Genomic DNA, 105,693 nt, shown 5'->3' with positions numbered 1-105,693 from the left:
AAAGGTATTTTTCGTATAGATTTCTATTTATCTTGGAAATGTGTACCTCAATAGCTCGATCGCTCTAACACGATACTTCGCCAATATTCATTAATGTTTTTAACAACAACTTAACTTTCAATTCCAAGTTTTTTCATCAAGTTACTTCAGTACAAATATACATAGCAAAATGAATTATGCCACTTGAATGTTTAGATACTTGAGCTGAAGGAATTGCTCTACTAAATCTTAACTCAAGGACACACTGGAGGGTTTCGTACTTTAGACACAAGTTTAGATCAACAGTAACAGAAGATAAAAAATGTTTCAATATATTTGGGTCATTGAAACATTGAGTCACAATATACAACGAGATCCACTGTATAATTTATCAGACGCACATCGACAAAGGGCATTAAGGTACAACTACTTCACATGTGTCTAAAGCGCGCATGTCTTCTGCATCCGCAGTTTGACACGTTTTTTATATATAAATGCGTCTACCCACATATTGTCCCTGAGAATAATTATAGGTTATCAGATCTTTCTCACACGAAACTAAGCATTAAACAATACCTAATTTTGGCAAATGCAAACCAAACCTATGTAAATAGTCAGAGAGATAGAATTTATTGCGGTAAAATAAACAATACGAGTATATCATAAAACGAATACAAATTCAATGTCAACATAATAAAGTGCAATTGTAGATGATATATTATCAATACATGTACCAAGGATAACACAAAAAGAGAGCTTGCGTTGGGTATGGTATTACGGAGAAGTGGAGATAAATCGATGCGCATAGCACATGAATTGGCTCCGTAGGTTAAATGTCTAGGCCACAAATTGAGCTAAAAGGTCATATTTCGTGTCGGGATCATATCTTATTAACAATTCAAGGTATTGACTTCAGATTTGAGATATGGACAGGTTGCAATGAGACGATGTACAGAGTGCTTGAACCAACCCTGGTGGTAGGTCAAAGGTCAAAGTTACAGCAAGGTCAAATCTGTCAGTCATATTTTGTGTCCAGAACATAATTTAAAAAGTGTTGAATTGAAACTTGAACTTTAGGCAAAAGATGATGAAAGGATGTGCTTACTGCAACGATCTACATTCCCTACTCACTTCCATTCCCCCATAAGCCCCTAAAATTAATTTAGTTTCTTAATCTTTAGTATTCCGTCACAAATACCGCACATAGACACGCGCACGCACGCACGCACGCACGCACCCTGCTCCCTCTCCCGAACTACCACCAATCACCGACCCCCACCACCATCCCCTCCCCCAAAAGAAATGAAAAGAATATTATCTAGTTTTTTACCCTTTTCTATCCTGTCACTGCAATAATCTACGTCACCCCCACTGGTATTACCTAACGCCCTATCCCCGCCTCACCCTAACACCTCCAACCTTCCCCCTAAATTGTTTGTTTTCATTTAGTTTGTTTCTTTACCTTTAGTATCCTGTCACCACACACACATATCCTGCTTCATTCCCCACCGCCATCAAAAAAGTATTTTCAGATATCTTTGAAATTTTGGGTTTGCTTTATATTCTGCTTACTTCCTCCTCTGAAATAACCCTTCGGGCTTATATTTCCCCGCTTGGCTATATTGCCCCGCTGGACAGAGCTCTTGTCTTAATATAGACCTGGATAACTCGAGAATTTTATTCTCCCCGTCAAGTCATTTCAAACTTAAGTAGCAGAGCTAGGGGATGACCTTTTTCGTAAAAATGTATTTCCGACATGATCAAATTGAGTAAACCAAGGTTCGATGGTCATAGTTTAATATAGGTATGTTTTAACTCGAGGACTGTAGAAAACGAGTACTTCACATATTTTTTTACACTTTCACGGTGTTGATTTTGAATTGTACGCACCTGTGTAGACGTATCGGCGTATGCAAGGGTACACCCCTGCCCACCCTACAACCCAAAATTTATTTAAGATATTCTTAAGGTTTGTATTTACTTTTTGTTTTCATTATCTTTTCTTTTCGCAGTATACTTTATTAACGCTATCCACCGAAATACTTTAATAAATTCTATACAATTATTTTATTTTCACTTTATGTGTTTGAAACGAATTTTCGCATTTTTTCCCTTTTCAAATTATTCCATGAACAGTCTTAGTAGCAGCATCTCCAAATTGTCTGGAAAAAGGGTACCCGTCTGAAAATTTGAGTTAAAGACTGCTTTTTTATATACACTCTTCCATAAACTTACAAACAAACTACCTCTTATCTTCGGCGACCTCGGTGTTTTTCATTCTAAAACGAAACTAGTTGTAAATGGTGATATTACTTCATCGTGTGATTCACGTACAAACAAGTTGGAGAAATATATTACGAGATGGTGAGTAACTTTCTAGCTTTTTAACCGACTGTAACACACCGATAAAGAAGAAAGGAAAAACAACAAACGTGTTTTTGCGTAAAGGTACCAATAACATGTTTTATGGCTAATTAATAAATTGTATTTTCAAACGATAGACTGCGTTTACATGTCATAACACGAACATTCCTTGCAAATTTCTTTTTAATTTTACACCTAATATTCAAAGTTAAAACTTAATCGGCCCGCTCGGTAAGCTCAGTAGAGAGAGCGCACATCTACGGATCGCGGGGTCGTGAGTACGAGCCCTGGACGAGGCGTATGTTCTCCTCGACGATTCGATAAAAGGCATTGTGTCTGAAATCATTCTTTCTTTATCTCTGATTCATGTGGGGAAGTTGACAGTTACTTGCGGAGAACAGGTATATACTGGTACAGAATCCAGAAACACTGGTTAGGTTAACTGCCCGCTGTTATATAGGCAGTGTAACTAAAAATACAAACTTCAAGTAGGAACTTTCTATTTAGATATATGTGTAGTTAACTGCACCAAAGTACGTAGACTGAAAAGAATATTAAAATCTTGGGTATTGACTTCAGATTTGAGATATGGATATGTTGCAATGAGACGATGTACAGAGTGTTTGAACCAACCCTGATGGTAGGTCAAAGGTCAAAGTTACAGCAAGGTCAAATCTGTCAGTCATATTTTGTGTCCAGAACATAATTTAAAAAGTGTTGAATTGAAACTTGAACTTTAGGCAAAAGATGATGAGAGGATGTGCTGACTGCAACGATCTACATTCCCTACTCACTTCCATTCCCCCATAAGCCCCTAAAAATTAATTTAGTTTCTTAAACTTTAGTATCCCGTCACAAACACCGCACACACACGCGCGCACGCACGCACGCACCCTGCTCCCTCTCCCGAACAATCACCCACCCCCACCACCATCCCCTCCCCAAAAAGAAATGAAAAGAATATTATCTAGTTTCTTGCCCTTTTCTATCCTGTCACTGCAATAATCTACGTCACCCCCACTGGCATTACCCAACGCCCTATCCCCGCCTCACCCTAACACCTCCAACCTTCCCCCTAAGTTGTTTGTCTTCATTTGGTTTGTTTCTTTATCTTTATTATCCTGTCACCACACACACATATCCTGCTTCAACCCCCACCGCCATCAAAAAAGTATTTTCAGATATCTTTGGAATTTTGGGTTTGCTTTATATTCTGCTTACTTCCTCCTCTGATATAACCCTTCGGGCTTATATTGCCCCGCTTGGCTATATTGACCCGCTGGGCGGAGCTCTTGTTATGCCCCCCCTCCACTTTGAAGAAAGAGGGGTATATTGTTTTGCAGATGTCGGCCGGTCGGTCGGTCGGTCGGAATGTAGACCAGTCCGTTTCCGGATGATAACTCATGAACGCTTGAGCCTAGGATCATGAAAGTTGATAGGGAGATTGATCATCACCAGCAGATGACCCCTATTGATTTTGAGGTCTGTATGTCAAAGGTCAAGGTCACAGTGACCCTGAATAGTAAAACGGTTTCCGTATGATAACTCAAGAACACTTGGGCCTAGGATCATGAAAATTGATAGGAAGGTTGGTAATGACCAGCAGATGACCCCTGTTGATTTTTAGATCAGTATGTTAAAGGTCAAGGTCAAAGTGACCCTGAACAGTAAAACGTTTTCCGGATGATAACTCAAGAATGCTTAGGCGTAGGGTCACGAAAGTTGATAGGGAGGTTGGTCATGACCAGCAGATGACTCCTATTGATTTTGAGGTCAGTATGTCAAAGGTCAAGGTCGCAGTGACCAGGAACAGTAAAATAGTTTCCAGGGAATAACTCAAGAACGCTTGGGCCTAGTGTCAGGAAAATTGATAGTTAGGTTGGCCATGACCAGCAGATGACCTCTATTGATTTTGAGGTCATTAGGTCAAAGGTCAAGGCCCGAAATTGGGGCAGGAACAGTTAAACGGTTTCTGTCTTCTTATCCAAAACCATAGGGCATAGGGCTTTGATATTTGGTATGTAGCAAGATCTAGTTATCCTCTATCAAGATTTTTCAGATTATTTCCCTGGGGTCAAATATGGCCCCACCCTTGGGGTCACATGAATTATACAGACTTATATAGGAAAAAAACTTTGAAAAACCTCTTGTCCAAAACCACAGGGCCTAGGGCTTTGATATTTTGTATATGACATTATCTAGTGGTCCTCTACTAAGATTGTTCGAAGTTTCTCCCTAGGGTCAAATATGGCTCCGCCCTGGGGGTCACATGGTTTATTAGACTTAGATAGGGAAGAACTTTGAAAATCTTCTTGTCCAAACCACAAAGACTATGGCTTTGATATTTTGTAATGTAGCATCATTTAGTGGTTCTCTACCAAGTTTTTTCAAATTATCGCTCTAGGGTAAAATATGGCCCGCCCCAGGGGTGGTTCTATAGACTTATATAGGGAAAACCTAGAATCTTCATGTCCATAACTTACACCATTCAAATTTGGACCACATGTTATAGTTTTGAGTGCAAGATGAACCTTGACATGAGTTGACCTTGATCTTGACCTAGTGACCTAGTTTCACATTTCTGTAGCTACAGCCTTCAAATTTGGACCACATGAACAGGTTTGTGTACCGAAAAACTTTGACCTTGTTATTGACCTAGTGACCTACTTTTACATTTTTGAAGGTACAGGCTTCAAATTTGGACCACATGCATAGCTTTTTGTTCCAAAATAAAATTTGACCTTGATTTTGCCCTAGTGACCTACTTTCACATTTCTCAAGCTAAAAGCCTTCAGATTTGAACCACAAGCTAGTTTTGTGTACTGAAATGAACTTTTGATAGGAGATAGACCTATGACCTTCTTTCACATTTCTGAAGGTACAGGCTTCAAATTTGGACCACTTGCATAGTTTTGTGTTCCGAAATAGAATTTGATTTTGATTTTGACCTAGTGACCTACTTTCACATTTCTCAAGCTACAGCCTTCAAATTTGAAGCACATGCATAGTTCTGTCTACCGAAATGAACTTTGACCTTGAAATTGATCTAGTGACCTGCTTTCACATTTCTCAAGCCACAGCTTTCAAATTTGGACCACATACACATTTTTTTGTCCCGAAATGAAATATGCCCTTTGATTTTGACCTTGAGCTAGCCTTGAAATTTGGAACATTCGAAAATGGCTCAGTGGATGGCGCCAAGATCACTCTGTAATCTCTTGTTAGGTTAATAGGTTAAAGGTCAAGGTCAGATTAAACCAGAATGGTAGTACTTTAATTTACAGTGAGCATGTAATTTCTGTTCCTTGTGCAATTACTGAATGCATCAAGGGGGGCATTTTGTGTTCGACGAGCTCTTGTCTAAATATAGACCTGGATAACTCGAGAATTTTATTGTCCCCGTCAAGTCATTTCAAACTTAAGTAGCAGAGCTAGGGGATGATCTTTTTCGTGAAAATGTATTTCCGACATGATCAAATTGAGTAAACCAATGTTCGATGGTCATAGTTTAATATAGGCATGTTTTAACTCGAGGACTGTAGAAAACGAGTATTTCACATATTTTTTACACTTTCACAGTGTTGATTTTGAATTGTACGCACCTGTGTAGACGTATCGGCGTATGCAAGGGTACACCCCTGCCCACCCTACAACCCAAAACTTATTTAAGATATTCTTAAGGTTTGTATTTACTTTTAGTTTTCATTATCTTTTCTCTTCGCAGTATAATTTATTAACGCTATCCACCGAAATACTTTAATAAATTCTATACAGTTATTTTATTTTCACTTTATGTGTTTGAAACGAATTTTCGCATTTTTTCCCTTTTCAAATTATTCCATGAACAGTCTTAGTAGCAGCATCTCCAAATTGTCTGGAAAAAGGGTACCCGTCTGAAAATTTGAGTTAAAGACTGTTTTTTTTTTTTTATATATACTCTTCCATAAATTTACAAACAAACTGCCTCTTATCTTCGGCGACCTCGGTGTTTTTCATTCTAAAACGAAACTAGTTGTAAATGGTTATAAATCTTCCTCGTGTGATTCATGTACAAACAAGTTGGAGAAATATATCACGAGATGGTGAGTAACTTTCTAGCTTTTAATCGACTGTAACACACCGATAAAGAAGAAAGGAAAAACAACAAACGTGTTTTTGCGTAAAGGTTTCCAATAACATGTTTTATGGCTAATTAATAGATTGTATTTTCAAACGATAGACTGCCTTTACATGTCATAACACGAACATTCCTTGCAAATTTCTTTTTAATTTTACACCTTATATTCAAAGTTAAAACTTAATCGGCCCGCTGGGTTAGCTCAGTAGAGAGAGCGCACATTTTTACGGATCGCGGGGTCGTGAGTACGAGCCCTGGACGAGGGTTGTTCTCTCGACGATTTGATAAAAGGCGTTGTGTCTGAAATCATTCTTTCTTTATCTCTGATTCATGTGGGGAAGTTGCAGTTACTTGCGGAAAAACATGTATGTACTGGTACAGAATCCAGAAACACTGGTTGGGTTTAAACTGCCCGCCGTTATATAGGCAGCGTAACAAAAAAATACAAACTTCAAGTAGGAACTTTCTTTTTTAGTATAGTGTAGTTAACTGCACCAAAGTACGTAGACTGAAAAAAATATTAAAATTCATTTTCTGAAAAAGAATTATATGAGCTGAATAAAATGATCCCGGGTAAAATATTTGGGAAAAATAGAGACAACTCCGCTAAGATTTTATGGTGGGCTTAGGTGGCTATTGACCTAGAACCTCATGCAAACTATGCACTTTTTACCTCTAGGAAGGAAAAGCATGCATAATTGCCACATAGATTAGCAATCTGAATAGAAAACTATGTAAAGATCAAATAAGTTAATGCCCTGGAGAAAGCATGACTTTTTCTGTGGTGAACTTTGTCAACAGAAAATGTTTTTAAAAAGTCAAAATCCACAGAATTTCACAAGTAAAAGTATGTTGAAATACTACAGCTGGAAAGAGAACAATCTCTACTACCCATATATATGCGTCAAAGTATTGGAAAATATCTAGAAATAGTAGAAACTCAAAGAAATCAATTTCAGGACTGTTAGATGCTTGACTGTGTTATCATGCATAATATTTAACATAAATATGTTACCTTTCCTTTACACCGATATTACATGGACAGGATTAGGATTAACAAACGGTGTTCACTCAGCAATTTCACTATATTAACAGATTGCTTTTCTTGTGTAAAGAATGCTTATGGTAAGTCCCTACGGTACATAACTGAAATACTGTTGAAAAACGGCGTTGAACTAGAAACAAACAAATAAAACATAAACGTTGTATCGAATTATATTAAAAAGTATAAAGGAAAATAATAACTGATAATTTATTAATTAGATTAGTAAACTATATACATGTGCATGAGGTTAGGTGTAAATTGCAACTTTTGCGTAAGGTATCGTGTGCAAAACATTTAAAACCCAAGACACTGTTTTCTATATTTCAGGGCTTGATTGTCGCGGCTATAGATTTTGGAACAACATATTCAGGCTGGGCATTTTCATTTGGAACAGATTATGAAAAAGATCCTACCAAAGCCGACGTTAAACATTGGCATTCCGGTACAGGAAATCTAGTAACAGTCAAGACACCTACTTGTTTGCTGGTAAACCCAGATGGAAAAACTTTTCAAGCGTTTGGTTATGATGCAGAAAATCAATACTTGGAATTGGCCGAAAAAAATGAGCACAAGAATTACTACTATTTTAGAAGGTTCAAAATGCGTCTTTTCGGCGCACTTGGGAAGGTAATATTAATGATATGTGCATAAATTGTATATATTAATACTTATGAAAAATGTAGCTCGGTACAGATTGTTGTCCACACTTCTTTAGATATACAATGTAGACCTAAGTTGTGTCCGTCCACCTGCCATCTATCATTCGATTCTTATTTTATCTGGCTCGTGGCTCTAAGGCAATTGGCACCCCTAGATTTGTCTTGATTCCTGTCTATAATTATAGGTTATTAGCATTGTATCGGGAAATTTGCACGAGTTCTTCAGCGGAAATATTGCGCGACTTTAGGAGCGCAATATTCTTCCGCTGAAGAACGAGTGCATATTTCCCGATGCAAAGATAATAACCTTTTTATTACATACGCATCTACACGTATAAATATTATGTAAATATCATAAATATGTTTAATAGCCTGAATAGAATTGACAATACTGAACTAAATAGAAAAAAATAGTGCAGCAACACACACTGAATTACGTCATGCACCCGATATGAAATTCAGGCGTCAGTATATGGAAAAATATTGACGTTTCCGGTACCAGTGTAACTTAACGGGGAAAAGAAACGAGTATGTAATAATAACCCCTATACCCATCAATGGATTTTAGAACTGTGATGTTTCTTATTTCGAAGTAATATTTACAGGTTCTGTTTCTAGTTCTGTCATTCATCATCTGTGGACGGATATTATTCCATAAAGAAAACAAGAACGAAGCACCTGTGAAAAGTTAAGATTTTTTAGGCAAAAAACAAACAGCTAAGCCCACGTTTTGACTGTGCTGTGCAAGATATTCGGATAATCATGTGTATAATCATATACTTTGTCTAGCATCACACAACCTTGATAAAAGTAAAATCTTATTATACCCAACTATAAACCACTACCTATGCTTATCAGTATGCTTCAATAATCATTCTTCCTTTTAACATTCCCCCTTTTTTATAGTTTGACATTTTGTATCCTTCTACAGTTTACATGTATAAAAATTATCTGGTTTGCTTCATTTTTTTCAAAACTCTGTCAAAGCATCTTACGAAAAGAACCAAAGTCGCAGATGAAATGGGAAAGGAACTTCCCCGGGTATAGATGTATTTGCAATGTCTATCAAGTTATGGTCGACGATATGAAGGTTGTTGTCAATCAGCGCCTGACTGGGGTGATAATGAAGACAGACATCCACTGGGTGCTCACAGTGCCAGCAATATGTTCTGATCTTGCAAAACAGTTTATGAGACAGGCTGCAGTAAAGGTATTCTCCGTATTTGACGAATATCTTTCTATTACCTCATCAAAAACTTGCTTATCTTTTGTGAAAACTATAGTAGTTCATTCAACAAGAGCTTGCTGAACAAACATGCTTATCATCGCATTCAATAGATGTGTGCATACATTATTCAGGAAATTCAATAAATGACGTTGTTTAAATGGAAGTAGTAACTTTTCCAGATGATTAACGAGCGTGGCAGCGCTGTCTTAACGTAAAACAGTGTGTTACTTCAAACACGAAGAAAATGTTGGCGAAGCGGCGAAAAGTATTTGTAAACCAGACAAATAAGTTTGGTTTTATTCTTATGCGCCAGTACCAGGAAACTGGTTAGGCTAACTGCCCGCCTATAAATAACTGAAATACCGTTGAAAAACGGCGTTAAACCCGAAACAAACAAACAAACTATAACATGAAGTCATATGCCAGTCATTGTAATATGATTGAACACGACATATCAATATAATATCTTATACTTTTGGGTTTTAAATGATAATAAAATTATAATAATCACTTTTATTTAATGCAGGCTGGTATAACTACAGAAAGCCTGACAATAGTCCTTGAACCGGAAGCTGCCTCGTTATACTGTCAACATCTTCCTGTAAATACCACAGTTACTGATGGTAGTTTGACGAAATCCCAATTCCCACCTGGCTCAAAGTACATGGTTCTCGATGCTGGAGGTAAAGCAGCTTTGCATTTAATTCCATTTGATAAAGGGTATATCAATGACAGAACGGCTGTTTACAAGAACCATAACTCTGTCTTCCTTACTTTTTGAATTATTTCCCCTTTTCAAGTACTCTTAACACTTTTGTCCGGATCATAACTCCAAACCTATTAAAATGATATTGTCAAAAACTTCACACGATGACAGAGGATATCATAGCGTAAGGAAGTCAGCTTACAAGAACTTCAATTATCTCCCTTTATTTGATTTACTCAGAATGTTTGTCCAGAGCATAACTCCAACGCCATGAAAGGAAGTGCATTGTACAAAAATCATAATTCAACTCTTATTGAATTATCTCCCTTTATTGAATACACTTGTTCGGAGCATATATGGCTAAAAATGTACAATTATACCAATCAGGTTCTACTTGTTGCGATAAAAATCACCGTTATTTTTGGTCGGCATTTGCCATAATCTGAAGTAAAATGCATTATGAGGAAGGAGTCGATATTTCAAATATCATTTTAGGTAGATCAGGTTTGGTTCTGATATTTTTCTGGCTGATATACATATGATGATAAACTACAATTGAAATAAAAGTTATCAACACAAAAATATCAAACTTCACCATTATTTTCTGAACATATATCTTAGATACAGGATGACCCCAGCTTCTTTCTTTTCATTTTTAAGCATTCTTGTACGTCAATAGAATAGCAAAGTATTTTTAAAAAAAATCTTAACAACATATATTTTTTTAGATTTGAATATGTTTTTCCTTTGAAAAAAAAAAAGATTATGTTATTATGTCAACGTGTAAAAATGAAACAGATTTGTGAATGCCATTTGTGCTTTTATAATACTGTTCATAGTTACCTGTAAGTCCTGCAATCCCAATCACATTAAATGGAATATTATGTTTTATAAAAAAAAAAAACATGTTTATAATTTTACTTATTTTCAGAAATGCTTAAACAGCGGGTGAAAAAATGCCCAATAAAAAAACGAGTGTGGTGACCGTTGCTTTTCCTGCTTTTATTTGCCTTGGAAACTACTGATTTTTAAGCCCAAGTATGCGTATGAAAACATTCTAAGCTGTAAAATAAATGATCCTACCACTTCTTATAACGTGTCACAATGACAGAGAACAATGAGAAAAAGTGCAGTGTACAAGAACCATAACTCTAGTGTTTTTATATCTTGTATTATCTTTATTTAGAAATGCACTTGAAACTTTGCAAATGAATTCATTAGGACAGTTAAGCAACTGCAGTGTATATAAAATATTGCATACATATTGAACGCAACATTTTTTATAACGCTCCTCCCTTTGGTAACTGATATGCTTACAATTTAGTTTTCAAAACAAAGTCTTTTTGGCCATCTTTATACGATTTACTTACTTTGGCGAGGAGATAGGGATGTCCGACATAGTTTTTGTTTCAGGGACCCATATTGTTTTAGAGCACATAGTGATATGTCTTTAACTTTAGACCGATAGGGGACGTTAATTTGCTGTTGCTGTTTTACCTTGTTTATCTAATTTCTACAGGGGGAACGATTGATATCACGGTCCATGAAGTTCAAAGTCAAAACACTTTAAGAGAAGTTAGAGCAGCCAATGGAGGTGACTGGGGAGGAACCATGGTAGATAAAGCGTTTGAAAACTTTCTCATTGACCTAGTTGGAGAGACTGTGTTTGATACATTTAAACATTCGGAAACGGAAGACTGGCTTCATCTTAGTCGAGCCTTTGAATTAAAAAAACAAGCAGCTGGAGCACAGTCGGAGGGAAACGTAACTATGCATTTCCCAGTGTCGCTTAATGATTTATTTGAAACGGAAAATGAGAGCAAATTGTGTATCAAAGATGCGATAGTAGCTTCAAAATATGGTAAAACGGTAGAGCTAAAAAGGGACAAGTTGAAAATATCGCATTCTACTATAGGAAAGTTATTTGAAGAGTCATTAGAGCAAATAGTTCAGCACCTACAAAAATTAATGAAAGATGAAAGAATGGCAGACATCAAAACCTTACTCATGGTGGGTGGATACTCGGAGTCTCTGTTGTTGCAACGTGCAATCAAATCAGCATTTCCCGGAATCCATGAAGTGATTCCGCAAGAGGCGTCATCTGCTGTGTTAAGGGGAGCCTTGATTTTTGGCCACAATCCCATTGCAGTAACCGAGAGGGTACTAAAATATACATATGGTATAGCTATATACCAGCCATTTGAAGATGGAAAACATCCAGAGAGCAAGCGCATGAAAACTGATAAAGGTGACTGCTGTCGCGACGTTTTCGGCAATCTGATAAAAAAGGGGTTGAGCGTGACGCCAGGTGAAACACAAGTAAGAAAGCAGTATACGACTGGTAACAAGAAACAAACTGGCTTGTGTTTTGATATTTTCATTTCTGAAGAAAAAACTCCTACATATGTAGATGACAAAAGTTGTACCAAAATAGGAACAATAGAAATAGGATTTGAAGAACTAGACGACATACCTGGACGTATTGTCAATCTAACAATGCTTCTTGGTGGTACAGAAATCATTGTAGAATTAGAAGATGAAAAGACTGGAAACAAAGTGATAAATACAGCGGAGTTTTGGGGCTGATTGACAATCAGTGACAATTTGCATAAAACTCATAATACTTTTAATGACACGTAGTTGTCAATATGATCATATAACAATGTTAAGATTTATTCTAGTATATGTACACTTGTACATTATTGATATTTCAAATTTATTGATTCACCCATTTTTCAGCTCGTATTAGAAAGTGATTATAAGCTATTAATTCAAACATCTATCTGAATAGCTTTCATGCTTCATACATATACTGGTATAAATTATAAATCGTTGCATGGATAATCTCGACCACTTAACTTAGGATACATTTGAGTATTAGTATTTGCCAATTTTCCCATGAAACTGTACCTAAATTATTTTTTACTACAACTTTATTGTAAAACTTAGATAGTAAGAAGTTGTAACTAAAAGTAACGAAATATGACATTTTTGATTTAAATGTCTGAATTTTGTAAGAATGTGTAACAAGGAGAGAGAGAGAGAGAGAGAGAGAGAGAGAGAGTTTTGAAATTTTAGTAAAATGTGATGATTAGAGGACTTTGATAATTTGAATGGAACAGCAACATTATTAATTAATATTAATAAGAACGATAATCAAAACAATGTTTCATATACATGTAATCATAGATTAAGGACTGAATTACATTGTATGTATAGTCCTTATATTAATTTGCATTGATATTTTAGCTTTTTTAATTTTATTTTAGCAAATTGTATCAATTCTGTCGGCTTCAAGAGGATGATAACAAGATAACACCAACCATATATTAGACATATAATAAACGTGCTTGTTCAAGATTATTTCTGGAAAAAGCTTATGTAAAAATAACATCCATAGATAGTTTAATTAGAATATGAAATGATAAAATTATTATGCCAAATACGAGACAGAAGTTGAGAAAATATTTAAATGCGAAAATCTGAATAAATACTTGGAAATATTTGTGGCATTTGTTATTAACAATAATGCGAAAATAAAAGTATTTTCAACTGCCCCACCGAACTTGTTTTAAGATTTTATTGAGAATGCTCCACCCGCCCCCCCCCCCCCCCCCCCCCCCACACACCCCATGCCTGAAATAATACCCAAAGAGACATCTTGGGTTATTCTCCACTACTAAAGAAGGAAGTATTTGTGATACAAAATTGTTTGGTCCTAATTTCTTCTTTTCACAATAAGCATGGTTTACGTCTTTTTAATGTCAAAATTTTGTTTCAATGAATATATTATATGTAGTATCAGTATTGGTCAGTCGGGCAAAAGACAATCAGCTTATCATACTAAATAAAAGTGGTACGATTACGGTCTAACTAAACATTCTATAAATTGTTACAGTCAGATAAAATATCATTTCTTGTACTTTGTATATTTTTTATATTTTTAACATTCAATGAAGACAATAATTTTGGCAACGAAAAGGGGAAGTCTGTTTCTTGAATATTTTTGTACTTCACATTTTGTCTAGGCTAACGGTTTTTCTGCTATTAAAGGGATTTAATTTTGAGACAATAATCAATAGTAAAAGTCAAGTACACTGGACATACATCTTTTGGAATAGTGTCAAATTCCTCAAAGGCTAAGGTCACTTGGGCCCGATATTGCAATAGTGTTACTTAAAATGTTAAGTCAATTGAAAACATGTTCTTGTTTTATAATTACTGACAAGTTATCATTATATATCAAATAAATGAACCGCACCATGAGAAATCCAACATAGGGCATTTGCGGCCAGCATGGATCCAGACCAGCCTGCGCATCCGCCGTCAGGATCCATGCTGTTCGCTCTCGGTTTCTCTAATTGCAATAGGGTTTGAAAGCGAACAACATGGATCCTGGCCAGACTGCGCGGATGCGCACGCTGGTCTGAACCAATGCTGGTCGCAAATGCACTATGTTGGTTTTCTTATGATGCGGCTCAAGTATAGATTAGGGACCACAGATGTCAATCTCATTCACTAAATCAGATGTTTGTAAATAAATCATTACTGACTGATAACATAATTTAAGATAGGTTATGATATATGTTATCTTAGGCGACCGCGACTGCTTTTCTTCAAAAACGAAAGTAGTTGTGTGTGTGTATGTGTGTGTATGTGTATGCACAGTAAATGATTATATATATTCAGTTACGTACAAGCATGACCGATACAGGAGATAACGAGATGGTGAGTAATATTTCAATTTTAAAAATACAATTTATAAATATAATATAGAAGAAAAAAGCAAAATAGAATAAATATGCTTCCATATATCTTTTACAGATTCCTAAATTAAATTTTCAGTTAATATGTGACGCGCTGTGTGAGAACATGGACCATTTTAAAATTGCCCTGTACATTTTATAAATCCAATAATGGCCGGCAATGTTGAAATTCTTGAAATGCACTGGTCAATTCCAGAATAATCCTTGCGCATTTTACGAATTTGTCAAAGTGAGAATTGCATCTGATAAAGTGAGTTTGAAACCGATATTTCGAAAGCAGCTTATATTTTATTAACTTATATTTCATCAGAATATTAGTATGCCGTGTTTCTGAAAAATAACACGAATACACGTATATCTTCCTTGGATTGGAACATTTCGAATACATAAAAATACAACTAGATAATCCATGAGAAAAAAACAACAATTTTATTATTAAAACAATGGAAAGAGGCAAGCGGATGTGCCGTCTATTAAAATGCATTGATCTTTAATGTATATAATTACGTGTTATGTATAGAATGTCAACAACAGAAATGTTCCGTTTCAAACATTGTCAGTATTATACTATCAACAAACATATTGTTACGGTATCTCGCTAATAGTTGAATCAAAACAATTTTATATGCTTCACTGGCACAGAATCTCATATATAGAGGATATTTGTTTGTTTTGAGTTATTATGGAATATATCTCGCTGAGAATTGAGAAAATTTCAAATATTTTCTGTGAAAATGTGAAAATTTTCTCACTTCGAGGTGAGATATATTCCATATTCACGAAAAACAAACAAATTTCCTTTTTATTTTATGCTCAATTACGTTGAGAAATGCATTTTGCAACTGTTTTAATCTCAGCGCGGGAAACAGACGCGCGTAAACAGACATGACGTCAGACGTGCTGTGATGTTATAAAGACGCATGCATCATAAAGTTCCATTTTATTTTATATTTTGCTGCATAACGGTATGAAATTCTCTTTAAGTAAAATAATTTGAATCGAGAAATATATTATAAAGAACAAAGCGCGACTATAATTTTCATCCTGTTTTAAGCAAATAATTTAAAATTCATACACAATGTATGAGGGGCGGAGCTCATATCTCTCGCAGTGTGAAAATTTAGATTTCATATTATCATAGTGTGAGCGATGAAATATAAAAAATATTTAACTGATAGAATACAGTATTTCATTAGTTAGCATAAAATAAATCGCATTATCACATGTTTGACGTCGCGGGAGTGTAATAAAGCCATTAAATATAAATGATAATACATTAGTGTAATAAAGCTTTGACGTCGACGTCATTTATAGTAAAGGAGACGTTGGTCAATTGACTTGTTTATATAGTAAAAGAAAGTAGAATTTTTGATGTTTTGACAGGAAAGGCTAACATGCGATAAAAAGAATATTATATTTGTGACTTTCCACATTGAATTTATTAAACTCGTTGAATAAAATTGATAAAATGCTCGGCAGAGCCTCGCATTTTATTATTTTATTCAACTCGTTTAATAAATTCAATATGAAAAGACACTTATGTAATATCCTCTATTTATTATCTAACATTGAAGACTAGCCAAAAAGGTAAACCCTCATATAATGTTGATTTTGTTCATAAATTTAAAGCGCGTCTTTCGGGTTATTGTTATTTTTACTTTGCATGAATAATCTACCAAAGTTTATCTTTAAATTTATCTAATTAGTATGATACAATGTTTCCATTTGTCAGGGGAGCAAGCATCGATTCGTACAAAAAAGCAACAACAACAACAAAAAATAAAACGCATTTATTATTTGTTTTCATGTAATATTTTATTTCTCTCATTTATTTTATGTTCTAAAGCGTTAATCACATAAAAGAAATACGGAAAAATAAAACTTATCTTTAATTAACGGGTATTTAGAAGTTCAAATGTAACTGCAAATGCGTCTAGATTGCATCAAATACGTTCCAGAAAACAAACATTTCCCTGGAATCCTGTATGCTACGGAATTCCGTTAGGGCCATCGCCTTTGAATGTGTTCATCTGATAGTACGATGATGAAAACGCGAAATCACGAAACTACGATAACGAAAACGCAACAACACGATGATGATAACGCGATACTACGATAACGAAAAAGCGATATTACGATAGTACGATGATGATAATGTGATATACTATCGCGTTTTTACCATCGTACTGTCGCGTTTTCGTTATCGTGGTATCGTGATTTCGCAACTTCATTATCGTACTATCGCGTTATCACCATCGTACTGTCGCGTTATTGCCATCGTACTGTCGCGTTATCGCCATCGTACTGTCGCGTTAACACCATCGTCCTGTCGCGTTATCATTATCGCACCATCGCCTTCCGGTGCGCATGTGCATGCTCAAAATTAAAAGACTAGAAGTTATATTTTTAGAACTACTGCTCCCGCTCACATGATAGAGCGATATGCAGATTCGAACGCGGGTCCTTGTGTGTGAAAATCATGATTTGTATTGGTGATCTTCCTATAGCTTCAGCTGCCAGTTAGCACAAAGCAACATTATTAACTATTCATTTTGTGTCAGCAACTTAAGAGACATTTACAGAGAATGTCTTTAAGGAGGCGAAGCGTGAGGGATGTTGAACAGGTTCAAAAGGCTATGCAGATATAATTTGACTGCATTTCTCATTCCTGTAAATAAAATTTCTGAGGAAATGGGTGTTAACTCTGTCACCTTTGGTTGTAAACCGCTTTATTTTGAAAATTGAAAATGAAATGCTATCTATTTTGATGAAAATCGCCAGACGCTGATGCATTAAAATGAAAATATGTGCCATGCAAAACTGCCAAATATTTTCTTCGAATATTTTCAATCCTCCGATTTTGAGGTGGTTATGCATCTTATGGAATTCAACATCGATAACTAGAGTTTTACGGGACATGCATTTTTGCTTCAATTTCATTTTCAGTGTAAAAATAGAAGCCATCATATTTTTGAAAATATTCATCTATTCAACATTTTTTGTGAAAATATTCATGTCTGACAACAACAACAACAACAGAAGGAAAAAAACGCTCTGATCATGGTACAATATGACGTCCTCTTTTGTTGTTCTGAATCCTGTACTACATAGAAAACTAAAAGCGATTGACCTGCAGAGTGTTTGCCAAATTACACATTTGGTTTGAGCTGAAAAACGCTATACAACCCATGGACAAGCAACCAAGGAATCATTTTGAATTTTAACAGTGCTTAAAAAACAAGATAAATAGAAACCAGAACACTAGAGGGGGGATTTTTTTTCTATGCGCATGGGCACCGGAAGGCGATAGGACGATGATGATAACACGACAGTACGATGGTGATAACGCGGCAATACGATGTTAATAACGCGACAGTAAGATGATGATAGCGCGACAGTGCGATGGTGATAACGCAATTGTACGATGATGATAACGTGACAGTGCGATGGTGATAACACGATAGTACGATGATGATAACGCGATAGTACAATAGTGATAACGCGACAGTACGATGGTAATAACGCGATAGTACGATAATGAATTTGCGAAATCACGATACTACGATAACGAAAATGCGATAATACGATATTACGATGGTGAAAATGCGACAGTACGATGATGAAAACGCGATAGTACATCGCATATCATCATCATACTATCGTATTATCGCATTTTCGTTATGTAGTATCGCGTTATCGTATTGTCGCGTTTCGTTAACGTGGTTTCGTGTTTTCATCGTATTTTCGAGTATCGCGTTTCAGATGAACACATTAAAAGGCGGTGGCCCTAACGGAATTCCGTAGTATGCCGCTAGATGTTTAATTTTCCTAGCTAGCCACAATAGCTAGTCTTTTTGTTTTCTATATTGTGAAATTGATGTACTTAATTGCTTTGAATCAAAAGCCTTATGAAAATATTGTGATTGTTTCTTTGTAATAAACATTATTTGAATAATAATAAGATTGTGCGAATTACGGAATTAGCATAAGTTGCCTGTGCAGAAAATGTAAAACTATAGGCATTGTAAATTTTTAAAAGTTCCTACATTTCAGCGCGTGATTGTCGCGGCAATAGATTTTGGAACAACATATTCAGGATGGGCCTTTTCATTTCGAACTTATTATGAAAGAGACCCAACAAAAGCCGACGTTAAACACTGGTATTCCGGTCTTGGAGATCTAGTAACAGTCAAGACACCTACATGTTTGCTAGTAAAATCAGATGGAGTGACTTTTCAAGCATTTGGCTATGATTTAGAAAATCAATACTTGGAATTAGCAGAAAAAGATGAGCACCAGAATAACGGCTCCATATATTACACTTTGAATGCATATAAAGGGAAACTGAGTCTATATGATAATGTTTTGCTTTCATGTAATGAAAAATTGCTTTCATATAAAGAACGGTTCCATACATTACACTTTGAATGCATATAAAGGGATATCGAATCTATATAATAATGTTTTGCTATCATATAATGAAAAATTGGTTCCATATAAAAACGAATCCATATATTGCATTTTCCAATTTATATAATGAGCGAATGAACATATATATTCTTAAAACGAACGAATAACATGAAAAATGTCCATATAAGAAGACAGCTACGGCGTTATATACATAACAACTTTCAAAACCACTTATATCGGACAAACTGCATCAGTTTAATATACATTGGGCTTGAAGTTGGGTTAGCATAGCACTAGTAAGTTTTTGCCTGCTTCGACACGTAAATTTGAAACAAAGAATAGCAAGCAATATAAGTATATCTAAATAATCTTTAATCAAGTAGGAAGAAACTAAATTTACTGAGCCAAAATCTTTAAGGATTTTCGCATAATCTTAACTGAATAATCATCAGGGTATAATAGTAATAATAATATGTGAAAGTGTATGATACAAATTTCTATGTAGAAAATTTTGAAACGGACCTGTGCATTGATGTGTTTGTAAACGATAACCTGTATTTGTAATCAAATATTTTGTCTGTATGCATTACCCGACTTTAAAAATAAATGTACCCATCTTAATATGAGCTACAAACCACATACTACGCTTATCAGTAAGTCTAGAATACATCATTCTTCTTTTGAACATTCTTTTTTTTTCTTGTTACTTGACGAGTACAGTGACATGTATAAAAATATCTAGTATGCTTTATTTTTCCAAAACTCTATCAAAGCATCTCAGAAAAGAAAGCAAAGTCATGGATGAAATGGAAAGGAACTTCTGGCTATAGACGTGTTTGCAATGTCTATCAAATTCATGGCCGACGATTTGATGGCTGTTGTCAATTAGCGCCTAACTGGGATAATAGTGGAAACAGACATCCGCTGGGTGCTCACAGTGCCAGCGATATGGTCCGATCCTGCATAACAGTTTATGATACAGACTGCAGTAAAGGTATATTCATTTCTAAGTTGATAATAAAATATACACGTTTATCCAAAGCAAATATTGCATTATCATAAATCTAACTCCAACTACTTGTAGCATTCTAACTATATTGTGCTGCCTTACTAGAATGTGGAATGTCACGCCGTAGACACGTGGCATGATACCCCGACGAGTCACCTTATACTGATACCGGGCAGATCAGTCTTAGTACTGTCCTCTTAAAGGTGGATGCCAAGCGTACCTTTTTTTGAAATCGTTGGTATGACGTGGCAAGGGACCGAACACACGACCTCCCGCACTCGAAGCTGGCGCTGTACCACTAGGTTACCGAGACGGTTGCACTCTTGTGAAAGCTTAACTACGTTGTTTAAATGAACGAAGTAACATTTCATGAGAAGTATGATTATTATTATTATTAACAAGCGCTGCAATGCTGTCTTAAGTAACAAATATTGGGAACTGAGTGTGTTACTTCAAGCATAAAGACAAATTTGACGAAGTTGCAAAAATGTTTGCAAACCAGGTTAGAAAATATGGGAACGTTTCATGAAAATCAACTTAATTAAATTCAGTTTCATTTTTTGTCCATTCACGAATACGGAGCAGAAAAATTATATGATACTTATGAAAACACTGGGTTTCAAGAATTAAAATAACAGTGTATGAAGGAAATGTATTTGTAAGTTCACAGTTGGGAGATAAACATATGGACTTTTGTGATCAAGTTCGTTCTCGTTGTTTTACGTCGAATAATAGGGAACGAGTCTATTTGGTTACTGAGTATAGTAGCATTTCAAGAAATATCAAACTATAACATGTAGGCAAATGAAATGTCAATATATCATTGAATATGACATGGCAAGAAAAAATACTTTCTTATGTTTGTGTTTCAGATAATAAGAAAATTGTAGCAATCACATTCATGCAGGCTGGTATAGATACCAAAAGACTAACAATAGTCCTTGAACCGGAAGCTGCCTCGCTATACTGTCGACATATTCCGGTAGATACAACAGTTAGTGGTGGTAATTTGACAATATCTGAATTTCCGACGGGATCTAAGTACACAGTTCTTGATGCTGGAGGTAAATCAATGTTTAATAATCACTGTCGTGACGTCACTCCTTTGTTCTCGCCATATTGACTGCGTTCAATGGTGCTCAGTACTGTATTTTCCACATGGAGTACACTATTTGTTTAATGCTGGCTTGTGTATCTAGCAATAATTGGATCCCACATAGAAAATACATTGCTGTAACCCATTGAAAGCAGTACAATATCAAAATCACAATACGAAGGAATAAAATATTGACCAATTTTAAAACAGGTTTATGTATGCCTAATCAATATCTAAGAAATCGCAAATATATTTCTAAAAAAAAAAATGAAAATCGTCACATATTTACGTGGACGTAATCTAAATCTCTATATGACACCTTCTTTTGGCTAGAGAAACAACCTATCTTGAAAAATACTGTTTAGGCTAAACTTTCCAGTTTTAAGAATTGCGTAAGAATTAGACACCTCTCAACATCAAATACAGTTTTTTAAGACGAATGTTGTTAGTTCTGAGAGGTTGTTCTGTAGTTAGCCTCATATCATAGGTGCTTATATTTCTTAACGAGGGAGTTGTCGCGAAGTATTCGCGATGGTTATCAAAATATTATTTTATCTAATATTAATAGTATTATAAAACAATTATATATGAACATTGTTAAAATATATACATGAATTTTTAGATAATAATTGCATCGCTAAAGATTAACTTCCTGCCTGTGTGTATTTTTCCCGCCAATTTTATGTTAAGGTGATTTCATAATGTTTGATGGCGCCGTCACGGTGCCAGTATCGGTGTTTGATTGGAACCGTTTGTCATGTAATAATTATCATGTTTTCATGTCGTTAGGAACACCAACTGGGCAATAAACAATTTATTATGTTTACCTATTATTAATCATCTTTCGATTTAGAAAATTTAAGTTAAAAATGTTGAAACTCGTTGTGTGTTCAAATTTAAAATGTACTCAACAAACTCAAAAGCACTGGGGTTCATTACTATAGATGCATCTTACCAAACAAAGATAGCGATGGAAGATATTTGGAATGTGGAGTCAATTGGAATTGTGGATAAACAAACCAAAGAAGACGATGTTATTACTATGAAAAAGTTTAGAAAACAGATGAGTTCAAAGATTACAGATATTTTGTATCTTAGCCAAGGAAAGAAGATGAACCTGAGCTTCCTATAAATAAAGAGTTGGCCAACCGACGACTGAAATCAACAGTAAATCGTTTGAAAAAACAGACCTGATATTTTGAAAAGGTATGATGATGTGATAAGTGATCAATTTCCGGAAAGTGTGATAGAGAAGGTTGACCGCAAAAGTTCAGAAGGAATAGTGCATTATCTGCCACATTACGCTGTAGTGACTCCTAAAGAAACAACAACTAAATTACATGTAGTGTATTACGCTTCTGTGAAAACAAAGAAAGAAACAGTTGCTTAAACGATTGTCTATATCGTGGTTCAGTTATGTTGCATGATTTGAGTGGAATATTCATGCGATTTAGAATGCATCGTGTCGCCTTAGTGGCTGACATTGAGAAAGCAGTTTTGCAAATTTACCTACATACAAATCAGCGCGACGTGACAAGATTTGTGTGGTTATAAGATACGGGTAATCCTTCAACTGACAACCGCAATTTGCAGGAGTACCGTTTCACTCGTGTTGCGTTTGGTGTGGTCTCAAGTCCGTTTTTACTTGGGGCGACTATCGAATATCATCGCGATAAGTATAAGAGTGACGTTTCAGAACAAATTAAGAATGATATTTATGTTGATATAATATAATAACTATTACCAACAGTGTTTTATAGGCCGTAAATGTGTACACATTTTCTAAACATATATTCAACGAGGAGTGTTCATTGAATCTTAGAGAGTGGAATTCTAATAGTAACGAGGTGAATACAGCTATTGAATGCAACGACAAAGCAGCGAATGTTGCGGCATTGAAAGTGTAATGTGCAGAGGATAAAAGAAGATACACTGTCTTTCCAAGCGATGCCACAAAGTGATAATGTAGAAGTAACTTAACGTTTTGTGCTAAAGCGATTGGCATCTGTGTTCAATCCCCTGGGACTGTTGTTGCAGACGTTCTTGAATAAAAACCTGAAATGGGATGATCCTCTGTGTGACCAAGATCAAGAAACATGGAGAGCATTTGAGTCTGATTTTAAAAATATCGGCAAGTGTTGTATCCAAAAATATGTTGGCATGGGCCATCAACCCACACCAACCGACTCGGTGTTTTTGTGATGCCTCATAAAACTCATATGCATGTGTGGTTTATTTGCATCAAACGTATGACGAAGGAATTGTTTTGAACATTGTGTTTGCCAAAGCACGATTAGCACCGGTGAAGATGATGACCTTTCCAAGACTCAAACTTCTAGCGGTCGTTATAGGATTCCGATGTTTAAACTTTGTTAAGGAACGGTTGTGTCAGACTATAAGCAGTTCGCATTTGTGGACGGATTCGCAGTGTGTGGTTCATGGGCTACAAACAACAAAGCCATTATTAGTGTTTGTAAAAAAACAGGATAAACTCACTGAAACTACACTCGGACATTCTGGTTTTTTATGTACCAACGACAGAAAACCCAGCTGAGATCGCTTCAAGAGGATCAAAATTGGCAAATTTACTTGATCAAGAATTATAGTGGAATGGCCCAGAGTGGTTGTTGAAGCCTGAAACAAACTGGCCACACTTTGAGAATAAAGTGTGTGATCAGGAGGCAAAGAATTTTGAATCAGAAGAGTCAAACCAAAGAAATTAAGAGAAACCACCCAAACTTCTCTAAAATAATGACACAAAATGATAGACACTGGAAGCAGCCCACTGGGTATAGATTTTGACCGTTTTTGTCTGTAACGAAACTTATACGTGTTTCAATACTGTGTTTGAGATTCATTCGAGAACTAAAGGAAAAAGATTGTGAAAATGGGTGTATTGAAAGTGTATTTAAAGTGGTTGTACAAGAAGTCGAAAATATGTGGTTAAAACACATTCAAAGAAAAAATATCAAGATGCGTTGGATCGTCGATTTCCAATTCTTTTGCCTAAAAGAGAAATGTTTACTCACCTTCGGATTGCCAAAACTCATGTAGAACTATTACACAGTGGTGTTTTACAGTCCGACATCAATATTGGATCCCAAAGTATTACTCAAAGTGCTGACAAAAACTGTGAATCTCGGTTACGCAGAAGTTACGTTATTACTCATTTAAGAAAAATGCATGAAATGGACAAACATGTTACAAAATCCCTTGCCAAGAAAGTAGAAAAGTGTAAACCGTCAACATTTAACGTTTTATCAGGATATTACGAGGACATCAGATATGATGAGGACATTTTCAAACAACTTTCAAAGCAAGAAAGTCAGTTCAGTTAAACATTGCTGTACAATGATATTGACTCACTATCTATATCTAATGTTTTGGAAGGTGCCGATGTTGCCGACGTCCTCCTCGACGCTGTTGATGAAACGGATTCTGGACCGTCGGTGTCGTGCGCCACTAACTATGTCAATTGTGGTAATGTTGAAGTTCATGATGATGTTAACGCGCTTGTTGCCGATGACAGGGATGATGCCATTGGTGTTGATGTAGGGAACAGCTGTAATGTTCAACCTTTTGAGGATGTAAATGATGATGACGTCAGTGGTGATGCCGTGTGTGTTAACGTAGATGTTGGAAACGTTGACGTCTGTGACGATGCTTACGTCATTAACGTTGCGGTCGATGGTAGGGCAGAAGTGGTTTCTGGTAGTGGAACTGTTTTAAAGTTGTTTGACATTTTGAAAGCTGAAAAATTTTAAGTAGGTAAAAATACTATTGCATAATGTATTACTTAAAGAAAATTTCAATCTGTAAGTAGTGTTAATAGTATATTGTGTATTGCATACTATTTGTACAATCATTTGTTGGTGGGAGTGTGGCGAAATATTCGCTTCGCGATAGTTATCAAAATATTAATTTTATCGATTACAGAAAATTATATATGCACATTGTGAAGTATATGCATGAATTGTTAAATTATAATTGCATCGCTAAAGATTAATATCTTAACTTCCCGCCTCTGTGTATTTTCGCGCCAATTTTATGTTCACGTGTTTTCACATGTCTTATTGCGCCGTCACGGTGCCGGAATCGGTGTCTGATTAGAACCGTTTGCCATGTAATAATCTTTTTCATGTCTTTTTGGCTCTAAAATGCACTATATAAGCAGTTTATGTTTGCCGTTCGGTGGGGGCATTTTATATAACATCGACACAAAAATGACAGTAACTTAAGACAGTCATCACAACCCAACGTTCAAAATTCCGAACTTATTCGTATATGATGGAAAACTAAACTTATCATAAAACAATAGCTGAACATGTATAGCACTCGTTGATGACATTCATACACGTTTCGGAATGTTCATGCAAATGCCTACAAATTGTACTTTTGTTTTGAACACTGTGAGGATTTTTAGCATTATCCATAAGATGTATATGCCGTTATGTTTGTTTAAATGTACTGATTACAGGTTAAGTTCAGATATAAGTTCAATGTACTTTTAAGACAAATACTGTGAAACATATAGATAGGTTTTCTATGGAATGTCTGTCAAATTTCTAACTACCGCTTTCTAATTTAAAAGTCTAAATGACTATTCTATGTCCTTCTTATCCAATTTGCCAATTTGAAACACCAGTTGTTGTAATACGCTCATTGTATACGAATTGCACAAACCAAAGAAGTATAAAATACTCAGAATCGCAACAGGAGATAATCTCGCATAGTCTCGTATCACCGCGTTAACCGGCGTTATCTATTGAAGCGCTTTGCTGACTTGGGTCACACTTGATCAAATCAACAGACGCTTATAAAAGTATTACACTGGCGATACGGCCGACCGAATCGGATCAAATTTTCAAACGACCATTGTTGATTTCTCAGAATTCGAATCATAACTTCATTCCTTCCCCGTGTAGAAAATACTAACAACATCAACAAAAACACCATTAACATTGTAAACAAACGATCTGGTAGAATGATTTTCACGACACATAATTTTAACCCTTCTATTTTCTGTTTCATACACCGGTAAAACGAGATCTCATTCAGTTCCCACGAGATGTTGGTGAGATTCGCTCTATATGCCTTTCAACTTACCAGTCTATTTATTTTTATAGCTCTCTGCACATACGTAGTCTCTGTACAACTGTAAGAGCATTCCAATTGATAATGGGTCCGGTTGCCCTAGCATGAACATATGAATATGAACATGTTTTATACCTGAAACAACAACCTTATTAATTATGCGTTTATGAAACGTCTGACATGCCGTAAATGTGTAAAACATAAACGTATATAATAGCACTCTTTATGCATCAAACTGCCTTCATATCTTAGGTCTGAAACATTTGCTCAAATTTGTTCAGACTGCCTATTTGAAAAGAAAAAAATATCTGCAAATAAGGTGCACCGGTTTTTAAACACATACAGTTACATGAACTTTACTTTTGTCATACTATTTGTGAACTTGTACTCTTTTCTATTTAATAGTTTGTGTATGAGTTAACACAATTTAAACACATGTGTTGACACAACTAACAGCAACACGAGAATAACGGGCTAATAATGATTTAGTAATAGGAAGGCGAGAAATACGAGAAGATTTGCATGCGTTAAATGGTCAGTACTTTATACTCATGTTGCAACTGTTATTAAATGCGGTAAAATAAATAAAACCAATTTAATTTATTAATGTTTTACGTCAATGCACTCACTTCTCTATTGGTAATGTCATAAAAACAATATGTTAGGATGGACAACGAGTGACCATATCTATTCGATATATACCCGAGCGCAGCGAGCGAGGGTATATACTAGATAGGTCACGAGTTTGTCCATGCGACTTATACCACGTGACATAAAAACCGTAATTACTCAAAAACTGTCCCACGCGTTCTATACAAATTAGGACTATACTTTCATCAGCTGTTTTCGTGACAGTGATTTTATGTTTGTACCGTTAGCACTGTCAGTAGCTCATATGAAAGTGTTAGTTTGCATGAATTCAAATTTCTACAAATACCGGATGTACTAAAATTTTACGTTCATTTGAGGTAGTTGCAATCACAAATATGGAATTCCAAAAATACTCGTACAGAATTAAACTTCTGAACAAAACTTCTTTGTGAGGAGTTGGCATGACAGAATCTTCAATTCACAACGATAGATAGGTTCCAAAGCCCTTAGAAAAGCTAACAACATATCGGACCTAAACATGTTGGATAAGAAGAATTTACTGTTGTTTGAAATAATCTGGTATTTTGAAAATTTAAGTATCATTTTCTGGTAATTAGATTACATAACTATATACAACAAATTATCAACTTCTATTTGAAATCACTTTTAAATACTTTAAAATACTTTAAAATCCTGCTTTTTCTCCGATCGGCATAAAACGACAAAATATACTGACGAAAGTTGGCGTTATTTTCGTGACATAGCTTAAATTTGACGAGCAATGTCAGAAATGTACATGTACTTTAACCAACAAACGCAGCCAACCGAAACTAGTACGAATTTATTCTGCCCATTGTTAAATTCATGGTTTGGCCATGCTTGAATATAGTCGAACATAAGAAGAAGTCGCTACACGTTTTATCGTCCCATGTTCGACAATACTGCGTTTCGTTTGACTAATGCAGCACAATCCTTACGATGGGGCAGCCAAAACGATAACATGATAACGTGCGACCTCACATTGCACGTGTCACCAGGAACTTTTTACAGACGAGCAAAATTGATGTTTTGCATTGGCCGGCATGCTCACTTGACTGCAATCCGATTGAACACGTCTGAGATTACCTTGGACTGCGGTTACGTCAGCGTCAACCGCAGTCTGCCAACGTCAAGGGACTGATAGCCTCGCTGCACCAGAGTGGGCCAGAATACCACGATATTTGCTACGTAATGGTGCGGGTCCATGGGGCGAGTCTTGCTGCTAACGTTACCAATAGAGATGTTCACATGTGCTACTTACTGTCTCAGTGAAATTCCTCTGAGCAGTCTATTAAAATTCAAGATTTGGAGAATTATGCAACCATGACATGCTGCTTAGTTAACATCAATATTCTATTAAATCATCAGATTTGCGAATAGAATTGTTCTTTTATAATTTTGAATCATGGCTAACAAAATATTGTACAATGAGTTTGAATGAGGCGCTTCTTTTTCTCATCATTGTAATTGTGGTTCTACCGATTTGTTCTTGAGCATTGAAGCCACCAAAACAGTAGCCAGTGATTGTATTAATTTTTTTCTGTTGCTTATTATGATATATTTAATGCATAGACGCTGGTAGGAATACAAACATATTCTACTACACATGTATATTTTGCTTTTCTTGCAACATATGATATAATTGTTACATTATAGATGTTTGCATTTGTAAGGATCGTGCTGAACCTCTGTTAGACCGACAAGTAAGCTATGACTGAGATCGCGTTATATCCAAACGGAATTTTCATTAAAAAATGACTGTTATAACTGTCGTCATTATCAAGTGGGAAACGTTGCAGTGAATTCGTAAATTATATGTTTACCCCGTTTGTTTTATACTTCATTCAAATATGTAATTCAATGGATAGATGGATTTTTAAAATTTCTGTAAAATGTAAAAGAAGTGGTCATTGGATTGATTTTCTTTTTATTTTTCTTGTTTTGTATATTTAATTTTCGCATGTTATTCCAGTTTCGTATTTCTGTCATGTGAACTCTTTCTTTAATTGATATCCAATATCATAAATTTTTACGATGTTCCTTCAGACATTGTGTCAATTGAATTCTTATCTATAAACCTATTACTAAATGACGGGAATATTTCCAGGTCATTTTACCTGTTAGTCCGAGTAGTTAGGAAGTAAACTGACACGAAACTCCATGTATGACGATATCAATGAATTTGAAAATCCTTGAAGGGGTATATAATATACAGAGCGACCACAAGATGGAAGGCTCAAACATTTGATCTTGAGTTGTGACCTTGACCTTGAGCTAACATGGCTGACTCATGAGTTCTGCACATCGGCTTGATGGGGTGATCATTTGACCCATGAAAATGCTTGAAGGGGTTTAGGATTTCTGCACATCGTCTTGATTAGGTAATCATTTGACACATGTTTCATGAAAATCCTTCAAGAGGTTTAAGAGATGCAGAGCGGACACAATACGTTACGGACGAACGGAAGGACGGACGAGACCATTCCTATTATCCCCTACCGCTCGTTGCAAGGGATTAACAAACAATCAACTGTATATGAAAAATAGACGAGTACAACACTGCTTTGCGATTCGCTATTGTAATACGGATTATATCTGTCTAAGTAAGATATAAGCCTTAAACGATCCAATATGTAAAATACAGTCCAGTATTTTACATATTGGATGCTTTTCGTCTTACATTCTTTAAAGATACGGCCTTAGTTGCTTAGTAAAACATACACTTTTATTACTTCTTAAATTATTTACATTTAGTAAATTTACTTGCAACTGTGAAAAGAAATTTATTTAAACTCTACGATCATGGTAAAGTACAATTAAGGAAATGCTATGTATATAAACTTTTGATAACGCTCTTTTCTTCTCTAACTTATATGCCTATGATTCATCAATTTAAAATATTTTCTCTTTTTGACCACCTTTTACACGAAATATTTGCGTTGGCGGAGAATGACCACGTCAAACGTGACATTTCTTCCATAATGTTCTTAGTTAAAAGACAAAGAGATAGATCTTTAACCGCATACAGTTAGGTGACATTGTATTGCTGTGCAACACTCAAGTACCTTGTTTATCTTGCTCCTACAGGGGGAACGATTGATATCACAGTTCATGAAGTTCAAAGTCAATATACCTTAAGAGAAGTCAGAGCTGTAAATGGAGGTGACTGGGGAGGAACCATGGTTGATAAAGCGTTTAAAAACTTTCTCATTGACATAGTTGGTGAAAATGTGTTTAATAATTTTAAACATTCAGAAACGATCGATTGGCTTCATCTTAGTCGAGACTTTGAATTGAAAAAACAAGCAACTGGAACACAATCAGAGGGAAACGTAATCGTGCATTTCCGGTGTCGCTTATTTGATCTATTTTAGACGGAAAAAGAGAGAAAAATGAGTGTTAAAGATGCAATAGTAGCTTCAAAATATGGTAAAACAGTAGACTGACTGAAAAGAGACAAGTTAAAAATATCACATTCTAAAGCTATTTGAGGACTCAATACAACAGATAGTTATGCATGTACAAAAACTGATGAGCGACGAAAGAATGGCAGGCATCAAAGCCATACTCATGGTGGGTGGATACTGAAAGTCTCCTTTATTGCAACGTGCAATCAAATCAGCACTTCCAGGAATCCATGAAGTGATTCCACTTCCAGGAATCCATGAAGTGATTCCACAAGAAGCGTTAACTGCTGTGTTGAGGGGAGCCTTGATTTTCGGCCACAATCCCGCGACAGTAACCGAGAGGGTACTTAAGTATATATGGTGTAAATGTGGAAAAACCATTTGTGGAGGGAAAACATCAGGAAAGCAAACACGTGAAGACTGATGCAGGTGACTTATGTGTCGGCTTTTTTGACAAACTGATTGGAAAAGATCTGAGAGTGATGCCAGGTGAAACACAAGTTAAAAGATATTTTTACACTGCTAACAAGAAACAAATTGGTATGCGTTTTGATATTTTCATTTCTGAAGAACAAACTTCTACATATGTAGATGGCAAAGGATGTACTAAAATCGGAACAATCCGAATAAAATTTGAAGAACCAGATGATTTACCCAGACATAAAGTCAGTTTAACAATGTTACTTGGTGGCACAGAAATTATAATGGAATTAGAGGAAGTAAAGACGGGAAACAAAATAATAAATACAACTGAGTTTTGGGGCTGAATGACAATCAGTGACAATTTGCATAAAACTCATGTTATTTTTGAATGACGCATAGGTTTCAATATGTTAATAACATAACATTATATACTGATGTTTCGGTTGTATTCTCCTTTTTACAGCTCGTATTAGAAATTATAAAAAGTTATAACTGAGTACTTTAAAAACCTGTCTGAATAGTTTTTTAATACGTTTTGTTTTGTTCATGCTTTATACTAGTATACACTTTAAATCTTTGTAAAGATAATCAAAATCTTAAGGACTTTTAAATTTTAGTTTGCAAAGGCATTTACTGTCATAAGTATTTGAATATTAGTACCAGATATGCCAATGAAAACTACATCTAAGTTATTTTAAATAAAATATAATTTTTGAAATGGAAATTATGTAAAAAATAGATAGTAAGTTGTAAATGAAAGAAACAAAATATGGCATTTTATTTTAAATGTCTGAATGCGGATAATTTGAATAGAATAGTAACATTATTAATTAGAATTATAATTAAAATATTGTTTCATATAATCTTAGATTAAGGACTGAATTATGTAGGATCTGTATTTATGTAAATTGATACTTTAGTTGCTTTTTGATTTTAACAAATTTTACCAATTTTATCGGAATTGGGAAGATAACAAGATCTCACCAAAACTATCCGAGACAAATTATAAACGTATATTTTCAATATTATTTGTGGGTAAGTTAATGTAAAAATATTCACACTTCCTTAGAAAAGTTTAATTGGAAAATGAGTTGATAAAACTGCGTATGCCAAGACAAGACAGAAGTTGGGGGAATTTTTTAAATGTGAAAATCTAACTAAATACTTGGCAATATTTGTAGTATTTGTTATTAACAATAATGCCAAAAAAGTTATTTATTTTCACTAGCCAGACCGACCTTATTCTTTACCGCCGACACTAAAGTTTTTACATTATAACAGGAGCCTCTGCTTACTTCGAATCTTTTGCCTACCCACATTTCCCTCCTGTGGGGTTTGTACCCAGCTCAATTTATCATTCAGCTGACTTGTGGAGGGTCTGTGCAAGGTGCCCGTCCATGCCTGAAATAATGCCCGGAGAGAAATCCACTACTACAGAACGAAGTATTTTTGTTACGCAATTGTTTGGCTCTGATTTCGTCTTTTCCGAATAAATATGGCCTATGTCTTTTTAATGTCACCATTTCGATAACTTTTGTTTCAATAAATATAATATATGTAGTATTGGGCAGTCGGACAAAACTGCCAAATAGACTGTCAACTGAATCTCGGTGTCTATTATTTGTAAAGAACTTTCAAAGGACATTAAACTTAACATACTAAATAAAGGTGGTACGATTACGGTCTTAACAAATATTCAATAAATTATTACAATTTAATAGTTTTTATACGCCCGAAGGGACGTATTATGTTATGACGCTGGTGTCCGTCTGTCTGTCTGTCCGTCTGTCCGTTAGCAATTTTGTGTCCGCTCTGTAATTCTTGAACCCCTTGAAGGATTTCAAGGAAACTTTACACAAATGTTCACCACACCGAGACGATGTGCAGAGCGCATGTTTTGGATGTCTCACTTCAAGGTCAAGGTCACACTTAGGAGTCAAAGGTCATATCAGTTTGTTTCGTGTCCACTCTGTAACTCTTGAACCCCTTGAAGGATTTCAAAGAAACTTGACACAAATGTTCACCACACCAAGACGACATGCAAAGCGCATGTTCCGGATGACTTGCTTCAAGGTCAAGGTCACACTTAGGGGTCAAAAGTCATATAAGTTTGTTTCGTGTCCGCTCTGTAACTCTTGAACTGCTAGAAGGATTTCAAAGAAACTTGGCAGAAATGTTCACCACATTGTAACGATGTGTTATACGCCCGAAGGGACGTATTATGTTATGACGCTGGTGTCCGTCTGTCCGTTAGCAATTTTGTGTCAGCTCTGTAACTCTTGAACTGCTAGAAGGATTTGAAAGAAACTTGGCAGAAATATTCACCACATTGTAACGATGTGCAGAGTGCATGCTCCGGATGACTCGCTTCAAGGTCAAGGTCACACTTAAGGGTCAAAGGTCATATATGACTTTGCTTTGTGTATATTACTCTGCATTGCAGTGCTCTTGTTTTTATTTGGCAGATCTCTTTTTTGTACTTACAATAAATTTCTTTTTGAATTACTTCCCTTTTATGTTACTATAAATAGCTTATTTTGAAACTTTTTTATTATTGGCCGTAGGGAAAAACCGAGACCACTTTTCTGTTTTACAACATGGATGGTACCTCTAATTTTAAGGTGTATTTTTACATACCTGTACATGATAAAGATTTTTTTGTAGACTTTGAATATTTTTTTTGTGGACTTAGATTTGTTTTTTGAAGTTTTCCTTTTGTTGTTCTAGTCCTTTGGGGCTACAACAGTCAAGTTCTTAAAATTTTGCTCCCATCCTATGATGTAAGCCTTCGGGCGTATATTGCCCCGCTTGGCGGCGCTCTTGTTTGTAAATATTTCGTTTCTAAAATGCAAGTATATTTACAACAGAGTGACTCGTATCTTTCATGTTACTATAAATACAAAATAAAAAATACAAGAAACGTTTCTTATAATTTCCTGTAGTTCCTGTTTGAAATAACCATTACTGTTAGATATAAGCGGCCTAGCGAAGAACCTGCGAGTGTGTGTGGTATGTAGGGGAGAGGGTTTCCATCTTCCAGCGGGTTGGGATTGCGATGTCTCCCCTTGAAAATGTTGAAAATTAGTCGACATGAGATGTATATTTCAGCGTTAATATATTCTTTTTTGCAAATCTATACTACATATTACAAAGATGATCATTTAAAAATCATAATTTATCACACCGTTCAATTTTACTGGCAGAAATCGTGACATTTTTTTAACGCACAAACTACAGGCAAGCACCGGTAACTCGAGGATAAATAACTTGAGAACTCCGGATATTAATTTAAAAGGTCCCAACTATTTTTCGTATAGATTTCTATATATCTTGGAAATGTGTACCTCAATAGCTCGATCGCTCTAACACGATACTTCGCCAATATTCATTAACGTTTTTAACAACAACTCAACTTTCAATTCCAAGTTTTTTCATCAAATTACTTCAGTACAAAGATACATAGCAAAAAGAATTATGCTACTTGAATGTTTAGATACTTACAACGTTGAGCTGAAGAAATCTTAACTCAAGAACACACTGGAGGGTTTCGTACTTTAGACACAAGTTTAGATCAACAGTAACAGAAGATAAAATGTTTCAATATATTTGGGTCATTGAAACATTGAGTCACAATATACAACGAGATCCACTGTATAATTTATCAGACGCGCATCGACAAAGGGCATTAGGGTACAACTACTTCACATGTGACCAAAGCGCGCATGTCTTCTGCATCCGCATTTTGACACGTTTTTTTATATATAAATGCGTCTACCCACATATTGTGCCTGAGAATAATTATAGGTTATTAGCTTTGTATCGGGAAATATGCACGAGTTCTTCAGCGGAAATATTGCGCGACTTTAGGAGCGCAATATTCTTCCGCTGAAGAACGAGTGCATATTTCCCGATGCAAAGATAATAACCTTTTTTATTACATATGCATGTTCACGTATAAATATAATGTAAATATCATAAATTTGTTCAATAGCCTGAATAGGATTGACAATACTGAACTAAATAGAAAACAATAGTGCAACAACACGCACTGAATTACGTCACACACCCGATATGAAATTCAGGCGTCAGTGTATGGAAAAATATTGACGTTTCCGGTACCAGTGTAACTTAACGGGGAATAGAAACGAGTATGTAATAATCATTGTTATCAGATCTTTCTCATACGAAACTAAGCATTAAACAATACCTAATTTTGGTAAATGCAAACCAAAACTATGTAAATAGACAGAGAGATAGAATTTATTGCTGTAAAATAAACAATACGAGTATATCATAAAACGAATACAAATTCAATGTCAACATAATAAAGTGCAATTGTAGATGCTATATTATCAATACATGTACCAAGGATAACACAAAAAAAGAGCTTGCGTTGGTTTTGGTATTACGGAATCCGGATACGGATATTATAGGCTGATGGATTAAATTCCACCTCGATATTAACGTTAAGATTGACATATAAATCTCAACCCTGTTTATACGCCCGTTTTGGAAAACACTTAAACCGGCTCAAGTTATACATAGAGCTAAAATGTCAAAATTAACCATCATATTTCGTGCCCGGAGCATGACTAAATAATCATGCAAGGTATTGACTTCAAACTTTGCACTTAGGTAAGTGGAGATAAAACGATGCGCATAGCACATGAATTGGCTCTGTAGGTTAAATGTCAAGGCCACAAATTGAGCTCAAAGGTCATATTTCGTGTCGGGATCATATCTTATTAACAATTCAAGGTATTGACTTCAGATTTGAGATATGGATAGGTTGCAATGAGACGATGTACAGAGTGCTTGAACCAACCCTGGTGGTAGGTCAAAGGTCAAAGTTACAGCAAGGTCAAATCTGTCAGTCATATTTTGTGTCCAGAACATAATTTAAAAAGTGTGGAATTGAAACTTGAACTTTAGGCAAAAGATGATGAGAGGATGTGCTGACTGCAACGATCTACATTCCCTACTCACTTCCATTCCCCCATAAGCCCCTAAAAATTAATTTAGTTTCTTAATCTTTAGTATCCCGTCACAAACACCGCACACACACGCACGCGCACGCACGCACGCACCCTGCTCCCTCTCCCGAACTACTACCAATCACCCACCCCCACCACCATCCCCTCCCCAAAAAGAAATGAAAAGAATATTATCTAGTTTCTTGCCCTTTTCTATCCTGTCACTGCAATAATCTACGTCACCCCCACTGGTATTACCCAACGCCCTATCCCCGCCACACCCCAACACCTCCAACCTTCCCCCTAAATTGTTTGTTTTCATTTAGTTTGTTTCTTTACCTTCAGTATCCTGTCAACACACACACATATCTGCTTCATCCTCCACCGCCATCAAAAATGTATTTTCAGATATCTTTGAAATTTTGGGTTTGCTTTATATTCTGCTTCCTTCATCCTCTGATATAACCCTTCGGGCTTATATTGCCCCGCTTGGCTATATTGCCCCGCTTGGCGGAGCTCTTGTCTTAATATAGACCTGGATAACTCGAGAATTTTATTCTCCCCGTCAAGTCATTTGAAACTTAAGTAGCAGAGCTAGGGGATGATCTTTTTCGTGAAAATGTATTTCCGACATGATCAAATTGAGTAAACCAAGGTTCGATGGTCATAGTTTAATATAGGTATGTTTTAACTCGAGGACTGTAGAAAACGAGTACACCCCTGCCCACCCTACAACCCAAAATTTATTTAAGATATTCTTAAGGTTTGTATTTACTTTTTGTTTTCATTATCTTTTCTCTTCGCAGTATACTTTATTAACGCTCCCCACCGAAATACTTTAATAAATTCTATAGAATTATTTTATTTTCACTTTATGTGTTTGAAACGAATTTTCGCATTTTTCCCTTTTCAAATCATTCCATGAACAGTCTTAGTAGCAGCATCTCCAAATTGTCTGGAAAAAGGGTACCCGTCTGAAAATTTGAGTTAAAGACTGCTTTTTATATATACTCTTCCATAAACTTACAAACAAACTACCTCTTATCTTCGGCGACCTCGGTGTTTTTCATTCTAAAACGAAACTAGTTGTAAATGGTTATAAATCTTCCTCGTGTGATTCACGTACAAACAAGTTGGAGAAATATATTACGAGATGCTGAGTAACTTTCTAGCTTTTAACCGACTGTAACACACCGATAAAGAAGAAAGTAAAAACAACAAACGTGTTTTTGCGTAAAGGTACCAATAACATGTTTTATGGCTAATTAATAAATTGTATTTTCAAACGATAGACTGCGTTTACATGTCATAACACGAACATTCCTTGCAAATTTCTTTTTAATTTTACACCTAATATTCAAACTTAAAACTTAATCGGCCCACTCACTTAGCTCAGTAGAGAGAGCGCACATCTACGGATCGCGGGGTCGTGAGTACGAGCCCTGGACGAGGCGTATGTTCTCCTCGACGATTTGATAAAAGGCATTGTGTCTGAAATCATTCTTTCTTTATCTCTGATTCATGTGGGGAAGTTGGCAGTTACTTGCGGAGAACATGTATGTACTGGTACAGAATCCAGAAACACTGGTTAGGTTAACTGCCCGCCGTTATATAGGCAGTGTAACTAAAAATACAAACTTCAAGTAGGAACCATCTATTTAGATATATGTGTAGTTAACTGCACCAAAGTACGTAGACTGAAAAAAATATTAAAATATCATTTTCTGAAAAAGAATTATATGAGCTGAATAAAATGATCCCGGGTAAAATATTTGGGAAAAAATGGAGATAACTCCGCTAAGACTTTATTGTGGGCTTAGGTGGCTATTGACCTAGAACCTCATGCAAACTATGCACTTTTTACCTCTAGGAAAAAGCATGCATAATTGCCACATAGATTAGCAATCTGAATAGAAAACTATGTAAAGATCAAATAGGTTAATGCCCTGGAGAAAGCATGACATTTTCTGTGGTGAACTTTGTCAACAGACAATATTTTTAAAAAGTGAAAATCCACAGAATTTCGCAAGTAAAAATATGTTGAAATACTACTGCTGGAAAGAGAACAATCTCTACTACCCATATATACGAGTCAAAGTATGGGAAAATATCTAGAAATAGTAGAAACTCAAAGAAATCAATTTCAGGACTGTTAGAGGCATGACTGTGTTATCATGCATAATATTTAACATAGATAGGTTACTTTTCCTTTACACCGATATTACATCGACATGATTAGGATTAACAAACGGTATTCACTCAAGAATTTCACTATATAAACAGACTGCTTTTCTTGTGTAAAGAAGGCTTATGGTAAGTCCCTACGGTACATAACTGAAATACTGTTGAAAAACGGCGTTGAACTAGAAACAAACAAATAAAACATAAACGTTGTATCGAATTATATTAAAAAGTATAAAGGAAAATAATAACTGATAATTTATTAATTAGATTAGTAAACAATATACATGTGCATGAGATTAGGTGTAAATTGCAACTTTTGCATAAGGTATCGTGTGCAAAACATTTAGCACCTAAGACACTATTTTCTATATTTCAGCGCTTGATTGTCGCGGCTATAGGTTTTGGAACAACATATTCAGGCTGGGCATTTTCATTTGGAACTGATTATGAAAAAGATCCTACCAAAGCCGACGTTAAACATTGGCATTCCGGTACAGGAAATCTAGTAACAGTCAAGACACCTACTTGTTTGCTGGTAAACCCAGATGGAAAAACTTTTCAAGCGTTTTGTTATGATGCAGAAAATCAATACTTTGAATTGGCCGAAAAAAATGAGCACAAGAATTACTATAATTTTTAGAAGGTTCAAAGTGCTACTTTTCGGCGCACTTGGGAAGGTAATATTAATGATACGTGCATAAATTAACATATATTAATACTTATGAAAAATGTAGCTCGGTACAGATTGTTGTCCACACTTCTTTAGATATACAATGTAGACCTAAGTTGCGTCCGTCCACCTGCCATCTATCAATCGATTCTTATTTTATCTGGCTCGTGGCTGTAAGGCCATTGGCACTTCTAGATTTGTCACGTATCCTCTCTATAATAACCCCTATACCCACCAATGGATTTTAGAACTATTTGTGATGTTTCTTATTTCGAAGTAATATTTACAGGTTCTGTTCCTAATTCTGTTATTCATCAACGTATTCTGTGGACGGATGTTATTCCATAAAGAAAACAAGAACGAAGCACCTGTGAAAAGTTAAGATTTTTTAGGCAAAAAACAAACAGCTAAGCCCACGTTTTGACTGTGCTGTGCAAGATATTCGGATAATCATGTGTATAATCATATACTTTGTCTATGCATCACACAACCTTGATAAAAGTACACATCTTATTATACCGAACTATAAACCACTACCTATGCTTATCAATATGTCTATCAATAATCATTCTTCCTTTTAACATTCCCCTTTATTATAGTTTGGCATTTTGTATCCTTCTACAGTTACATGTATAAAAATATCTGGTTTGCTTCATTTTTTTCAAAACTCTGTCAAAGCATCTTACGAAAGAAACCAAAGTCGCAGATGAAATGGGAAAGGAACTTCCGGCTATAGATGTATTTGCAATGTCTATCAAGTTTATGGTCGACGATATGAAGGTTGTTGTCAATCAGCGCCTGACTGGGATGATAATGAAGACAGACATCCACTGGGTGCTCACAGTGCCAGCAATATGGTCTGATCTTGCAAAACAGTTTATGAGACAGGCTGCAGTAAAGGTATTCTCCGTATTTGACGAATATCTTTCTATTACCTCATCAAAAACTTGCTTATCTTTTGTGAAAACTATAGTAGTTCATTCAACAAGAGCTTGCTGAACAAACATTCTTATCATCGCATTCAATAGATGTGTGCATACATTATTCAGGAAATTCAATAAATGACGTTGTTTAAATGGAAGTAGTAACTTTTCCAGATGATTAACGAGCGCTGCAGCGCTTTCTTAATGTAAATAAGTGTGCTACTTCAAGCACGAAGAAAATGTTGGCGAAGCGGCGAAAAGTATTTGTAAACCAGTCAAATAAGTTTGGTCTCATTCTGATGCGCCAATACTAGGAAAATGGTTAGGCTAACTGCCCGCCTATAAATGACTGAAATACCGTTGAAAAACGTCGTTAAAACCAAAACAAACAAACAAACTATAACATTAAGTCAAATGCCAGTCATTGTAATATGATTGAACACGACATAACAATATAATATCTTATACTTTTGTGTTTTAAATGATAATAAAATTGTAATAATCACTTTTATTTAATCCAGGCTGATATAACTACAGAAAGACTGACAATAGTCCTTGAACCAGAAACTGTCTCGTTATACTGTCGACACCTTCCTGTAAATACAACTGTTACTGATGGTAGTTTGACGATATCCGAATTCCCGACTGGATCAAAGTACATGGTTCTCGATGCTGGAGGTAAAGCAATGTTATTAATTTCATACATAAGGCCATAGTTGCTCTGCTCAGCTAAACTCTGGAACTTTGCATTTAATTCCATTTGATAAAGTGCATGTCAATGACATAACGGCTATTTACAAGAACCACAACGCTGCCTTCCTTACGTTTTGAATTATTTCCCTTTTTCAAGTACTCATAACACTTTTGTCCGGATCATAACTCCAAAGCTATTAAACGCATATTGTCAAAAACTTCACACGATAACAGAGGCTATCATAGCATAAGGAAATCTGAACTGTAAAATAAATGATCCTACAACGTCTTAAACCGTGTCACAATGACAGAGAACAATGAGAGGAAGTGCAGTGTACAAGAACCATAACTCTAGTGATTTTATTTCTTGTATTATCTTTATTTAGAAATGCACTTGAAACTTTGCAAAGGAATTCATTAGGACAGTTAAGCAACTGCAGTTGTTATAACATATTGCATACATATTGAACGCAACATTTTTTATAACGCTCCTCCCTTTGGTAACTGATATGCTTACAATTTAGTTTTCAAAACAAAGTCTTTTTGACCATCTTTATACGATTTACTTACTTTGGCGAGGAGATAGGGATGTCCGACATAGTTTTTGTTTCAGGGACCCATATTGTTTTAGAGCACATAGAGATATGTCTTTAACTTTAGACCGATAGGGGACGTTAATTTGCTGTTGCTGTTTTACCTTGTTTATCTAATTTCTACAGGGGGAACGATTGATATCACGGTCCATGAAGTTCAAAGTCAATACACTTTAAGAGAAGTTAGAGCAGCAAATGGAGGTGACTGGGGAGGAACCATGGTAGATAAAGCGTTTGAAAACTTTCTCATTGACCTAGTTGGCGAGACTTTGTTTGATACTTTCAAACATTCGGAAACGGAAGACTGGCTTCATCTTAGTCGAGACTTTGAATTAAAAAAACGTAATTATGCATTTCCCGGTGTCGCTTGTTGATTTATTTGAGACGGAAAAGGAGAGAAAAATGAATATCAAAGATGCGATAGTAGCTTCAAAATATGGCAAAACAGTAGAGCTGAAAAGAGACAAGTTGAAAATATCACATTCTACAGTAGAAAAGTTATTTGAAGACTCAATACAACAGACAGTTAAGCATGTACAAAAACTGATGAGCGATGAAAGAATGGCAGACGTCAGAGCCATACTCATGGCTGGTGGATATTCGGAGTCTCCTTTATTGAGACGTGCAATCAAATCAGCACTTCCAGGAATCCATATTGTGCTTCCACAAGAGGCGTCATCTGCTGTGTTAAGGGGAGCCTTGATTTTTGGCCACAATCCTTTGACAATAACCGAGAGGATACTTAGGTATACATATGGTATAGGTATGAGCCTGCCAATTGTAAATGGTAAACATTCAGAGAGCAAACGCATAAAGACTGATGCAGGTGACCGCTGTGACGACATTTTTTATAAATTGATAGAAAAGGGGTTGAGCGTGACGCCAGCTGAAACACAAGTAAAACAAGATTGTTCAACTGTCGACAAGAAACAAACTGGTATTTATTTTGATATTTTCATTTCTGAAGAGAAAAATCCTGCATATGTAGATGACAAAGGATGCTTCAAAATAGGAACAATGCAAATACAATTTGAAGAACCAGACGATTTACCCGGACGTAAAGTCAGTCTAACAATGTCACTAGGTGGCTCAGAAATCATTGTAGAATTAGAGGATGAAAAAACTGGAAACAAAGTAATAAGTATAGCGGAATTTTGGGGCTGAATGACACACAGTGTCAATTTGTATAAAAATGCATGCTATTTTTGAATGGCATGTAGTTGTCAATATGTTCATAACATAATTAAATTTTATTCTATATGTACTTTTTTAATATATTGATATTTCAAATGTATTGATTCGCCCCTTTTACAGCTCTCATTAGAAAGTGATTATAAGTTAAGCATTCAAAAACATATCCTAATAAATAGGCGTAACCAGAATGTCTCTGAGGAAGTGCGAGTACGAGTCGTGAAACGACGAGTGTGGGTAGGTGCGGGAGGGGGTGCAGGTTGGGGTATGAGGGGCCTCCCCCAGAAAATTTTTAAATCAAGGAGTCATTTCATGTGATTTGGCGTGTATTTGAAAGCTGTCTGATGGGTAGATATGTGACTCATTTTCGCTGTTTTTTTTCTTTGAATAGATCTAGTACATAAAGTCTTTTAAGTTCAGTTAATTTATTTGTAGTCAGTAAGTTAAGATAATGATACTAATACAAAATTAGGCCTAATATCAAGAAAGACACACTGTTGTTTTTTTTTAAATATTTGCATAGAATAAGGCCATTGTTGTTTATGAAACAAAGTTTACATTGTACCATTTATTAGAAAATAAATGTGAACTTAAACTGTCATTTTTTTATATATTTGATTCCACTATTGTGAAAAGGTATATAGCTATACATAATCATTTTCGCATAAAGTAATGCTCTGGACTTTCTAAAAGTCATAGTCTATGATACAAAGAATAATTACATGTACAAAATGTATATGTACACAGATGAGAATATTTAGCAAGTAATTCCTAGTTCACATTTGACCTACGATGCGTCTGCGGAGCCCGTAGACTGCTTGTGTTCTCCTTTCCGTGCAGAAGTCGACAGTGCGATTTTCGTACGGATTCACGGGCTCCACAGCCTCTACGATTTTGTTAAGTGAAAAATTATGCAAATTAGAAAAATCGAAAGCATGTAGCTCGTAGACGTGTCGCAGATGGCATTGCACAATCCCTGCACGGGCATCTTTAGGAGGCATTTCGCTGATCGTGCAGCCAATGTACTTTTTCGTGGACATGTTGCCTATAAGAAATGGTACGGAGATTGTAGACATATGGGACCTTCGCACGGCCCTCGAACAGCTGCGGATATTAAGCAATCATCGCGCAGCATCCATTTAGCGGCAGCATCATTACCGCAAACACTTTTTCAGATGGTTATAAATATTGGCTATCTCCAACATGCTTTCATTCTTTTTCTTGTATACCAGACGGGGATTTCCGGTAATTCTACCGGTGCTGGAAAAATCCATCTTACACTCCAGTGTGTAAGATGACTCTCGTGGTGTAAATGACGTATGACGAGCTACATATATGTAAAAGATTTTTGTAGTAATTTATATTTTATTTTAAAATACGGAATAAAAATGCAATACCTTGATAGTTCCTCTTTGTTCCTTATAGTATATTTCTCGATTCAAAAAACGTTATTTTATCAAAAATTCATAACGTTACGCTGCAACTGTTAAAACAAAACCGGAACTAAACATTGTTATTTGTCTTTGAAACGTCATGACGTCTTTCCTATTTACGGACGTTGGTTTCCCACGCTTTGTTTAAATACGCTGCTATGAGAAATAGTTCTAAACAGAAAGCCATTCAATTGATTTTATGTCTATTATATTTCTTGAAATTGGTATGCATGAAAAAGATTCTGTCACTGGTCATAGGTGCAGACGGAAATATCCGGCTCTCGGGTAACTGTTTAGGTGGTAACTCGGCTGGAGCCTCGATACCGCCTAAACAGTTACCCTCGAGGCCGGATATTCCAATCTGCACCTACAAACAGCCTGACAGAGGCACAGGAAGAGGACGGTGTGCGTGAAGCCCTTGCTGCTGAGACGGGCCACCCTGGTACACTGCGACACCCTGATGCAGGCAGGAGTTGATGCGGGAATCCCATGGGGACTTCTAAGCTTTCCTCAGAATCGAGACAACCATGTTTCTGGAGATGGTAGACAGACTGACCCCCAGAATTTATAAGCACCTAAACTGCCGTCCAGACTTGTACCGTCGCCGTTATCTTCTCCGCGCAGCCACTGATGCACAGAAGAAGCAGTACGGGCGTCGTATGATTTCGTTGGGAAGCTTGCGGAGACAGCACAGTAACTGCACTTAAATTGCACGATTTCCGTATAATCTCCGCTCAGCGTCCATACGGATTTCACCCGGCCTTCCCAGACAGCCTGTACAAGAAATAGCACGACGCTCGTATATAATGTGAACACATACGCCGTAGCCCGCTGCCATCTACAATGCCCTAATATCCGCAAGGAATTATCGCACGGCGCCCGTATCAAATGTGAATTAGGCATCAGCTATAGAAAGAAAAGAAAACGCTTATCGATCAATCTAATCTAAATTCACGAAAGCGCAGGAAAATCTATGTCTGTGAATGGAAATATCGTCATTGCGTTTAAAGAAAGCACAACAAATTAAATTTTCTGGTTTTAGCAGCTGTAGCGTGACACTGTATTTTTCTTACAATATAGAGGATATCTGTTTGTTTTGAGTGAATATGGAATATATCTCACTGAGAATGTGAAATTTTTTTCACTTCGAGGTGAGATATATTCCATATTCACGAAAAACAAACAAATTTTCTTTTTATTTTATGCTCAATTACGTTGAAATTTGCATTTTGCAACTATTTTTAATCTCAGCGCGGGAAACAGACGCGCGTAAACAGACATGACGTCAGATGTGCTGTGACGTTATTAAGACGCATACAACATAAAGTTCCATTTTATTTTATTTTTTTGCTGCATAACGTTATGAAATTCTCGTTAAGTAAAATGATTTGAATCGAGAAATAAACTATAAAGAACAAAGTGTGACTACAATTTTCATCCTGTTTGAAGCAAATGATTTAAAATTCATACACAATGTAATGAGGGGGTGGAGCTATATCTCTCACAGTGTGAAAATATAGATTTTATATTTTCACAGTGTGAGTGATGAAATATGAAAATAATCTTAATTAGAGTCAGTTTGAATATTCGCCTATTTCTGGATACAGAGCAGAAAATATGATAGTTATGTAATGAGATTGTATTCACGATTGAAAATAACAGTATACGAAAGGAATGTATTTTAAAAGTTCACAGTTGGGAGCTTAGAATGAAACTGGTGGAATTTCGTGAAAGAGACCACAGCCCATCGAGTTCGTTCTCGTTGTTTTGTGTCAGTTAATAGGGAACGCGTCTTATTTTGTTACTGAGTGTTGTAGCATTTCAAGCTAAGTATATAGATCTATTTTGAAACATCAAACATTTAACAAGTAGTTAAATGCCAGTCAATATATCAATGAACTCGATATAGAGGATATTTGTTTGTTTCAGTGTAAGATCGAAATATATTTCACCGAGTGAACACTATAATTAGATATTTTTACGAGTGGCGCAGCCACGAGTGAAAATGTAAATTATAATGTTCACGAGTGAAATATATTTCGATCTTACATCGAGACAAAGACATTTTCTTTTTATTTTATGTATTTTCAATGGTTTGCCATTTCACCCACACAGCGTCACGTGCATCGAATCAGGACGTCATAATTTATGGTGTATAACTGTCAAATAGTTCTTAGTTTTTAGACTTCTTTTAGATTCCGTAATAATGAAACTTATGACTTAATGATCCTTTAAATATTTATGTACATCTATATCTTTACTGAAGTATATTTTGCATGGAATTTTCTATTATTCATAATTCATATTATTTTGCATTCAAGTGTAGTTCCGTATCAGTGAAAAATAAAAATGATATTTTCACTGTTCAAACAGTGAAAATATCAATTTTATTTCACTGATAAATTTCAGTATTTCCTTGAAAAGCATAAAATAAAAAGGTTTCTTAGGTTTGTTTTTCAAATAATAACAAAATTGTAATAGCCTGAAATCCCGAAAATAAGCCGCGGCTTATTTTAATTTTTCGTAAGGATTTGGTGGCTTATTTTCGAGACCGGCTTAGTTTTGAGTCCGGCGAACTTTTGAGTACATAAATCCGGTTTAAAACCCGGCGTATTTTCGAGTACCAAAATACCGCAGATACGGATGTCATATTGTTTACGTTTTTAGTAAAAACATCGACATCTATCAATAATTATACTTCTTACATACCTGATTTGTTACAATTTCTTAATGACAGTAATCCGAGGCTAACAGATAATTACCCATTAAAAATTTTGTCTAGCCTAACAAACAAATCGAGGGGTTAAAGCCAGAACGGTATAAGTCCATTTTTCAAATAGTGGAGAAAAACGCAAAAGAAGGTTTTAGACACATAAAACTTTTTACTGAATCAGAATATTTAGGTAAGATTTGGTTATATTATAGTCAATAATGTTGTTACAATGTATGAAGAATATAAAAGGACTACTCATAAATTAAATTGGTTTATAGTTAAAATTGTACTTAACTCAATCTGGCATACAACAAAATGGAAAATAATTCGAGGGTTCAAATGTGTTAAGTGCACTTAGTTCTCTAAAAAATTGCAATAATGCTGGTTTTATTCGATGCCATACTGTCACAAGTGCACTTATAACAAAACTATTAAATCTTATGACATGATTTACAAAGACTAAGGAAATATGTGCACTTAGTACAAACAGAAATGTTGAGTAAAATGTGTATAAAATTACAAAATATGTTTAAAATTGTATAACAATTACACTACACAAAATTTCAACAATCCATTCTAGATATTAGTAAAAGAACGTTTTCCCATCTTTTTCTATATAGTACCTCTTAAAACAAAACAACTCTTGTACTTATAATAACTATTCAATATCAGACTCATCACTTACTTTTAACATGTCTGGTTCTGATAGGCAGTTTCTGGCTGCTTTTTCAGAATGAATATTATTGAAATACTGATGGAATTCTGAAGATGTTGTTCCATCAGAACAAAGCTAAAGAAGTTCTTTCTTTTTTGTATAATGGAAAGTTTTGCATTGTGGATCGGCAGTAAATCAGATTTTATAGAAGCTTTTTTCTTGATTTTAGTTTTATACATTGGAAATGTAGGTCATCGAAACTGTATTAAACATATTCATTTGCAGGTTTACCTTCTTTAAATTTTAACTTTTTAGTTGTTTTTTTCCACTTTTCTGTCCCTTTTTATCCAAGCTTTTTTTTTTTTGGACTTCATACTTTGCAATGCTCTTTATGGAAAGAAATTCTCACTGGTAAATGTGCTACAACACAAGGATTTTTTGTTTTTGCCATTCTCACAATTCTATCCAACTGACAGGGTATGAATACAGTAACAGTTACTGAAGTTGCTTTCTTTGCTTTTCTATTTCCTTGTTTATACTACTACTCCATTTACAGTCATTATCCGTTTGCATAAGTTCGCTTACTTAAAACTATGTTATTGTATTTTTCTTTTGCATGCCATGTGTATATAAAAAATCTCCGTGATCAAAATTCCCTTCTCTGAAAAAAGACAGTATGTTACAAAATCCCATTCATACTTTTGCAGGGGTATCATATTCCCCTCTTTAAAAATAGCAGGGGTATCATTATCCCCTTCTTGAAAATGTCGGGGCTATCAAAATCCCCTTGATTAGAATACCCTCTACTGAAGAAAATATCAACAAGGGTAACTTTTCAGTTAATATTTAAAGAATTGTGTGGTTCCTATTTTGATAAAGTGAAAATAATCAATGAACTAACTTTAAGTATTATATTAAACTATTTTATATCCAAAATTCAACAAAATAGAACTTTGAGTTTTAACAACTGATAAACTGAAATGGTGGAAGTGAAATTTAAAATTAAACAAACTGAATAATATTTCTCTAATTGTTTTCATTAAAATTATTATCAGTGTTATTAAATAAACAACAGTATTTTCTGACAAACATATAGATCAACTTTATGCATTGAAGTGTGTCTGAACTTTTAGCTCAGTTAACAATCTGGGGTAAAGACGGAGGATAGCGGATAAGTCATGCCTCACTAATTGATGTTGAATTATACCAACTAAACACTATTGTCACTAAATGGAAATTCTGTAAAAATAATAATCAATTTTTATTGTTCCCCACTTTAATGTTACAGCAACAATTCACACCTTCACAACAATCACAATGAAAAAACATATGCATTACTGTACTAGTAAATTATTTTATGTACATGTATGCCAACATCAAAGTTCACAAGAGTTTCTTTATTCCTTATTCTTCAGATATTTTCCACAATTTTCATGTTGAACTTAAATTGGGCAAAGAGAAGAAAAACAAATTGTAGCAACCTAATTTTCTTTTTATACATGTAATAAACTTGGTTGACAATGAAACATGGAATCAGTAAAACTACTTTGACTGCAGATGGTTGGTTTTGTTTTGTGCTCAATTTGTTTTATTTTTTTTTTTTATCTCTGGTTTTCATTTTACTATGTTCCTGATTAAACGGTCTCAACGGTTTTGTCATCTGTTCTGTCAACCCTTTGTTTTCTGTTCACTGCACAAGCTTGACAAAAAACTGATTGTTTACCTCCTTTTATAATTCCCTCTCATAGTTTTAATACTTTTCTTTGCCAAACTATTTAATATATACGAATATGGAAGAATACTGTTAAATCTGGAGTTTTCACCATTTTAGCAGGGAACAATATAAGTTTTCATGTGATTATAACATAAACCTTAATAAAAATATTACTTTCCATTTACAATTAACAATTATATACCTTGTGGATACAAGTTCTGAAAGTATTTTCTTTCCTAATTAACCAAAGGTGTTAATTCCAGAATGTATTAAGTGATCATATTTCATTTGCGCCTTTAATTATTAACATAATTTGTTACTTCTAGAATGGTTTAAGTGCACTTGTATCGTTTTGGCACATTTTTTACCTTACATAATATATCAAAATGTATACCGCCAGAAGGAACTAAGTGCACTTAAATCCTTCTGGTTTTCATGTTAATGCGCTTATAACGTTCTGGCATACAACAATACTGATGATAAGCACTTATTGCGATATGGTTCCCTTTGATATCTTAGGTTTTATACCTTATATGGTGCCAGAGATAAGGGCAAAAGAAGGAGCTTTAAAAAAGGTATTAAAAAGTCTAAAAAAGTGATTTTCAGTAAAACGTGGACTTATACCGTTCTGGCTTTAACCCCTCGAAATACACCTATGATTCAATCGCCCAACGGGAATGAATAGCTGACACAATACGTGATAATCACTTGCAATGTTTTAAGTGGCTTTCATTCTAAAGTATGTTTTATTGCTATTATATGTAGAAATAAATCTGCTATGTACAGGTTGGTAACTTTTGCTATCTTATATGGTGTCCTAACAAGATCATTGATACTATTTCTGAGACAAAAAAAAAAAAGAATACAAAAAAAAAAATGGACGGCTTTGTTTTTGAGTGCGGCTAATTTATGAGTCCTTTTTGCCTGTACTGAAATGGTGGCTTATTTTCGAGACCAGCATATTTTCAAAACCGGCTTATTTTCAGGAATTCAGGGTAGTACGGGGGCCAAATAGGTCTACCATGCACCCCCACCCCTAGACTTTTTTTTTCATAGGTACCAAATTGTTTGGCAAGACCAACTCTTTCAAAATAAAAAATGTTCCCATGAAAAAACTCTTTTGAACTATATTATGATTTCACTGTTTCCATGGCAACCTTTCATTTTTGAAAATGACGACCATATAGATGATAATCAGTCATATCTTGGTCAGTTTTAGTGATAAAACAATAAAAATGGTGTCAAAATAGAGCTAGGACATTGGTCTTTAAATAGCAGCATTTTAATATTAATTAACTAATTTGCATATTCATGAATATTAATGAGAATATTAAAAAATAACAAAGTTTTGTTAAAAAATAACATTTTCTAAGTTTCAAATCAATTTAAATATACTAATCAGTTTTGTTCTGGTCTTAAAGTCTCTCAGTGTTTTGTGATATATTATTTTGTTACTTTTATGGCACTTTTGTTTACTCAAAACTGGATATGTTCAGCTAATTTTTATAAAATGAACCAGTGTCACAAACAACGAATAAAATTCTGAAACCCCTAAAACTGAATAAAATGATATAATTAATTGTTGTCAATGAAAAACCAATTTTTATGTGGTCTATAATGTTTGCAGACATATAATTAACACTTTATTAAAGGAAAAATAAAAATGTAACATATATTACACATGTTACGTTACCATTTCAACAACTTTGTTTTATTGCATCAATTATTCAGAATATATTCCAGAAACATGATTAATATTACTTATTTTGTACTATAATAATACAATATACTTCTTTACTTTCAGAGAGTATGATATTTTTCCGTAACACACTTTAAAATACGTTACCACTACCATTGCTTTTTAAAAAGATATTTAAGATATTGAACTCCTGTGACATTGAAGACTACACCTACACTTCTTACCAGAACAACATGTATTTCTTAAGATTATGAGTTGTTAACAGCATATCGAAAGGTTTCAACGTCTAGGCAATATGTAAATTTTGATTCCATACCTCCAGATTTTATTTCGATGTAAATGAGATGTGGAACCAAAATTTGTAGTCCTGGTTGGCGCCATATAACCTATACTGTGTTGGTGCGCCGTAAACCCAAATAAATAAATAAATAAATAAATAAATCAACGTCTAGGCAAACACTTTTTCTGCTACTGAAGGGTCTAGTTTTGAGACAACAGTCAATAGTAAAAGTCAAGTACACTTGACATACATCTTTTGGGATAGTGCCAGATACCTCAAATGTCAAGGTCACCGGGGTCCGATATTGCAATATCATTACTTAAAATTTTAAGTAAATTGATAGCATGTTCTTATTTTATACGTACTGACTCGTATCAAATGATTATATATTAGGGACCACAAAGATCAATCTCATTGAAGTACACGGTATCACTAAATTGGATGCATTACTGACTGATAACGTAATTTAAGGTAGGCTATGGTATCTGTTATCTTAGGCGACCGTGACTGTTTTCCTTTAAAAGATGATAATATATCTTCAGTTACGTACGGACAAGCCGGAGAAAAATATTACGAGATGGTGAGTAACATTTTAGTTTTTAAATGAATTTTAAAAAGTAAATAAAGAAGAAAAAAGCAAAATAAAATCATTTTGCGTACATGTATCTTTTACAGATTTTTAAATACAATTTTCAGTCTACATGTGACTCGCTGTATGGGGAATATGGACCATTTTAGAATTGCCCTGCGCATGCATTTTAAAAATCCAATAATAGCCGGCAATGTTGGAATAAAATGCACAGGTCAATTCTAGAATAATTCGTGCGCATTTAAGACTTTGTCAATGTGAGAATTGCATCTGTTAAAGCGAGCTATAATGACTGTGTTTGAAACCAATATTTCCAAAGCAGTTTATATTTTATTATCTTATATTTAATCAGAATATTACTATCCCGAGTTTCTGACAATAACATGGATATAATACAACTAGATAATCCATGATAAAAAAATTAAGACAATGGAAACAAGCAAGCAGATGTGGCCTCTATTAAGATGCATTGATTTTTTAATGTTTAAAATGATATATATTTATTTTTTGGGTTTAACGTCGTACCAACACATTTATAGGTCGTTTTGATGGTGCACGAGTTCATCACGAGCGGGCATCTAGGTAGAACCACCCACCTTCCGTAAGCCAGCTGGATGGCTTCCTCACAAGAAGAATTCAACGTCTCGAGTGAGACTCGAACCCACATCGACGAGGGGCAAGTGATTTGAAGTCAGCGACCTTAATCACTCGGCCACGGAGGCCCCCTTATAATTATACGTTACGCATAAAATGCCAACAAACCTATATTGTATGACGGAAATGTTCAATACTAGTATTATAATATCAACAAACATATCGTTACGGTATCTCGCTAATAGTTGAATCCCAACAATTTTAAGTGCTTAATTTGCGCAGAATCTCATATAACGCATATCTAACATTCAGGACTAGCCAAAGAAGTAAATCCTTATAGAATGTTAATTTTGTTAACAATTTTAAAGTGCTTCTTTACTTCTTTTAGGTCATTGTTATTTTTATTTTACATGCCATTGAACAATCTACAGAAATTCATCTTTTATCTTATTAATACCACGTTTCCATTTGTCAGGAGAGCAAACATCGCTTTTCGATAAAAAAAAAAAAAAAAAAAAAAAAAAAAAAAAAAAAACAGTATCGTTATAATGCGTTTATTATCTGTTTTGCATATAATATTTTATTTCTGTTATTTATGTTATTTTCTAAAGCGCTAATCACGAAATAGAAATATGGAAAAATAAAATGAATAGAGTCGTACAAAAGTATTTTATAACATAGTCCTACATTATTAATGTGATTTTCACACACTTAAAAAATTTAGATTTGCATCCAAAGTCATACACCTGATGTGACGAATCAAAAATCAAAAGAACGTTTGTACATTTTAGGCCTGTCCGTATAATGAAAAAAAAATCAGTTCCAATATAATTCTATTTCTGCTTCAATTCATTTTCAAATTAAAATTAATTTTTGATCCTAATCCCTAACAGACTTTTTCGTGTATTGCGGCTGTTTTGCAAGATCCCAAATGAATGATGCATCATTCAAAAGATCTCCATGGGTGGTTGTATTTTTGTTTTAAATATCTTCAATATTGTAAATTTTATGGCCAGAAATGTATTTTCCCATTGTAAAAATCGAGCAAAATCACAATTTCGAAAACAATTGAAATGTAACATACTTTTTTGCACAGAACTAAGATATCCTGAAAGTTTTATAACAGTCAATTCACAAATACTAAATATTAATGGTTTCAAGTTCGTCTCTGCCGTCTTCAAAATAATCTATTTTTTAGGAAAACTGGCTATGAGGAAACCATATCACAATATCCACTTATCTACAGTGTGATAGTAGTGGGCACTTACACGCAGTTTTGTTTTGTTAAGATAATTATCTGGATAACACGAAACTTTTCTACTCGCCAGATAATGACTGGATATGTGGTATCTTCCTACATAAATAGGCAAATACACGCCACCATAGATTGACAGTTAAAATGGGATCCGATTGAATATCAAGTTCGTTATCGATTATTTGTTTGGCTTATGTTGACCTGACTTGCGTGACAGTTCCCGAAAATTAGTTCATGTATAGTAAATTTATTTAATGCTATTATCATAGTTATATAGTAGATTAATATAATTGGAATAAATATTTATCATTTCATTTGGCGTCAGTCTATTGACTGATATAACACATGTTAGACTTAATTGTCTGACGTCAGCAATCCATGCATATAGTGAGCAAACTTCCAAGTCTACTCAATTTAAAGTGAGCCATTCTGATATTTTAGAAATGATTACGCCATTACTTTTTAAAAATATTTTCATTCATGAATCTGAAGTCCATATCAAATCCTGCCATCGAAATTTGGAAAAGGTAAACGACACTTTTTCTGTAATCCACTTTAAGATTTTGTTCTTAACGGCTATTTAGCAGTTCAAATTTACGTTCCAGAAAAAAACATTTCCCCCGAATCTGTTTCTCGACTAGCTAGCCACTAGTCTTTTATTCTATATAATTTGTAAACTTACAGTACTCAATGGCTTTTGAATCAAAAGGCTGATGCAAATAAAGTGACTGTTTCTTTGTAATAAGTATTATTTGAATATTAAAATTTTTCGCATTATATAATAATGAGACTAAATGTGAATTATGAAAGAAGCAAATGTTGGCCTGTGCAGAAAATGTAAAACCAAGAGCACCGTCAGTTTGTAAAGTTTTCTTTTATTTCAGCGCGTGATTGTCGCGGCAATAGATTTTGGAACAACATATTCAGGCTGGGCATTTTCATTTCGAGCTGATTATGAAAAGAATCCAACAAACGCCGAAGTTAAACACTGGCATTCCGGTCCAGGAACATTAGTAACAGAGAAGACACCTACATGTTTGCTGGTAAAACCAGATGGGGTGACTTTTCAAGCGTTTGGTTATGATGCAGAAAATCAATACTTGGAATTAGCAGATAAAGATGAGCACAGGGATTACTACTATTTTAGAAGGTTCAAAATGCTACTTTTCAAAGCATTTGGGAAGGTATATGTAATTATAATGAAATGTTTGCCAATACTGAAGTATACAGCAATTAATATGTATTCATTCTTATATAAAATATAAAACGACAACTCAGGTTATGTAGGTACCACTTCCTACTTAAATGCACAAATACTTTGTCCTGTCGATAACTCCGCCACCCACCAATGGATTTTAATATTATTTGGCACAAACGTTTTCATAACGAAAGTATGTATCGCACACGAGTTTAGTGCGCTTAGCTTCAAGGTTAAGGTCATACTTGGATGTAGTTAAAGGTTGACAAGTATTTTGTCCAGTCCATAACTCTGCTGTCATCAAGGGATTTCTAAATTGATTTGCTCAATGATCTAAATATCGAGATGATGTTCCGCGCGTATGACACAAGTTTGAAGCCTAATTTGTATATCACATTTCTTCAGGGCCTGATAAATTATAGTCTACAGCTCAGTCAATTTATGTAACTTGATACAAATGACCTGAAGTACGGACATGACTCGCGCGGAAGACGAAGGCTCGTTACTCTAGGTTCTATGTCAAAAATATACAAGGTCTGTGTTCCTTGTCAATATCAAACTCGGAGGTCAACTGTTTACATGTCTGTTTAATGTCCAGTCCGAACCTGTGCAATTCATCAAGCGAATTTACTAGTAGTTGGTACAAATGCTCATCATAAGGAAACAATGCGGAGGGCCGATGTTCTTTCCCAAAGACAAAGATAACTCTTGGAGATCAAACGTTTACAGAATTTGTTTCATGTCAGGTTCATTATCTTGCCGTTCACCAGAGAATTTCGATATTGCCAAACGGAGGTTATTCCATGATGGAATCAAAGTAGCATCCGTAAAAATGTAGACTTTTAACTGTAAGACCCAAACATATTCGCTTACACAAGACGGCGCAGGATAATTCGGACAAAACACACACTTTTGGTTTTCGAGTAGTGCCACTGACCTACATGTACATCTGTAATTTATATACAGTGTATTAGGATCACGCAGCCTTTCCAAACTAAATTTACAAACCTTAAAGCACGGTCATGCATAAAAATAAAGACACATTAATTCTATTACATTAGTGTTTTCTTATTTTGAATATCTAAAAAGGAGCAAGCTTTAATAGGTTTTAACTCACAAATGAAGTAAGATGTTGTCATAAAAAACTTTAAAACATTATACTAAGTAAGGAATACATAATAAATATATGATTATTCAAACTCTTTCAAAGCACCTTACAAAAGAAACAACAATCGCAGATGAAATGGGAAAGGAACTTCCGGCTATAGATGTATTTGCAATGTCTATCAAGTTTATTGTCGACGATATGATGGTTGTTGTCAATCAGCGCCTGACTGGGATAATAATGGAGACCGACATCCACTGGGTGCTCACAGTGCCAACGATATGGTCCGATTTTGCAAAACAGTTTATGAGGCATGCTGCAATAAAGGTATTCTTGTCTATCTTGTTCATAGTTTGACAATAAAGTATTTGGACTCTTAAATAAGAACTGAAAATAAAACAAGAAACAAAAAACAAAACAAAACAAAAACACGCTAAATATACTCGTTTAATCTCAAGCAAATATGATGCTCGTTTCTTCTAATTGCCAAAAAACTATTTATTATATCTGTTGAACAGTTAATGATTTCATTCAAAACTGCAATTATAGTGTTAACATAAATGTTGATTTTGTAATTTGTTGATCATCATATTTTCAATGAGGAGGTGTTTTACCAGGAGAATATATAACTATCATCTCATTTGCTTCCCCATATTTCTTGTAACAAAAACCAAAGTATGGCATATTCTCAAGTAATTGAACCGGCTATTTGAGCATGGTCTGGAGTTCAACTCTCTTTTGCAAAATCTCTCTCTATATTTCAGTGTTAAGGGTATAATTGAAGCAAAGGCATATGTTGATAATGCAAGAAATGATGTTTCTACGGAAGTGCCAAAATTATGATTACGTTTAAAAAGGCTTCAGGATACCCATTCATACATTGTACATTTTAACAACGTTTATATAAAAATATTTACCGTGTGTCGTCGAAATGTAATTTCTTTTCATGATTAAGCTCATTTAATGTTTTCTGAATGGCTTTTTAATTTAAACATCCATTTAAAAAGTTTGAGTAGATATGAAACTACTTAACAGGTAAACAAGCAGCAATTATAGTGATGATGAAGGAAAGAGAAATCCTCAGTTTTTCCAAGTTAAATTGGCATTTTCTTGTTTTATGTAAGCCAGTTCCTGTATTTATTTCTTGTAGAGCTAAGCTTGACATTTTGGTGGCATTTTCAAGGAGATACTTTTGCTTTAATAGAAACATAAACGTACCTTACTACACATGTGTTCATACCCAAATTTCAGCTGTAGGTTTGAGGGATGTTCCTTAGTGTTTACCTGTCAGATAAAACAAAATTCTTGGAAGAATTCATTTTTAAAATGGACCTAGCTATGTGTGACAGCTGTCAGATGATTGTTAATTTCATTTAAAACATACAGGTCTGTCTCAAAATTTCACCACATTTTTCGCATATCCCTATGTAGGCTAAATCAAGATCACGATGAAACGCATGTATTGCAAAAGAAACATGATTTTGCTTTAGCGATTGTATAAGACGAGTTTCAGTGCTACACCATATTAAAATAGCGCATATTTTACATGATATACCGAACATTAATTCCTGTATCAGGACATCCCACATAAAAGCCAAGTACATCGATCTGAGAAATGTATCATGCATGATAAGACAGTCATACATCTAACAGTCCTGAAATTGATTTCTTTGATTTTCTCATATTTCTTGACGTTTTCCCCATACTTTGACGCATATATATGGGTAATAGATATTGTTCTCTTTCCAGCAATAGCCTTTTTAACATATTTTACCTTGTGAAATTTTGTGGGTTTTGACTTTTTAAAAAAAACAATCGTCTGTTTGTTGACAAATTTCACCACAGAAAATGTCACACTTTCTCCCAGGGCATTAAATTATTTGATCTTTACACAATTTTCTATTCAGATTGCTAATCTTTGTGGCAATTATGCATGCTTTTTCCCTGTCTAGAGGTAAAAAGTGCATAGTTTGCATGGGGTACCACCTAAGCCTACAGTAAAGTCATAGCGGAGTTGTCTCCAGTTTTTCCAAATATTTTACCCGGGATCAATTTTTTAGCTAAAAAAAATGTTTATCACAAAAATGATATCTAAAATTTTTTTTTCAGTCTACATACTTTGATGCAGTTAGCTACACATATATCTGAAATTGATAGGTCTTACTTGAAGTTTGTATTTTAGTTACACTGCCTAGGTTATTTACGACATTGTTAAGGTAACACTAAGGGGAAGTTCACACGGAAGCTCTAGAGAAGGGTAGGCTGTTGTGTAAATTATACCTACTCCCACCAGTAAAGTAACCTACCAATCAAAAGTTGGACCCTGGAAAATATAAAACTTTTTTTACCTGCACATTGAGCGCTGTGATGAAAAGCAAGGAACCAGTAAACTCTACCACGCCGTGATGTTTGCAGAGTTCAGCTCTTCAACAGCGAAGGTATGATTGGTGTACTAACTTATACCGTTCAAATGGGTTATCGAGTACAGTGTCGGTCTCTACTCTACCCTAGAGCTTCCATGTGAACTTACCCTTAGGCAACGCTATTTCGATAACTCAAAGCATACCTTATCAACATTGTATGTTGTGTTCGACTTACGATACCATAAGTGTGAAAAGTACATAAAAATTAAACATTGTAATTGTCCTATCTTTAAGGAAAAATTAGAACCAGGCTACGCTAAGTTAGCCGGATAAGCCTGTATCTGATTTCTGATCTCTCTGTCGTGGGGGCTTTGTCTCACTCTGCCCCTCTGGTCAGATCGCTCTCTGTCTGTACTAGTAGAGGATGCACCCTGCATATGTGGCTGCATTTGAACTATGTAAAGCGCCTTTGAACGTGAAATTGATCATGAAAAGGGCGCTATATAAATCTGACATAATAATAATAATAATAATAAATTGCACATGTCACATTAATAAATAAACATTTACTTACTAACTTCCTTACTTACTTATAATATAATCAAATATCGCTTTTTAGACATATTAAAAAGCATCCAGCCCAGTGGGCCTTAAAGTCAACAATGAATGAAATTCGTATGATATACGTGTGAAATTAATGGCTAACAATAATGTGTTTACTAGGAAAAGAAGTCGAGTTATATTTCTTTGCGAGACTTGTGATCAGCAAAAAGTTAATAGGTTGTTAATTGTACTAAAACAGTTTGTAACTGATCATCTATATATTAAAAATATACACAAGAGCGACAGAATTATACACAAAATAAACAACAAGGAATATATTGTACAGTATAAATACAGTTAATGATTAAATTATTCTATAGGAATTAAGCACAAGGACATTTTGTCAATCAATGTCATATCAGTGAAATCAGTATTGCCTAACAAATCACCAAATGTTCTACTTCTTATATTGTTGTCGAGTTCACAGGTAAATATAAAGTGTACTTTATGGGCGGCGGTTACCGCCAAAATTAGTAAATATACAATCCATTCATAAACAAGTTAGTCAGTGCATAGCATTTCAACCCCGTCTAGTCTAAAACTCCATCCCGTCCAATAAATTTGCATTCAACGCATTGTATTTTGAAACCATTTAATGCGAAACTTCATTCCATCCATCTAAACTTGTTGCGATGCACCGTAATATGAAATCATCCAACAAAACATGATACCATGCAGCTAAATGTGAAGCCAACATGAGTACGTGCAGTGTAAAATGAAATGATTTATTACAACTTGACGCCGTCTAATGCATATTGAAACCGCTTTGTGTAATTAAGGAGGTAGGTTACCTTCATATTTGTATGTGCGCATGTCCAACCGGAAGCTAACGTGACGATTTACGACGACGTTTACGACAAATTAAATGTGTTTGTATATTCATTCTCCTGAAAACAAATCATGAACCTGCCTCCGATCTGATACTTTATGGTTTAATAATGCAGAAATAATGAATCAATTGCCGCAGAAACGCTTCAAAACAATGTTGCCTTAAAATGACGTCATTGACATCATGACGTTACGTGTCAGTTACCGCGCAAAATTAATAGCTTTTATCTTGAAAGTACGTAATTCTGTGCATTTTCTTTATTTTAACTATCTTCAAATAACAAATATTTGCTGAAATATTTGTTATGAATCTTTAGCTCTGAATAATCATCAATATTTTGCTTCTTTTATGTAGTTATATTGAAACGTTATGCGGATTGTAAGAAAATGGATGATGGTAACCAATGTTATTTGGAATATAGTTGGATGAAAGGTTACTTGTAACGGCCATTTTCAAATAAAAAATCTAGCAGTTTGATTTGTAATACCTATTTTTCAGGTTCCGTGGATAATTTGTTACTTATATACTAAAAATAAGATCTAAAACTGTTCAAATTTCAGTAGAAAAACGTGGTTCCTTAAATTTAATTGATGTTACCATGGAAACGAAGCCCGTGACCTATGTATCTAAATGTAAAATTCAAAAGCGTTGACACTGGTCTATTTAAGAAACACAACTTCGGCTTTTTATTTTCATTTCAACAATATCCATTAGAATAATATCAGCATGCTGAACGATTTTTCCATGAAAAATGCCAGGCGAGGGGTACTGCCGTATGTATTCTAAGCTGTGAAATTTGTTTGAATCAATGCAAATAACAAGAAAATATAACTTACGTTAGAAATAATATGTTTTAAAGCTACATTAACTAGAAAGATAATCTTATTCAATATTTTTTTATAAGAAATTACGACAAAAAGCAAGATATAAGCTATTTTAAACATCTCTGTTGCCATGGTTACTGTAAACTTTAAGAAAAATAGGGTACCATGTAAAGTGCATGGCATTTTGCTTATAATATTTCCCAAATATTCCATGTTAGTCATTAACAGAATGCCACTTAAGCCGTCGAAAACCCCTATTTTTATACATAATTGTTTAAAAATGAGAGAAAATGCGTTACCATGGAAACACGAGCCCCGCGACATATGCATTTAAAGCTTATATTAGAAAGCTAACGTGCATACTAGTAAAATTATCAATTATGCAGACTTCTACGGATATCAATGAAACTAAAATACACTGAAAAGTGTTAAATATCCGTATTTTCCTTCTTCTTTTAATATGAAATACCTTTAGAGGGTCATGTTCTTCAAACCTAGATAAAAATTGAATTTGAAGGGACAGAGACAAACGAAATTGAGATTGTAGCAGGTAAAACTTCATATTACACGAAATACAAACAAATGCTGCGGTTAAACTAACTTGAATTTACCCTTGTAACAAGGTAACCTACCTCCTTAAGAGCGGTGTATTAAAATAGAAAATGTGGAAACTCCACAGGTCGCTCAACACAACAAAAACGAAAATGTTGCAGGCTCGGTTTGATTGAGCCTGTTCATGGACGGTAGTGGAAATGCATGCTACCGTCCACGCCCTCTAGCCCCGGGTTGAGCAGAACTCAACATTTACACATGCTAAAAGTACAAAAAAACAATTTAGAGACATCCGCAGATGTGTTCATACGGCGGTGCACATGGAACCTTCAATGCTACACTAGTGTGTAATTCCATGAAAAGCGGCGTATGGTCCCCAGTTAAAACAATGGGTTTGCCCTAAACGAGAAAACAATGAGCAGAACTAAACAAACTGGAATTTAGAAAGGGGATCTGAGGTTATGGAGCCTGCATATCACAGGAACTGCCAAAAGACAAAATTAAAAAGCAGGCACCATATCCAAGGGGTGAGTAAACAATACCCAAAGCTATGAAAGCGGGAGTATTGGAACCACCCAGGCCGAAATGTTCATGCTAGGAAACTAAACAGTACCAGTAACACGACATAAAAGTCGTGCTGAACGATCTGAGAAGATCGAAATATAACAGCCCTGATTGAATGTACGGGGAGACTAAACCTGATGCCATGCAGTGCAATGTGAAGACGTTTAACGCAACATGAGTTCGTGCAGTGTAAAATGAAACGATTCATTAAAGCTTGACACCGTCTAATGCATACTGAAACCATGTTGTGTGATTTGGAGCGGCGTATCAAAATTTGATGCCATGCAGCCAAGTGTGAAGCCGTTTAACGAAAGACGAGTACATTGCATTGTAAAAGGTTAATAAGACTATCAGTTCATAAGTTTGACCTGTTATAAATATAGAATCTGGATCAGTTTTACATATGAATATCTTAAAATTTGTCCTAAAACTGACCTTGTGGTAAAATTCTAACATTTAATTTAACACTCTTCCTGCGATTTATCTGAATATTAAAAGGGACCTTATTTTCGTGAAACATCTTTCTTCTTAGTTTAAGCTTTGTCAGGAGTATTTTTCGTGAAACAGACTCAGTAATAGAAATAATAATGACAAAATTAACAAACACTAAAAATTTCACGACTTAATTACCAATTATAAAATTATAAAATAAATGTTAACATGTTTATGTTTATCAGTATGTCTAAATTACATGTACTTCACTGTGCAATGTTTTGTCAATTTTTGTTTGTATTTTTGTTATTGTTTTATTCGGGGATGGGTGGGGCGGAAGATCTTATGCCGTTTCTAAACAGTATTTCATTTAAGTTGGACAGTCAGTTTCCTGGATTTCATACAAGTATTAACTTTATCTCCACTAGTATCTGCTAAATGGGAGGAAATAAAAAGGACAATAAGGGGAAAAACAGTGACGACTCTATGAACGATGAGCGAAAATCAGATCGGTATACGCAAACACCCGAGGGAACAACTGTTGTTAGTAGCATTTTAAAAGAGACAAATTCAGTGTTATTTAGAAGAAAGATGTTTCACGAAAATAAGGTCCCTTTCAATATTTAGATAAATCACAGGTACTGTTTAAAATTAAATGTTAGAATTTTACCACAAGGTCGGTTTTAGGACAATTTTTCAGATATTCTTATGTAAAACTGATCCAGAACCTATATTTATAACAGGTCAAACTTATGAACTGATAGTCTTATTAACCCTTTACAATGCACGTACTCGTCTTTCGTTAAACAGCTTCACATTTGGCTGCATGGCATCAAATTTTGATACGCCGCTTTTGGAACATGGTGGGGGTAAGAGTGGGGTTGGGTGCGCACCATAAACCGGTTTAAGCTCCCCAGTGGTGTTTTTGTCACTGACCGTTCCAAGGCGGTGCCCCGCTGTGTTCCTTTGTTTGTTCGTTTTGTCCTCTTGTGTAGGCTTTGTGTGTGTGCGCGTGTATGTGTGTGTGTTCCTTTGTTTGTTCGTTTTGGCCTCGTGTGTTGGCTTTGTGTATGTGTGTGTGTGTGTTTGTGGTGTGCACGTCTGCGTGCTGTAGGTTTCGTTTTGGGGAGGCTCCGATTTTGGTACGTGGCATTCCCTGTTTGATATTTGTCTTTGTTTTCAGTATGCATTAGACGGTGCCACACTTTAATGAATCGTTTCATTTTACACTGCACGAACTCATGTTGCGTTAAACGTCTTCACATTGCACTGCATGGCATCAAGTTTTAATACACCGCTCTTAATTACACAAAGCGGTTTCAATATGCATTAGACGGCGTCAAGTTGCAATAAATCATTTCATTTTACACTGCACGTACTCATGTTGTGTTAAATGACTTCACATTGAGCTGCATGGTGTCATGTTTTGTTGGATGATTTCATATTACGGTGCATCGCAACAAGTTTTTCAATGCATCGTTCCATGTTTAGATGGATGGAATGAAGTTTTGCATTAAATGGTTTCAATATACAATGCGTTGAATGCAAATATATTGAACGGGATGGAGTTTTAGACTAGACGGCGTTGAAATGCTATGCACTGACTGACTTGTTTATGAATGGATTGTATATTTACTAATTTTGGCGGTCATCGCCGCCCATAGTCTTTCGTTCTCCACAACTCGCGCATTACATAATCTGCAGAGTTTATCTTCGGGTCGCTCACCAAAATATCTACCTGCCTTTAATCTTAGCGGTAAACTGATCGTTCATATTTCAGAACATAGTCCTTATATTTGAAAGCACGTTTAAACGTTTTATATGTTTGCAGTTTAGTTATCTTCTGAATTTCCTGGGACCATTTGTGTGCATGATAAGTACCCGGTTATCAAGATTTATTAAGATCTTTGAAAAAAAATAAAAAAATGTTTTGTAATTCAATATAAATTTATTACCCTACTTTATAATATAACACAATACGATAAAAATGCAGAACATATAAAATAGAGAAAATACTACGCATAATTTGCACATATCTCTTTTTAACTTAGCTAAAGATAACAAGAGGACCACCTGCGTGTGCCATCGCTCGTCTGCAGGTGCTAGACACTATGTAAGAAAAGAGTTATGACAACAAAATGTATGAAGTTTCAAAGCCGTAGTAAGTATTCAGAAAAAGTTAACTTAAACAAACAAAACTCCCAAAAAATACTGATTTTCTGAGTTAAATGGGCCCATAGTTCTGACAAAAAGCAAGAGACAGTGGTTCTTGGCCTTCATACTAATCTTATAATAATAAACTTGTGTACAAAGTTTCAAAGTTATAGCTCTTATAGAATCCAAGAAAAGTGGACCTAAATAAAAAGAAATTCAAATTTTCTAAGCACATAAAGGTCATAATTCAGACAAAATGAATATCAGAGTTATAGCTCCTGATCTACGCATTCATCTAATGCAGATAAACAAGTCTGCAAAGTTTCAAAGCTAGTGTTCTTATAGTATTCAAGTATAGTGAACCTAATCCAAGATTTTAACCCAGAAATTCAAATTTTCTATGTACACAAAGGGCCATAATTCTCACAAATTGCAGGTTAGAGTTATGGTTCTTGGTTTACCAAGAGTGCAAAGTTTCAAACTGTAGCTCATAGTTTTTTGGGGGAAACGGACCTTAACAAAACTTTAAACCAAGAAAATCAAATCTTCGTAGTACAAATAGGGCCATAATTCTGGCAATATGCATATCAGAGTTATGATTCTTGGCCTACTTAGTCATCTAATAATAACATACAAGTGTGCAAAGTTTTAAAGCTGTAGTTCTTCTAGGTTTCGAAAAAGGTGGACTTTTTCTACATTAGGTAGATAGGTAGCACTGTTTTCGTAAATTTGCAAGGAAATCCACTATGTTCCTTTCATCTGTTAATTGAATTTATATGTTGGGTTCAACGTCTCACCGACACAATTATAGGTCATCAGTTATAGGACTTTCGAGCTTTGATGGTGGAGGAAGACCCCAGGCGCCCCTCCGTGTATTATTTCATCACGAGCGGGCACCTGGGTAGAACCACCGACCTTCCGTAAGCCAGCTGGATGGCTTCCTCACATGAAGAATTCAACGCCCCAAGTAAGGCTCGAACCCACATCGAAGAGGGGCAAGTGATATGAAGTCAGCGACCTTAACTACTCGGCCACGTAGGCCCCTCTGTTAATTGTAAGTAAGAAGTAAGTGCATACTTGTTAGACCGTATTAATCACAACAATAGTCTAGTCTTTCGAGTATGTAGAAAAGCTCCCTACAGCATTAATTTACAGCAAAATATATAACAGACTAGAATGCACTTTACCGGTACGCACTTCATGCTAGGATTTTATAAGGGAAAGTGTGCTTGCTACAATCATTTAAATGAATTGTAATAATAATATATTCAATTAACAAAAAAGGAAAACGGGGGTGTGGGGGCGGAAGCCCCCATAAGAATAAAGAGAGTCTCAGAGTATTTATTGAAAGTGCGTACCGGTAAAGTGTAGGTCATATGACATAAGACAGAAGAAATTATCAGTACTATATTATATAGACAGAAGAAATTATCAGTATTATATATGAAATATCAAGTTATATAATATCAACTAAAAATACTTAATATTCTACAGACGTTAGGATTTGTATGAAGGCAACTTCATGAGGGTTATGATAGTTGCCTTGCATTCAGATGAGAAAAAAACACAACAAAATCTTTAGGAAATTACATTTATGTCAATTTAAAAAAACAAGAGGAATGGGTTTAGTTTATAAATAAAAATTAATCATAATTTAGAAAAACCCTTAATCTTTTCAATTTTCTATCTATTTACGATATAGATAAGGTACAATTCCTTTTTACCTTAAGATACGGCATTACTTAAAGTATCTTGTATCTTACGAGAATATTGAGTTTATCGAACAAATCCCAACGAGCAAGAAAAGGTGATGTTATGACTACCTTAGGACTTAAGGGACCTTTGAGTTAGTCACCCCTGTATATTAATATTATTTAATACTAACCTAATTATAATTACTGCTGATATTTGTAAAGGATGTAACAATTGAAAAGCCGTTGTACCATGTTTTGCTGTGTAATCTATATCTAAATTCTGTTTGAAGACACATTTTTCAGTTCTTTTACTAGCGACCACCCATTTATGCTGCATGTTGCGACATTTGACATGAGTCCCAAATCATATAGATACAGGTAGCAGTATTACATGACCCTACTCTTGCTTAAAAATAACAAAAATATATCCATATTTTGTAATCTGATTCTGATTTAAATTTTTATTACTTACATTTTGAGTCAAAGTTGGCACTTCTATTTAGCCATTCGTACTCCATTTTTGATTAAAGCTGACAAGTCGTAAGTTACATGAAGAAAGTAAAAGTAGATGAATTTGGCAACGGTACATTAATGAATATATTCGACAAATGACTTTATTCAGGAATCAAAACAAAATTGCAGTTACATGTACATATAAAATCGACCATGTTCAGAGATATTCATCGATCTTCATCCCTATATTGATTTTAGATATTAATACAACTCTTTCGAAATATAAACCAGTTAAATGCTTATCTGAACCGGACATGACAGGACCTAACTTATACTGTATTTTTGAATTCCAGGTTTGTATTTTTAAAAATAAAATTACGAAAAATGTAATAATGTCTTTAATACAGGCTGGTATAGTTACAGAAAGACTAACAATAGTCCTTGAACCGGAAGCTGCCTCATTATACTGTCGTCATCTACCTATAGAGGCAATGCTTAGTGGCGATAATTTGTTGATTTCCGAACTTCCGACCGGATCAAAATACATGGTTCTCGATGCTGGAGGTAAAGCAATCTATATAACATCAAAGATATTCGGTCAGATGTAAGACATTTGATTTTTAATTCTACTTGAGTTACATTCTGACCTCATGATTTCAATTTCTCTCTCTGCTTTTTGGTTCCAAACTCATACTACTAAGACATAAGTGGAAGTGATAAAATACAGAAAATTACACCAAACTTATCTGACTTGTGTTTGACATTTACAGGGGGAACGATTGATATCACGGTCCATGAAGTTCAAAGTCAGTATACCTTACGAGAAGTCAGAGCTGCAAATGGAGGTGACTGGGGAGGAACCATGGTTGATAAGGCATTTGAAAAATTTATCTGTGATCTAGTTGGTGAAACTGTATTCAGAACTTTCAAACAATCGGAAACAGAAGACTGGCTTTATATGATCCGTGAGTTTGAATACAAAAAACGAGAAGCAGGAAGTCGTTCAGGGACGCAAGTAGTTATGAATTTTCCTGCGTCACTCACTGAAATCTTTTTAAACGAGACACACATGACAATCAAGGATGCAATAGCAGCATCCACATACGCAGAGGCAGTAGAAATAAAGAGAGACAAGTTGAAAATATCACATTCTGTTTTCAAAACATTATTTCAGGAGTCATTACATAACACTGTTGATCATGTTAAAAGGCTGCTAAAGGATGAAAGAATGGTTGATGTTAGAACCATTCTTATGGCTGGAGGGTATTCGGAGTCCCCGTTGTTGCAACGTGCAATCAAATTAGCCTTCCCTGAAATGCAGGTAGTTATTCCACATGCAGCATCATCCGCAGTGCTGAGAGGTGCACTGATCTTCGGTTACAACCCGGCATCAATTACCGAAAGGTTACTTCGGTATACATATGGTACAGATATATGTGTGTCATTTCTTGAGGGGAAGCATCCAGAAAATAGACGCAAGAAGAATAATGTTGGTGACACATGTAGTGATGTCTTTGATATACTTATTGAAAAGGATACGAAAGTGAAAACAGGTGAAACGCAAATAACAGGGACTTATTACAACAATCACAGCAATCAAAGATCAATGTTATTCAGAATATACGCATCCAATGAGAAAAATCCATTATATGTAGATGATGAAAGATGTTCAAAACTTGAAACTTGGGGAAATGAAAATAAAGTTTGAGCAACTAGTTGAAAATCCTGGACGTGTCAATGTTACTTGGTGGCACAGAAGTCATTATGGAACTGGAAGATGAAAAGACTGGGAATAAAGTTGTAAGTACAACAGTATTTCGAATGGAATGACAACATCTGGCAATTTGACAGTTATAACAAAAACAGAGTATGGTACATATTAATAAATACATTTTATGTAGATCTGTTAAAGACAAAGAACGAATAGTTATGACAGTGAAAAACAGACAAACCATTCACCATTTTAGAGTTATCCTCTGCATAGTTGAAGCCTCGTTGTAGTTGTTATTTTAACTAAAATATTGGGAATAAAATGTTATATTAAAATGTTCATCTTACCAAACAGAATAAAACTCTGAAATGTTAAAATTTATTATAAAACTAAACAGAAATACTCTAACCAGTTTTAAAATATTCTATTTTGTTGTTATATCTAATTAAGAACAAAAAAAAAAAAAAAATAAAAAAAAATAAAAAAAAAAAAAAAAAAAAAAAAACATAATAAAACTTTGCAGACCTGAACATTAATTATCTGAAGTACTCTTGAAATAAAAAAACGGTGCTAAACCGAAGCAAATTAATATTAAGATCATTATTATATACATTTAGTATATAAAATTCAAATGTAGCACCAACATTGATAAAAGATGCAAGAAGCAACCATGAATAATTTTCCATACAAATAATGTTCAAAATAAGTCTTCCTTTCATTCAAACATGCTCTCGTGCCATGTCGTCCTTTCATCTACAAATTAGAACCGGCCGTACAATATGAGCCAATCGGAACTAGACAAATATGTAAGTGTTTCTCTTTGAACCCTCGACCCTTGTTGCGACAGCATCTAGCGCTGAAAATATATGTTAGAACAGATCCATGTTTTATCGCACACTTAAAAGGGATGTGCATAGAACTGTTACATCGAAGCTGTTACTCTGGCAAGCGTTATTTGCCCGAACAATTTTAAGGGGGTGGAGAAAATGGAGACAGGGTGCCATTGCACACTTAGCAGCTTCAGAGTTAATTGAGTGCCAGATGAAATATAACAAAAATATCGTTATTGCCCTTTACCTAACACGCCTGGTTCCATGAAACTCGCGTATGTTTCACATTACTACAGAAGCCGTATTTGTTCATGCATGCATTGGACTTGCCATAGCAAATTATTACTAGTATATTTTTAGGTCACTTGAGCAGTGCTCATTTGAGTTTTTGTGATCGCTCGATGTCCGGCGTCTGTCTGTCTGTCGTCTGTCTGTCGTCTGTCTGTCGTCTGTCAACATTTAGCTTGTGTATGCGATAGAGGCTGTATTTTTCAATTGATCTTTCTGAAAATTATTCAGAATGATTATATTGATGAAATCTAAGCCGAGTTCGAAAATGGGTCATCTGGGATTAAAAACTATGTCACTAGGTCAGATCTAACAAAACCCTTGTGTATGCGACAGAGGCAGTGTTTTTCAATTAATCTTCATGTTTGGTCAGAATAATTATTTTGATAAAATCTAGGCCTGACTTGAAAATGCGTCATCTGGAGTTGAAATCTAGGTCACTAGGTCAAATCAAAGAAAAACCTTGTGTATGCGATAGAGGCTGCATTTTTCAATTAGTCTTCATGAAGTTTACTCAGAATAATTACCTTGATGAAATCTAAGCCGAGTTTGAATATGGGTCATCTGGGGTCAAAAAGTAGGTCAAATCAAAAGAAAACCTTGTGTATACGATAGAGGCTGTATTTTTTCAATTAATCTTCATGAAATTAAATCAGAATGATAACCTTGATGAAATCTAGGCTGAGTTTGAATATGGGTCATCTGGGATCAAAAAGTAGGTCACTAGGTCAAATCGAAAGAAAACCTTGTGTATGCGATAGAGGCTGTATTTTTCAATTAATCTTCATGAAATTAAGTCAGAATGATTACCTTGATGAAATCTAGGTCGAATTTGAAAATGTGTCATCTGAGGTCAATAAGTAGGTCACTAGGTCAAATCAAAGAAAAACCTTTTGTATGTGATATAGGCTGTGTTTTTCAATTGATCTCTTTATGAAATTAAGTCAGAATGATTGCCTTGATGAAATCTAGATAGAATTAGAATATGGGTCATCTAGAATTAAAAGTAGGTCACTATCCAAAATCAAAGAAAAAGCTCGTGTATGCGATAGAGGCTGTATTTTTCAACTGATCGTCAGGAAATTTTATTAGAATGATAGCCTTATTGTAATCTAGATCAAGTTCGAATATGGGTCATCTGAGTTCAAAAACTAGGTCACTAGGTCAAATTAAGGAAAAACCTTGTGGATGCAATTTTACACTGAATTTTCATTAAATTTGGTCAGGTTGGTTGTCTTGATGAAATCTAGGTCAAGTTCGAATATGGGTAGTCTGGGGTCAAAAACTAGGTCACTAGGTCAAATCAAAGAAAAACTTTGTGTATTCGATAGAAGCTGTATTTTTCAATTGATCTTCATGAAATTTGGTAAGAATGATAGCCTTGATGAAATATAGGTCAAATTTGATTATGGGTCATCTGGGGGTCAAACAGTAGGTCACTAGGTCAAATCGAAGAAAATACTTGTTTATACTTATGATTTTTGCTCCAATTTTAATGATAATCGGTCAGAAGATTTATTTCCATAAAATCACTAGGTCACACATGTTTACACTGTTATAGTTTGTTTCTCAGGTGAGCGACCTAGGGCCATCTTGACACTCTTGTTTTCTTATCAACAAAATGAAATGATTTTCTTATCTCCTTATTGCCTTCTAGCTGCACCATAAGTTATTTTTAACATAACTCGAGTAATTTTGAAAGATTTAAATATTTTGGACGGACGATAGCGGTGACAGCGTCTGACGCTGTAATAATGTATGACGTTACTCATGCTCTACATCCCTTATTTCCCACTTAAAGGACCTTGCGCCTAGTACACGGTACCGTCAAAGTTACTTCAGTGATAGCCAAAAACTAACATAGCAGTATCATTATTGTTCTTTGCCTAGCACACCCGGTTTTGAATATTACCCAAAGACTTTTCTCATCATCGAGAAGCCGTATTTTTTGTGCATTTTTTTTGCTGTGCCCGTTGCTATAGAAATACAATTTTTGCTCTAACGACGAAACAAAATTACTTTCTTGTCTCCTAATATTCCCTTCTAGCTGCATACAAAGTGTTGATACATGCCAAGTAACTACGTATATAGCTTTTACAAACTGTTCCAACAGTAAAATCACAATAACTTCAACAGAAACAAGTGCAAGGACTTTATTTTCCAAAGTTTCCACCACATCTACATCCTTGATTGATACAGTGTCATCCTAACCAGCATGCAGGTAGGTATACATTACTTGTACACTGTGTGGGTACAGTAACTACCTTGATTTTGCTGAGAATACAAAAAATACTTGTCATAATATCAATATTGAAAAATAAACTGTGTTTGAAGAAACTGATATATGTATTGAATGATTCATTTCTGTTTTTTTCTAAAGTACGTTGATGTTGAACCTTTGCAGAGTCAAAAGCAAATTTATTATGGTACCAAGCCGTGTTACAGTTTGTGCAATCAACCTCGTCATACATTTACATGTGCTATTTTGTTAATTAAGAATATTGTATCACTGACATGTAAAAAGAAGATGGCAGACTTAATAAGCTTGTTACACGTATCCCGATGTTGTCAGAACATGTCATAGTTTAATGAAGGTTTCCAAAAACGTTACATCTGTAATATTATGATAAATGTTGTGATATTGTAAAATATTTGGCAGTTCATAGACGTTTGCGAAAGGCGTAGTATAATATGCAAAGTCACTATGTCGTGGAAAAGTCTTTTTGATGTAAGACGTGTAAGTTGAGAAATGAATGCTTTATCTTACTGGCAGGAAAATGAGCAAAGGAACTCAGTCCTTGCAAAACTTGGTTATACAGGCATAATCCGCTCCACAGACAGTTTAATCTCAACAGCTGGACGGCATCATCTTCTAGAAACTAATGATGATTAAGAGAAATTCTGCTAAAGAGACCTACAGTGTAATATTGCATGTAAAAGATTTAGCAAAAAATGTTCTTTGATAGACTGAGGAATGGTCTTAAAAAGTAATTACAGGTAAAAATAAAACAAAAAAAACTTAAACAACTGTTTTGCCCCAGAGAAATGTTATACATTTTATGTTTACAAATTTATTCATTAAACACAATTCTATTATATCATTTATCTAGATGCTTCTCCTTATTTTGGATTATACGAGAAATGTCCACAAATATGACCCGATTATTTGAAGCATGCTTTAACGTCCTTGTCATTTGTTTATAATGTCAGTATTCAAGCTATAAATATTTTGCAACTCGTTGCTTTAAACACTTATTGAATTAAATGATAAGGCTTTATATAATCCGTGTTATGAACAGCAGTTTTTAATGATCATACAATCAACGTGAAGTAACATATACTATTTTCGCACGTGTTCAAACATTTAACGCAATGACGTATGGCAATGAATGGCAACAAAGAGCACAAAAGACATAATTTCACATGTTTTTTATATCTATAAAATTATTAAAATATTATTTCTTGTATTTAATATTTTTTACATTTTTAACATTTAATTAAAACAATAATTTTGGCTGCACAAAGAGGAAGTCAACATGATGTAAGTATGAATGGGATAGAGAGGAAGTGAAAAATGCAAGAACCATAACTGTTTCTTGAATACTTGTTTTACTTTTGGAATACTGTCAGATACCTCAAAGGTCAAGGTCACTGGGGTTCGATACTGCAATAGTATTGCTTAAAATTTAAAGTCAATGAACAGCATGCTCCTATTTTATAAGTACTGATTCTGTTATCATTATATATCAAAAGATTATATATTAGGGACCACAAAGGTCAATTTCATTGAAGAACACGATATCACTAAATTGGACGTTGGTAAATACAATGTAATACATTACTGGCTGATAACGTAATTTAAGATGGGCTATGATATATTTGTTATCTTAGGCCACCGCGACTGTTTTCGTTCGAAAACGAAACTAGTTGTAAATAATTATATATCTTGAGTAACGTTCAGAACAAGACGGAGAAAGATATTACGAGATGGTGAGTGACATTTTAAATTTTAAAGAAGTTTTAAAACGTAAATAAAGAAGAAAAAAGCAAAGTAAAATAATTTTGTTTACATGTATCTTTTACAGATTTTTAAATTCAATTTTCATTCTATATGTGACGCGCTGTATGGAGAATATTGACCATTTTAGAATTGCCCTGCACATTTTAAAAATCCAATAATGGCCGGCAATGTTGGAACACTTAAAATGCACAAGTCAATTCTAGAATAAACCGTGTGCTATTTAAGACTGACTTTGTCATAGTGAGAATTGCATCTATTAAAGTGAGATATAATGACCGTTTAAAACCGATATTTCGAAAGCAACTTATATTTTATTAACTTATATGTTATCACAAAATTATTATCCCGAGTTTCTGAACAATAACATGGATATATCTTCCTTGAATTGGCACATTTCGACTACATAAAAATACAACTAGATAATCCAATTTTAGAAAACAAAAAATTTAAGACAATGGATAGAAACAAGCAGATATACCGTCTATTAAAAAGAATTGATGTTTTATGTTTATAATTATATGTTATGCATAAAATGTCAACAAACCTACATTGTAAGACGGAAATGTTCATTTTCAAAATATTACTAGTATTAAAATATCAACAAACATATCGTTACGATATCTCGCTAATAGTTGAGTCCAAACAATTTAAGTGCTTCATTTGTGCAGAATCTCATATATCTGACATTGAATACTAGTCAAACAAGTAAATCCTTGTAGAATGTTGATTTTCTTCACAACTTTAAAGCGCTTCTTTACTTCTTTTAGGTCATTGTTATTTTTACTTAACATGAATAATCTATCAAAACTTGATCTTATTAATACGATACCAATTTTCCATTTGTCATGACAGCAAATATCGCTTTTTGACAAAAAAAGATTAAACAAAAAACCCGTATCTTTATAACGCGTTTATTACCTGTTTTCATATGATATTTTATTTCTCGAATTTGTTTCATTTTCTAAAGCGTTAATCGCACAAAAGAAATATGGAAAAATAAAGTGAATGTAGATGTACAAATATACTTTACAATATACTCCCACACTGTCAGCTCAAACGACACTGATTTATCAATTGTGATTTTCACAGACTTGAAAAATTTAGATTTGTATCCGAAGTCATATACCTAATGTGACGAATCAAAAATCAAATATAGGTTTGTACATTTAGACCTGTCCATATATTGAAACATTTACGGTAGAGCATTACAAGACTTGAAAATATTATTGTATTTCTACTTCAATTCGTTGTCAAATCAATATTAATGTGTAATCTACCTAATCCGTAATGGGCCTTTTCGTGTATTGCGGCATTATTTTGCAAGATCCAAATTGAGCGATAAATCATTTTAAAGATCTCCTCGGATTATTGTATGATCATTGATTTTTATAAATATCTCCAATAATGTAAATTTTATGGCCAGAAATGTATTTTTCCCACTGTAAAACTTGTGCACATTACTGTTTTGAAAACAATTGAAATGTTTTTTTTTTTTTTTTTTTTTTTTTGTTTTTTTTCACAGAACTAAGATATCCTGAAAGTTTTATAACAGTCCTTTCACAAATGCTTAATATTAAAGGTTTTGATTTCGACTATGTCGTCTTCAAAATAAATTTATTTCTTAGGAACGCTGCCTATAAGGAAATGTTTCACAATATCTTATCTATGTGAATATGGCGTGGCAGTAGTGGGCACTAACACGCATGTTTGGTCTGTTAAGATAATTATCTGGATAACACGAAACTTCTGGATTGTCAGTTAACAACTGCACCCGCTCTTATGTTAAAATAGTTTCATATAAAGATACATAGTTCAAACTCAACAACAAAACAAATGGTACTGTCAGTTTTTAAAGTCTTCCTTCATTTCAGCGCCTGATTGTCGCGGCAATAGATTTTGGAACAACATATTCAGGCTGGGCCTATTCATTTCGAACTGATTATGAAAGAGACCCAACCAATGCCGAAGTAAAACACTGGCATTCCGGTCCAGGAACTCTAGTAACAGACAAGACACCTACTTGTTTGCTGGTAAAACCAGATGGAGTCACTTTTCATGCTTTTGGTTATGATGCAGAAAATCAATACATGGAATTAGCAGAAAAAGATGAGCACAAAATGTATTACTATTTTAGAAGGTTCAAAATGCTACTTTTCGGCACACATGGGAAGGTACTGATAATTATATATGCAGAAATTAAAATACATCAATAGGTATGAAATATATAGCTTCACACCTCTGATCATATTGTTGTCCACATTTTTAGATATAGAACTAGATTGCGTTCGTCCGCTTGTGATCTATTAAGAGATTGTAATTTTACCTGGTACAAATTTTTCACAGAAGGAGATGAGTGATCAAGATCCGGGCTTGCGACCCAATGCCGATGTCACGCTTTTGTCTTTGTCTTATCCCGTCTATAACTCTGACACCCGCCAATGGATTTTAAAAATGTGTGGCGTAATTGTTTCTCTTAACGAAATAATGTTTACAGGTTTCCTATCCGATTAGTAACTTTAGTATTCATCAAAGCATTTGTAGACGGAGGTTAATGCTTGAATAACAATGTTACATCCGTGAAAAGATCAGCTGTTTTTTTAAGAGCCAAACATTGACTGTGCAAGATATCCGGTCAAACGCATGCATAATCATATTCTTTGTATATGCATTTAATTTACATAACCTTTACAAATTAATGTACACATCTTAGTATGTTAACAGATGTCGGCGGACTAAAAACAACAACCAATTCTTATCAGTAAGTCTATTTATATATTCTTCCTTTGAATGTTTAATTTTATTGTTATTTGACAATTTGTATGCCTCTTCGTCTCACAAGCTTGCCGTGACAGTGACATGTATTAAACTATCAGTTATGCTTTATTTTTCAAAACTCTTATCAAAGCATCTTACGAAAGAAACTAAAGTCAAGGATGAAATGGGAAAGGAACTTCTGGCTATAGATGTGTTTGCAATGTCTATCAAGTTTATGGTTGATGATTTGATGGTTGTTGTCAGTCAGCGCTTGACTGGGATGATAACAGATACCGACATCCACTGGGTGCTTACAGTGCCAGCGATATGGTCCGATCCTGCAAAACAGTTCATGAGGCAGGCTGCAACAAAGGTATTTTCGTCTAAGTACCTGTTAACCATTAACTGTATAAAATGAAAACTTTGAATGACATTATCTAAAATCTTTATTCTAACTTGCGAAAACTTGATACGTTCATTTAGAAAAGAATCATTGTCAGAATAAAGTATCTCCCGTTGAAAAACACTTCTATATAACTTTAAAAAAAAAACTCGTCCAAGAGTTGTCATACATTTCCAGGTCAAATTTTACATGAAAATGTTACTAAATGTCATGTGCCGATCAGTAAGAGAATAAAAATATATATCATGAAAATGCCATTTAAACTTGGAAACAGTAATACACGCTAAATACAATGTAAGATAAATAAGCCACATTCAGCATACAACATGTAGACTTAATTCTGTAGGTCAATGATCCACTGACGTACATCTCCTCACATTTCCGGACATCAATTACCTTTCCAAGAATACCATTTTTATTAATCTTCCTGAGGTTGGCGGCATTCCGGCGGCCCGACAGAACCTTGTCTTTACTGTAAAATAATGATATACAATATACGATTAATATGAAATAAGTGCGAAAACAAACATTAAAACTCACCTACAGTTGTCACAGGAGTGACGAATTATACCTACACAATATGGTCTTGTCACAGAACTAAGCCAATGTCAAAACCGAACTTGCTTGACCTTTAACCTACTGACCTCAAAATCAATAGGGGTCATGCGCTGGTCATGATCAACTTCCCTATGAAGTTTCATGATCATCGACCTAAGTGTTCTCAAGTTATTGTCCGGAAAAGGATTAAATGTTCAGGGTCACTCTGACCTTTGACCTTTTGAACTTGAATTCCATAGGGGTCATCTGATGGTCATGAGCAACCTCCATATTAAGTTTCGTGATCCTAGGTCCAAGCGTTCTGAATTTATTGTCCGAAAACTTTTTAAATGTTCCGGATCACTGTGGCCTTGACCTTTGAACTACTAGCCTCATAATTATTAGGGTTCATCTACTCGTCATGACCTACCTCACTATCAATTTTCATGATCCTAGGCCCAAGCGTACTCAAGTTATCACCGGACACCATTTAACTGTTTCATGCCATTGGACCTTCACATTTGACCTACTAACCTCAAAGCTAAACTTGACCTTTATCTTATCATGTTACACCTGTGTTCACATTTTTTTATCCTAGGCCCAAGTGTTCTCAAGTTATGATACAGAAACCGTTTTACTGTTCCCGATCATTGGACCTTGACCTTTGACCTACTGAACTCAAAGTCAAACTTGACCTGTATCTCATGATGTTACACCTATGTACCAAAATTTATGATCCTAGGCCTAAGCGTTCTCAAGTTATCATCCGGAAACCATTTAGTTGTTAAGAGTCACTGTGACCTTGACCATTGACCTACTGACCTCAAAGTCGACCATGACCTGTATTTTCTGATGTTACACCTGTGTACCAAAATTTATTTAAATCGGTCAAGCCTTTCCTGAGTTATCGTCTGGAAACCATGAAAACCAACAGACCGACCGACCGGCAAGCTCACTCCTATATACCAATAACCCCCACACTTCGTTTTGTGGGGGTATAATAAAGCACGAAGAATTACAAAGAAATGAAGAAATAATTATGTTAATGGTTAATTTATGCTCAACGAAAGACATTAAAACAATCTTAATTACTTTGAAAATTTCCAACCCAGGCAGTATTTATTTTAAAATAATGAGTTAGAAATTACGAAAATACAATTACTATACAGTAAAGTAAACTTCGAATACTAAACAAAGAACGAAAAAAAAAAAAAACAACTTTACATTAACAGTTTGCACGGCAGCCTATTATAGTAGACGTACCACAAAGCAATTGAGAAACGGCCATGCATACTGATTATTAAACAATTTTTCTAAAGCTTCGTGCCGCAAATGGGGAACCCCGTTTATTTTCCCCGTCCGTCTGGCTTCCTGGGGGTCGGAGAGCCATCCGCCATTGACCTTACAAAAATCAACATTCATATGCATAATAACATCTTACGTTTTTTAATTTATCTTAATTATTTCACGTATATACCGTTTAGACTTACAAATACAGTATTTTTAATGTTAAAGTAAAACGGTTTATTTGACCAATTTAATATGTACATTTCGAAATATCACAAACTTTAAAAATATTTAGCTATGGACCTGTATCTATGTACTTTCTAGTTCAAAATATGACAAAATTAACATAAAAAACGTACAGGGAAAAAAGTATTTTCATGTATCCTTTGAACCCAGTACATGTAGGGGACTAAATGTAGTTTTTATCTTACATTTGCAAACCTGCCAACATAATTGGAAGTTATGAATTTTCAAATAGAAAAAAAGTGGAAACTTCACAGGTCGCCCAACACGACAAAAACGAAAATGTTACAGGCTTGGTTTGTTTGAGCCTGTTCATGGACGGTAGTGGAAAGCCAAAGCCACACTAAGATATTTTACGCCTTCTATACGCGGTAAGAGATATTTTTTATTGTTTTACACAAACATACATTTCGACAAAAACGAAAATGTTACAGGCTCGGTTTGTTTGAGCCTGTTCATGGACGGTAGTGGAAAGCCAAAGCCACACTAAGATATTTTACGCCTTCTATACGCGGTAAGAGATATTTTTTATTGTTTTACACAAACATACATTTCGCCTTATATCTAATCAAAGTACAGAAAGTACTGGAAGGCTTGCTACCACAAAATACTGGATAAAATTGTGCGGGAAAGATGTTTGCAAAATCTTAATTTTACGGATTTTCCATACCAAACTTAGGCGAGCATAGGGTATTGTTGTGCTTAACTTGAGAAAAGTAGAATTAGGATATTAAAGACTATAGCTGGTGCAAAATCACATTGTGTTTGTCCAGTTGTGGATAACACAATTAGTGAGACAAACGGCAATTAATTCTCACTTGGGAATCTGCAAAACGGAAATTAATATCTTACGGAAAAAGTTAGGTTCCGAGAGAGCAGTCTCATCAATCTCATGTAGCAGTGTATGTATTGATGTATACACATAAACATATGTATATAATATAAATGAAGTAAAACTTATAGACAAACGAGGGCAAAGTGAACTATGAAAGGAACAGAGTCGGGCACCGTCTTGTAACTGTCAGAAGCAAACATATCACTGGTTAATTTAAACAGGTTTATGCAACTCTTGTAACCTTATTCTTATCCCCACCATGATTCCAAAGTCAACACTTTAAAGCCAAGTTGATCCGTTGACATTAATATAGCCTGGGCTTGCATTAAATTATAAATAAGCAGTGATACGTATAAGGTCATATCAATATATCGTGTTTAGGAATTTATCCTAAGGACAATGAAATTGCTTATAACGTGTATGTTCTAGGGGGTACAAACAAGTAAATATTGCACTGCAATACAAGACTTCCTACTGGTTAGGAGCATTGCAAACAAAATTGGTGTACATTTGTGTACTATAAAAAGCAATAACCAGAAACAGAGGAACTAAAAAGGTAGAAGAAGTAAGGATACCCTACGTTGCCAAATTAAACCGCCGTTTCTGAAAAAAAAACTCTCGGTTTTTACTCCTCTTAAATTTTGATAACGATTTTTAAAATTATAAATTATAAAGGCAACTGTAGTAAATTCCTATTAATATACTCATATTTGGTTAATTAAAGAGTCCCTTTTAAATTTGTATTATAAAAATTTGACCCAGCAATCAGTTTTAATCAAAGAGACCCAAAGAGGTAAAACATAGTTGGGTGCCAAAGGAACCACTTTCCACTTCGTGGCCCGACAATCGACTTAGGACCCAACTGTTGACTTTCCGAATTAATACCTATAATTAACCATGTTTAAAACTATAAATATAAACGTTACTGCGGTACAGCTTTTATCATGAGTCGGAAATAGCCTACAATAGAACATGGAAAACCCTAAATAATTTCTGGAAATCTAAAAATAGATGCCTGGAGAAAAATCTATTACTTGGAATTAGGGATATAAAATGATATCGCTTTTATGTCTGTCAGAGTTTTAATGTATATTTACGATTGATTTCGATGTTTCTAACACAAAATGTAGTTTAGGTTCGTAAGTAGTTATAAAATTGTAACCAAAACTCAAATTGCTAGATTTTAAGTGCAATAGTTTGTGTACATCGTGTTCGCATTACATCTACTTGAAATAGACTATCCCACAATCTAAAAATAAATTTGTTTACATGCATATAAAAAGTGACGTCACACCAGCCTAATAAAGGATGTTTGAATACTTAGTATGTAATTAGCGAAGCCTTTATAAATTTCTGTTTTTACTTATAAATCTTTTTTCTTTAAAAGAAAACACGCTTATAAGATGGCTGAAATAATAGCTTTTGTTGAAACAGGTGAGTTTAACAATCTTTAAACAAATTCATTGTAAAAATGATATACATGACAGAACTATTTGTTTTGGCACGGAATGATTTTATGTGGTCAGTCTCAACAGATGGTTGATCATTGTGACTTTCGATTTGTTGTAATAATAGTCTGGCGAACTCGTTCGCAAGCCTAAAAATACAATGTCCATTTTACTGTCATTTTACCAGATACTTTTATATACTATTTAATTTAAAGTTTGATCATATTATTTGACGTTTTGCAAACATACTGAATAAAAGGGTTTATTTTACTGCAGTCATAAAATAAGGGAAATAGAGTTTTTTTTTTCTAATTTCCTGGCAAAATGTACATAAATTGTTCTCTTTAATGTTCATTTTGAACAGAAGTGAATTGGTTGGTAGAATTCTGTGTAATAGCCTCGTTTACAGCCACCGTATGTATGTATCTTTAGAACATTTAACAACATAACTAAAATGGTTTCTAGTCAAAATTGCAATGTTCATACAACCTCAACTATTTTTCTTTACTACTAGGTAACTCTTTATTGTTTATCAATGTTTTGTAAATAACCTTAATTACGTCTTTCCTAGTTAACAAAGGATATGCTTAACAATTTATACAAGGGTTATAAAAACAGAGAATTGGTTATTACTTATAACATTGTTTTCTAATAATAATCGTTTTCAAAGCATTTCTTAATCCACATTCTAATATACTTGTCTCTGTTAATACACTCTTACGCTAGAATGACGTCACTTTAACGTGCGATGACGTCAAAGTTTTTGTTGCGATCAAGAAAGAGCGCTTCTATATTTTGTCTACTGTTTTAGATTAAGGGCATATTAGATTCGAAATAATTAATAGCAAAATCGTGTTTTAACACTATTTATACACTCGGGTGGTAATACGTCGTACAAATAATTCCACTCGGGCTGCGCCCTCGTGAAATTATTACGCCCGACGTATAACCACCCATCGTGCATAAATAGTGTTAAAGCACTCTTTTGCTATAAATTATTTCTTAAATACTGTAAAAAGTTGAGTTTCTTCTCTGTGGTGTTCTTTAGATAAATAGTGTCTACAAAATTGCAACCCTCTTTCATTATATCCTTAACTAATCTGATGTCTCTTTCATATAGAACTGGCATGCGGGTTTGGAATCAACAAGAAGACCTTTGTTGTAGAATAGTGGCATATTTAACAGTTGTTCAGAATCATAAATGATAAACATTTCAATATACATTATGTAAGCTTTTAAAACATCTCCCCAAAAAATATTTTTTTAATTTCTTCATAATTATTTCAGAAAAAAATCCACAATTCATATCAAACAAAGAATTAACCAGATTACACTTAATGGAAATTTCTTAACTTTAATTAACTTTCTTTAATTTTCATAGAGTTAAATAAAATAACGTCTGCATCTACCATTTTAAGCCTCCCTCCATGTACCCTTTAATTAATGCACTGTTTCTTATTCTTGCTTTACAATCCCATACAAAGTTATAGAAAAATATCGTTAAGATTCTTTTGCAAACTGTTTTAAAGGTGAGGGTAATCTTGTGAATAAAATGAGTAGGTATAGGCATAATAACTGTTATTCTTCCTAAAAATGTTATTTTCTTCTTTTCCAGTAAGAAATGCTGTTTTCTATACTTGTTATCTTTTTCTGAAAATTCAGTTCAACCGTTTTATTTAAATCAACATCAAATTCGATACCCAGTAGTTTAAACTGTGTAACTCTCCAAGAAAGTTTCCATTTAAGCTATGTTTCAAATAACGTGCATACCATTGATCTAGAAATACAATTTATATTTTTGCCCCGCCCTGGGGTCACATGGTTTAAATAGACTTATATAGGGGAAAATATTGAAAATCCTCGTGTCCAAAACCGCAGGACCTAGGGCTTTAATATTTGGTATGTAGCATTATCGAGTGGTCTCCTACAAATATTGTTCAAATTATCCCCTAGGGTCTAATATGCCCCAGCACTGGGGTCACATGGTTTATATAGACTTATTTAAGGAAACACTTTGAAAATTTTCGTGTCCAAAACCGCAGGACCTAGGGCTTTAATATTTGGTATGTAGCATAATCTAGTAGTCTTCCACCAGAAAAATTCAAATTAACCCCTAGGGTCAAGTATGACTCCGCCCCGGGGGGTCACATACTTTTTATATATTTACTTACTTATGTAAGGAAACACTTTTAAAATTGACTTGCCCTAAATCACAGGGCCTAGGGCTTTGATACTTGGTGTGTAGCATCATCTAGTGGCCCTCTACCAAGATTGTTTAAATTATCCCACTAGGATTAAAACTGGTCTCTCCCGGGGGCATATGGTTTAAATAGTCTTGTAGAGAGAAGAGCTTAGCTATTTAGTATGTGGTGTGTTTTAGTGGTTCTCTTCCAAGACTTGACTGCTCTAATCATGACCCTGGTATCGATATATGCCACGCCCAGGGTGTTTCTTTGTTTTACATTGACTTATATAGGAAAAATCTTTGTCCAGAACCATGAGGTCCAATCCTTTAATATTTGGTATTTAGTCTCTAGTGGTCAACTATCAAGTTTGTTAGAATTATTACAGTTTTTACATATGTTTGATCTATCCATTAACAAAACAGTATCTAAGCCATATACTGGAACAAAATACTGTAAAATCATTGTACCTCCCGACAACAAAGTTGTAAGGGGGAGGGGGTGTATACTGGTTTCAGCGTCTGTGTTTCCGTAGACAGACACAATCTTGTGCGCACCATCTCTCCTCATCCCCTTGACACAATTTAATGAAACTTCACACAAGTGATCAGTAACAACAGTAGTTGTGCATGGGGCATGTTAGGTTCTTTCAGATAAAAAAAAAATTGCAGAGTTATGGGACTTTGTTTCTTGTTAATATACTATGTACATACAGTCTGCATATGCAATCTTGTGCGCGTCTTATCTTCCGAACTCTTAGTTTAATCATATTTTATTGCTTTCCATACAAATACAATACAAATTTACAAGACATGCATACAAAAAAACAAAACGAACTAAATGTAGGAATATTACAAATGCATGGATATATAGATTACACAAAAAGGCAAAAGGGTTGAGCCACAAGTTTTAACAACATTAGCGGGTTGGCCCTTCCCAGAACCCTTGCACACACTTTAATGAAACTTCACACAAGTAATCAGTACCAAATCTAGTTGTGCATGGTGCATGTTACGTTCTTTTAGGTAAATATTCTTCTATACTATATATATAGACACAATTTTGTGCGCACCATCTCTCCTCATCCGCTTGACACAATTTAATGAAACTTCACACAAGTAATCAGAAACAACAGTAGTTGTGCATGGGGCATGTTATGTTCTTTCAACAACAAAAATTGCAGAGTTATGGGACTTTGTTTTTTGTTACTATACTGTATACATACAGTCTATATACATACAGTCCACATAATTATGCAATCTTGTGTGCGTCAAAGTGCAGTGTACTGTGTCGGTGCATGCGGGGGATACATTCATCACCTTTAGTGATAGCTCTAGTTTCATCTGTTTTTTATTATTGACTTCTTCAATGTTAGAATTATTTAGTAAGGAGGTATTGAATTTCCATATTCTCTTTCCATGAGTAGATGTTGAAAAAATTCAGGTCTAGAAATGTAACAGAATGGTCTGATTTATAACTGATATCAGTATCACAATTTCTTAAATATCTATGCAAATAATTTGTTAATAGGAAAAAGTCAAGCACGGCTTGTTGTAATGGGATAAATCTTTTCCAAGTATACATTCTCACATCCCAGTGTATGTCCCTAAATGCATCTATTAGATTCCTATCAGAAATATTTTTGCTTTTTTTTGTGATGGTTAATTGATTCATAGTTTTCGTAGTATCAGTAGGGGCTGACGCGTGTAACGTAAAACGTTTCTCAAAGACAGCACGTGTATGTTCCTCAATGAAAGCGTGTTTACATTCCTTCAAGTGAAGACTATGTTGACCATGTTGGATACAATTTTGTGTATTCCTTGGACTTTTGTATTTGTGACGGAAATCAAATAGCAGTTTTACGACGGTAAAGATTAGTTTCCATAACACAAACGCCTCTTATTGTTATTCTTTATGTTTAGTGCAGTTTGTCATGAAAGTACGCGCTTTGTGCTTTCTTGCATAATTTCATGCACATACTAACTGTACAAAGAAAAAAAGATGAATCATAGCGATATCTTGAATAAGTGACGTGACTTTGAAAGTACAAACGTTTCTTCTCTGTGTTTCTGGTAAAAATAACATACAAAAGGATTTTTTTCCACAATTTAATGTGTGTGCGTGTTGCACAGAGAGTGTGTATGCTTTCCAACGAAGTCAAATTTTATGTGTGTATTTATCAACGAAATACTGTTTAATTTTAGGAAATGAACCATGTTATATGTCCATACTGTTGCCTGATATTTGGCGGAGTAAATAGTACGTTATGTCACAGCACAGTGGTCCACCCAGAGGAAAAATTGTCATACACTGCGTCGAAAGTACGATATAACCAAAAAGACGTTTAAAGTATGGCATCAAAAGTCAATGATTTAAAGCTTAATAGATTAACTGGAAAGCTATCAATTCCAACTTCAGCGCCGGTGGAAAGTCTGTTACAGTTTCTTTCTGTTGTGGGCCGACTTTGCAAATGTGTGGCTCGGTGGCTGTGTTAGTGGTGATTTGTGCGTCCGAGAAATCTACCCTTACCTTTTATCTTCTGTTAAAACATTGCAGAAAATAATACTACTAGCAAGTCAATCCATTGCCAAGATAAAAAGCAAGTAGTTGATTAATTATGTCTCCCACCACATAGTGGTGTGGGAGATATATTGATTTACTACTGTGTGTGTGTCCGTGTGTCTGTCTGTCACAAATCTTGTCCGCGCTCTGAGTTGAACAGTTCTCATGAGATCTTCACCAAACATTAACAAAATGTGTTTATGAAAAAGGCATCGGCCAAATTCGATAACGAGCCAAATCGCCGTAGGCACTTCAGAATGATGGCCCTTGAATTACCAAAAATTGACCTTTTTACTCTCGTCCGCGCTCTAAGTTGAACAGTTCTCATTTGACTTTCACCAAACATGAACTAAATGTGTTTGCCAAAAAGTCCTTGGCCAAGTATAATAATCAGTCAAGTCGGCCCAGGCACTTCAGAATTATGGCCCTTGAATTACCAAAAAATCGCTCTGTACACACTTGTCCGCTCTCTAAGTCGAACATTAACCGATCTTCACCACACTCGAACAAAATGTGTTTGTCAATAAGTCCTCGGCCAAGTCCGATAACTAGCCAAATCGGCCAAGACACTTCAGAATTAATTATGGCCCTTGAATCACTGAAACTCACTCTGTACACAGATGTCAGTGATACATGTACTGGTGCATGGTTGACTCAGATACATACCTATTCAGATGACTAGGCAGCGCTTTTCTCAAAAGCAGCTCGAGTTGAGGCATGATTTAAAATGGAAAACGAAAAGAGATATTAAAATTAACATAGCTTTTTTGACATAATAAGACACTATTTGGACTTTGTCAAGTTGACATCTTATTTTAACATAATAATGTTGTAGTTACAGGTTAGAAACAATAGCATAACAATAACATTTGATGTGTAAATTTATAGATTCAGGTCTTGATTATCAAAACATTGCATCATTTCTTGAAACCGCCATAAGACCAAAAGATATATGTGTCCAGTCTCCTAGAAAATAAAACTGAGAAAGGTAGGTAGGGATTTTTTTTGGTATCAAAGGACAGAACACCGAACAAAATTCTCAATTTTTAATTAACACAATATGATGTAGACACCAAGGGAGAACAAGTAATCTTGTTGTCTGTTTCTGCTTACATAATCCTATAGATTTATCTGGAAATAAAGATAATTTTAAACTTGGATCATGTCGTTATATATTTTCGGGTCCTCTGGGACCTATGCTGAATTCCTTTACAAATACAATATCCTGATATCAAGAGGTGTTTTATAGAGGAAATGGTCTCTTCTTGTTGCTGTGGCACTATTAAAACTGAACTTGACTTCTGACAGCCAGAAAACATTGACCACTAGGCGGCGTTTGACATTTGCATGTACCATGGTGTCAGACCGAAAAAAAAGCCTTGTCCGCAATATTTTAATGTGACTACGAGGGGCGTTCAATATGTAATGTTACTCCGTATGTAGTTCCGTAACCGCTTATCATTTTTAGATGCGGTTTTTGACATGTTATAGAGCAATTTATTGGCAAGACAATGCTGTATAAATTATAAAAATCAGTGGATTCAAAGAAAAATATAATCATTTGAGTGAGGTATACTCGGGTATACTAGGCAATTTTATGTCCAAAATATTGAGATTGTAATATGCAATTCCTTTATTCTACTATTCAACAACTAGAACTCTAGTTCATTTTTCAGTTTAAACAGATAAAACAAATCATGATCTTTACAAACACATATGAAAACTAAAATAAAAAAGTTTATAACAGTTTTAAATTGAATGTGTATATTTTTACTCGAAAAATGATAAGGTGAGTACAATAAGCATCTGCAATTTTGTCAGGCGCGATAATCATCGTTTAAAAAAATCTTGTATTTTAAGTTCATACTAGTATCTTAATTCTCAATTGCGAAACTAGTTCTTACAACTTTGATTAATCGCTCTTAACACCCATTCTAGATGGAACCAACCTCGAGTTTAGAATATTTTAGTTCTGTTGTAAAACTAGAAATGCAATAAATAGTTTAAAACAAAAGCAAACTCATCACAAATTGCTGTGCCTCGTAGAAAAATGATAGAATTTTGTGATTTTACAAGTTATTCTATTTTTCTGATATTCTGGATGCCCAGGACAAACCTAAATTATAATTATGATCCAGTATACCTGAGCACACCTCACTAAAATGATTATATCTTTACTTTGAACATGCCAATTTTTATAATTTGTATAGTATTTTGTTTCCAATAAATTGCTTTATAATGTGCCGAAAACCGCATCTAAAAATGATAAGCGGTTACGGAACTACATACGGAGTAACATTACATATTGAACGCCCCTCGTACATGTTCCAGACGAATGTTTTGCAATTATTAATACCTAAGAGCCAAAATACTATAAAATAAACCAGATACCAAAACTGATTTAAAGATATGCCAGAAACTATAATTTCAAATGTTATACATGTGTATTAAGAATTCATACACTATATATAAAAGAAATGCTTTATAAAGAACAGTTGTTGCATATTATTTATAATTTTCATTAAAATGGTTATATCTATTTCTGTGTGCTAGGTAGGTGAAAAAATAAAATCTGTTATATTCAAAATATGTTTTATAGAAGAACTTGAATTGAAACATTTCAAAACATCCATCTATAAAAGTTTGTATATTTCCAGCTTGAAAACCCGGAATTTTCCAATATATATGGAATCAATTGACAATTGGCCTTTGATATAAAATAGTTATTTATTAAAAAAATTAAACATTTTACCCATCTAGAAGAAAAGATACAAACATAGTCACTAATAAAAAGAAGTAAAAATGCACATAATTCTTTTTATACAGTGACATACTCTTGTATGATATTAATACAGAGCAGATAAATCATGGTGTCGGGCTTGTTAGGTGCAGTGATATACAAATCTTCTGGTGTATTATTAAAGACAAAACTATTTTACATCAAGATTTACAACGAAATCTACTGCCAAACCATGACCTTGCCGGACCGCTGCCATTTTGATCTCTGTATAATTTCCTTTCTCTACGACTGCCTCTCGCCGGTTGCGAGTATAGAAACAAATTTTGATTTTTTTTTCTCAAAACCAATAAAACAATTGAGGTCGAGGGAAGATGGTTCAGGCCGATCGGAAGACTGGAAATCCGGAAAAAATCCAAAATGCACAATGTCTTATGCTGAATAACATTCCTATAATGTTTCATGACCAAAGGTCTACTACTTGTTGAGATGTGTGCAACACAAACTGTTGTAATTATTCATGCATGATTTGGGTTAAAACAATGACCATAACTCTGCTTTGGCTGAGTGATATCTCTATCAATACGCCAAGTGCACAACTTCACATGCTGAATAATATTCCTATAATATTTCATAAGGATAGGTCAAACACTTTTTAAGATACATGAGACACAAACTTTTAGACCCTTTTAATGCATATTTTAAGGGTCATAGCTCCAGTCGGGCTATGTGAGATCCCAGTTAAGACACCAAGTGCACAACTTCAGGTGCTGAATAGCAATCCTGTGAGATTTGATGCCACTGTGTCAAATAGTTTCTGAGATATGCACGACACAAATTCGGACGAACGGACAGAAGGAAGGACGTTCCACCATATGGGTATTTTTGTGGCTACTCTTTTGTTCTCTCCTAAATTGTTCATTTAGCCACGAAAATATAAAAAAATATAACAACATAAAAGCTTACGGAATGAATGACATAATGTAATAATCTCTTTCGTGCAGGCTGGTATAACTACAGAAAGACTGACAATAGTCCTTGAACCGGAAGCTGCCTCGTTATACTGTCGGCATCTTCCTGTAAATACAACCGTTACTGATGGTAATTTGACAATATCCGAAGTTCCAAATGGATCAAAATACATGGTTCTCGATGCTGGAGGTAAAGCACTGTTATAATATAAGATGATAGGTGTATGGTCAAAGGTCAGACATTTGCTTTTTAATTCTACTTGATTAAGATTCTTACCAAATGATTTTAATTTCTTCTTCTTCTTATTGGTTCCCAATTAATATACTAACGAGACATAAGTTTCAGTGATAAAATACGGAATATTACACCTCAGTCATCCTGACTTGTATTTGACTTTTACAGGGGGAACAATTGATATCACAGTTCATGAAGTTCAAAGTCAGTATACCTTACGAGAAGTCAGAGCTGCAAATGGAGGTGACTGGGGAGGAATCATGGTTGATAAGGCATTTGAAAACTTTCTCTGTGATTTAGTTGGTGAAACGGTGTTTAAAACTTTTAAACAGTTGAAAACGGAAGATTGGCTATATATGATTCGTGAGTTTGAATACAAAAAACGAGAAGCAGGAATTGATTCGGGGGAAAAGGTAGTTATGCATTTTCATGCGTCACTCACTGACGTATTCGTAAACAAACAGCAAACACACATGACAATCAAGGATGCAATAGCAGCATCCACATACGCAGAAACAGTAGAAATAAAGAGAGACAAGTTGAAAATATCACATTCGGTTTTCGAAACATTATTTGAGGAGTCATTACATCACACTGTTGAACATTTGAAAAGATTGCTAAAAGATGAAAGAATGGCTGATGTTAGAACTATCCTTATGGTTGGAGGGTACTCGGAGTCCCCGTTATTGCAACGTGCAATGAAATCAGCCTTCCCAGAAATGCAGGTAGTTATTCCACAGGGAGCGTCATCGACAGTACTGAGAGGCGCCTTGATCTTCGGTCACAACCCCGCATCAATAACCGAGAGGATACTTCGGTATACGTATGGTACAGATATAGCTGTGCCATTTCTGGTGAGAAAGCATCCACAAAACAGACGCGTAAAGACTGATGTTGGCGTCAGATGTAAAGATGTCTTTGATATACTTATTGTAAAGGGTACGAAAGTAAAGATAGGTGAAATGCAAATAAATGAAACTTATTACACCGGTTACCGTAACCAAAGATCGATGTTATTTGGAATATACGTTTCCAGTGAGAAAGATCCATTATATATAGATGACATAGGGTGTTCAAAACTTGGGGAAATGATAATAGAATTTGAGGAACTAGACGAAAATCCTAGACGTGCAGTTAATCTATCTATGGTACTTGGTGGCACAGAAGTCATTGTGGCACTTGAAGATGAAAAGACTGGGAATAAAGTTATAAGTTCAACAGTATTTAAGATTGAATGATAATATCTGATAATCTGACAGTTAAAAAGAAAAAGAGAGTATGGTACTAATTAAACAGAACAGTTTAGGTATATATAGATATGTTAAAGACAAAGAATGACCTACTTTCTTGAAGTGGTTATGATAAAAAAGCATGCAGACCATTCACTTTTACAATTACAATTTTACCACAAACAATTTAATATTCTGAATAATTGAGGCCTCGATACAGCTGTTAACTAAAGTATAAGCAACTAAAAATTGGAAAATAAATTACATAAAGATAATTATCTTTGCAAACAGGTGTTAAATGTATTTAATTGTAATTAGTTTAAAAAGACACTGACCAGTTTTAAAATATGTTATCACTTTGTTATGCAAATTCAACATTATGATACTATACAGTTTGATACAATGCACCTGTACATTAATTTTCTGAAACATTGTTGAAAACGGTGCTAAACCCAACATAAACGAGAAATGAAAAAGGATTATTATTGTAATCGACTAAATAAAGTTTATTTCTTATCTCCGTATTACCGTCCAGCTGCATGGAAAGTTTTGTGATGATATGTTGTCGCAAGATCAAGATTTTTCAAAAGGACAAACTGATTTAAAAAATATGAAAATACATTGAAACATGTGTTCTTAAGTTAACATAAAGTCATGACCTATTTAGTGACTACTTTTCAATAAGGCGATAGAAAATGAAATTTTATCTCTATAACATTATACTGTGACGTACGATTCTTTCAATAAAGTAAGCTACTGGTAAATTATAATAATGATATTAAATGGGCTGGAGCCAGGTGTTATTATGCACCCAATGATAAAATAATTGTTTATTATCAAATTACTTGTGGAGAGACTGTTTGAATACTGGAAGTGAGTTTGGGGTTTCGCTCTTTGTCTTTGAATACCAATATGCATTTATGATTCACTGATGTTCGAACACTTGCTAAATAAACTTCGGTAAATTCTTTTAGGGACCATTTTTGTCAAGAGACCGTGTTTTTGTATTTCGTATCAATGGTCTCTATAGAAGTTGTTCAGAACTAGACAGCAAGCATCCTAAAATATTTGAATGTCTGTTATACATTACATTGTTGTTAGATAGTATAACAAAATATTGTATGATGTAGATACTTCGTAGTTTTTTGTCCTTACAAGGCATCAACTATAACAATTCTAATAGATGTATTATTACAAAGAAATGTGTCATGCATTAGGAAAGCATAGTTATCTCTAAGTGGATCTCTAGTTCCGAAATGATGCAAAATTTTATTTAAGGATATGGAAGGAATAATGCTTGATTTAAAAAGGGGAGATATCTTATGCTCATAGTGTTTGTCAACGAGCGAAGCAGGTAATAACTGTATATGAGACATGTGCCCTTCTATTCTATTCTATATATTCACTCACGGCCAGATGTAAAACCGCAATTAAAGGCAGAGGAGAGAAGGAGGAATAAGTACTCTGAAACAAATATTTACCTTAAATACTTTATGAGTTGAGTTTCGTATTACAAGAATCTAGAAACTATGCATTTCAACATTTATACAGTCATTTTAATATTACATACTGTAAAATATGTTATCACATAAGCGCATTAGATAAATTAAATATGATTTAAGTTCGTAATAAATTGATCTCAAAAGTGTGTGCTGCTTAAACATACGGCCGTACATACGTGTATTGCGTGGGTTGCGTGCTACAAGTAAATGGTCAGAATCATATCTATGTAACGTGTAGTTCCTCTGAAATAATTGAAAGTTCTGAATTTTCTCACCATGAGCATTTATTGAAATACACAGAAATTTACTAGCAGATAGAATCACGGGCGAAAAGTCACATTGATTCCTGCAAATGTCAGATCATGGCAAAATTGTGATGATGGTGATGAAGGATTGATGAAAACGAATGATAATAGAAAGTAAAAGTCGTAATGATTGTGGATGACGAAAGAAGAACTGATGAAAAAATGTGAAAATGATAAATGTAATGATGATGAGTTGAAATTCTGTTTAATCGTAGTACTCCAGTCTTCCAGATGAACCAATGGCGACAAAGAATAATTTTTGAATAGCATACTTTCTCATGTACATGGTTTTTATACGGTCTGGCAAGACGCACCGAGAACAAGGCAAACTGTATAAATTGTAGACTAGGTTTCATTGAGTCTGTTTATGAGCAGTACTGGAAAATGCAACACTGCCCACGCCCCCCTAGCACCAGCTTAAGCAGTATTTAATCTTCAAATCTAAATGAGTTGAAATCAATGATACCGAAGAACCAGAAAATATAACATCACTGAGATGAAGTCGGGGCAACTTTTTAAGGCCACTTAACACCCACTTTTGGGAAGTAAATAAAATCTGGAAAGTAGATCCCTCGGAAGCCCCGAGAACAAGGAAACGGTGAAAATTGCAGACTCGGTTTGACTGAATCTGTTCATGAGCAGTAATGGAAAATGCAACACTGCCCACGCCCACTAACACCGGCTTAATCAGTATTCAATCTTCAAATCTAAATGAGATGAAACAATGATTTCGAAGGACTAGAAAATATAACATTACTGAGATGAAGTCGGGGCGACATTTTTACGGCCGCAACACAGCACTTAACACACACTTTTGTGAGGTAAATAAAATCTGGAAAGCAGATCCCTCGGAAGCACCGAGAACAAGGCATACAGTAACTAGAATATGTCTGTAGGACACAGGGTGTGCCCCCCACTGGTACATTTGTCACAAATAAGGGGCAATGATTCAAATGTTTGCAGTCTCAGTTTGAGGGTATAGCCTCAACAAACATTTTATGAAAAGGATTCATTATTCTAGGCCATATACTTTTTGAGTTATGAGCATCACAAACAAAAAATCCACTATTTTGGCTATTTCAAGGGCCATAACTCTGTAATAAAAGCTAAGATTCTCAAGAAGAATGCTATGTGTGCAAGGTCACATCACGATAAAGACTCCAGCAAGGTTTCCTGAATTTACATCTAATACTTTTTGAGCTAGGCACATAATTAGGTAAAAAAGTGCATAATTAGTTGAAAAAGTGCATTTTTGTGCTATTTCAGGGGCCATAACTTTAAAAATAGTTGGTGGAGCCAGCCAAAAAATTAGAGATGTGCACGTTTATATCATGATTACGACTTATGCAGGTTTTCAACTATTTATACTAAATACTTTTTGAGCTAGATGCGTCACAAGGTGAAAATGTACACTTTTGACTATTTCAGGGGCTATAACTCTAAAAATTGGGGGCGGACCCAAATGAAAAATAGAAGTTGCGCAGGTTCATATCATGATTAAGACACATGCAAGGTTTCATCAATTTATATCAAATACTTTTTGAGCTAGGCATGTCACAAGGTGAAAATGTGCATTTTTGACTATTTCAGGGGCAGTAACTCTGAAAATAGGGCGCGGAGTCAGATGAAAAATAGGAGGTGCGCAAGTTCATATCATGAGTAAGACTCATGCAAGGTTTCATGAATCTATATCAAATACTTTTTGAGCTAGGCGTGTCACAAAGTAAAAATGTGCATTTTTGACTATTTCAGGGGCCATAACTCTGAAAATAGGGGGCAGAGCCAGACGAAAAATAGAAGGTGCACAAGTTCAACCTTAGAAAGTTGAATTAGAATATGAATTGATGAAATTATTTTGCCAAATACGAGACAGAAGTTGAGAAAATATTTAAATGCAAAAATCTAAATAAATACTTGGCAATATTTGTGGCATTTGTTGTTAACAATAATGCGAAGAAAAAAAGTATTTTCAGTTTCCCTACCTAACTTGTTTTAAGATTTTATTGAGAATGCCCCCCACCATGCCTGAAATAATACCCGAAGAGACACATTGGGTCATCCTCCACTACGAAAGAATGAAGTATTTGTGTTACACAATTGTTTGGCCCTAATTTCCTCTTTTCACAATAAGCATGGTTTACGTCTTTTTAATGTCAAAATTTTGTTTCAATGAATATATTCTATGTAGTATCAGTATTGGGCATTCGGGCAAAAGACAATCAGCTTAACATACTAGATAAAGGTGGTACGATTACGGTCTAACTAAATATTCCATAAATTGTTACAATTTAATTGTTTTTGTGAACAAGATAACACCGAACATATCAGAGACACATAATAAACGTTTTTTGATAAAACGCAAGCATATTTACAAGAGGCTAACCCGTATTTGTTATATTATTATAAATACAAAATGAAAAATACAAGAAACGTTTATCATGATTTCCTGTTTGAAATTACCATTACTGTTACTTTTAAGCAGCATAGCGAAGAACCTAACAGCGATGCTGCGAATTTGTGGTATGTCGGGGAGAGGGTTTTCATCTCCCAGCGTGTTTGGATTGTGATGTCTCCCCTTGAAAATGTTGAAAATTAGTCGACATATGATGCATTTTCATGCTATATTTCAGCGTTAATATATTCTTTTTCTTTTGCACATTTATACTACATATTACAAAGATGTTAATTTAAAAATCATAGTGTATCACACCGCTCATGTTTACTGGCAGGAATCTTTTTTCTTTCTTTTTTCTTAACGCACAAACTACAGGCAAGCACCAATAAATAACTTGAGAGCCCCGGATATTAAAGGTCCCGACCATTTTTCGTATAGATTCCTATTTATCTTGGAAATGTGTGCCTTAATAGTTCGATCGCTCTTACACGATACTTTGCCAATATTCATTAACGTTTTTAATAAAGATTAAAAATAAGTTAATTTTCAATTCCCAGTTTTAATTACTTTAGTACAAAGATACATAACAAAATGAATAATGCCACTTGAATGCTTAGATAATTAAAACGTTGAGCTGAAGGAATTGCTTTACTCATCTACTCAATCTTAGCTCAAGGGCACACTCGAGGGGTTTGTACATTAGACAAAAGTTTAGACCAACAGTAAAAATATGTACAATATATTTGGGTCATTGAAACATCGAGAGACACAATATACAACGAGATCCATGGTATATTTTATCAGGCGCGCATCGACAAAGGGAATTAGAGCACAACTGCTACACATGTGAACATAGCGCGCATGACTTCTGCATCCGAATTTTGACACGTTGCGTCTACCCACACATTGCAAATGTTTCAAGTTGCTAGGAATAATCATTGTTATCAGATCTTTCTCAAACAAAACTAAGCATTAAACAATATCTAATTTTTGGCAAACGCAAACTAAAACTACGTATTAAATGGTTTTGGTATTACGGAATCCGGATCCGGATATTATAGACTGATAGATTAAATTTGAGTGACATATAAGGCAAAACACTTTTTATACGCCCATTTTGGAAAAACATTCGTATTATGTGATGGCGTGTGCGTCTGTCCGTCATAATTCGTGTCCGGAGCATAACTTTATAACCATTAAAGATATTGACTTTACACTTGGTATAAAGGTAGATGGCGAAGGTCAAAGTCACAAATCCAGCTAAAAGGTCAAAATTAGCCATCATATTTTGTGCCTGGAGCATGACTAAATAACCATGCAAGGTATTGACTTCAAACTTGGCTATAGGTAGGTGCTGATAAGATAATGTGCAGAGCTCATAAACTAGGTATATGGGTCAAAGGTCAAGGTCACAAATTGTGATCATATTGTCATATTTGGTGTCCAGAGCATAACTTATTAACCATTCATGGTATTTATTTCAGATTTGAGAGATGTGGATGGGTGGCAATGTGAGGATGTACAGAGTGCTTGAACCAGAGTGATAGGTCAAAGGTCGAGGTTAGAGCAAGGTCAAGTCTGACATTCATATTTTGTGTTTAGAGTATAAGTTAACAAGTATTAAAGGTTTTTACTTGAAACTTAGAATATAAGTAGAAGATGATGAGAGGATATGCAGATTGCAACAATCTATATTACACACCCCTCCCTTCCATTATACCCACTCCCCCTCAAAAGGTCATTAAGTTTCATATCTTTAGTATGTTGTTACCAACACCACTCACAAACACGCACATACCCTGCTCCCCTTTCCCGTCTCCTAAAAAAAAAAAGGAATTTAGTTTCTTGCCCTTTCCTATCCTGTCACTGCAACAATCTAGGTTACCCCACTGGCATTACCCAACGCACTACCCCCAACACCCCTAATCCCCCTAAAATATTTTTTTGTTTTTGTTTTCATCTAGTTTGTTTCTTAACTTTCAGTATCCTGTCACCACACACACATATCCTGCTTCATCACCACCTCCCCACCACCACCCCCACCACCACCACTACTAAAGAGTATTTTCAGAGATCTTTGAAATTTTGCCTTTTCTTTAAATTCTGCTTATTTTCTTCCTTTGATATAACCATTCGGGCTTATATTGCACCGTTTGGCGGAGCTCTTGTCTTGCTATAGACCTTAGATAACTCGAGCATTTTTATTCTCCCCGCCAAGTCATTTGAATCTTAAGTAGCAGAGCTAGGCGATGATCTTTTTCGTGCAAATGTATTTCCTACATTATCAAATTGAGTAAACCAAGGTTCGATGGTCATAGTGTAATATAGGTATGTTTTAACTCGAGGTACTGTAGAAAACGAACTCTTCACATTTTAATTTTTTCACTTTCACGTTGTCAAGTTTGAATTGTACGTACCTGTGTAGACGTATCGGCGTATGCAAAGGTATCCCCCTGCCCACCCAACAACCCAAAATGTATTTAAAATGTTCTTAAGGTTTTAATTTACTTTTTGTTTTCATAATCCTTCCTCTTCGCAGTACATCCCCAACTTTGAGCGTAAAATATACGAGAACCGCAACTCTTGTCGGTATTGATTTTTTGCCTTGCGCGCCGTTGTAGTTGTTTCCCTTTACACTAAAATATCGATAAACAGGTATCTCACGATTAGTCAAACCGCTGCTGTAGACCTAAACTTCACGCGCGTCAACCGCCAAGAAATTAGTAAGATAAGAGATAAAAAGAAGGAAGCGGGTAACGGTATATATGGCTTTTTGAAAAGCGCATCTTCAGTCTTGGTAAGATAGAGTTATTGGAATAAGCAAATTAAAGCAGAATATAACACATCTTTAAGGCACTGTAATTAATTGTATTTAATCGAAAAAATGTGGACTTTGCTAGATAACGACCTTGTACCATGAATTTAATAATTATATGTTTAACAGCAAGCAAAATGTACAAAATATTCTGCCGTAATGCACAATGAGTTTCTAATGAAACTGGATGGATTTTACAGTAAAAATACTTGTTCAGAAAAAAGAGCTATAAAAATAATGTATTTTTAGTTCTTTGTTCAGAATGACCGAATCGTTATGCGTATGTAAGGTGTATTTTCGGTCATGTAATATGCTCATAATGCTGGGTTAAGTTATAAGTTTCGTTTAATGTATGGACCGAAAATATGAAAGTCAAAAATGCCACCTTTTAATCGTAAAGGATATACATAAAACATCACACAAAACAACTCCTTTTATAAATCCCCATTTTAAAGCCCTTTTCTGTGAAACGAAATGCTATAAAATGTTCTCAAGGTTTTGTTGTGTGTTTTTTTTTTAATTATTATTTATCGCCCTGCAAATTTCAATTTTCACTTTGCTGCATATTGACTATAAGTGTTTTACGTGTGATGTTTTATGGGCCTTTGCGAATACACAGGATGGAGACGAGATAGACACCCCAGGCTATGCTAATTACCCCAAAATACATCTGTAATAAAAATCAAGAGTTGCAAGAGACTGTAATGTACATTTGTTAAAAAAATAAATTTTATAATAGTCTTAAACACATATTATCTTACATTTTATAATTAATCTAAAATAATCGGTTTGCTCATGATTAAAATTATTGTATTATTTTCTTTTTCACATTTATAAAACTTCAATGTTTCACAATATTCGCAGTAAGATCATAAAACACTTGTCAAGCATATGGGCAGAGAAGTGTCTCCCACGCTAATCCAATATACAACCTCTATCTTATCTGCTGCTTATCAGCGATTATGTAATAGTCGCTAATTGATGGGCACTTTTGCACGAGTGTATATCAAAATCCCCTTGATCAAAATCCCCTCCACTGAAAAATGACTGGGTGTTACAAAATCCCCTTCATACTTTTGCAGGGGGTATCATAATCCCCTCTGTAATTTTCATTACAGATATATAGATATCAGTGCTCCAAATTAAATTATGTTTGCTAAAGGCATTGTATTTACGTGCTTTATGCAATAGACTTTTAAGTTGTGTATAGTTGTATTTGAACTTGATGAAATAACAAGACTCATTTCGTTTATGAATGCATGAGGGAAATGAAATGTTGTATTTAAAAAAAAAGCTATAACAATGAACACATTATTTAGATCTAACAAAAATGTAAATTGACTCACTTTTAACAGTTATAAACAGTCCAATATTCTTCCAAGTCTTCGGTAGCTCTATCCAATCCTCGATGAGTAAATTGTAAACAAACAAGCTCTTTTAAACATCGGTGAAATTCAGGCATCAATCGCACCATGCCCTTGAAACGATGACTTGTTCAAAATAACATCATTTCCATACGCATGGTTCAAAGATAACCTGTATTTTAGCATTCTTACTGAAGTATTTACAGTCCGCCACATATCCAATTTCTTTAACAATGGTCAGTTTTGAACTTCAATAAACAATATTCACCGGTTGTGTATGCAAGAGAATTATTTTTCTCCGAAAGAAACTTGTGACGTATTAGACAAATGACGTAATCTTGCTTTTGCCATATGCAGATTTATACGAGGCGCACAAGGGAAATATTACCTCTAGGTTTAAAAACACAATCAGCTGATAGAAGATAGAAATCTTGACGTATCTATGTCACGCTAGAATTATACTTTACATCTTGAAATATATATTTAAACAATGCTTAGTTGTTTATCGTTTTATCAACCTATCTATTTTATTTCATTTCTTTTTTAAATTTTGCTGTTTATATGGAAGCATCTCCGTTTTCTTTTAAGCTCGTGACTTACTCTTGATCCGAGGGCTGCTAATTTAGATGTCTTCTAAAGCGAAATCGGACCGCGAACCCATTTTCTTTATTTATTGTTATCAAATCTATCATTATTATTATAACAGATTTATATTTGTCTTAAATAACTTGTATGAACGATCCAGAGAGCAGTCATAGAGCCTACTCGGAATTTGAAGTTATTTATAATGGCGATTCCAGAATTAAATTTATGGGGGGAGGGGCGGTGTCGGACGGCAACCGAATCTTTTAATGACGGGTGGTGGGTTCCATCGGGAAATCATAATTATGGGTGGTGGGGTCCATCCAAAAATCAGAATTATGGGTGGTGGTCCTCACAAAAACCGTCTTTATGGGTGATGGGTTAATTGTAAAAATGTATAAAATATGGGTGGGTGGGTGTTTGATCACCTCTTTTAATTAATTACGGACGTTTTCCTTTCTTTTTAACTATAAGTTGCTACTTTAATGAACGCATTTTTGACATTACCGATCTAAGAAATATTATCCTTTTTGATAAATTTCTGTTCATTAAGCATTTCTTTTCTTTTTTTCTGTCTCGTTCCTTTTGAATTTGAAGTCTTGGTCATGCTTTTAGCGTCCTTAATTAATCGCTGAAAGTATGTCAGTCAACATTTCCTGACGTAATAGAATCATGTCACCGATTATGTACTGTATCTCGCACTTGTGTAGAAGTCAATAAAATCCGTGGAGACTGATTGATACCTCACTTTTCCTGCCTTTCATTCACACTCGTGTATTCTGTCTGGCACGTGAGCGTATAAATATTTTTTTTTTTTGTTATGCCACGGACACAGTTTCAGAAATGAAATCGAGGCAGGCCGAAAGGAAAACATGCGTGAATTGAGTAAAAATCTTAGCATGAAGATCACTGTTCCCAAAATTAGTCGATTTTTCCATTCTCGCATAGATACTTAAAACAGGCGTACAGAATCCACGCGCAACTCCACACAAAATCGTATGTTAGTAAATAGTACCAATTTCATTATCCGCTGCCGACGTAAATATCATAATCGTCATCATCTATATTAAGGACATACCTGACACAGGTATTTCAATATATTTGTGAAGCACTAGCCGATTCGGATTTGTTTACAAGAAAATGCTACTTAAGTCGCTAAGAAAACCCACATCAATATTCATTCACGTCTATAATTAATTATGGGAAGTCACTAATGTCGCACACAATCATATTTGAAATGTTTTCTTTACTAATACGTGGCCTAACATGTTAGTTCAACTATTTAAACTGTTGCACACGCTTCTTTCGAATTGTTCGGTTAAATCGCTTATGCAAATCGCGAACATCAATTCCTTCTTTCTCAAAGCCAGCATCGTAAAAAAAAAACCTTTTTAAAACTTATTTTACGTTGAAGTAAAAAAAAATGACGTGCGAAATAGTTCATACCTTTTCCGAAACATTACCTGTCTTTACTATTTCTTTCATACGTTAAACAGTATGTGGCCAAAAAAAATCACAAGTTGTTACTTTAGCGTTTAGCCATTTAAAGGCAAAGACATCCAGATTTTTGCTTAAAGTTTGGTCAGATTTTGAATATTAGAACACGAGGTTTTGTTGCTAATCTGTTTCAGAATGCCAAATTAAGAGATAAAAACATGCTCGAGTCGGGAATCGAACCCGGGCCGCCGCCGCGATAAAAATTTCCCTGGGGTCGTGACCAATACACCACGGAGGAATATTTAAATAAATATAAAGCTTTATGATTAAGGCAGTTTACCTCCAGTATCCCGTTATTTTGAATAAATCGCCAAAAAAATAAATAAATAGATAATTCTTATGTGTTTCTGTAACATAATCTGTCATTAACTATTAAAACTTTCATGAGAAATTTAGCAATAACTTTCTGATATCTATTTTTATGCCCCCGAAGGGAGGCATATAGTTTTTGAACCGTCTGTCAGTCTGTCGGTCTGTCAGTCTGTCCGCAATTTTCGTGTCCGGTCCATATCTTTGTCATCGATGGATGGATTTTCAAATAACTTGGCATGAATGTGTACCACAGTAAGACGACATGTCGCCCGCAAGACCCAGGTAGTAGCTCAAAGGTCAAGGTCACACTTAGACATTAAAGGTCATATTTCATGATAGTGCATTGATGGGCGTGTCCGGTCCATATCTTTGTCATTCATGCATGGATTATAAAATTATTGGACATGAATGTGTACCACAGTAAGACGACGTGTCGCGCGCAAGACCCAGGTCCGTAGGTCAAAGGTCCTAAACTCTAACATCGGCCATAACTATTCATTCAAAGTGCCATCGGGGGCATGTGTTGTCCTATGGAGACAGCTCTTGTTTTGTTGTTGTCATACTTTCTGGGGATCAGTGCTTTTAAAACAAATTTAGTAAAACATATACTGCGTGCAATTATTTTGAAAACGGACCCGCCGGCTTAGCTCAGTAGGAAGAGCGTTGGTCTACGGATCGCGGGATCCTCGGACGGGGCGTATGTTCTCCGTGACGATTTGATAAAAAACATTGCGTCTGGAATCACTCGTCCTCCACCTCTGATAATTAATGTGGGGAAGTTGGCAGTTACTTGCGGAGAACAGGTACTGGTACAGAATCCAGGAACACTGGTTAGGCTAACTGCCCGCCGTTACATGACTGAAATACTGTTGAAAAACGACGTTAAACCCAACGCCAAACAAACAAAAACAAATTTCCATAAAGAAATTACATGTCCAAAGAAATTACAAGCCTTGTCGGCGTCAGGGAGTGATATTAGTTTTAATGACTCAACACGATTCTTCCGAAACAATATTTCTGTAGAACCTGTGCTAGACCGATATATACATTTTCGTACATTGTTCGGCAGATGTTGAACACAACTTTAAGATGGAAACGGGAATAGTAACATAATGAAAATCCAGCTTAAATATACGTAAATATCGGGTCATCGTATTTCTCCATAGAACCGGAAGCAGACGTTTCTTCTTCGTATTTTGGCGGGAAAACTGCACGTGCCTTCCATGATGCTCCTTCGGAAATGACCGTGTGCTTATGGAAAATTACGTGTTGGCGTTATATTTTCGCGTCACCAGAAACGTTAAGTACTACGTTGAAACTTTCATGTAATTGTAAACAAAATGCACTACAACAAAATGAAAATGCATGCTTTAGAGCTCGAATTTTTATATTGTGCATGTACGTCCGTGACAGACTCTGAAATGTCTGTATTTATAATATTTTTCATTCGAGTTTCAGTGACAGAAAAATTAATATAAGAATAATGCCCATGTGTTATCAAAATAACGAGACATTCGCACGCACATTTGTTTTTTTTTTTAGAAATCACCTTGTTTTTGTGTTTGTTTCTTTCTATTTTCTTATTTATTTATTTTTTTTATTTATTTATTTTTCATTTTGAGGTGGCATGTCACGAATTCCCCAAGAATTAACATAATACAATAACAAACACAGTCTTTTCAAATGTTAACTCAGGCATTTTAATTTTGAGTTAACCCCTAGTTTATTGCGCTACGGGCGCCGCCATATTGGAAAGTCGACGTAACGTCATATAGCATTACGGTCTATGGGGAAAAAAGAAAAATCCAAGATTATTTCTTTAATATACACTTTATTAAAAAAATGAAAAAAAGGTCTAGAGATATTGATGTATGGGATATAAATATGTTTTTTGGATGATTTTACCGATCCTGATAATTCAGAAACGAGGTAAACGTAATAGGTGGAACAGACTTTAGTTTCGACCTTTATGTCTTCGTCAGAAATAACAACGTACAAAACAAACGACGTCACGTCCGTTTGGACGCGAACGTCAACGTGACAAAAAGCGCAAATATAGAATATATTTGTATTAATGTACATATAGATACGGATCATAATGATACGGCGGGTATTTATCGAAAACATATTTCTTCAATATGAAGCAGAGAAAAAAATAAAACCCAACATATCTACATGACAAATTTTGAAGTATACATGTGAAGCATAAGCGAGAATTAACGATAGATCTACTTATAATTATATAAATAGTAAAATAACATTAATTTAAAAGCTAACCGCACATATATAATTACAGAAACAATCAAAAAATTAAAAACTTTCATTAAAATACGATTGAAGACAAAATGCAGTCAAACGGCGGAAAAGGGAACCTTGAAGCAGTAATAAGGGGAGGTAATAAAACGGCAATAAAATATCAAAATGCTGGAAAATAGAGCCGATATATTCTTAACTTCTATAAAAATTATTATATTATTTTAAAGTTAGAAAATATATTAAAAACAATACTATACAGTGAAAATATTTAACCTGTAGGGATATTATGAAAAAGTTAGTATATAAGACCCTATTAAATGTTACTTGGTAACTGTAATCACACAGTAAACAATACGCTGGTGTTCATGCCAGATGGGTGCACGGTATTTAACCGGTGAATCCAGGACGTTTCACGTAATAACCTATCTAAATCATTATCAACAATGTCAATTGGTAAAAAACTGAAATCATCTAAATTGTGATGAGTACTGTTGAAATGGGCAGCCACACCGCTAGCATATGCTGGATCGCTGAAATTGTTAATGTCAAATTTATGACTGTTCATACGTTTAGAAACCTGTTGTCGTGTTTGACCCACATATTGCATGTTGCACTTTTTACAAGTTATGACATAAATGACATTTGATGATGTGCAGTCTGTATTAAATCTAAGTTTATACATAGAAGAATTAGAAGAACTAACGAATTCATCAGTTTCTACTATCTTGCTACAATGTGTACATCTAGGTCGGTAGCATTTGCTGGAACGGGCGCTGATGGGGGTAGGTGGCATTGCAGAATATCTAGACTTTACAAGGAAGTCTTTAAGATTTTTACCACGTTTGTTTGCATAGAAATACATAGAAACCATAGTCATCAACTTCAAACAAAAATGGAAGCAATAAGTTTTTGTACCACATCGATAAAAAATACATTGAAATAAAGGGCAAAAAATGAAGATTACTTCACGAGGTTATAAAATTTCGTTAAATAACGATAAAAATACGTTTTTAATGTTTGAAATATATTTTCCTATACAAATCTATGGTAAAACTGTTTATCGATAAACGTTATCGGGTCCGCGATCCGTGTATATTCAAGGGAGACTACTTTTGCCGAAACTACTGGTCAGTGTATTCGAATGTTGGCCATGAGATTTTATTAATGCTCCCTACCGAAACACATTAATAAAGTCTATAAAACTATTATATGTTCACTTTATGTATTTGAAACAAATTTTCGCATTTTCCCCTTTTCAAATCATTTCATGAACAGTCTTAGTTGCAGCATCTCCAAAGTTTTTGGAACAGGGTACTCGTCTGAAAATTTGAGTTAAAGACTGCTTTATTTTATATATTTAATCTTCCATAAACTTACAACCAAACAAACTATTACACTATTTGATATCTCTTATATTTGGCTACCTCGGTGTGTTTCATAATAAAGGGGGCAAGGGACAGTTAATTTGAAAATTCCACAAATCTGCACTGATACCAGTGCGAAAAAAATCATGAAAAACCCAATTTTGATAAATTCAAGGCAAGCATTGAGCGAATGTATTGCATAGACTAAGCACTTCATTGTGGTACATTTTCAGCCTGCCGATTCTGTTGCTTCTGTGATAAAAACGAGTAAAACGTAGGTTTCAGGACACTAAATTTTGAGGCAAAAATGGCCCAAAATGCACCCCTTGCGCGACCTGTACCGCATTATCTGCAAATGACTGACCTAAAACACATGCATATTTTAAAGCCTGTGGCCAGACAAAAATAATGGTGGGAAGAAAAGTGTCTCATAACCGTTTATTTTTTCCTCTATTTTGAGCTAAATCTGTATGGATGAATGACCGTTTCCATTTCGTCTAAATTCCGTTATCTCAGGTAAGACTTTAGACCCGGCCGTCTACACGGAGCTAGGAAAATCGGTTCAAGTATATTTACTTTACACAATAACTACTCGTACGCAGGAATCCTCAGTTCTATAAACATCATAAATAACCAGTTGAATATAAATGCCTTTAAAGTGCATCTGTCTATTTTATCTAAAAAACGTATCGGGCCAAATGCGAAACTGACCTCTGCCACTAAAACGAAACTAGTTGTAAATGGTTATATTACTTCCTCGTGTGATTCACGTATGCAATCGTTGGAGAAAAATATTACGAGATGGTGAGTAACTTTTTAAAATTTTAATCGACTTTAACATATAAATAAAAAAGAGAGGAAACGAAACAAACACATTGTATGCGTATAAGTATCAATAATATGTTATAAAACTAAATTATATTTTCAAACGATACTCTGCGTTTACATGTCATAACACGAAGAGTCCTTGCATTTCTTTTTAAATTTTACACTTAATATTATTAACTTTAAAGATAATCATTATATCGAATAATGTTAAAAGTATTAAACAATAACTGATAATTTATTAATTATCATCAAAGGTTAATATTTCTTCGTCAGTTAATCATAAGTTATGATATAAGACAATAAATGATAGTTTATTAATGATCATCTGATTGTGTA

At 34.7% G+C, this 105,693-nt stretch overlaps 4 protein-coding genes across 7 annotated transcripts in view; all 4 read left to right on the top strand.

Moving 5' to 3' along the window:
• Window positions 1-2,276: 2,276 nt before the first annotated feature.
• LOC123559700 (heat shock 70 kDa protein 12B-like) lies at window positions 2,277-91,268 on the top strand. 4 transcript variants are annotated; one of them, XM_053552441.1, is made up of 6 exons: window positions 6,319-6,425; window positions 7,833-8,098; window positions 38,734-38,767; window positions 39,439-39,660; window positions 88,707-88,863; window positions 89,077-91,268. In XM_053552441.1, exons 1-6 carry the CDS (start codon window positions 6,390-6,392, stop codon window positions 90,144-90,146), a joined length of 1,785 nt encoding a protein of 594 aa, XP_053408416.1. In that variant the 5' UTR covers window positions 6,319-6,389; the 3' UTR covers window positions 90,147-91,268. The 4 variants fall into 4 exon arrangements, with proteins under 4 accessions (XP_053408417.1, XP_053408416.1, XP_053408415.1 ...); XM_053552442.1 differs by lacking the exons at window positions 6,319-6,425; window positions 38,734-38,767 and adding an exon at window positions 2,277-2,343 and having other exon boundaries at window positions 7,833-8,132; XM_053552440.1 differs by lacking the exon at window positions 38,734-38,767 and having other exon boundaries at window positions 7,833-8,132.
• Window positions 9,219-13,601, top strand: LOC128559819 (heat shock 70 kDa protein 12B-like). The gene is made up of 3 exons (XM_053552444.1): window positions 9,219-9,374; window positions 9,919-10,075; window positions 11,618-13,601. The coding sequence occupies exons 1-3, from the start codon at window positions 9,237-9,239 to the stop codon at window positions 12,682-12,684; spliced, it is 1,362 nt and encodes a 453-aa protein (XP_053408419.1). The 5' UTR covers window positions 9,219-9,236; the 3' UTR covers window positions 12,685-13,601.
• Window positions 50,949-67,850, top strand: LOC123559728 (heat shock 70 kDa protein 12B-like). The gene is made up of 5 exons (XM_045351776.2): window positions 50,949-51,234; window positions 53,977-54,276; window positions 55,501-55,722; window positions 66,271-66,427; window positions 66,634-67,850. The coding sequence occupies exons 1-5, from the start codon at window positions 51,133-51,135 to the stop codon at window positions 67,569-67,571; spliced, it is 1,719 nt and encodes a 572-aa protein (XP_045207711.2). The 5' UTR covers window positions 50,949-51,132; the 3' UTR covers window positions 67,572-67,850.
• Window positions 91,269-105,190: 13,922 nt separating the features above from the next.
• Window positions 105,191-105,693, top strand: part of LOC123560470 (heat shock 70 kDa protein 12B-like) — a 9,568-nt gene continuing 9,065 nt past the window's right edge. Inside the window, exon 1 of the mRNA XM_053516720.1 lies at window positions 105,191-105,333. The gene's annotated coding sequence lies outside the window, so the exon portion shown is untranslated. The remainder of the gene's footprint in view (window positions 105,334-105,693) is intronic.

The sequence above is a fragment of the Mercenaria mercenaria genome, chromosome 10 (assembly GCF_021730395.1).
Source record: "Mercenaria mercenaria strain notata chromosome 10, MADL_Memer_1, whole genome shotgun sequence".
NCBI classification, from domain to species: Eukaryota; Metazoa; Mollusca; class Bivalvia; order Venerida; family Veneridae; genus Mercenaria; species Mercenaria mercenaria.
This window is presented reverse-complemented; position numbering and strand designations above follow the sequence as displayed.

Excerpts from the sequence above, each read along its gene's own strand:
- LOC123559700 (XM_053552441.1), top strand. The coding sequence starts at position 6,390 with ATGTACAAACAAGTTGGAGAAATATATCACGAGATG. Across the intron at positions 6,426-7,832 it reads GAGAAATATATCACGAGATG|GGCTTGATTGTCGCGGCTAT; the intron begins GTGAGTAACTTT and ends TCTATATTTCAG. Across the intron at positions 39,661-88,706 it reads TGAGACAGGCTGCAGTAAAG|GCTGGTATAACTACAGAAAG; the intron begins GTATTCTCCGTA and ends TCTTTCGTGCAG.
- LOC128559819 (XM_053552444.1), top strand. The coding sequence starts at position 9,237 with ATGGTCGACGATATGAAGGTTGTTGTCAATCAGCGCCTGACTGGGGTG. Across the intron at positions 9,375-9,918 it reads TGAGACAGGCTGCAGTAAAG|GCTGGTATAACTACAGAAAG; the intron begins GTATTCTCCGTA and ends TATTTAATGCAG. Across the intron at positions 10,076-11,617 it reads CATGGTTCTCGATGCTGGAG|GGGGAACGATTGATATCACG; the intron begins GTAAAGCAGCTT and ends TAATTTCTACAG.
- LOC123559728 (XM_045351776.2), top strand. The coding sequence starts at position 51,133 with ATGGTATCTGTTATCTTAGGCGACCGTGACTGTTTTCCTTTAAAAGAT. Across the intron at positions 51,235-53,976 it reads GAGAAAAATATTACGAGATG|CGCGTGATTGTCGCGGCAAT; the intron begins GTGAGTAACATT and ends CTTTTATTTCAG. Across the intron at positions 66,428-66,633 it reads CATGGTTCTCGATGCTGGAG|GGGGAACGATTGATATCACG; the intron begins GTAAAGCAATCT and ends TGACATTTACAG.